The following is a 144,179-nucleotide window of genomic DNA, read 5'->3' as shown; positions in this document are numbered from 1 at the left end:
CTTCTGGCGCCATGTTGTCCGTTGGAGAATTTTCCGGGAAATGTGTGTAAACGGGAAGTTCTAGGCTTTCCTCACAAGACATTGTCTATACATTCTCTGACTTTTGAATATAGCCCACCGTAATAGATCTCGAGGACAGAATTTTCCTTAGCCTAGAGGCCTCAGATGTAACCTCCATGGAGTTGCAGAATTCCACCCAGGATTTTTTATGAGCCTTTCTCAGCTCGCCCTTATATTTTCTTAGCTCAGACTTATAAGATGTCCCAATTGTGTGGTGCTCTTGTCGCTTTCGCCCTGTTGAAGAATTTCAACAGTCCTTCCTTAGACAAAACAGCTCTGGGGTCCACAATGGCGTTCGCTATTTGCCCCTTGGCTTGGCCTTAGGACATGCTGACACAAGCGAGTCATTAAGGATCTTCGTGATCCCCTGGAGTATTGTGTCGTTGTCCACCTCAGTTTCCACTTCCTTTTCTGGTATACAAGGAATAGACGTGCAGGATTTATGCCAAAATGTATCCCAAGCCGCCTTTTTCTATTTAGCCCTAAGCACTAACTCCGGACACTGTGAGAAAGACCATATAGCGGCGCACATGGGAAGAGGATGATCGAGCACTTGAAGATCATGTCATCACTAACCACAGGCTTTATCTTGATCTTGTAAACGAATCTCAAGGAGGTCCTAATTGTCAAAATGCCTCTTGGCATCTTTTATTCAACGTTTTAAATTTCTCTTCCAAACTGAATGGTGTGTCTAGCTCTGCTCTTGAAAAAGCTGGACAAAACCTAAATATCCTGTCACTTGATGTTAGAGGTCCTTAAACTCAGCTGTCCAGTGTTAATAACCTCTCATTTTCGCAAGGTTATTTTTTTTTATTCAACCAGTTAGCCTTGTTTCTAACCACTTTTCGTGAGGTACCTCATTCGATTTTCGATCTAACTTAAACCGCTTGTGGTTCCCCATACCCACGGCCTGCTGAGGCCTGGCTTTCTTCGCTAAGACATCGACTCTTCATTGGTTCTCCTTTCAAGGAGAGAGCCTGACTCCCATATGTTACTTACTCTGCCATGTGTCGCAAACAGTTCAGAAAGGTTTTCGATTTGAATCCCCTTGAATATATGACTCTAATTGAAGTGGTGTGGAAAACGATGATCAATCTCGGCGTTTCTTCCATCGACAAATTGCAACAAAAAATTTTAGGAAACACAAATTTTAATAAAATTTTTTCTTATAAAAACTAATTCTGACAAACTTTTAAATGAGTCAAATGTCAAAAAATGTCAAAGAAACACAAATTTCGATGAGGTTTTCTATGAAAATTAAATTTTCTGTTCTTCCTACTTAACTTCGATGACGTTTGAAAAGTTTTCTCATGAACAATTTGCTGAAAATCAAGATTTTGTGTAAGTTTAGTTTTTTTTTTCTTTAAAAAATAAATTTTTATCCTAAGTACCCAATAGATAAAATATTTGAAGCAACAGCAGGTTTAATGCAATGTTCGTTGCCAACATTTGCATTTACCCAGTTTGTCAGACTTGTCGCTATTTATTCTTCTCATACGCAGTTCCACTACCAACAACATTCTTATCCTTCATCTAAAAGGTTTCACTGAAACACAACGATTCGAATCAACTTAGCCATATTATCTTTGCATCCTCTCATACAGAACAACAAAGGACAAAGGATATCTATCATATGTCCTCATGATGTAATCATATCGACCTTTTCAAGGCTAACAAGCTTGTGGTCTAAATGGTGTAAAGTGTCTGCTGCAGAAATTTAATTGAATTGTTTGTAAACAGGGACTGACAAAGAATGAGGAAGAGAAAAAGGAGAAGGACGCCAAAAAGAACATCATCATTATCCTTCACATTTGAAATTTGTAGCCTACGCTTCTTCAAGGACTACGTCAACTACATGATTGGACATCACAAAACCTCCTACTTTGCCATCGAATGATGTGGCATTTCTATGCAGCAAAAGCAAGAGTGATTTTTTCTAAGGCTTTGTTGCAGGGCAGGTTCAATAAGCAGTTCAAGGATAATGACCAAATCGATCATTTGACGATGAAGGCAAGCTAAATTAGTGGAAAATCAAATTTCGATGAAATTTTCTACGTAAAACAAATGTCAATGATTTTTTCGATTAGACAATTTTAAGTCTATTGTGATACCACAGTAGCGAAAAATCTAACTTTGATGACATTTTCTATGAAAGTCAAATTTCAATGATTTTTTTAAGGTAAGATTATGTAAGAGTTCAGTCCTTTACAGACTCACTTAGACAATTCTAAGTCCATTGTGATACCACAGTAGCGACAGAGCAAGGCTTCTGGCGGGAATCGAACTCACGACCCCTGCACTGGTAGCAAGCACGCTACCAACTCGACTAGCGGGAAATAAGTAAAAATTTTGACAAATTATTTATGAAAATAAAATTATGATGAATTTCTAAGTGAAAATCAAATTTTGACAATATTTTCTACGAAAATCAAATTTTGTATGTTTGCGCTCTTTTATTTTGATCATTAAAGACTTTTGGTGATTTTTCTCTCGAGATCATGCTCTTAGCTCTAGATCATACTTTCTATACAAAGAATAGCATAGCAAAGAACTTATAAAAGATGAGCAAGTGTGCGTTATTATTCAAAACACTTTGACTGGCTAGTGGATCATGATTTCGTATACACCATGTATCCCCATAAACACCTTTGTCAAATTGATGAGAGTGCCATACATACCCAAAGACTATTGAGTAAGGTGCAGAGTACGCTTTTGTTACGAAACAGGGCTCAATAAGTCCTCTAACTCTCCTTAGCTCGAAACTCTCGAAAAATCATGAAAAGACTTAAAAGGTCAACATAAAACAGCGCAAACAGACAAACCAAACGAACGGCCAGCTGCTGTGCCGTAGGTCGATGCGGTCTAAGCACAAAAAAGCACTTGCAATGACATTCAAAGAATGTTCAAGTTCACAACAAATTGGTTTGGCAACAGCATAGCATAGAACTTATAAAAGTTGAGCAAGTGTGTGTTATTATTCACAACACTTTGAATGGCTAGTGGATCATGATTTCTGATACGCAATGTATCCCCATCAACATCTTAGTTACCCCAAAAATACCAACCAAAATCAAACAAGACAATATGTATATCAAATGAATGGTATTGAAGAGTAGAATACGAATATGGAATAAAAAATTGGGTCCAACTGCCCAGAAAGTCGCCCTAACTAAATGCCGCCTTAGAATGCCTAAAAACAGACAAATTGGTCGACCATATCAATATGGGGCTTAAATGAAAAGCATTCGGGAGTAGATAACGAATCTGGCATACAAACTAAGATCGAAGTGTAGGGGTCACTCCACCACCTAAAAACTAACTAAATGGGCATATGACCCATCATGACTATATGAGACTCGGTTTGTTTGTTTGTTCCGTAGAATAAAACAAGTAAAAGCGTGCTAAGTTCGGCCGGGCCGAATCTTATATACCCTCCACCATGGATCGCATTTGTCGAGTTCTTTTCCCGGCATCTCTTCTTAGGCTAAAAAGGATATAAGAAAAGAGTTGCTCTGCTATTAAAACGATATCAAGATATGGTCCGGTTCGGACCACAATTAAATTATATGTTGGAGACCTGTGTAAAATTTCAGCCAATTCGTATAAGAATTGCGCCCATTGGGGCTCACGAAGTAAAATAGAGAGAACGATTTATATGGGATCTGTATCGGGCTATAGACCGATTCAGACCATAATAAACACGTTTGTTGATGGTCATGAGAGGAACCGTCGTACAAAATTTCAGGCATATCGGATAATAATTGCGACCTCTAGGGGTCAAGAAATCAAGATCCCAGATCGGTTTATATGGCAGCTATATCAGGTTATGAACCGATTTGAACCTTATTTGACACAGTTGTTGAAAGTAAAAATAAAATACGTCATGCAAAATTTCAGCCAAATCGGATAGGAATTGCTCCCTCTAGAAGCTCAAGAAGTCAAATCCGCAGATCTGTTTATATGACAGCTATATCAGGTTATGGACCGATTTCAACCATACTTTGCACAGTTGTTGGATATCATAACAAAATACTTCGTGCAAAAATTCATTCAAATCGGATAAGAGTTGTGCCCTCTAGAGGCTCAAGAAGCCAAGACCCAAGATCGGTTTATATGGCAGCTATATCAGGTTATGAACCGATTTGAACCATACTTGGCACAGTTGTTGGATATCATAACAAAACACGTCGTGTGAAATTCCATTCCAATCGGATGAGAATTGCGCTGTCTAAAGGCTCAAGAAGTCAAGACCCAAGATCGGTTTATATGACAGCTATATCAGGTTATGGACCGATTTGAACCATACTTGGCACAGTTGTTGGATATTATAACGAAATACTTCGTGCAAAAATTCATTCAAATATGATAAGAATTGTGCCCTCTAGAGGCTCAAGAAGTAAAGACCCAAGATCGGTTTATATGGCAGCTATATCAGGTTATGAACCGATTTGAACCATACTTGGCACAGTTATTGGGTATCATAACAAAACACGTCGTGCGAAATTCCATTCCAATCGGATCAGAATTACGCACTCTAGAGGCTCAAGAAGTCAAGACCCAAGATCGGTTTATATGGCAGCTATATCAGGTTATAGACCGATTTGAACCATACTTGTCACAGTTGTTGGATATCATAACAAAACACGTCGTGCAAAATTTCATTTCAATCGGATAAGAATTGCGCACTCTAGAGGCTCAAAAAGTCAAGACTCAAGATCGGTTTGTATGGCAGCTATATCAAAACATGGACCGATATGGCCCATTTACAATACCAACCGACCTACACCAATAAGAAGTATTTGTGCAAAATTTCAAGCGGCTAGCTTTACTCCTTCGGAAGTTAGCGTGCTTTCGACAGACAGACGGACGGACGGACATGGCTAGATCGACATAAAATGTCTTGACGATCAAGAATATATATACTTTATGGGGTCTCAGACGAATATTTCGAGTAGTTACAAACAGAATGACGAAATTAGTATACCCCCCATCTTATGGTGGAGGGTATAAAAAAGGAATATAATTTTATACCCTCCACCATAGGATGGGGGTATACTAATTTCGTCATTCTGTTTGTAACACCTCTAAATATGCGTCTAAGACCCCATAAAGTATATATATTCTTGATCGTCGTGCCATTTTAAGTCGAACTAGCCATGTCCGTCCGTCTGTCTGTCTGCCGAAAGCACGCTAACTTTTGAAGGAGTTGAGCTTGAAATTTTGCACAAATACTTCTTATTGGTGTAGGTCGGTTGGGTTTGTAAATGGGCCAAATCGGTCCATGTTTTGATATAGCTGTCATATAAACCGATCTTGGGTCTTGATTTCTTGAGCCTCTAGAGGGCGCAATTCTCGTCCGATTTGACTGAAATTTTGCATATAGTGTTTTGATATCACTTCTAAAAAATATGCTAAGTATGGTTCAAATCGGTCCCTAACCTGGTATATCTGCCATATAAACCGATCTTGGGTCTTGACTTCTTGAGCTTTTAGAAGGCGGAATTCCTTTCCGATTTAACTGAAATTTTGCGCATAGTGTTTTGATATCACTTCCAACAACTGTGCGAAGTATGATCCAAATCGGTCCATACCCTGATATATCTGCCATATAAATCGATCTGGGATCTAGAGTTCTTGAGCCTCTAGAGAGCGCAATTCTCATCCGATTTGGCACAGATTGTGAACAACGGCTTCTTCCATGGCCTTCAACATACGGGTGCAATATGGTCTGAATCGATATATAGCTTGACACAGCTCCCATATAAACCGATCTCCCGATTTTGCTTCTTGAGCCCCGAATCAGACTTTAACGGGATATAGCTCCTCCTCCTCCCCCGTCCATATTCATTATTCTTTGCTTGACTAAAAAAGAAATACTGCGCAAAGAACGCGACAGATGCGATCCATGGTGGAGAGTATATAAGATTCGGCCCGGCCGAACTTAGCACGCTCTTGTTAGATATCGGATGGTGGCTGATACTCCCCCTTACACCAAAAATGCCACCCAAAACCAAAAAAGGACTAATGGACACAATCATATTAAATTTTTGGTCCAAGTACCCAGCGGGCCGCCCCAACCCAAAAACTCCTCTAAACAGAAATATTCGAAGTTCCTGTCAATATGGGGCTCAAATGAAAAGTATCCGGCAGTAGATTACAAATATGCCATAAAAAATTAGGTCCAAGTAATGGGAGGTCCCCTCACCCACAAATACCGCCAAATGGGCATATGGGCCGACCATGGCTATATACGATTCGAATGAAAGATATTTGGGAGTAGATTAAAAATATGACATTAACATTTGGGTTCAAGTCAAGGTGGCTCTTTTCCTCCTAAAAATACGTCCAATAGATTAATTGACCCATTATGGCAATATGGGACTCAAATGAAAGGTATTTGAAAGTAGAAAACGAATTTGGTATCCAATTTAGGGGGTACGACCTAAATCACCCCTTAAACTGAACTTTACTTCCGACTTTAGCAATATGGAGCTCAAATCAACGGTATTTGGGAGTAAACGACGAATTTGATATGTATTTTCAGGGCAAAGTGCCGGTGGCCTCTCCGGACTCTTATGAAATGTTTATGAAAGTAGAGCACGAATGTTATATATACTTTCATGGTCAAGTGACCACCCCCGACATACCCCCTAAACCCGAAATATTTACCAATACAGTAATATGGGGCTCAAAAGAAAGGCATTTGGGAGTAGAGTAAAAATTTGCCCAGAAACCGAGCAGGGGCAAACTTTTCATACATCAATGAGGGCTTTCTTTATAGCCAAGTCCGTAAGGTGGGCCGCAGTGCGACACCTCTCTGGGGAGAAGTTTTTACATGACCATGCATGGTATGGTACCTCGCAAATGTCGCCAACATTAAGAGGGGATAACCACCGCCTTAAATTTTGACCGAAATTCCGCCAGGATTCGAACGCAGGCGTTCAGCGTCATAGACGGACATAGGCTACAGTAGCACCACGATATCCACACTCATGGCGAAGTGTCCCCACCCTAAATAGATATTAGAGAGTAAAAAAAGGCGGAGCGGAGCGGGCCCTGTCCAGCTAGTTCTTTGATAAATTTGAATGTTGACGAAATTTTCTGCCACAATTTAATTTTGATGAAATTTTCAGGCAAATTTCAATTTTGACCAAATTTTTCTGGCAAAATTCAATTTTGACTAAATTTTCTGCTAAAATTAAATTTTCATTTAAAATGCTATGTAAATTATTTTTATAACCTACACCACTACTGTGGTACAGGGTACTATAACTTAGTGCATTCGTTTGTATAACACAGAAGGAAGAGAGATGGACCCATTGATAAATATACCGATTGACTCAGAATCACTTTCTGATTCGATTTAGCTATGTCCGTCTGCCTGTCCATCTGTCAATGTTAATTTGTTTACAAACTACAGATCGCAGTTTTCATCCGATCGTCTTTAAATTTGGTACAGGCATGTTTTTCGGCCCAGTCACGAAGCTTATTGAAATTGGAAACAATCGGTTCAGATTTGGATATAGCTCCCATATATATGTTCGTCCCATATAATATTGCAATAAAATGGTCAATTTTAAACCGATTCTCTCAAAAGTTTGCAGGAAGGATTTTCTCTTGATTCTCGAGATTACTGGTGAATTTCATAGAAATCGGCTTAGATTTAGATTTAGCTCTCATATATATATATCGCCCGATTTAACTTCTAGAAGAACAGCAAGCTTATTTATTGACCCATCTTGCCAAAATTTCGCACAATGCTTTCCTCGACGACTTCCACATCATCTGAGAAGTTTGGTCGCAATCGGTTCAGATTTGGATGTAGCTCTGATATATATGTTCGTCCGATTTTAAGAAATATTGCAATAAAATGCTCATCTCTTAACCGATTCTCTCGAAATATGGCAGGAGGGATTGTCTCTTGACTCTCGATATTACTGGTGAATTTCATAGAAATCGGTTCAGATTTCGATATAGCTGCCATATATGTATATCGCCCGATTTTCACTTTAAGAGCCACTGCAAGCGCATTTATTGATCAAACTCTCCAAAACTTTGCACAAGGCCTTCCTCAACGACTACTACAATATCGGAGAAGTTTGCTCGAAATCGGTTCAGATTTGGATATAGCTCCCATATATATGTTCGTCCGATTTTGAGAAATATTGCAATAAAGTGCTCAATTGTTAACCGATTCTCTCGTAGTTTGGCAGGAGGGATTGTCTCTTGACTCTAGACATTACCGGTGAATTTCATGGAAATCGGTTCAGATTTCGATATAGCTGCCACATATGTATTGGGTTGCCCAAAAAGTAATTGCGGATTTTTTAAAAGAAAGTAAATGCATTTTTAATAAAACTAGGAATGAACTTTAATCAAATATACTTTTTTTACACTTTTATTCTAAAGCAAGCTAAAAGTTACAGCTGATAACTGACAGAAGAAAGAATGCAATTACAGAGTCACAAGCTGTGAAAAAATTTGTCAACGCCGACTATATGAAAAATCCGCAATTACTTTTTGGGCAACCTATATCGCCGGATATTCACTTCTGGAGCCGCTGCAAGCGCATTTATCGACCAGTCTTCCCAAAATTTTCCACAACGCTTTCCTCGACAATTACCACAATATCTGAGAAGTTTGCTCAAAATCGGTTCAGATTTGGATATAGCTCCCATATATATGTTCGTCCGATTTTGAGAAATATTGCAATAAAGTGCTCATCTCTTAACCGATTCTCTCGAAATTTGGCAGGAAGGATTTTCTCTTGACTCTAGACATTACTGGTGTATGTCATAGAAATCGGTTCATGTTTAGATATAGCTGTCATATATATATTGGGTTGCCCAAAAAGTAATTGCGGATTTTTCATATAGTCGGCGTAGACAAATTTTTTCACAGCTTGTGACTCTGTAATTGCATTCTTTCTTCTGTCAGTTATCAGATGTTACTTTTAGCTTGCTTAAGAAAAAAGTGTAAAAAAAGTATATTTGATTAAAGTTCATTCTAAGTTTTATTTAAAATGCATTTACTTTCTTTTAAAAAATCCGCAATTACTTTTTGGGCAGCCCAATACATCGCCCGATTTTCACTACAAAAGCCACTGCAAGCAAATTTTGTGACCAATCTTGCCAAAAATTTGCACAACGCTTTCCTCGACGACTACCACAATATCTCAGAGGTTTACGCGAAATCGTTTCAGAATTAGATATAGCTCCCTTGTATATGTTCATCAGATTTTTCGTTATTGCAATAATGTTGTCATTTGTCAACCGTAGTTATCACAGTTTGAACATATTTGCTCGAAATTTGATACGGATTGTTTAATGATCCATCTGAAACATTCTCCGAGGTCCATCAAAATTCGTTCAAAATTGGATAAAGCTCTCAGATTGTTCTTATAGGATATGTGTAGGGTATTATACAGTCGGCACCGCCTGTCTTTTGCCCTTCCCTACTGGATTATCATTTTTTACAGAATTTTTGATAGGTCAAAAAATTCTCAAAAAAAAAACAAAAATTTAATAAAAGTCCATGCTCTTGCCACTTAAGACATTCTTTACATAGTTGCAAAGTTAAAAAAAAAAAGTTTAACTCTTAAAAATGTTTCTCATTTCCATTTCATTGTGGGCCATAAAAAACCTGATAGTCAATACATAGTCTCTTCCTATATGGCAAATTGAGATACCTGATTACACCTTGCCTCTTGATAAACCAAACCAAACCAAACATAACACAAGACACTTTGCAACATCATATGCCACAATTTAAGTTCGCATGTTCACATAGCGCCGCCATCTTAACCAAACAAACGTTTGTAGCGTATCTAAATTAAAAACAAAGAGTCTAAAAGTGACAATATTAAAAATATACAACCGCAGCTAAATTTAGATATTGTATGTAGCATGTGAATTTATGACATCCATACAACACCATGCCGTGTCTGTCGGCTTGCTTGTTTGTTTGTTTGTGCCACAACTAAATATAGTTGGGGCAATAATTATGCCGTAAGGCATGTCACACCAGTGAACCAACATCGCCGGTTGGTTAGCCCTATACCACCCCATGGCGGATGGCAGTACCCAGAGTGCGGTTGGTGTTATGTGGTGTTAATTTGCTTTTGCAACCTTACCACAAAACGCTGAAACTGAAAACTGCTAAAACAGTAGAGCAACAGCATGCCATCATGCCACATAGAATTTAACTAGGAACACTAGGTTGCAAAGAAGACTTTGGCAAAAGGGATGTCAAGGGCATAATAAATTTCACCTTTAATTTAAGTTAGCTGTTGTACGAAATGTTAAGGAATGACCACAGAAATGGTTGCAAGAGAAATTAAATTTTCATAGGAAACTAAGAAGAAATTACATTTTAATGACCCATAACAGCCACATGGAAATATGGAAGTATGGTGCGGATGTCGAGGATTCTGACACAACTGACTGTGCCAGATTTCAGGAAAATCGAGTTATAAATGCGTTTTTTTTTTGGCTCAAGACCAAACGTGTATAAAGATGTGCCCTCTCGCAAACCGACCCACCGAACCGATCAGTGACCGTGCTCCCGAAACACACCCTTCACCTTTTAGCTTTAAGACTCCATCCAGCCCCCGGTGAGCTGAATCCTAGCACCCAGAGGTAACTTGTCGATGCAGGGAGAGAGAAGAAACGCCTTTTCCGCAAGAAGAACAAGGAAAGGGAAAGTCGTAAGTGTGAACGAATCGAGATGTTCTAGGCCAGAATGAAGTCCAAAAATTCTATCAAAGAATTAAACATCAAACTGATGGCTTTGGTACAGGAACATCCTCTTGCAGAGATAAAGAAGAAAATCTGGCAACAGCTACAGATAAAGTACTGAGAATATGAAAAGAACACTTTTCCCAGCAGCTGGTATCCCATGATGGTGGCGAAAAGGATATCGCAGAACAAATCCCTGATGCTAGTATACAGTGTCTACGACCTAGTTGGAATGAGATCCTAGTAGCAGCGACCTGAATGAAAAACAAGGCAGCAGGAGCCGATGGGTTGCCTGCGAAACTATTGGGTTGCCCAAAAAGTAATTGCGGATTTTTCATATAGTCGGCGTTGACAAATTTTTTCACAGCTTGTGACTCTGTAATTGCATTCTTTCTTCTGTAAGTTAACAGCTGGTACTTTTAGTTTGCTTTAGAAAAAAAGTGTAAAAAAGTATATTTGATTAAAGTTCATTCTAAGTTTTATTAAAAATGCATTTACTTTCTTTTAAAAAATCCGCAATTACTTTTTGGGCAACCCAATATTTAAGACCGAAGGCGACACGCTGATAATGCGTTTGCATCAGCTCATCTGCGCAATCTGGCTAGAAGAACACATACCCGATGATTGGAACCTATCAGCATACTGTGTCTCGTACACAAAAAGGAGACAAGACGGAATGTGCCAAGTACGGAGGAATAAGTCTCTTCCCCATCGCACAGAAGATACTCTCAAGCGTACTGTATGAAAGATTAAAACTGGGCTCTATCTGTGCGGCTTTAGAACTGGTAACACCCACATAGACCAGATACTCACACTGGGTCAAATCCTGGAAAAGACCCGAAAAAGACAGGTCAACTCTTAAAAGCTCTTCGTTGACTACAAAGCAGCTTTCGACAGCCCTCTAAGTTCAAAGGTATTTCAAGCCATGCCTGAGTTTGCTATCCCTGCTTAATTAGCACTACAAGACACTGAAACTACCCAAGCTTTTGTATGGCTCCGAAGCATTCGTGCTTGGGAAAACAGAGGAGGCAGTACTTGGAGTGTTTGAGTCAACCTTTCGTAAAATATATGGACCAGTCTGCGTTAAAAAAGAATACAGGCGTCCTATGAACGCATCAAAACACAACGGTTGCATTGGCCAGCTTATGTTGTCAAAATGAATGAAGAAGTTCAAGCGAAAAAGTCTTTTAAAGGCGATCGTGCAAGCCGGGAAGATTAAAAACCCGATGGAAAGATCAAGGGGACACAAGGTCCGTGAGATAATTGGCGGCTTTAGATCTGGTAACTACCACATAGACCAGATACTCACACTGCACCAAATCCTGGAAAAGACCCAAAAAAGACAGGTCAACTCTTAACGAAGAGATTCGTTGACTACAAAGCAGCTTTCGACAGCCCTCTAAGTTCAAAGGTATTTCAAGCCATTACTGAGTTTGGTATCCCTGCATAATTAGTGCGGCAAGACACTAATACTACCCAAGCTTTTGTATGGCTCCGAAGCATTCATACTTGCGAAAACAAATGAGGCAGTACTTGGAGTATTTGATTCAACCATTCATACAATATTTGAACCAGTCTGCTTTAAAGAAGAATGCAGGCGTCCAATGAAAGCATCGAAATACTACGGTTGCATTGGCTAGCTTATGTTGCCAAAACGAATGAAGAAGTTCAAGCGAAAAAGTCTTTTAAAGGCGTTCATGCAAGCCACTAAAAAAAGCCACCAAGACTAAAAAACCCATGGAAAGATCAAGGGGACTTAAGGTCCGTGAGATAATTGGCGGCTTTAGACCTGGTAACTACCACATAGACCAAATACTCACACTGAGCCAAATCCTGGAAAAGGCCCGAAAAAGACAGGTCACCTCTCAAAGAAAAGAATCGTTGACTACAAAGCAGCTTTCAGCAGCCCTCTTAGTTGAAAGGTATTTCAAGCCGTGCCTAAGTTTGGTATCCCTGCATAATTAGTACGACAAGACACTGATACTACCCAAGCTTTTGTATGGCTCCGAAGCATTCGTGCTTGCGAAAACAGAAGAGGCAGTACTTGGAGTGTTTGAGTCAACCATTGGTAAAATTTATGGACCAGTCTGCGTTAAAGAAGAATACAGGCGTCCAATGAACGCATCAAAATACTACGGCTGCTTTGGCTAGCTTATGTTGCCAAAATGAATGAAGAAGTTCAAGCGAAAAAGTCTTTTAAAGGCGATTATGCAAGCTAGGAAGACTAAAAAACCGATGGAAAGGTCAAGGGAAGAAAAACATCTGGAAACTTGATGTCAGATATTTTGGAGGGTGGTGGGCTATTCTAAGTTCGTAAGTTAAAGTAAAGTAAGAAAAGTTCCTTGATATATGATTTTCATAGAAAATTTGGTTGAAATTTGATTGCCATGAAAATTTTCGTTGCATGCATTCGTTGCCCAGTGTAGCGATACCGCCGCCTTTTATTCCAGCTAGTAAGGCAACATGTTGTCATTATTTCAAAATGTGGTTTGTTGTACTCTCATCCAATGAACATGTTTGTCTGCCACTAATCATAGAGACAAACAACCCAAATAAAGATGGGGTGGCAAAAGTGATGGCGGCCTATGAGCTAGGGAGCTAGGTAAGACTTCATTTTAGGGCTATGGTATAGACAACAAACGGGGGCTAAGGGGGGCGGGAGCTATGAGCTTAAAAAACAACAAACATTAAAACACGACACATTACTAATGTAAGAAGGTCGGTTCCGTTGAGTGTCAGACACCTCATAACATATACAGAGAATTTCTAACGTATCTTCTTCCCTGCCTTCCATCTCATAAAAAAAAACATGGGACAAAAAAAATGTGCCACAATATTGGCAATAAAAACGTAAATCGTGAATTTTGCCACTAAACAAACAATGAGAAAATCAACAAAGCCATAGCCTGGTATCTTTCCATACATCTATCTATCCATTTAGTGGAGAGCTCCTCCTTGCACTGAATGGTGTGGATGTGAATGCGTCATTGGTTATGGAGGCCTTCGATGGCAATCGATGTTGGAGGAGATATCACCTCCACCGGTGTAATAGGAGAAAAACCGATGACTAGGGAAGTTAGGCACTATTGCGAGTATTGTCGTAGACAAACAATCGATTAAATATTGTGGGGTGGCAGAAAATATCCAATGAAACATCGAGCACTGTCGCTGTTGGATAGTAGGCAATTTCTCCAATCGCTCTTGGAAATGATGACATGGTGACATGACAATGCATGTAGTCATTATTGACACACACACACACACACACACACATACACCGGCCATTAAATTTTACCAATAAGTAATTGAACTCCACCTTAAAATTGAATCTACAGGTAAATGCTTTACTCATTGAACAAACAATGGGGAGAGGTCTTCAATATTTGGCGAATGGTAGAATAAAAGAGCCCTACAATTCGTAGGCATGAGAAGAGTGGAAAGGGCAATGTTCTGTGGTTTCGAAGATAGCCACAGGGTCTTTGGCAATATTTCCAGGTTTATACTGGCGGATAAGAAGCTATTAGAGAGAGTTAAACCATAACTGCCAAATTTTTTTCCAGAATATTTCTCACCAAGATGGAACCAAAGAATTCGGCTTATCCGATTGGGCTGTAATTGTATATGACATTATCGTGAATGTCTTCTATGCTTGGCCAATCTAAATAGTCTTGTCCAAGTCTTCTTCTGAGTAGGTCAAAGACTACTTAGACTACTACTCGAAAGACTACTCAGAAGAAGACTTGGGCTAAGCATATAAGACACTGACGACAATGTCAACAGGATTACGACTGCACTAGTGGAGTCTTTCGAAGATAGTTGTTCTCTTTGAGAAAGAAAATCAGCCCAAGAACACCCTGAATGACCATGGAGATTCGCAACATTGGGGAAGAAGCCCGCAGACTTTATAACAGAGCTCGTGGTAAAAAAGCGGAAGTTTACTGGGATATGTACTACACCAGGCTCAAGGAATACAATAATATTACCAGAGAGGCAAAACGTGGAAACTTTTCTGCGAACAGGTCGATAGCGTCAACGACGCCGCCAAGATGAAAAAATTTTTCTCAAAAACCCTGTCCAAATTGAAAAGTTAGTAGACGACATGGGAGTGAGAGGAGAGACAACCGAGGGCATGTTGATAAAAATGCATTTTCCACAGGATACGACGGAACTAACGGACACTCTGAAATCTTGGAATAATGAGGTTGATCGAAGGCTTATCATAACGGAATTTATGGTGAAGGAAGCCTTGAGGAGCTTCACCCGGACCTGATGGAATATTTCCGGCGTTACTACAGAAGGAGGCGGACTATCTGGTGCCCCATCTGGCCTGTATTTCCACAACGTGCCTAAGACTTGCATACACTCCGAAAGCCTGGCAGGAGGCAAGGGCAATATTTTACCCAAGCCCGGTAAGGCAAGTTATGCGACACCAAAGGCCTACAGGCCTATACGCCTTACGCCCTTTCTACTCAAAATAATGGAACGTATGGTGGATACCATGATAAAGAGTAGGACATCCAGCGAACTGCTCAAATATAAGCAGCAAGGTGTATAAAATAGAAAAATCCTTCGTACTCATTAACGGTTTGCGTTGACATCGAGGGGGCGTTTAAAAACGTGCGTACTGACCAATCTTCAGACCAAAACCGAGTGGACCCGGTCCTTAGAGACTGGATAAACCATATGCTAATAAACATGTGGATAAATTGCGGGTCCAATGACATAATTATATAAAGGAGAAAGTGGCACAGAGCATGCCACAGAGGGGCATTTATCGCCACTACTTTGGGTGGCCACCATAAATAACCTATTACGAATGCTGACTGAGGAGGGATTTGAACTTGTCTGTTATGCAGACGCTGTTATAATACTACTTGGTGATAAGGATCCGAACCAGCTAAGCAGAAAGGCCGAAAAGGTCCTGCATATGGCATATGACTGGGCTAGACCCAGCAGTCCAAAAGACTGAAATATGCTTTTTCACGAGGAAGACGAAGGTGGGCCGATTTGATGCACTACGTCTCCTCAACAAACGGTCAAATACTTGGCAGTGATCTGAGATATGAAACTTAAATGTTATAAGTGTTATATTAAGGAGCTTATGCAGAAGGGTCGCAGATGTTGGGGGCTATATAGACGGGACTAGGCTCGAAATGGGGCCTGAATCCGAGGATCGTCCACCGGCTCTACAGTGGCGCTACGGTGGCCTAAAGTTAAGGAGGCCACCGTAGCGCAGTGGTTAGCATGTCTGCCTATGACGCTGAACACCTGGGTTCGAATCCTGGCGAGACCATCAGAAAAAATGTTCAGCGGTGGTTTTCACCTCCTAATGCTGCCAACATTTGAGAGGTACTATGCCATGTAAAACTTTTCTCCAAAGAGGTGTCGCACTGCGGCACACCGTTCGGTCTCGGCTATAAAAAGGAGGTCCCTTATTATCGAGCTTAAACTTGAATTGGACTGCACTCATTGATATGTGAGAAGTTTGCTCCTGTTCCTTAGTGGAATGTTCATGGGCAAAATTTGCAAAATTTTTCATTTTCTTATCAAGTTATAGATCGATATGGACCGTACATGTCAGGTTGTTATTGCCCTTATGGCCATTTTATTGTCCGTAAAGATGGTCACACTCGACGTCCTCGCGTTAGCACCACACCACCTCACGTATTCCGTAATCACCCGGATCTCCGCCTACAGGACCGTATTATGGTCAGGCAGTCTAAAACAGATCTCAAGCCTTGGATTCTCAATGAAGACTTCCATGACCTTCCAGATGGCAATTCTTGGGTTCGGTCAATCCAAGCCTGTGCCGCTGGCACTTCGCACTCGACTTCAAGGTTCATCTCAGGTATCCGAACGGAAACCTCCTCCCTTTCTTCCAGGTCTCCTCGATTATACCGCTATGGTATGAGCTGCTCCCATCCTAAATCCATTCTTCCATCCCCTTAAGTCTCATAGCCGCAGTGGCTGCATGTCAATGAATCGGAAATCTAGAATAGTCTCCAGTGCCCCAGTGGACGTTGTCCTCATCGCTCCTTTTATAAAGGGTGATTTTTTTAGTTTAAGATTTTCAAAAAAAAACACACACACATAAAATTCAGAAAATTTCACGAAATCTATATTCGAATCGATAGTATGGTCCACATAATTTAATGTTTGGCGATTATTTCATGTAAACGTTGACCTTGACTTCCCATAAATTGGGAAGGAAACATATTTTCCCATAGTTTTCTTCCTTCCTATAGGATTGGCACAGTTTGCTAGGGAACAAACTTTGGATACACTGCAATGCTTACGACATGTGTGTGTGCTGACTTCAGTTTCAAAAAGCACATCTGGCAACCCATCTGCTCCTGCTGCCAAAATCTCAGCTAAGTGTTGATACTAAACATTACCTGGCATACGAAATTCTTGGTTACTGTAGTAATACTCACTGTAAAAGAGGCTTCTGGTAGTAAACTACGAAATGATTTTTAGCCAAATTCAACTTGAACACATTTTTCATAAAATCCATGTTGGTGTTCAGCCAAGTTTCCACCTGGCCAAACTTAAAACGTTTTAACTTGTTGCTATGCCAATCCTTAACCCCTACCATTTAGCCAACTATAACACATTCAAAGGCAATTTTTCATGCCATTGGTGCGAAAAAAAAAAACTTCCACTTCAATAACACTAACGTTCCATTGGTGTCTTTCAAAATGACCCTTGTTCTCAGTGAAACTGGAAAAAAGATTTTGCAAACCCAGAAAACTAACCAAAACAGGGGCAGAGGCCTATATATAGATTCTGAGCTACTAGGGCAGGACATTCAAGCAGAAAGGTGGTTAAGATTAACCTAGAAAGCAAACCGTGACAAACAGCCATAGCTGCAAAAGAAAACCTTGACCTAAATCATTGTTGGAGCACTGCATTATTCCTGCAGTAAGTAATGAGAGCAAATTCAGGGCAAACCAAAACCAAAGCCAATAACAGAGACACGAGTACAACAAAAGAGGAGAAGAGAGCAAACTATTGCACATTCTCGGTTGTCCTTTCAGATGTGTGTGTGTGTGTGTGTGTGTTTGTGTGGGGAGGGAAGGCCATAGGGAGGACAACAATGCATATGGGATGCAAGCAGCAGCAGCAGCAGCCGAACAAATGCCACTTGATGCCAGTAACGCAAGGACAAACACGTCATCACTGGCTCTGTAGCCAGCTGCACGAGCCGTTTGTTGGCTGTTCACATTTCTGATATCCTATTTGAAATTGGCTCCATTGCAAAATGGCTGACATGAGATGAGATGGAAAGAAATACAAACTCAAAATTCCAGCCACACAAACAAAAGATGACAAGCTACTTGAGAGTTTTCTTTTACAATTCCACTCCAATTCATAGCAAAAAAAAAAAAAGGTCAAGTGACAGGAGACAAAAAGAAGAATAAAGCTCCTCCTTAAAAAGGAGGCAAAAACAAAGGTCATAGGTCTGCCACTGAAAAAAGGGGATATCTAAGCAATTGATCAAAACAAAGAAAAGGTTGGCACTTTAAACATTTTTAAACTCTTTGATTTTTTCTTTCTTACGCTCATATAACAGGCGAACAAAAGAAGGACCTTGTATCCTTTTTGGAAACCAAACAAAACAACACCTAAGATAAGGGAAGAAAATTCTCAAAGAAAGTTTTTAAGGACATGTTATTTTGTTGTTTTACAACCTTAGGGGGCTGTTTGCTTTTCTTCTGCTTTTATTAGAGCTGTACCATCATAACATGTTGGCCTTTGTAGTGTCCTTTCTTCTTGTTATTTTTCCACTAATGTCACTTGCTTGCTTGCATTTGCTGTAATCCTATTTCTCAAATACCAAAATTGGGGTTGAAACCAAACAACAAAGAACGAAAGCCCTGAACTGAGCCATAATCATTGAAATTTTGTTAAACCCCCAAAAAAAGCTCGCTGGTGAATCCCTAAGGGTTCAGTGAGACAAGTTTTTGCATTAGTTTTGCTCTGGCCTTGTAATAAGTTTAGCTGCTGTTTAGGGGTAAATTGAGAGCGTTATAGTTTTTGAGCAACAAGAAATTAGAACAAATCATAGTTGTCATTGGTCTGAAATTTGAAAAATCAACAAAAACTACACAGCTGTAATCGCAACAAGTTTTCTATGAAAATGTGTGAAATTTGTTGTAGCAAAAAAAGGTGAGACAATGGGAAGAGCCACACGTGAAGCATGAAAATGCTTAATCTAAGGGAGAAAAGCTACGCAGGTTAAGTCGTGGAATTTAAAGTTAGCTTAAATTTAAATTTGAGGAGATCGTGTGATAAATGGGTTAGCAAAGGCCATAAAAGTGGAAATCGGGAGAAGCATATATAACTTAAACATTTCTATTAAATATGATAGCAATACCGGGAGGGAATACTTTGTGCCAATTTTTGTGTGAATCGATTAACAAATAACCAAGAAAATGCTTGTGCCAAATTTGAAGACGATCAGATGAAAATTGCGACCTGTACTTTATACAAAAATTAACATGGACAGACAGACAGACTGACAGACAGACAGACAGACAGACAGACAGACTGACTGACTGACTGACAGACAGACTGACTGACTGACTGACTGACTGACTGACTGACTGACTGACTGACTGACTGACTGACTGACTGACTGACTGACTGACTGACTGACTGACTGACTGACTGACTGACTGACTGACTGACTGACTGACTGACTGACTGACTGACTGACTGACTGACTGACTGACTGACTGACTGACTGACTGACTGACTGACTGACTGACTGACTGACTGACTGACTGACTGACTGACTGACTGACTGACTGACTGACTGACTGACTGACTGACTGACTGACTGACTGACTGACTGACTGACTGACTGACTGACTGACTGACTGACTGACTGACTGACTGACTGACTGACTGACTGACTGACTGACTGACTGACTGACTGACTGACTGACTGACTGACTGACTGACTGACTGACTGACTGACTGACTGACTGACTGACTGACTGACTGACTGACTAAATGAGTGACTGACTGACTAACTGAGTGACTGACTGACTGACTGACTAACTGACTGACTAACTGACTGACTGACTGACTAACTGAGTGGCCACCATAAGGGCACCATTACCATCTTAAAAAGAACAAGTAAGAGCGTGCTAAGTTCGGCCGGACCGAATCTTATATACCCTCCACCATAGGTCGCATTTGTCGAGTTCTATGCGCAGTATCTCACTGTAGGTAAACAAAGAATATCGAATAAGAACTGCTATGCTATTGGAGCTATATCAAGTTATAGTCCGATTCGGACCATAAATGAATGCTGAACATTGTAGAACTCATTTTGTAATATTTCAGTTCATTCGGATAAGAATTGAGCCTTCTAGGGGCTCAAGAAACAAAGTCGGGAGATCGGGTTATATGGTAGCTGTATCAAGCTATTGATCGATTCCGACCATATTAGACACGTATGTTGATAGAAAAGCCGTTGTACAAAATTTCTTCCAAATCGGATGCGAATCGGGCCCTCTAGAGGTTTAAGAAGTCGAGATAATAGATCGGTTTATATTGCAGCTATATTAGGTTATGTGCCAATTTGTGCCATACTAAGCACAGTTATTGAAAGTCATAACAAGACACCTCATACGAAATGTCAGCCAAATCGGATGAGAATTGAGCGCCTTATTGGCTCAAGAAGTCAAGATCCAAGATATAAATCGATCTTGGATCTTGACTTCTTGACAGCTATACCAAATTATAAACCGATTTGAATCATACTAAACACAGTTGTTGGAAGTGATACCAAAACACTACGTGCAAAATCTCAATCAAATCGGACGAGAATTGCGCCCTCTAGAGGCTCAAGAAGTCAAGACCCAAGATCGGTTTATATGGCAGCTACATCAAAACATGGACCGATTTGGCCTACACAAATAAAAAGTATTTGTGCAAAATTTCAAGCGGCTAGCGTTACTCCTTCGAAAGTTAGCGTGATTTCGACAGACGGACGGACGGACAGACGGACTTAAAATGACGATCAAGAATATATATACTTTATGGGGTTTCAGACGCATATTTCCAGGTGTTACAAACAGAATGACAAAATTAGTTTATCCCCATCCTATGGTGCAGGGTATAAAAATTATCACTAAGAAGGGAAAATAGCCATCCTGTTTTTGTTGTGGCCATATTTGTATGTGGAGGAGGCGATTCTCGTCTATCTCTTATAGGTGAGAAAACTGTTTCCGGTCCTTACGACAAATCGCCGCGGAAACACGATGGCCATTGGTTATGTAAAGGCACCAATATCTCACCTTGTCATATTGAGCATCATAGGCGCTCAGTATTTAAGCAATAGCCGTTGCCACCCGGCCTCTCACTGAGACTCTTCACTCGATACCGCTTATTGTCAGCGACTGGAGTTGCAGCTACTACGTATGGAGTACTTCACTATTCGCATCTTGAGGACGCGTCCGGTAGCTCCCAGCTAAATTTCTCGTGATAACGAAGAACACCACACAGATTGGAGCTCAAAGTTCCAGCCTGTCTGATGCTCATAGTTATCCCGTGCGGGGCCACCCTCTTATATCATAGTAATCAGCTAACACATCAAGGATGAATCTGTAGTGCTTTCGATTAAATACCCAAAACTACCAAACAGTAGAAGCGAATCTGATAAACGAGCAGATTCTACAACAATTTCGGAGACATGGAATGGGATCACCTATGCAAGTCATGAGCTATGAGTACAAAGAGGACATCCTTATGCAAGAAGTACGAGTATAGACACCTCAACAAAGCGCGCATTGAGATAATTCCCATTCAAGCTCAAATTGGTGAAGAAAGGGGAATCTCCCAGCGCAAAAAGCCGAAGGTCTTGATCAAGGGTGAAGGTCTTGAACACATATAACAAAGCACTGGTCTTTAAGTAATGGAAGGTCTTCCACAGAGAGAAGAAGAACGAGGGAACTCTCCTTTTCGTAGGTCTGGATTAAGTCTCCATGACCACTTCGGCCAAGAACAAAGGCAAGGTATTTTTCAAAAGCGGTAAGACCAGAATCAGTGAAAATCTGAAGAATGTAACAGACGTTTTTCCACAGACTTGTGGTTCCAAGAACAACGACAAGGTATCTTTCAAAAGCGGTAAAACCAAAATCGGTGAAGAACCAAAGAACGTAACAATCGTTTTTCCCACAGACTTTTGTACCGAAAACAGGAAGAACCTATCTACAAACAAGTAAAAGCGTGCTAAGATCAGCCGGGCCGAATCGAATCGCCTTTGTCGAGATCTTTTCCCGGTATCTTTTCTAATGCAAACAAAGAATAAAAGAAAAGAACGGCTATTAGTGCTATATCAAGTTATGATCCGATTTGGACCACAGTGGAATTGAATGTTGGAGACCAGAAGTAGAAGTCATTATGTAAAATTCGAATAAGATAAGAAGTAAAATAGGGAGATCGGTTTATATGGGAGCTGTATTAGGCTATAGACCGATTCAGACCATATTTGACAAGTTGACATTTAGCCAAACCGAATAATAATTGCGCCCTCTAGAGGCTTAAGAAATCAAAATCCCAGATCAGTTTATATGGCAGCTATATCAGGTTAAGTACCGATTTGATCCATATTTGGTACAATTATTGGAAGTCATAAAAAAACACGTCATGCAAAATTTCAGGCAAATCGGATAAGAATTACGCCCTCTGGTTGGTCAAGAAGTCAAGATTTAAGATCGGTTTATATGGCAGATATATGAAAACATGGACTGATATGTCCCATTTACAACCCCAACCGACCTACACTAATATAAAGTATTTGTGGAAAATTTCAAGGGGCTAGCTCTACTCCTTCAAAGGTCAGTGTGCTTTCGACAGACAGACGGACGGACGGACATTTCTATATCGATTTAAAATATCAAGACGATCAAGAATATATATACTTCATGGGGTCTTAGACGCATATTTCGAGGAGTTACAAACATAATGACGAAATTAGTATACCCCCATTCTATGGTGTAGGGTATAAAAATCGTATAGTGCTGCTTCTAAGAAAGCTCGATATAACTCGAACGAAGATAAAGGGTGATTTTTTTGAGGTTAGGATTTTCATGCATTAGTATTTGACAGATCACGTGGGATTTCAGACATGGTGTCAAAGAGAAAGATGCTCAGTATGCTTTGACATTTCATCATGAATAGACTTACTAACGAGCAACGCTTGCAAATCATTGAATTTTATTACCAAAATCAGTGTTCGGTTCGAAATGTGTTCATTCACCGTTCAGCGATGAGGCTCATTTCTGGTTGAATGGCTACGTAAATAAGCAAAATTGCCGCATTTGGAGTGAAGAGCAACCAGAAGCCGTTCAAGAACTGCCCATGCATCCCGAAAAATGCACTGTTTGGTGTGGTTTGTACGCTGGTGGAATCATTGGACCGTATTTTTTCAAAGATGCTGTTGGACGCAACGTTACGGTGAATGGCGATCGCTATCGTTCGATGCTAACAAACTTTTTGTTGCCAAAAATGGAAGAACTGAACTTGGTTGACATGTGGTTTCAACAAGATGGCGCTACATGCCACACAGCTCGCGATTCTATGGCCATTTTGAGGGAAAACTTCGGAGAACAATTCATCTCAAGAAATGGACCGGTAAGTTGGCCACCAAGGTCATGCGATTTGACGCCTTTAGACTATTTTTTGTGGGGCTACGTCAAGTCTAAAGTCTACAGAAATAAGCCAGCAACTATTCCAGCTTTGGAAGACAACATTTCCGAAGAAATTCGGGCTATTCCGGCCGAAATGCTCGAAAAAGTTGCCCAAAATTGGACTTTCCGAATGGACCACCTAAGACGCAGCCGCGGTCAACATTTAAATGAAATTATCTTCAAAAAGTAAATGTCATGGACCAATCTAACGTTTCAAATAAAGAACCGATGAGATTTTGCAAATTTTATGCGTTTTTTTTTAAAAAAAAAGTTATCAAGCTCTTAACAAATCACTCTTTAATACCCATACTGACGCCAAAAGCTTTGATATAATTGGGCCGTCCTAGTCCCTACCAAATGTCCCAACCAATCAAACTGGTGGATAAACCGACTCCATTGTTCCGAATGCCATGAGGTCATGCGTGGAGCGAGTTCGGCGGAAGCCATACTGTCGAACGCTAGGAAAATCATTGGACTCTAGGTATCCAGTGAGATTTAACAAGCTCTCCATAACCTTGGAAGGCTATGAGCATACTGTTATTGGTTTGTTGTTGGCAGGGAAGTTTGACTCAGCCTTTTTCGAGTGGGATTAACCTGTGCAACTTTTCAGAGATATTTGCCTCATCCTTTTTTGGGATGGGGTAAACGTTCGCAAGTTTCCTGCGTGTTGATAAGATTACCACACGATAAGCGAGGTTGGAAAGATTGAGTAATGAATGAGCGAGCGGTAGGAGTATACCCCATGTCCCTTTCCTTTTCCCTACTCCATCTTGGGAACATCATTAAATACCAGAGTTCAAATGGTGTTTTACGCAGGCACCTGCCGTGTTGATTCAGCCCGGTCGGGCAGACTCTTGGGAATCCCCCACCATGGAGTCTGCTAAAATATGGGAGCTATATTTGATTATAGACCGACATAGACTGTATTTGGCATATCAGAACACTATATGCAAAATTTCAACCAAATCGGATAAAAATCGGGGGTTGTAAGGGCTCAAGAAGTCAAATCGGAAGATCGGTTGATATGGAAGCCATAGCATGTTCTTGACCGATTTGGAACGTACGGTTGGCACGGTTGTTGGATCATCACAGAACAAATCGAACAAAAAATGCGGCTTCCAGGGGCTCAAGAAGTCAAATCCGGATATCGGTTTATATGGTAGCTATATTCAAATCCGAACCGATATGGCCCATTTGCAATCCCCAACGATTTACATCAACATTAAGTAAAAATTAAAAATTTTCCCATGAACATTCCACTAAGGAACAGGGGCAAGCTTCTCACATATCAATGAGTGCAGTCCGATTCAAGTTTAACCTCAATGATAAGGGGCCTTTATTTTATTGCCGAGTCTGAACGGCGTGCGACAGTGCGACACCTCTTTGCAGAGAAGTGTTACATGGCATAGTACCCCACAAATGTTACCAGCATTAGGAGGGGAAAACCACCGTTGGAAATTTTTTCTGATGGTCTCGCCAGGATTCGAAACCAGGAGTTCAGCATCATAGGCGGACATGCTAACCTCTGCGCTACGGTGGCCTCCACATCAATATTAAGTATCTGTGCAAAATTTCAAGCGGCTAGCTCTACGCATTTCGACCATTACCGTGATTTCGACAGACGGACGGACGGACATGGCTATATCGAATCAGGACGTCGTGACGATACTTTGTGGGGTCTTAGATGAATATTTCGAGGTATTACAAACGGAGTGACCACCCCATCCTATGGTGGTGGGTATAACAATTTCGCAGCTGTTATGAAATTTTTGAACTCATAACGACAATTCTTTAGCGTTATAGGAAGTTAAATATTTCTCAAATTTAGTTCATTTTAACTAGAGTTAAGGCTCAAAATTTCATGAGTGCAGAAAAAAACATCAGTACCCTTATTTTTGGAGTTAAATAGTGAAAAATGCAATAAAAATGAAACGTTTTGACCAGTTACATTAAATTACAATGCAATCCTATAACATGTGATTAGTAAAGCTTTAAATTAATCAAGTTTATATCCTTGAGAAATGGCCACTTCATTGTCGAATGCATTTAAAATACAACAGTTATAAGAAAAATGCAGCATTATGAAGAAAATTTCTTTCTTTCGTGGTTATTGCATGGCACAGCATACAAATCACATCACATCACATCAGTTGCGTTAGAGACTTTTCACAACTGTTGTGTAGATAAAGCGTTATGAAAATATCTATGCATTTCCCATTAAAATTATGTAGCGTGGAAATTGTTTTATTCATACTTTTGCATTTCTGCACTCACTCGTATGATGTAAAGAAAAAACTAGCCTTGAAAAACCTGATGGCAATATTGGTCGAAATGAATGAATGGCGTACTAATGCTAGCGATGACAAACCAAACGCTGGCGGCTGGTCACTGGAGTCTGTCCTTCTCCACAGCAAAACGGCTAAAATCAATTGCGCAATAATGGCAATAAAAATAAACCTCCATGTGGTAGTCGTAAATAAGACGACAGTTTGAAAAAAGAAGTCCAAAACCAAAACTAATCTGTTTGACCAAGCATTTTGAACCATACCATCCATTGAATCACCATTAGAGCAACTGTAAAACAGCTATTAATTGGTAAATACAACAAAAACTAGTCTGATCAAGCTTAAGTCAGACTGAAAAAACCAAGCCTAATTAAGAAAGACGTATGTGGCGGCCACACATAGCCTCTCTCTTCTAGTCTTCTATAGGCCTGTACCGTACCAACTTGCCAAGACACAGTGCGTATTCAGTTGCCATGTAGGTAAACTTTTGGTGGGCTGATGTAACATTTGCTGTCACAAATATTTCTTTGTATACCTCAACTCAGCAGCTGCATGTATTTTCCTCATTGATCCAGGTAGAAGAAAAACCAGCGCTCCTTGCAAGATTTATTATTTTTTCCTTTTTGCTGTGAAACTTTCCAACGAAGAGGTTCATCCAAATGGAAGTACATCTTGTGAGAAAACCAAGGAAGAAAACAAGTTGTGATTTACCCGTCAACAAGGATTCGTCAATCAATTGTGCCACAAAGAATTTGAAGAGGAGGCTGAATGAGCTTTTAAACCGTAAATATTTAACAGTTAGTTTTTTTGATGGCGGCGGCCACTTAATAGCTTTTTTATACCCACCACTAGGATGGGGGTATACTAATCTAGTCATTCTGTTTGTAACACCTCGAAATATTGATCTGCGACCCTTATCGGTTCGTTCGTTTGTGTGTTCCTTATAAACTCAAAAACGGCCGAACCGATTTTCACGAAATTTCCACTGATGGTGCATAATGATCCTGTGGTGAAAATAGGTGACTACCTTTTGTGATATCTGAAGGGGGGGCGGGCCCTCCCCCTTACCCTAATTTTCAGAAACGCCAGATCTCGGTGATGGGTGATGCGATTTAAGCGAAAATTTTGTGCTGTCTTATAGTAGCCTAAAAATAAAAAGTTGGTATCCAAATTTTGGATGGGGTACCCAGGGGGGCCGCCCACCCCTAAAACCTACAAAATATATATTAAGACCAATCACGACAATATGGGTCTCAAATGAGAGGTATTTAGGATAAGAAAACGTGTCGGATATCCAATTGTCGGACCAAGGAACCAGGGGACCACCCCAACCCCCAAAATACCCCTAAATCGGACATATTTACCGACCATGGCAATATGGGACTTAAATGAAAGGTATTTGCGAATAGAATGCGAATCTGATATCCAAATGTTGGACCAATTTTCTGGGGGTTCTCCTCTTCCCCAAAACATCCCCAAACAAGACCTATTTATTGACCATGGCAATATGGGGCTCAAATAAAAGTTACTTGAGTGTAGAATACGAATCTGATATCCAAATGTGAGGCCAAGCGTTTGGGGGAACGCCCCTCCCAAAAACACCCCCAAAGAGGACCAATTTTACGACCATAGCAACATGGGGATCAAATGAAAGTTCTTTGGGAGTAAAGCACGGACTTAATATCAATATACCACGAATCTGATATCAACATTCGGGTCCAACTGCCTAGGGCACGTCCCAACCTCATAACAACCCCCAAATAGGACGTATTTGCTCACCATGACAATTTGGGTTTTAAAGGGAGTGGATCTCGATATGTCATACCGTACATATTTGCTGACTTTTGCAATTCGGGGTTTAAATGAAAGATATTTGAGATTAGAAAACGAATCTCATATCCAATTTTGAGGCCAATGGCAATATGGGGTTTAAACAAATGGTATTTGAGAGAAGAGCAGAATGATGATAAATTTTTAGGGCTATGTGGGGTGGTCCCCCCTCTCCCAAGAAACACTCCTAAATCGGGCATATTTACCGACCACGTCAATGTGGGGCTGAAATGAATGGTATTTGGGAGAAGAGTACGAAATTGATACCCACTATCGGGACGAATTTTCTAAAGGTCTACTCCTTCTCCAAAACACAAAATTTTGTTAAGATCGGACTAAAATTGTGGGTTCTACAGCCTTAAAAGACCACATTGGATGAAAGATATATATGGGAGCTATATCTAAATCTGAACCGATTTTAACGAAATTTCCCACACATATGGGGACGTTGAATAAAACACCCCATGCCGAGTTTTGTAAAGATCGGAAGAAAACTGTGGCTTCTACAACCTTAAAAGACCACATCGGATGAAAGATATATATGGGAGCTATATCTAAATTGAACCGATTTTGTTCGAAATCAAAAGCGTTCGTCCTTGGGTCAAAAAAGAGACATGTGCAAAATTTCATGACAATCGGACAATAAATGTGACCTGTAATGTGATCACAAGCATATATGGACAGACAGACGGAAATAGCTAAATCGAATTAGGAAGTGATTCTAAGCCGATCGGTATACTTATCAATGGGTCTAGCTCTTCTCCTTCTAAGCGTTGCAAACAAATGCACAAAGTTATAGAATCCCGGTACCGCAGTGGTGGTGTAGGGTACAAAAATGCGGAGCGGAGCGCGCCCAGTTCTGCTAGTAAGATATATATATTCTGGATCGTCATGACATTCTAAGTCTATCTAGCCATGTCCGTCCGTCCGTCTGTCGAAATCACAACAGCGGTCGAACGCATAAAGCTAGTCGCTTAAAACTTTGCGCAGATACTTCCTATTGATGTAGGTCGTTGAGGATTGCAAATAGGCAATATCGGTTCAGATTTGGATATAGCCCCCATATATACCGATCCCCCGAATTTTACTTCTTGAGCCCCTAGCAGACTCAACAGTTATCGGATTTGGCTGAAATTTGGAACAAAGCCTTGAGCTATGACTTTCAACATCCATGCCAAGTACGGTCCTAGTCGTTCTATAAACTGATATAGCCCCCATATAAACCGATCTCCCGATTTGACTTGTTGAGCCCCTAGAGGCCTCAAATTTCTTCCGACTTGGCTGAAAGTGGGAACAACGACTAGTGTTGTGACTTCCAACATCCATGCCAAGTACGATACTAGTCTGATATAAACTGATAAAGCTCCCATATAAACTGATTCCCGGATTTTACTTCTTGAGCCCCTAGAAGCCTGAATTTTCATCCGTTTTGGCTGAAATTTGAAACAAAGGCTAGTGATCTGACTTTCAACATCCGTGGCAAGCACGGTCTAGTCGTTCTATAAACTGATATAGCCCCCATATAATACGATCCCCGGTTTTGATTTATTGAGCCCCTAGAGGCCTCAAATTTCATCCGACTTGGCTGAAAGTTGGAACAACGACTAGTGTTGTGACTTCCAACATCCATGCCAAGTAAGATCCTGATAAAGCCCCCATATAAACCCATCCATGGTTTTGACTTGTTGATCCCCTAGTAGCCTAAATGTTCACCTGATTTGGTTGAAATGTTAGCCTAAAACCTATCTTATGACTTAAAACAAGAGCCACATTTATTCGGAATCGGTTAGTATTGTGATATAGGGCCCCCTAAGTACCGATATCCCGATATGACTTTTTGAGACCATTCAAGCCTCAATCAATTCCCGATTTGATTTCTACATAATAATTAAAAAAAAACAAGTAAAAAAGCGTTAAGTTCGGCCGGGCCGGACTTTGGATACCCACCACCTCGGGTATATATGTAAACCACCTTTCGCCAAAATCCTGTGAGAAATGCATAACTTATGCCCCTTAGCAGCTATATCGAAATATATTCCGTTTTGGGCCAAATACTAATAGGTATAACAAAACATTGATCTTTTTAGCATCTATATCTAAAAATTAGCCGATCTGAACCATATAGACACGGATGTCGAATTTCGGTGACATAGGACAACAAATGCGCCTTTTTTGGGCCCAAAACCTAAAATCGAGAGATCGGTCTATATGGCAGCTATATCCAAATCTGGACCGCTCTGAGCCACATTAAAGAAGGATGTCGAAGGACCTAACACAACTCACTGTCCCAAATTTCGGCGACATCGGATAATAAATGCGCCTTTTATGGGCCCAAAACCTTAAATCGACAGATCGGTCTATATGGCAGCTATATACAAATCTCAACCGATCTGAGCCAAATTGACGAAGAATGTCGAAGGACCTAACACAACTCACCGTCCCAAATTTCAGCAAAACCGGATAATAAATGCGCCTTTTATGGGCGCAAAACCTTAAATCGACAGATCGGTCTATATGGCAGCTATATCCAAATCTTTACTGATCTGAGCCATAATGCGGAAGTATGTCGAGTGGCTTAACATAACTCACTGCCCCAAATTTCGGCGACATCGGATAATAAATGCGCCTTTTATGGGCCCAAAACCTTAAATCGAGAGGTCGGTCTTTACGGCAGCTATTGGGTTGCCCAAAAAGAAATTGCGGATTTTTCATATAGTCGGCGTTGACAAATTTTTTCACAGCTTGTGACTCTGTAATTGCATTCTTTCTTCTGTCAGTTATCAGCTGTTACTTTTAGCTTGCTTTAGAAAAAAAGTATATTTGATTAAAGTTCATTCTAAGCTTTATTAAACATGCATTTACTTTCTTTTAAAAAATCCGCAATTACTTTTTGGGCAACCCAATATATGCAAATCTGAACCGATTTGGGCCAAGTTGCAGAAAAATGTTGCAGAGCATAACACAACTCACTGTCCCAAATTTCGGCGATATCGGACAATAAATGCGCCATTTATGGGCCCAAAACCTTAAATCGAGAGATCGGTCTATATGGCAGCTATATCCAAATCTGGACCGATTTGGGCCAAGTTGCAGAAAAAGGTTGAAGGACCTAACACAACTCACCGTCTCAAATTTCAGCAAAATCGGATAATAAATGCGTCTTTTATGGGCCCAAGGCCTTCAATCAAGAGATCGGTCTATATGGCAGCTGTATGCAAATCTGGACCGATCTCAGCCAAATTAAAGAAGGATGTCGAAGGGCCTAAAACAACTCACTAACCAAATCTGGACCGATCTCAGCCAAATTAAAGAAGGATGTCGAAGGACCTAACACAACTCACTGTCCCAAATTTCGGCGACATCGGATAATAAATGCGCCTTTTATGGGCGCAAAACCTTAAATCGAGAGGTTGGTCTATATGGCAGCTATATGCAAATCTTAACCGATCTGGGCCAAATTGACGAAGGATGTCGAAAGGCCCAACACAACTCATTGTCCCAAATTCCGGCGAAATCGGAAAATGAAGGCGCCTTTTATGGGCCCAAGACCTTAAATCGAGAGATCGATCTATATGGCAGCTATATCCAAATCTGTATACATCTGGGTCAACTTGACGAAGGATGCCGAAGGGCCTAACACAACTCACTGTCCCAAATTTCGGCAAAATCGGATAATAAATGTGGCTTTTATGGTCCTAAGGCCCTTAATCGGGGGATCGGTCTCTATGGGGGGCTATATCAAGATATAGTCCGCTATAACCCATCTTCGAACTTAACCTGCTTATGTACAAAAAAGAATCTGTGCAAAGTTTCAGCTGAATATCTCTATAATTAAAGACTGTAGCGTGATTTTAACAGACAGACAGACGAACATGGCTAGATCGTCTTAGATGTTTACGCTGATCAAGAATATATATACTTTATAGGGTCGGAAATGGATATTTCAATGTGTTGCAAACGGAATGACAAAGTGAATATACCCCCATCCTTCGGTGGTGGGTATTACAAACTCAGTTAAAAAGGGTACATTTTTAGCGGAATTCATGGTGGTGGGTAACCAAGATTCGGTCCGGCCGAACTTAGTTTTTACTACAATAGTTTTTTATGTTCTCGCCAAGTTTTGAACCCAATGGTTTACCGTGATGGGTTGACATGCTAATCTCTGCTCCAAAAGCTATTATAGCTATATTTGATCCTACTTTGTGGCTTAGTTAGGAAATAGAATGAGTAAGCAACTTATTTTAAACTCACCATTTAAATTCGACAACAAGCTCAATAAATTACCTGAAATTAAAAAAAAATTTACATTAATCTTTTTAGAACCTAAGTCTAAATTTAAAGTGTAAAGTGGTTCACATGTATTGTTACTCCAAAATATTTTAAACTTTAAATAATCCATTTATATGTGTGTACTTAAACTCTTTAAGTGGCAATTGAGAAAGTTGTTGAAAACGTGTAAGAGAACATTAAAAAGGTTGTGTAATTATTTTGCAAAACATGTAGATCCGCTATTTGTCACATGTCATTTGATAATGACATGTGACAAGTCTCAAGCAGAACAAAAACTACCATTGCGAATGCTGATTGCTGCGATGTAGATATTGTAAACAATGTCACACACTTTTCAAAAAGAAGTGACAAAATATGGGCTAAGAACGGAAATGTGTAAATTAAAGTTGATTTTAAGTTAAATAAATTATGAGACTCTTAACAGTCAAGAGGTTACAGGTCAATAACTCATTAATATGGTATAGCTTATGTAGATGATGTATTGATGATATAGTCTTCAATAATAAATATATATGTATTGCCCATGGATACAACCACCTATCGAAGCATGACTGCAGTTTTGCTATATCAGCCTATCAGAGTACAAGATTAGGTTAAGTTCAGTAAAAGTGGCAGTCTATTTTCTAAAGACACTCACTAATTCTATTTAGGTACATTGTGATACCACATTACAAACTTGACTCCAAATATTGAATGTGTTTAGGTCGTAGCTAAATTTTCTTATTTGCTTTCGAGCTTTTCATTGAGAAGCAGGGGACACTTCTCTCATATCAATGCGTGTTGTATTCCTTAAGTTCAGTGCTGAAAGTTCTGAATCCTGACTATGGTCCGGTTTCTACAGATAAATATCCACCATTGTAAGGCTTCTTCGGCGGCACTAAAGATCCTCCTGATGGCAGGGGGATTCGACGTGGTTCTTATCCAGGAACCATGGGTGTTTGGCGGAATGGTTCGTGGACTAAGAATTCCGGGATTTAAACCTCTCGAGGGTACGGGGAATGGGAGACATAGAGCCTGTATTCTTGCAAAGAGTAGTCTAAATGTTTTTCTTCTTCCGTCGCTAAGCAGTGAAGATTTAGTAGTAGCCAGCCTTGAAATAAACAAGTCTCATTACTGGCTGGCTTCCCCATATATGGCTCACGATTCAGAGATGCCGCCTTAAAACTTAAAGTCGCTGGTTGAAGCCGCTTCTGTAGGAAGGAAAAGCCTCATTATAGGAAGTGATGCTAATGACCATCACCATATATGGGAAAGTTTGGGTGTCAACGAAAGGGGTGAGCTGCTTATTGAATATATTACAAGTTGCAATCTGGCGATTTGTAATAAAGGGGATAAAGCGACCTTTATTACCAATAACAGACAGGAGGTACTGGATATTATCTTTGTATCGGAAGATATAAATGGAAGAAAATGTGACTGCGAAGTGTTGGATGACCACGGCGTCTCTGATCATCGTTATATTAATTTCAAACTTGGAGAACAAAAATGAAGTAGTGGTCCCTCGGCTAAACGAAAGAAAGGCGGATTGGGATAAATTTCGGCACAAATTCTCCCCCCTATCCCTTCTGGACTCCAAAAGGAAGTGGAAACTACGGAGGATATAGGCACTATGGTCAAGCGGATCACGAAGGTCCTGAATGACTCGATTGTGTCAGCATGCCCTAGTGCCAAACCAAGGGGCAAACAGCGACCGCCATGGTGGACTCCAGAGCTGGTTGGTTTAAGGAAAAACTGCAGAAAACTCTTCAACAGAGAAAAAGCCACAAGAGCACCACACGATTGGGACATCTATAAGACTGAGCTAAGAAAATATAAGGGCGTATTCTGCAGATCCGTGGAGGATACATCTCTAGCCTCTAGGCTAACGAAGATTCTGTCCTCGAGACCTATTATGGTGGGCTATATTCAGAAGTCTGAGAATGTATGGACAATGTCTGGTAAGGAAATACTAGAACTACTCGTTGATACACATTTCCCGGGAAATTCTCCAATGGACAACGTGGCGCCAGAAAAGTTTGTCAAAGGTATGCCTTCTTCGGGGGTTATTGGGAAAATTGTGTCTGAGCCGAAAATCCTTTGGGCGATAAGAAGTTTCGACTGCTTTAAGTCGCCAGGCCCTGATGATGTATCACCGGATGAATTACAAGCTGTGTCTGATAGACACAGACAACCAGGCAGCGAGCCAGCCATTAAATCCTTGGAGAGCGTATTTCTGAGCACAAAAATCGCACTCGACTGTTGCAGATCTCTCAACGAGATGGCTGAACAGTTCAAAATTCACCTGTTCTGGGTGCCGGGCCACAGAGATATCCTAGGGAATAGTAAAGCGGATGAGCTTGCGAGACTAGGAACTACCCTACACATTCCAGGGATGCGGGTTTGCCTCTAGCAACATGTAAGCTAAGTTTTCAGGTCCAGGCCCAAAGGACAACGAATGATAGATGGTCACAAAGAGCGGGCTGTGAGCATTCCAAAACTATGTGGCCTAATCTAGACTTGAAGAGGTCTTCCGCATTGCTGTCACTGGCTAGAACAGACGTCTCACTCATTGTGTTTATCATGACAGGGCACTATCTCAACGGAAAACATGCTGACAGACTGAAGGTTGCCAGCAACGACTTTTGCAGAAGCTGTAGGAACATCGGGGAAGAAGAGACTATAGAACACCTTCTGTGTGTGTGTGCCCGCACTAGCAGTTAGAAGGAGTTCCACTTTAGGTTCTCATTTCTTTGAGAACCTGTCTGATTTAGAGGATGTGAACATTCGCAAGTTACTGGTCTTTTTAAAGCGATCTGAATGGTTCAACGGTAGGAACTAGAAGATATCTTCCTTCTTCTGTCCCTATGGTATCACAATGGATGAAAATGTCTAAATTAGTCTGATGGCTACCACTTCCACTTAAACCCAACTTAACCTTAGGGACCTACATGTTATAGAATTCCAATAGAGTGCCGAAAAGCGACATACCTATTTTTGAAGAAGTTCTACATGATTGAATATCTCACAAATGACACAGGATATAGCACGTCCGAATTTTATATGTTCTCGCCAGGAATTAAACCCAGGTGTCCAGCGTCAAAAGTTGGCAAGCTTAACGATCATTGGTACCAAGGCATTCATACCAAAACATACATACGAACTTTCATTCTTTCACTGCAGTTTTACTAGATTCTAGGCACCCTGGTAACTATGGCGGCATCTTTGAATTGCAATTCTTGAAGAACAACCACAATAACTGTTGATGACTCGCAATAGTTTGTTATACACTGTTTGCATATAGTATCAGTCTCAACAAAACAAAATGCATTTTCAAGATATTTTTTTTTTTTTTCACTTCCAATTAACATACCCTATTAATTGGCATTTTGTCACATCATCCTCTTTGCAATTGGCATTGGCATTAGAAATCAACACACAGATAAGATAATATTCACCTTTTCTAAATGTTCAATTATTATCTTCAATTAAATTTAAAAAATGTGAATTCTACGTCAGCAACATTGGTATCACGTTTCCTTGGACTTTCAACTTTAAATTAAATTATTTTTATTTTTCCCCTGATTGCGGATCTTTATCGCTACGATTTCATTTGAATGTACGCTTAAGGCCACTTTTTACCGCAAACACTGCTAAACAACTAAACATTATATTTTGGAATTTTTTAAAAATCTGCAAAAATCTACGCACATTTTAATGCGAAGGAATTATTTGATATCTCACCACAGGCAGTCCATGTGAATGTGTTGAGGGGCAACGAACAGATATCTGTGGGAGAATACGTTAATAACATAATTCAAAATAATAAAGAAAAAAAACGACATACATAAGGTTAGGCAGCGCCAAACCTTACTTTACTCATTACCTTGGAAATTCCATAAATTCGATGTTAATGCGAAATTAGGGTAATGGTTTATATCATGTCTACAATAAATGGTTGTTGCATGTGAAACATAATCTGTGTGTGGGTACCGGAGGTGCTTATAGAACCTCCTCCCACGAATTTCATCAAAATTGATTGAAATATAAGGTCTTCAAGAACTGTATATTGTGGAAACCTTATACATTGTAACAACCCACAAGTATGAAGAACTACGTTTTAAGTGCCCAAGAAGTAAAACTGGAAGGTCGGTCTTTATGTGATATAACGGTGTTCAAATGAAATGTGTTCAAATGTGTTCAAATTTTGACAAATTTTGTTCAGCGATGAGGCTCATTTCTGGTTGAATGGCTACGTAAATAAGCAAAATTGCCGCATTTGGAGTGAAGAGCAACCAGAAGCCGTTCAAGAACTGCCCATGCATCCCGAAAAATGCACTGTTTGGTGTGGTTTGTACGCTGGTGGAATCATTGGACCGTATTTTTTCAAAGATGCTGTTGGACGCAACGTTACGGTGAATGAACACATTTCGAACCGAACACTGATTTTGGTAATAAAATTCAATGATTTGCAAGCGTTGCTCGTTAGTAAGTCTATTCATGATGAAATGTCAAAGCATACTGAGCATCTTTTTCTTTGACACCATGTCTGAAATCCCACGTGATCTGTCAAATACTAATGCATGAAAATCCTAACCTCAAAAAAATCACCCTTTATGTTGAATAAGGGTGAATATAATCTAACATTACCTGATTCGGACAATATTATCTAGCGTACTAACAGGCATCCCTTAGACATGAGCCACTACTCACCTTTGATCCTTCCGTTTGGCACTATTCATCTTACATCTCAAAAAGTATAAGCACCCACAATATTTTCCGTAGTAGAAACAGTATTAGAGTCTGCAAATGCCACATTTTGTCTCATGAAGACCTTTTCCTCACCGTTTACTGCCGTCATCTCCATGATCCATCGTTCTATGTCATATAAAGAAAACAGTATGCGACGAGATGTCGACAGCAAACAACCACCATCGTTGGAAGATTAATGTCGCACTTTCAATACAAGTGTTACATTCATATGACCCAAAATATATTTATTTAACTGCTATGTAATCGTGCCAAAAAGACATCTTAAGAAATTGCCGAAGACGTCAACTAACTCTAAAATCATTCCTTATTGTCACTAGGGATATTGAGGTGTTTAAAAATATCTACACAAATTTGAATGGGATGTTTTAACATCGAAACACCATGTATTTTAACTCCATAATGAAATATTGGGTTGCCCAAAAAGTAATTGCGGATTTTTTAAAAGAAAGTAAATGCATTTTTAATAAAACTTGAACTTTAATCAAATATACTTTTTTTACACTTTTTTTTCTGAAGCAAGCTAAAAGTAACAGCTGATAACAGACAGAAGAAAGAATGCAATTACAGAGTCACAAAATTTGTCAACGCCGACTATATGAAAAATCTGCAATTACTTTTTGGGCAACCCAATAGTTCTGCAGTCTGTACTCCAGTATGTAGCAAATATTTCTGTGTACACTACCTACTTATTTGCGAACTATCTAAGCTATTCGATTCGTCTGTCCGCTTTCATCCCACGATCATGCCAAGCACTTTTACCAAAGGCTTTGGAATGGGTGATTCTGTTATCCGAAGCTTAGAAGATCATGGAGAATCCAGTGTTTATCTACTCAGTCCTCCGCGTTCGTGTTAAGAAGCAAAACCCAGGGTTCGAATCTTGATGAGATAAAAAAAAATTTTAGGCCGTGGTTATTCTCTCACAAATGCTGTCGACACGTGTGAGGTATTCAGCCAAGTAAAACTACTCACTACGTGGTGTCACTCTGCGATACGCCGTATAGAAGAGTACCCCTTGATGTGGAAGAAGTATAATAAAAAATGTTAGGCAGTGGTTATTCTCTCACAAATGCTGTCGACACGTGTGAGGTATTCAGCCAAGTAATACTACTCACAAGGTGGCGTCACTCTGCGATACGCCGTATCGAAGAGTACCCCTTGATGTGGAAAAAGTATCTTCGCTGTTCCTTAGTGGAGATTTCCATAATTTTTAAGAAGTCATCTCAAAATACCATATGCAAAATTAACAAAAACTAACAAATTTCCAATTAAAAGTTCTTCCACAAAAGAAAATTTATCTTTGAAAAGTTCTACCGGGCCGAACTTTGTATACCCACCACCTTGGCTATGTATAAACAACATTTCGTTAAAACCAGATGAAAATGCTGAGCCTACACAAGCTACATCTAATATGGTTCAATCTGTACCAAACTCGCCACAATTCACCTTTGAAATTTTCAGCAAAATCGGCAAGGAAATGAGTCTCATATGGGCTCAAGACCGTAAATCCATATAGCAACCATATCCAATCATGATCCGGTCATATTAAATTAAACTGAGCAAAAGCGGGTAATAAATACGCTATAGGCAAAGCTTTTAACCATGGAACATCAGGCAGTATAGGGACAGTAGACTCAATAAAGCCTAACTTTCTCAAGATTCGGAAGACTAAGATATGCAAAGATTCTAATATTAAAACATCAGGCAGTACAGTGACGGAAAACTCAATGCGGCCTAAAGAACAGGGAGCAGACGATTTTTGCTCTTGTCACATTCAGAAGTATACTGAGAAGGCTTACAGATGTTGGACATTTCTAAGCTTACAGCACGGCTCGAAATGGGGCCTGAATCCGGGGATAGTCCACTGGCTCTACAAGAGCATGATTAGACAAATACTTACTTACGCCTCAGTAGTTTGGTGGACTGCTGTGGAGAAAACCCAAGCGTTCAGCGTCACAGACGTACATACTAACCTCATGGTAACCACTAGGGTACTGGAGACTATTCTAGATATCCGACCCATTGACATCAGATTAAGTGTGAGGCAGCCACTGCGGTTATGAGACTTAAGGCGATGGGAGAATGGATTGAGGATGGAAGCAGTTCATACCATTGCGATATAATCGAAGCGACGATAGGAAACCTGGATGGAAGGGAAGAGGTTTCCGATCGGATACCTGAGACAACACTTAAGATCCAGTGCGAGGCATGACTGCCAGAGGCATAGCCTTGGACTGACGGAACCCTAGTATTGCCATCTGGAAGATCATGTTACACAGATGGATCAAAGCTAGAGGACAGAGTGGTCCTGGGGGGTCTACATTGAGAACCCAAGTACTGAGATCTGTTTTAGACTACCTGACCATAATACGGTTCTAAAGTCCGGGCGATCATGGAATGCATGAGGAGGTGTGTTACTAGCGCGAGGACGTCGAGTATGAACATCTTTATAGACAGTCAAATGGTCATAAGGGCAATAACAACCAGGACGGTAAGGTCAGGAACAATCTTGGAATGTAAGAAGGAGATCAACGCCTTCTCTGAAGATGGCCCAATACGAAATCGTTTGGGTGCCGGGCCATAATGGAGTAAGGGGGAATGAAAGGGCGGACGATTTGGCGGTGAAGGTCAGGGGACTGCCTACAATCTGACTACAATCTTGAACTGACGGTACATTCTTGGACTGACGGAACGCAAGAATTGGCCAGAGGTCAGAGGACTGCCATCACAATCTTGGACTGACGGAACGCAAGAATTGGTATCTGGAAGATCATGTTACAGATGGATCAAAACTATAGGACAGAGTGGTCCTGGGGGTGTACGTTGAGAACCCATGGACTGAGATCTGGTTTGGACTGCCTGACCATAATACGGTCCTAAAGTCCGGGCGATCACGGAATGCGTGAGGTGGTGTGGTACTAACGCGAGGACATCGAGTTTGAACCAGGGATGGAAAAGCCAGAACTTTAGTACTTTTTTTAGTACCATTTCCACCCGAAGAGTACGATAGTACCCCCGCGACCGATTTAGTACCTATTGATGCACCAAGAAGTTTTTTAAGCATTCGGATATTCTGGAGCTTTTATTTTTTTTTACTGACAAGTAGTTCTTAATTTAAAAAAACGTATGACGCTAAAATAGGGATATTTGCTTGTTAGTCGATCGAATCATGTACGCCCGACTGTTGATTTGCTGTTTGCGATTTTAATGGGGCCATAGCAGTTCGTATTTAGATAAAAAAAATCTTTATCCACGAGTCACCTCATATGACTTATTGAGCCTCTAGAAGGCTTTGGGAGAGGGGAGTGCCCCTCACTCTTGACACCCAATTTCTATATGAGAATCGCGTTATAATCCTGAATTTCTTTGATTTAGGTCCCATATTGTACTTAGTGGTGTACATGTCTGTTTGTAGTTTTGGGTGGGGGGGTCAAGTACCTAGGGGAACCCCTAGGTACTTGACTCAAACTTTGAATATCCCATTTCCGTTTTTGGATTACTATCAATGTACAATTAAAAATTCGAATAAATCTGTTCACCTATAGCTGATGCATATTTCGCAAAAGATGAGGACCTTTTGTCTTTGGTTAGAGTTGTATATAAAGGGTTGTTGTACAGTGTAATCACCAATGGGTAAGGCATGACCAGAGAGAAATTTTTTATTTCTGCACTCAAAAATTTTTGAAACTAGTATGCAAAATAAAAGGTACTCTTTCGGTCCAAAAAGTACATTTTAAGTACTATTTAAAGTTTTGCACTTCCATCCCTGGTGTGAACAACTTTAAATCTTCATTTTCTTACCAGTACCTTTGATCATACCCCATTATCCACATTCCCATTTCATGAGGTTTCTCTGTTTCATTGTTTAACCAACATTGTTTTTGTATTTTATCTTGGAATCTTTCCCCAACAACAGCATTTCTCAAATGATGCACGATATAACATCAAAAATGTTTATAAAAATGTAAACATTGCTGGTAATATTTTGACTGGTACTCGTACTGCCGGCTTGAATGTTTATGTATAAATTCTTTGGAGCAAATTCATAGGAACACCAAATGTTTCCAGTTTTGAATTCGGCTGAATTTCATGAGCCAAACAATTTATTTAGATTTGAAATAAAAACACAACAGAGCCCCTTGCTAATACAATACCTATACAGTTTCAGGGAAGAAGTAAAAAACCTAACAAATGTTTTGAGTTATGGAAGGAAGGAGTTGTGGATGATGAACGAGGGGTAGTTCAGTGCATAAATGATGCTATGTTTGGCTAATTTTTATGGCTGATTTTTCTCAGAAAACAATACATAAAATTGTTGGGAATGTGATTTGATATAACATAAGGAGGGAGTCTGTTTATAAGGACTACGATGGTAGGGGTTACTGGGTTTAGGTTAGGTTTTGGGGTTTCATGTGGATTGCAAGGAAAATTTGATGGCGACCGTTTTAGTGAATTCATTAACGTCGAATGGGTAGAAAAATACCCAAAAATAAAACTGTTTTAAGAAACTTTTAGCTCGAGTTATTATTGGCATAACAGAGATTGATGTAGTTTCTAAATTCTTCTTTCAATGTATTCTTAATTTTTTAATTGTTCTTAAAACCAAAACAAAAAAATTAAAAAAAAAAATATTTTTAAAAAAATTTATTTTTAAAAACTTGATTATTAAGAATATTGTTTTGAAAAAACTAATTTCTAAAAAATTAATTTTTAAAAAATAATTAAAAAAAAAAGACTTTTAAAAATTTATTTTTAAAAAATGAATTTTCTATAATTTTGTTTTTAAAAAAATAATTTTTTAAAATTATTTTATAAAAATTTATATTTAAAAATTTATTTTTAAAATTTTATATTTTAAAATTTATTTTTAAAAAATTATTTTTTTTAAATTTGTATTAAAAAAATTTATTTTTAAAATTTATTTTTAAAACATATATTTCCTAAAATTTATTTTTTTAAAAATTAATGTTTTAAAATTTATTTTTAAAAAAATAATTTTTTTAAATTTATTTTTTAAAATTAATATTTTAAAATTTATTTTTAAAAAACTAATTTTTTTAAATTTATATAAAAAAAAATTCTAAAAGTCAAGACAGCTATATCAGGTTATGAATCGATTTGAACAATACTCAGCACAGTTGTTGGATATCATAACCAAATACTTCGTACAAATCGGATAAGAATTGCGCCCTCTAGAGACTCAAGACGTCAAGACCCCAGATCGGCTTATATAGCAGCTATATCAGGTTATGGACCGATTTGAACCATACTTGGCCCAGTTGTTGGGTATCATAGTAAAATACGTCGTGAAAAATTTCATCCTAATCGGATAAGAATTGCGCCCTGTAGAGGCTCAAGAAGTCAAGACCCAAGATCGGTTTATATGACAGCTATATCAAAACATGGACGGATATGGCCCATTTACAATCCCAACCAACCTACACTAATAAGAAGTATTTGTACAAAATTTCGGCTAGCTTTACTTCTTCGAAAGTTAGCGTGCTTTGAACAGACAAACGGTCCACGTTTTGATATATAAACCGCCATATAAACCGGTGTTGACTTCTTGAGCCGCTAGAGAGCAGAATTCTTATCCGATTTGGCTGAAATTTTGCATGAGGTGTTTTATTATGACTTCCAAGAACTGTGCTGAGCATGGTTGAAAACGGTCCATAACCTGATATAGCTGCCATATAAACCGATCTGGGATCTTGACTTCTTGAGCCACTAGAGGGCCGCAATTATTATCCGATTTAGCTGAAATTTTGCATGAGGTGTTTTGTTATGACTTCCAAGAACTGTGCTGAGCATGGTTGAAAACGGTCCATAACCTGACATAGCTGCCATATAAACCGATCTGGGGTCTTGACTTCTTTAGCCACTAGATGGCGCAATTATTATCCGATTAAGCTGACATTTTTTACAACGGCTTCTTTCGTGACCCTTAACATACGTGTCGAATATGACATGGATCAGTTTGTAGCTTAATACAGCTCCCCTATAAACCGATCCCCCTATTCTATTTCTTAAGTCCCTAAAGTGCGCAATTCTTACTAGATTTGGCTGAAACTTTACCCAATGGCTTCTGCTATGGTCTCCAACATTCAGTTCAATAATGGTCCGAAATGAACCATTAGTTGATATTGTTTCAATTACATAGCAATTCTTTTCTTTTATACTTTGTGTGCCTATAAGAGATACCGTGGCAAGAGCTCGACAAATGCGATTTATGGTGGAGGGTATATGAGATTCGGCCCAACCGAACACACTTTTACTTATGTTTTTTCCTATTTTAAATAATTTTTTTATCCAGAACAGTCCTTAATATTTTTTTTTCCCTTCTAATCTGATAGTCATAAAATTCCCTCACATGCATTCATCCAACTGTTGTGTTTGAATTTTGTGATTTTCATTTTTATTGAGTAAACAAATTGTAAATAATAACAAAACTATCTGCACAATATGTTTCTATGATAAGTTTACAAAAATCCTCCCATATCTAAAAAAAGAAAGAAAACAAGTAAAAGCGGGCGAAGTTCGGTCGGACCGAATCTCAAATACCCTCCACCTTGGATCGCATTTAGAAAGTTCTTTGTCCGATATCTCATTATAGGTAAAACAGGTTTTCTACCCAGCATCGCATTATAGGCAAACAGAGGATAATGATAAGAATGGCGTTCCATATGGGCTCCAGAAGCAAAATCAGGATATGGGTTTATATGAAAGCTATATCAGCTTATGAACCGATTTAGACCATACTTAGAACAATGGTTGGAAGTTATAACAAAACATCTCATACATAATTTTAGCCAAATCGGATACGAATTGCGCCATCTAGAGGCTAAAGAAGTCAAGATCCAAGATCGACTTATATGACAGGTATATCAGATTAGGGACCTATTTGGACCAAACTTACTGTTGACTGTTGGAAGTCATAACAAAACACCATGTACAAAATTTCAGCCAAATTGGATGAAAATTGTGGCTTAAAATGAGAAGATCTGTCGTACAAAATTTCAGGCACATCGGATAATAATTGCGACCTCTAGAGGCTTAAGAAGTCAAGATCCAAGATCGATTTATATGACGGGTATATCAGATTAGGGACCGATTTGGACCATACTTGGCACAGTTATTAGAAGTCATAACAGAACACCACATGCAAAGAAGAAGGCTTAAGAAGTCAAATCGGTAGATCGGTTTATATGAGAGCTATATCAGGCTATAGACAAATTCGGACCGAGCTTACCACAGTTGCTGGAAGTCATAACAGAACAATAAGTGCAAAATTTCAGCCAAATGGGACAAAAATTGCGGCTCCCAGGGGCTTAAGAAGTCAAATCGGGAGATCGGTTTATATGGAAGCTATATCCAAATCTGAACTGATAATGCCCATTTCCAATCCCCAACGACCTAGATCAATATAAAGTATCTGTGCAAAATTTCAAGCGGCTAGCTCTACGCCTTCGGCCCTATCGTGATTTCGACAGACGGACGGACGGACGGACAAGGCTAGTTCGACTCTGAATGTCGATCAATATTTCGAGGTGTTACAAACGGAATGACTAGATTAGTATACCCCCATTCTATGGTGTAGGGTATAAAAATAGGATTTTTTTTGTTTCCACTATGAGGGTCTTGGTCGTGGCCATTTAATGACGTCCCTCAAACAGCGTCTCATTTCATTCATCTGAGCCAGTGTAGTCATAAAGTGCCGTCCTTCCAAGTTCGTTGTTTGTATAATGACGATGATAAGGTTGGAGATTAAAGGGCTAGGCCTGTCAGTCACTCACTCACTCATTTACTTTTCCGTCACTCAGTCTATCAACAACTAAGGGACCATTTTGATGAGTTTCATTTCATTTGTTTCGTTTTGAATATGCCCGAGAATAACAAAATTATGGCCTTTTGTGGGTAATAGCATATTTTAAGGTTACTTATTATGCCTCCAATCTGTCAGATAGTGTGTTTAAATATTTATATATAAGTTGAAAATGATTAAAATTTAGTTTATATACAAAGGCTGGTTTATCTCTTCTGTCTCTGCTCATGACCTTGAAAAAAGTTTATAAAACTATGAAATGATATTTATGTTGTTAAGGAGATGGGGGAGTAAGGAACCTTCTGGGCGATAAGTTGCCATTGGAAACACCATTAAAAAGTGACAATGAAAACCAAAAGCTTAACCATTATTACAACCAACTCTTAGCAACTACTTGCCCCCACCTACACGTAAGCGGGTAATTTGAGTAGTAATTATCTTTTTTTTGGGGGGGATTTTGTTTATGGGCACCCAAAATTACTTCATTTTTATATCTGTGTTCATATATTTATTTAAAATTTTGAGGTGAAGCTTCATTATCATTACTTTAATTAATTTTATTTTTTTTTTTTTTTGTTTATTGTGGCACTTTGAAATTTGTAAGATTATGAGCGATCTTGGTGTGAGTAATGATGTGGTTGAGATTGTTGCGAGTTAGATCGCTGGCCTATATTGAGTAATAATCTTTACGATTTCATGGCATGTTGACTTGATATCAACATGGGGTTATATTGGGTTGCCCAAAAAGTAATTGCGGATTTTTCATATAGTCGACGTTGACAAATTTTTTCAACGGCTTGTGACTCTGTAATTGCATTCTTTCTTCTGTCACTTATCAGCTGTTACTTTTAGCATGCTTTAGAAAAAAAGTGTACAAAAAGTATATTTGATTAAAGTTCATTCTAAGTTTTATTAAAAATGCATTTACTTTTTTTTTTAAAAATCCGCAATTACTTTTTGGGCAACCCTATAATACTTAAGCAGTCCTATCATAAATATCAAAATCCCATACATATTGTAGTTGAGAATCTTCAAATAACACGCCCTACATAAATAACATAAAGGCCAAACGGCCACCTCATATCGTAAGATTGATGTGTTTAAGGTGCTCAAAAAAACATTTAAAACAAGTAAGAGCGTGCTAAGTTCGGCCGGGCCGAATTTTATATACCCTCCACCATGGATCGGATTTGTCGAGTTCTATGAGCGGTATCTCTTTTTAGAACTGTTGTGCTATTGGAACTATATCAAGTTATAGGCCGATTCGGATCATAAATAATGCAGAACATTGTAGAAGTCATTGTGTAATATTTCAGTTCATTTGGAAAAGAATTGCTCCTTGTAGGGGCTCAAGAAGCAAAATCCGAAGATCGGTTTATATGGGAGCAGTATCAAGCTATTGATCGATTAAGACTATATTAGACACGTATGTTGAAGGTCATAAGAGAAGACGTTGTACAAAATTTCAGCCAAATCGGATGAGAATTGCGCCCTCTAGAGGTTCAAGAAGTCAAGATCCCAGATTGGTTTATATGGCAGCTATATCAGGTTCTATACCGATTTACGCCATACTTAGCACAGTTATTGAAAGTCATAACAAAACACCTCATGCAAAATTTGGGCCAAATCGGATAAGAATTGCGCGCTCCAGAGGCTCAAGAAGTCAAGACCCAAGATCGGTTTATATGACAACTACACCAGATTATGAACCGATTTGAGTCATACTTAACACAGTTGTTGGAAGTGATAACAAAACACTACGTGCAAAATTTCAGTCAAATCGGATGAGAATTGCGCCCTCTAGAGGATGAAGAAGTCAAGACCCAAGATCGGTTTATATGGCAGCTATATTAAAACATGGACCGACTTGAACCATACTAAGTGCTATTGTTGGAAGTGATACCAAAACACTACGTTCAAAATTTCAGTCAAATCGGATGAGAATTGCGCCCTCTAGAGGCTCAAGAAGTCAAGACCCAAGATCGGTTTATATGGCAGCCATATCAAAACATGGACCGATTTAAAACCATACTTAGCACAGTTATTGAAAGTCACAACAAAACACCTCATGCAAAATCTCAGTCAAATCGAATGAGAATTGCGCGTTCTGTTGGCTCAAGAAGTCAAGATCTAAGATCGGTTTATATGGCAGCTATATCAAAACATGGACCGATTTGAACCATACTTAACGCTGTTGTTGAAAGTGATACCAAAACCATACGTGCAAAATTTCACTCAAATCGGACGAGAATTGCGCCCCCTAGAGGCTCAAGAAGTCAAGACCCAAGATCGGTTTATATGGCAGCTATATCAAAACATGGACCGATTTGAACCATACTAAGCGCTGTTGTTGGAAGTGACACCAAAACACTACGTGCAAAATTTCAGTCAAATCGTATGAGAATTGCGCCCTCAAGAGGCTCAAGAAGTCAAGACCCAAGATCGGTCTATATAGCAGCTATATCAAAACATGGACCGATTTGTGCCATACTTAGTACAGTTATTGGAAGTCACAACAAAACACCTTATGCAAAATTTCAGCCAAATCGGATGAGAGTTGCGCGTTCTGTTGGGTCAAGAAGTCAAGATTCAAGATCGGTTTATATGGCAGCTATATCAAAACATGGACCGATTTGAACCATACTAAGCGCTGTTGTTGGAAGTGATACCAAAATCATACTTGCAAAATTTCAATCAAATCGGACGAGAATTGCGCCCTCTAGAGGCTCAAGAAGTTAAGACCCAAAACCCAGCTATATCAAAACTGGACCGATTTCGTCCATTTACAATCTCAACCGACCTACACTAATAAAAACTATTTGTACAAAATTTCAAGCTGCTAGCTTTACTCCTTCGAGAGATAGCGTGCTTTCGACAGACAGACGGATGGACGAACGGACATGGCTAGATCGACTTGAAATGACATGACGATCAAGAATATATATATTTTATGGGGTCTCAGACGCATATTTCAAGGTTTTACAAACAGAATGACGAAATTAGTATACCACCATCCTATGGTGCAGGGTATAAAAATAAGTAAAATGGGTGAATGAGTAAGAATTGCGCCCATTACAAGATCAAGAAGTCAAAACCCAAGATCGGTTTATATGGCAGCTATATCTGGTTATCAACCGATTTTGACCATGCTCCACACAGATGTTGGAAGTCAAAGCTAAATATCTCAGTAAAATTTCATTAAAGTCGGATAACAATTGCGCCCTCTGGAGGCTCAAGAAGTCAAGATCCGAGATAAAGTTGTATGGCAACTATGTCCGGTAAGAAACCAATATCGAGCATTCGAACAGTTATTGGAAGTCAAAGCAAGACACCTTATGCTAAATTTCAGCGAATTCTGAAAAGAATTGCGCCCTCTAGAGGCCAAAGAAGTCAAATCAAGAGATTGGTTTATATGACAGCTATATCAGTTTATAAGCGTATTTGAACCATTGGTTCAGTTATTGAAAGTCAAAACAAAACACTTCATGCAAAATTTCAGTCAAATCGGATAATAAGAGCGCCCTCTAAAGGCGCTAAATGTCAGGGTCCGAGATCGGTTTATATGCCCACTATATCAAAAAATGGACCGATATGATCGATTTACAATCGCTCCACGGGTGAGCTGATGTCATTCCTGTCTGAACGTTGACAACTGTGCCACTTATGGTCCAAGTCGGTCCATAACTTGATATAGCCTCTAGAGGGCGCAATTACTATCCGATTTGGCTGAAATTCTAAACGTGGTATAATTGCATGACTTCTTACAGCCATGACAAGGAAGGTTCATGCCAGTTGAAAACTTGACCGACATGAACCTTAGAAAAAGTTATTCAAAGGCACTTCCGATCCATGTTAGAAGGTTAATAGGACTTGCTCCGGCCGAACTTTTCGCGCTTTTGGTTGTTTTTGGTTTTTTGTACATCCCTACATAATAGTAGGTCAACTAAGATTATCGTTAGCGAACTTCCAGATATAAGATAGAATCATAAGGCAGTTAGATATCTGCAAGCGAAATACCGCAACGCCACACACCTCTTCACTAACTCAACATTGATTCCTACACAAAAAGCCAAGCAATGGCCATTTTATGAAAACACCATAGATTCCTCACTCGAATGAATTCAACCAATTAGCTACGTGCACTTTCTGCAACAATTCAATTTTATTTTGCACCCAAACCTCGCAATTCCAAATTTGTGTCATTGCACAATAATAATTGTCCTCATTGGCTCCATAAAATGTATATGGAATGATAATTGGTTTTAAATCGTTTAATTCTTAATTCGGACAAGGAGGATTGTTTAGAGTCGCTCTTCCTAAGCGAGAAAAAAAGATTCATAAATTTTTTCGCTCTACAAATGTCTTTCAGTAAGGAAAGCAAGACTCGATGGTCATGTTGCGCCATCCAAAGGCACTACTGTTGGCGTAAACAAGACAATCTAATTTTCCTGATTTCTATAAAACAGAAAAAGACCAGTCTTTCAGTCTTTGTTTACAAACAAATGTTGTTGACTGTGGAAAAACACAAGATGTCTCTGAAACTCCCGAGACATCTGCAGCTGTAACCTGTTGTCGTTGCAAGTTTTTGTAAATGGAAGTCACGGCATTAGAGCAATGGAATAATAAATAAAAGAGAATACAATAAACAAGTAAAAAGGCATTAAGTTCGGCCGGGCCGAACTTTGGATACCTAGCACCTAGTACCATGTAAACCCCTTTTGAGTCACAATCCGGTGAATATTGGATAACTTATGCACCCAAATTCGGCACACACACTGAGTGGTCTAATAAATATAAGTCACTGTTCAATTTTGTAGGCAAAAAATTTTGGTCTCATTAGCAGCCATAGTACAGTCCAAATCGCTCTATAACCTGATATAGATCCGATCTCCCGATTTGACTTCTTGAGCCTTTACAAGCCCCAATTTTTGCCCGATTTGGCAGAAATTTTGCGTGCGGTGTTCTGTTACAACTTCCAATAACGGTGCCAAATCAGACTATAACCTGATATAGGTCTCGTGAACACCGGTCTCTCCATCATCCTTGTTTGGTTTCTAGAAGCTTTAATTTTTGCTGGATTGACAGAAGTTTGGTATGTTGAACAAAATTATGCCCTTCAACTAGATTTATTTTGTATACATTTTAAGCAGAACCCATGGTGGTGGGTTCCCAAGATTCGGATCGGCCGAACTTATTACGATTTTAATTGTTTTTGTATTGGTTTGTATTTTAAAGCTACCATATGGGATACCACATTTTTTAAAGTTTCGCAGGTACTCATGTGTCTATCCCCATTTGAGGCTGAAAAGTGTACTCTACGACCAAAAAGACCTTTTATTGATGTCCTATTTTATACTGATTGACCTTCATGCATTATTTTTAATATCTTTTGTTCAGGTAGGATGGGGGGAGGGGATTGCAGTCCTTTCATTTGAGTACAATATATTCTCGGTCGTCGGACATGATAGTTTGATGTTGTTTATCTACAATAAATGTATCTTATAGATCTACATGTCCTGCTGAACGGCAGGACGACAAGACGTGACCCAGATACTTGAATCCTTATATGAACATTGGATTCAAACTCCACTGTTAAAGACCTTTCTTTTAATCCACATATTATCCCGATCGAACGTCACGTCCTATAGAAGGGTATTTAGTGGAAGGGCCGGTCCAAGACTCATTCCCAAATGTGTATACCAGATTCGTAGTCGACACTCAAAGACCTTTCATATGATACCCATTTTGTGACGTTGAACATTCATGGCAGTTTTGCGGGATTTTGGGGTTGGGGAGGCCCCCCAAACCCCTTGAACCAAATTCTTATAATAGATTTGTACTCAACTTCCAAACACCTTTCCTTCCCATACTGCCCCAATCGGTAAATATGTCCTGTTGAGGTGTATTGGAGGTGGGAGCGCACTAAACACCGAGGAACAAATTTCTATATCAACTTTTTACTCCACTTTGAAATAGGTTTCATTTGATATCCATATTGTCCCAATCGGTAAATATGTCCTGCTGGGGGGTATAGGGGGTGGGGAGGTCCCTCAGACACAAAGGAATAAATTTTTATGCCAGATTTATACTCTACTTTTAAATACCTTTCATTTGACACCCATATTGTCCAAAGCGGTAAGTGCTCTGATTGGGGGTCGGGACCTCCCGTCACTTTGGGTGACATTTTTATCCCAAGTTCGTACTCTACTAGAATAACTTTCATTTGATAACCATATTGTTTCAATGGGTAAACATCTTTTGTGTGGTTTTTGGGGATGGTACTTCCCTCCGCTTATTTGACCGCAAAATTTTATTCCAATTTCATGTTTTTGCAAAATTTCGTCTAAAACGGTGCACCCATCTTCGAGATCTAGCGTTTTGAAAATGGTGGTAGGGGGAGCGTCCGCCCCCTTTCGAATATTATTTCACATGATTTCGTGTTTTTCCAAAATTTCGTTTAAAACGGTGCACCCATCTTCGAGATCTGGCGTTTTGAAAATGGTGGTAAGGGGGAGCGTCCGCCCCCTTTCGAATATTATTTCACATGATTTTCGCTTATATGTTTTTGTATATGGAGTTTGACGAGGCCACAGTAGCGCAGAGGTTAGCATGTCGGCATATGACGCTGAATGCCTGGGTTCGAATTTTGGCGAGACTATCAGAAAAAAATTTTCAACGGTGGTTTTCCCCTCCTAATGCTGGCAACATTTGTGAGGTACTATGCCATGTAAAACTTCTCTTCAAAGAGGTGTCGCACTGCGGCACGCCGTTCATACTCGGCTATAAAAAAGAGGCCCCTTATCATTGAGCTTAAAACTTGAATCGGACTGCTCTCATTGATATGTGAGAAGTTTGCCCCTGTTCCTTAGGGGAATGTTCATGGGCAAAATTTGCAATTGCATGCGGAGTTTGACAGTTGTTCACGTGAAAAGCCGAATTGAATATTCTATCCAGAGAACATATGATTTTACATCCCAATACTCTATTCAGTTGCTTCAGGTTGCTTACAATCTTTAAAACTTCATGCTTGCGCTTGTTCAGAAAGATGAAAACATTGTTTAAAATATCGAGCTACCTTCTCTTTAAGATTTTCGATATCAATAAGTAATCGGTTTGCTTGCAATTAATTATCGATACTTCATTACTACAATATCCTAATATACTTATACTACGCTATGTCTTTCTCTCTTCATATCTTGCTCTTGCTCTCCCCCTAAAAAGTTGATATGTTTTTTGTAAACCAGAGAAGAGAATTCCATCAATACGAGAGTGCAAGAGAAACCCCCAAATAAAAGTGAACCGACAATAAACACACACTTAACGACCGACTTCTTTTGCAAGTGAGTGTCTGCTCAATGCATGCATGCAACCAACAACAACTCTACTGGCTGCGTCGTCATTCATTCGTTCCTTTTCCTTTACCAAACGAATGAATATATCCATGGGGGAATAGGAAATCAGCGAACAATAGAAGGCAATTCAATGGCATATAGCCAAGGCATTAAGCTACATACAAGCCCCAACATGAGTGAGTAAAATGATTATTTATTCAGGGATGGCGGAGTGTAAAACGACACTGACACCCGACATCAAAGTAAACAACGATAGCAGCAACAACAATAACAACAACAATAAATATCAGAAGCAGCGACAGCAACAACATGATTGAAAGATAAAAATTGGAGAACTAACTGTTTATGGAGCTGTGTAGCCATAGACAATAACAACAAGCAACAACATTGAACACAAACATTACCGACACCTCCGATTGCCACCTCACTCGACCATCCAACCGAACGACATGTGTGGAATATGAAACGTTGATAGGCAACAAATGTAAACAGGCAATCCATTGGAGTTTGGGGGAAACCAACACACGTACATGCTCAATGCACAGACAGAAGTCAAGACGAGAGACGGAGTACTTGTATTTATGAACTAAGGCAACATACTATTCCCCCAAATATAAAACTCACCTAAAGTACTCGCACACTCAATGAAATGTGGGTAGAGGCAATTGTAAGTAAACACGGGCATTCAACTTCACAATACGTTGGGCGCCAGTTTAAGAACGTGACATTCTTGACATATTTTTCAATTGTATTATCACTTATTATTGAAATGTTAATTAAACAATGATTTTGTCGGAAAATGACTGTAGTTTGATATCAAAAAAAAAAAAAATTTATCTCAATATTGCGTTTTTTATATTACCTCAACACCACTTGAAATAACTTGAAAGTTTAAACTTAGAACGGAGAAAAAATACATTTTAAATGGAGATCTGAAAGGCTAAAACAGTGGTAGTAGTGCCACTGAAACCAAGAATGCGGCAAAGAGAGTAACCAAGCAGTCAGTAGTAAAGCGCCAAGAAAAGGAGATGTAACGTCGATTCCACACCAAGAAGAGAGAAATGGAAGGATGTGAGTTTGGAGCTATCGAAATGTTCTGAAGTCAAAATCAAGTTCACAAATTCTACAAAAAATTTATGCATCAAATCAATTGCTTTAGGAAACCGGCGGAAGGAACAAGACTCCAGGAGCCGATGATTAGCCAGACCGGAGAAAATAAGGTCAATATGCAAATTTGCCCATAAAGATTCCAATTAAAAACATTAAAAACAGGTCCCTAAAGTTGGTCACCTCGGCATTTCAAAAATATGTTCTGGCTGACAAATATTCATTTGAGTTATATCTACCCGTTTTCAAATGGCAGACTCCCCACCTCCTTCCTCCAGACATTTGATATGTTGAGTGACGTAAAATGGCAACCCGTCATTTCTTTGGAATAAGACCACCTCACCATCGACCGACCACCCGACTTCATAATCTCTAAGAACCAGATGTATATCAATCAGAAGAAGGTCACTTGGGTCTGGTTCAGAGAATTCATCAATCGCCGTTTTATTGATCTCAGATATTCTAGTTGCTGAAAAAAAGTGCCGAAACCCATTTATTGCAGCAGCCGTTCATTTTATATCAGTCGATCGAATATCACAAGTGCGGCCCAATTTCCTGGAGTAGGCAGTGGTACTCGCGGACGAGCGTGATGGGATTCGTTGGATGGACCCTACTAACCCCAGCATTAGAGAGCTGAATCTGGAAATAAACAGGGTAGTCCACGAACATAAGCGGAATATGTGCAATTGAAACAATGAACCGGTTTCGGCAAGTTGTGGTCTACTATTAAGTCACTCCCAAACCCCCGTAGAGGGGATGACAGGACCTCAATCTTTTTGGTGATATAACTGAAAATGATCCAAAGAGGTGCGCCAGTTTGTTTAACCGTCAATTTATTGAGCTTCCCAAGAGTGACAAGGCTAGGAGGAGAGCCATTCGTCGTATCCGTGTCCTCTGAGCCGATGGAAATCCATCACAATTTATCGTGGAGAGGCTTACGAATCTCCTCCGTGACGGCATGTTGGTCGGCCCCGATGGAATCTCTACACTGATGCTGAAACATCTGGAGCTACCTGGAGTTGAGTACCTTACAAATGTCCTCAATCTGTCTTTGAACACTCTTAAAGTACCCGATGTCTGGAAGATGGGCAAAGTGATCGCGCTACTGAAGCCTGGAAGAGACCCGAGTAGAGAGGAGTCGTACAGACCGATCTCCCTTCTCTCACCTGTAGCCAAGACGCTTGAGGGACTACTCCTCCCAAGGCTCGTTGGAGAATTTTCATTCGCCGAGCATCAGCATGGATTTCGAAGCACAACAACTGCTTTCCACGCCATCACCGCACACATTTAGCGTGATTTCTAACAACCCATGACAGTCCTCGTGGCACAGGACCTATCGAAAGCATTCGACATTGTAAGCCATCACAAACTAAACGCTGGGCTACGAATTATCTGTGTGTTCACCAGTCATCTGTGGAATTTGGGAATAAATTTAGGTGCCACATCTACTGTAAGTTAAAACTCGATTTTTTATGGTTTTTTTATAGAATTTTTAATTTGTTGATGTAGTCACGAAATATGGCCCATTTCCCCCTAGGACGCATAGTTTAGGAGATACAGCCACTTAAATTTTTTTAAAGTAAAAATTCAATTTTTGATGTATTTTCGAAGAAATTTTGAATCTTGGACGGACTCAGAAAAAATAGGTCATTTCCCTCTGGACGCATAGCTTAAGAGATACAGCCATTAATTTTTTTTTTTTTTTCATCAGAAGACAAAGATCCTGTCCGTGCGAAGACATAGCTACATGCCGTCAATGATCTGTATGTCCATAGTGGCATGGGGCGGATTAAAATATGCACCCTCTTTTCAACCTTACCTAACTTTACATGATGTCCAAGGAAAACCTTCTGGGCTGTTATCATAGGGACCATCCTAAACATTATCTTGAAGATAGGTTTCCACAGCCCTACAGCAAGGGGTTCAGCACTACAAGAGAGAACCTCTAGATCAAGCGGCATATCAAACGACACGATAGCAGATACGGTGAATAACTACCGGGTGATTGTGGTCCTTGGAGAACGACCGCCTCGCACTGCAGCTGAAAAATTTGACTCCCCCTTATCAACCAGAGTGGTTCTGGCTCATTTACGATCCGGCAAATGCAGCCTCCTCAACTCCTACAGAGAAAGGACTGATACCAGCCAATGTGCAGGATGTGTGTCCCGATTGTGACCTGGGATCACACAACACATGTCACTTGTTAAAATGCCCAGCCAGACCCAGATCCCTTTGCACGCACCTCACCTTGGTCACAGAGTTCTTATATCTGGTTATTCAACAGAATCAAGCAGACGAAACATACAGCTACAAAAGTAACAAAAACATCCTAAACCCTACACCACAGTGGATTCACCGTCATATGCAAATTTGCCTATGACCATTCAATTAAGAAACAGGTGCAAATTTCTCTCATATCAATGAGTGCTATCGGATTCAAGTTAAAACTCTATGGTAAGGGACCTCGTTTTTCTTGCCGAGTCCGAACGGTGTGCCGAGGTGCGACACCTCATTGGGGAGAAGTTTTCACAAATCTCGCTAGAAGGGGAACATCATCGCAGACAAGACATAATGTTCATGATGTTGTCTAAAGACAAAACTTCCATTAAATTTTCTCTTAAGTCAAAATTTCAAAAATTTCCATGAAATTTTACCTAAAGCCAAAATTTCTATGAAATTTTACCTAAAGCCAAAATTTTTATGAAATTTTATCTAAAGCCAAAATTTTTATGAAATTTCGCCTAAAGCCAAAATTTCTATGAAATTTCGCCTAAAGAAAAAATTTCTATGAAATTTCGCCTAAAGCCAAAATTTCTATGAAATTTTAACTAAAGGCAAAATTTCTATGAAATTTTAAATAAAGCCAAAATTTCTATGAAATTTTACCTAAAGCCAAAATTTCTATGAAATTTTACCTAAAGCCAAAATTTCTATGAAATTTTACCTAAAGCCAAAATTTTTATGAAATTTTGCCTAAAGCCAAAATTTTTATGAAATTTTATCTAAAGCCAAAATTTTTATGAAATTTCGCCTAAAGAAAAAATTTTTATGAAATTTCGCCTAAAGACAAATTTTCTATGAAATTTCACCTAAAGCCAAAATTTCTATGAAATTTCGCCTAAAGACAAAATTTCTATAAAATTTCGCCTAAAGATAAAATTTCTATGAAATTTGGCCTAAAGGCAAAATTTCTATGAATTTTTGCATAAATACAAAATTTCTATGTATTTAAGCCAAACATTTTAAATGTCAAATGTTTAAGCGTTTGTTTTTTTGCTTATTTTATGTCTACTTGGTCTTATTCAAATTTCCCCCACTGTAACAATGAATAAACTTTCACACAGTCATTCAAAACGCAACAGCGGGCGTATGTATGCAAATTATTACTTTTTATTTCCTTGGCCTTTATTGTTTTGAGAAAGTTAACTCTCATGATATGTATGCTCAGCTGTTTCTGTTGTTATACGTTGTACGAAAATTTTCCGCCGCCGTGTAACCGGGGGAATGATAAATTAAATTTTGCCATATTTTCCCCCTAACAACGGCTTGTGTTTGTGCTGTTTTCTGTTTTGTCATAAATTCAAATGTGGAATATGTTTGAAATGAAAATCAAATGGAATTGAGTGCTAAGCGTGCAGAGATGTGTGAGATGAGGGTAGGCAACATCATCATCTCCCCTCCATCACATGGAAATGAAATAATAATTTAATTTTGCGCATTTTGTACATTTGCTTTAAATAAATCGGATTATGTAAATTCCACGTATTCTGCGTTGCCTTTGTTGCTGGCCGTGATGAAGGCAAGCCTTCAATTAAAACGAATCTCGCACTCAAAAAAAAAAAATCACATTTAGAAATATTTGTAATTATGATTTCCCCAGAGCGCCAATGTATACCGTGAATGACGCAATAGAAACTATTTTCATTGAATCTAGAAGGTGGGGGGTGGTGATGCTTTGAATGTTGGAAAAAAAAGGAAAATTATTTGGTTTCACAAGTCAATGTGTTAACCTCTGCGGTATGTAATGTGACATCATCGCTCTGGGTGGGCTTTACGGGGCAGTTATTTTGCTTTTAGAATGATCTTATTATGTAATGTGATTGAATCGAGGAAGGGGAAATACAACCCTGGACAACGATGACATTACTCATCAGCTGTGCTCGTTTGTGGTTGTTGCTGTTTTTATTAGCCATAATGGTTGTAATTCAATGTTAATGTCACAATGATGGTCAAGTTCATTCATTGTTTTGCTTAAAATAGAAATTAAAAAATGTTCTGGGTCTAATAAGGCAGGGATAATAAAGAATTATTTAATGTAGCTTAAATGAAGGACCTTCATTCCTAAAATTTGTAAATTTTTAAGAAATTTCCCCAAAGTCAAAATTTTTAGAAAATTCCCCTTAGACAAAACTTAAGGAATTCTTCCCTAAAGAGAAAACCTTTGAGAAATTTTCCCAAAGTCAAACATTTCCAGAAAATTTTCCCAGGATACAAAATTTCTAGAAAAAATCCCTAAAGACAAAAATTCTAGGAAACTTTTCCAAAAGACAAAATTTGCATATGTGAAATTTTTTTATGCAAGTACATTTTGCTTTTAGGGAAAATTTTTAGAAGTTTGGTCTTTTTTTAAGACAATGTTAAACAAAAAAACCCAAAGACAAAAATTTCCAGAAAATTTTCTCAAGAGACAAAACAAAGGAAATTTTCCCTAAAGACATAATGGCCCTATACACAAAATCTATGAATTTTTCCCCAAAGACAAAATTACTAGGAATTTTCCCTGATGACAATATTTCAAGATAATTTTCCCAAAAGACAAAATTTTCCCTTAAGTCAAAATGCTTCTATCCAAAACATTTTCCTATACTCAAAATTTTTAGGAAATTTTTCCTAAAGACAAAATTTCTAGGAAATATTTCCTAATGACAAAATTTCTAGGAAATTTTTCCTAAAGACAAAATTTCTAGGAAATTTTCCATAAAGACAAAATTTCTAGTAAATTTTTCCTAAAGACAAAATTTCTAGGAAATTTTTCGTGAAGACAAAATTTCTAGGAAATTTTCCCTAAAGACAAAATTTCTTGGAAATTTTTCCTGAAGACAAAATTTCTAGGAAATTTTTCCTGAAGACAAAATTTGGCATGGAAGCACACTTAAGTACACACACTACTCACATACTACTGGGGTCGCACACTGCTGGGGTCACACACTGCTGGGGTCACATACTGTTGGGGTCACGCCCAACTGCGATGATAGGAGGCAGGAGGTCACTTAACTGATGTACACAAAGATTCACTAGAGTTCGTAATTTTAATGAAATTTTCTCTAACTTCAAAATTTCAATGAAATGTTCTCTAAAGACAAAATTTCTATAAAATTTTCTCTAAAGACAAAATTTCCAAGAAATTTTGCCTAAAGAAACAATTTCTATGAAATTTTTCCTAAAGACAAAATTTCTATGAAAATTTTCATAAAGATAAAATTTCTATGAAAATATATATCAGATCCGTTTTCTACTCTAAAATACCTCATATTGCAATGGTCACCAATACTTCCTATTTGGATGGTGTTATGGGGGTGGGGTGGCCCCATAGACACTTTTCCCGAACACTGATATCAGATTCGTACTTTACTTCTAAAAACCTGTCATTTGAGCCCCATATTGCTATGGTCGTGAATTTGTCTTCTGTGGGAGATATCCTCGGGGATGGGTGGCTCCTTTAACACTTGGTCCCACATCTGGATATCAGATTCGTATTCTACACTCAAAGACCTTTTAATTAAGCCCCATTTTGCCATGGTCAGTAAATAAGTCCTGTTTGGTAAGTGTTTTAGGGAAGGGGTGGACACCCAGAAACTTTGTCCCAAATTTGGATATCAGATTCGTATTTTACTCGCAAATACCTTTCATTTGACTCCCATATTGCCATGGTTGGTAAATATGTCCGTTTTAGGGATGTTTTGGGGGTTGGGGTGGTCCCCCAAACACTTGGTCCGACAATTGGATATCAGATACGTTTTATAATCTTAAATACCTTTCATACGGTTCCCATATTGTCGTGATTGGTGTATATATATTTGGTAGGTTTCGGGGTAAGGCGATCCATCCCCCCCCCCTGGGTACCCCATCCGAAATTGTTATACCAAAATTATTGTTTCTAGGTTACTATAAGAGAGCACACAAAATTTCGCTTAAATCGCTCCACCCATCTCCGACATCTGGCGTTTCTGAAACTTAGGGTAAGGGGGAGGGTCCGCCCCCAAGAATGTAGTACCCTATTTTCACCACGGGATTATTATGCACCATCAGTAAAAATTTCAACAAAATCGGTTCAGCCGTTATAAGATTTCCTTACACACAAAATTCCTAAGAAGTTTCACTAAAGACAAAACTTTGAGAAAATTTCCCTGAAGAAAATTTTCTCAAGAGACAAATTTTCAAGGAAATTGTCTCTTACGACAACAGGTGCCTATACAAAAATTCTCATATACACAAAATTTCTAGGAAAATTTTCTGCCGACAAAATGTCCCCCTACAACAAATTTTCCTATTACCAAAATTTCTAGGAAATTTTACCATAAGACAAAACTTCTAGTAAAAATTTTCCTATAAATTTTATTTTTTCCTATAAATTTATCCCAAAAAATAAAACTTCTGGGAAATTTTTCCCAAAGACAAAAAAAAAATTGATGTTGCTGTATCTGCCGAAACATAATTTAGCCAGAAATCCTCTGGATTGCCTGAGCAGGTCTATTTCTTCAGGTGCGATGGATGGCGGTCGTTCTACAAGTATCACATTTACCCGTTAGTAATTTACCGTTGTCAAGACCCGCTTGATATGACGCTTAATCTAGAGGTTCTCTCTTGTAGTGCTGAAGGCCATGCTCTAGATCATGAAGATCCACCTTAAGGCTTGGATGGTGCCTACGATAACAACCCAGAAGTTTTTGCTTGGACAGCATATTAGGTAAGGTTAGGTTGAAAAGAGGTTGCGGATAATAATCCAATACCGTGGGGGAAGCCTCACCGAAATGTGTCTCTCCCATGGCGAAAAGAGGACAAACACTGAGGCAGAAACTATTGGAAATGAAGTATTCCATCGGGTCAATCCGGAACGACCATGGGATTATTAAAATTTTGTCTTAAGGTGAGGTGAAATTTAATGGATATTTTCGTTTCTTTAGAAGAAGATTCATAGAAATGTTGTTTTAAGGAAATTTTTTATGGAATTTTTTAGGGAAAATTTCATAGAAATTTTGTTGTAAAGAAAATTTTATTCAAAATTTGACAATTAAGGAAATTTTCATGGAAATTTTGACGTTTAAGGAAAATTTCATGAAAATTTTGTTGTTTAAGGAAAATTTCATGGAAATTTTGTTGTTTAAGGAAAATTTCATGGAAATTTTTACGTTTAAGGAAAATTTCATGAAAATTTTGACGTTTAAGGAAAATTTCATGAAAATTTTGACGTTTAAGGAAAATTTCATGGAAATTTTGTCGTTTAAGGAAAATTTCATGGAAATTTTGTCGTTTAAGGAAGATTTCATGGAAATTTTGACGTTTAAGGAAAATTTTATGGAAAATTTGTCGTTTAAGGAAAATTTCATGGAAATTTTAACGTTTAAGGAAAATCTCATGGAAATTTTGGATTAGGGAAAATTTAATGAAAATTTTTTCTTTAGAGAAAATTTAATGAATTTTTGTCAATAGGAAAATTTCAAAGAAAATTTACCTTTAAAAGAAAATTAATAACCGGTTTTTCGTTTTGAACATCCCTCTCTATGCTCCAGACAATAAAGCACTTTGAGTCGCCATCTCACCACCCTCCCCAATAGCCACGCTGCAATTCTTGGACTCCCCCATAGTAATAATCCACAACAGGGTGCAATATGAATATCAAAACAATATTCGCATGGTGTTGTTGTACTTTGGACAAGGGATGAAATGGATGACGCCATCTGTTATTTACTATGTAACCATGACCTTATGAAAGTATGGTGGAATGAACATCCGGCTTAATATAAACAATTAAGTTGCATTAATTAATTATTTATAAGCAATAGTGGCCACTAAGCGATAGCAAAATGAACAAAAAAAACCAATAAAAAAAAATCATCTGAACCATCTGGATATCATAGGAAAACAGTATACCATATAAGTGCGAGTATTTATAATATAAATATGGATTGTTTCGATATATGGCTAATGTTTTACTTAAGCTAACACATTGCGATTTTATCGTAGAATTGTATTTTTTTTTTTGTATGGAAGCTAATATGGTGACCATTGGGTGGAGTATATTGTGCAGCAAAATATTGTTATGGGGCCAGCTTGATATTTGTATGCGGCTATAGAAAATGTAATAGACTTATTAGTTGAACAATGAAAACAAAGCTGATCAGAGTTCAGAATACAAAGAGCACGCAGGAACACATACGTCACCCATATTGGTGTGAGAGGAAAAATCGCCTTGCAGTTTCTAAATGAGATGTGCCTATGACCATTTGAATTTTGCCCAGATTCAATAGTTTAGTTACATAACTCCTAGAGCTCTAATGCCATTTTCTAACCCTGTTATGGTGGTAAAGGAAACCAGTAAGGAAGGGCAAAAGTCGGGCGGTGCCGACTATATAGTACCCTACACCTACCCTATAAATACAATGTGGGAGCTATATCTATAATTCTGAACCAACTTTGATAGAGCTCGGCGATCAAATATGGTCAAACAGTAATAACTACGGTTGACAAATGACAACATTTTTGCAAATGACCCACAATCTGATGAACATATATAAGGGATCTATATCTAATTCTGAACCGATTTCAAGCAAACTTCTCAGATAATGCGTTCGTCGTCGAGAAAAGCGTGGTGCACAATTTTGGGAAGATTGGACAAATAATGCGCTTGCAGCGGCTCTTGGGGTGAAAATCTGGCGATATACATATATGACAGCTATAACTAAATCTAAGCCGATTTCTATGAAATTCGTCAGTAATATGGAGAGTCATAAGAAAATCCTTTCTGCTGAATTTCAAGAGAATCGGTTAAAAATTACCATTTTATTGCTGTATTACTGCAAATCGGACGAACATATATATATGGGAGCTATAAACAAATCTGAACCGATTTCTATGAAATTCACCACTAACAACGAGAATCACAAGAAAATCCTTCCTGCCTAATTTCGAGAGAATTGGTTAACAAATGAGCATTTTATTGCTGTATTACTGCAAATCGGACGAACATATATATGGGAGATATAAACAAATCTAAACCGATTTCTATGAAATTCACCACTAATAACGAGAGTCATAAGAAAATCCCTTCTGCTGAATTTCAAGAGAATCGGTTAACAAATGTCCATTTTATTGCATTATTACTGCAAATCGGACGAACATATATATGGCAGCTATAAACAAATCTGAACCGGTTTCCATGAAATTCACCAGTAATGTCGAGAGTCAAGAGAAAATCCTTCCTAACAAATTTCAAGAGAATCGGTTAACAAATAACCATTTTATTGCTGTATTACTGCAAATCGGACGAACATATATATGGGAGCTATATCCAAATCTGAACCGATATCTATGATATTAACCGCTAATGTCGGGAGCCACGAGAAAATCATTGCCGCCAAATTTGGAGAGAATCGGTTAAGAAATGACCATTTTATTGCTGTATTACTGCAAATCGGCCGAACATATATACGAGAGCTATATCCAAATCTAAACCGATTTTTTCCAATTTAAATTGGCTTCGTCTTTAGGCCGAAAAACATACCCATACCAAATTTGAAGACGATCGGATGAAAACTGCGACCTGTACTTTGTACACAAATTAACATGGACAGACAGATGGACAGACAGACAGACGGACGGACAGACAGAGAGACGGACATAGCTAAATCGAATCAGAAAGTGATTCTGACTCGATCGGTATACTTATCAATGGGTCTATCTCTCTTCCTTCTGGGTGTTACAAACTAATTCACAAAGTTGTAATACCCTGTACCACAGTAGTGGTGTAGGATATAAAAACTCAGCAACTTGTCCATTGGCTAAGATCATATACCACAGAGATCAACACATTGACCTTACAGACATACTGAATATCCCTACAGCATTTTAAGTTTCAGATAATGCTTACCTTCACAATACGTGGATGCCAGTGCTAATGGCAATGGTTTGTGCTATCCAAGAATGACTTTGCAGATGAAAATAAATGATTTTTTGCATTACCTGGAAATAAAAAAGGATAAATAAAACATTAAATACTTTTTTTAATATTGTTGTCATTTATGACATTAATATGGGTTATTTATTATTCCAACTAAAACGCAGGGGATAAGAAACCATCATTGCTTTAAATTTCTTGGCATTAGCCTTCTGAATAATCCCTATCGTACATGAGACCACAGTAGTATCAAAAGTTAAAGCATATCCTCCTATGGTGATAAACGCCTTGGATCTCCCAGGTTTGTTAAAAATGTTAGTTGAAAGCCTCACACCAAGTTAGGGAGCACGAAAGAGATATCCAAGTAAATATTTCAGTTAACTGAGCCTTAAGAATCGTAAGAACAAACCGAAAAACTAATTTAAGTTTCACAAATTATACCATTTTTTATTTTACACAAACATAAGTGTCCCTAATTATATGTCCATGCAAAAATTGGACGGAATATTTCCTCCTCGAATATTTCGAGGAGTTACAAACGGTATAACAAAATTAGTATACCCCCATCCTATAGTGGAGGGTATAAAAATTACTTATGGTAGTTGTTGTTTCGCACACTTAAATACCTACTCTAGGTTGGATACTTCTTTATCGGCTTAATATTACCAAACATGTATGTGCTTTAGAAAGTCATGTTGTGTTTTCTTGTACCTGGCAGTCATTTGTCTGTTGCTTTAATGATTTTTGCCATTTTTCATGCCAGCATTTTTGTACACAGAACCATAGGAAGGGGGGTATACAAATCTAGTTATTCCGTTTGTAACACCTCGAAATATTGTACTAAGACCCTATGGAGGATATACACTTATTCTAGGTCATCTTGATAGTCTGAGTCGATCGAGCGGTTTTCGTCCGTCCGTCTGTCGAATTCTTGATAGAAGTCGAACCCGTACAGTTAGTCGTTCGATATTTTGCGCAGATATTTCTTATTGATGTAGGGCGTTGCAAATTGCAAATGGGCAATCTCGGTTCAGATTTGCATATAGCCCCCATATAAACCCATCCCCTGTTTTAACTTCTTGAGCCCCTAGAAGCCTCAATTTTCATCCAATTTGGCACAAGGACTTCTGTAATAACCTCCAACATCGGTGCCAAGTATAATCCGAATCGGTATAACAAATGATATAACTCCCATATAATCCAATACCGGGTTTTTATTTCTTGAGCCTCTAAAAGTCTCAATTTCCATGCAATTGGTTGGAATTTGGCACAATGACTTCTGTAACGAGTTCCAGCAATTGTGTAAAGTGTGATCAGAATCGGCCTAAAAACTAATATAGCCCCCATATAAACCAAACCCCGGTTTTGACTTTTTGAGCCTATGGAAAATTTCACTTGATTTGGTTGAAATTCGGCACATGGACTTATGTTATGACTTCCAAAATCTGTGCCAAATATGACCCGAATCGGGCCATAAACTGATATAGACCCCATACAAACTGATGCCGGTTTTGACCACTTTAGCCTCTAGAAACCTCAAATTTCACCTGATTAGGCTGAAATTTTGAACAAAGACTTCTGTCTCGATTTCAAACATGCGTGCCAAGTATGATCCGAATCTATTGGGTTGCCCAAAAAGTGATTGCGGATTTTTCATATAGTCGGCGTTGACAAATTTTTTCACAGCTTGTGACTCTGTAATTGCATTCATTCTTCTGTCAGTTATCAGCTGTTACTTTTAGCTCGCTTTAGAAAAAATGTGTAAAAAAAATCATATTTGATTAAAGTTCATTCTAAGTTTTATTAAAAATGCATTTACTTTCTTTAAAAAAATCCGCAATTACTTTTTGGGCAACCCAATATATATAAACTGCTAAAGCCTCCATATAAACCGATTCCCGAATTTGGCTTCTTGAGCTTTTAGAAGCCTCAGGTTTCATACGCTTTGCCTGCAATTTGGCACAGGAACTTCTGTTCTGACTTCCAACATCATTGCGGAGTATGATCCGAACTGGTGCAACCCTTCTATAAATCGAATCTGGATTTGGCCACTGGATACCCTAGGAACCTTAAATTACACCTGATTTGGCTGAAATTTATGACAGATTTATGATCCGAATCGGTATATAAACCCCATATACCCCCGATTCCCGAATTTGGCTTCGTGAACCACTAAAATCCTCATGTGTCAGCATGTCCATTTATGACGCTGAACGCCCGGGTTCGAATATCGGCGAGACAATCAGAAAACATTTTAAGTGGTGGTTTTTCCCTCCTAATGCCGGCGACGTTTGTGAGATACTATGCCATGTAAAAACTTCTCTCCAAAGAGGTGCCGCACTGCGGTACCTCGTTCGGCATTGAATCGGACTGCACTCATTGATAAGTTAGGTTAGGTTGCAAAGAGGATGCAGATATTAATCTGCCCCATGCCACTATGGACTTACACCTAAGGCAGTAATCGGCTAGTTGTGCGCTCTAAAACTTAAAAGTAACCTCCATACCACTACCCCAGGTTGGCTCATGTCTGGCACGTGTCCCCACCTAAGTACTGGTGTGCAATGACATAGGAAATGCTCCAACGTCTCATCATCTTCCCCACATGCCATATCTTGCCGCATCAATTTTGCATAAGTGAGCTCTTAATCCTATGTGCCCCGCTATGATACCAAAAGCTATACTAACCTCCTCTTACTATCTTTCAGTAATAGTGTCGTCCTTTCACGATCCGCATCACCCCTTAGGATTTTCGCCGTTCTACCGACTGTTTCTCTGCTCTCTGACCGCTTGTCGCCCACAACCTTAAATCGGACTGCGTCGATCCGAAAGACTTCGGGTTAACCAAATTTACCGACGGCAGTTCTTTGACATTCACCGCCAGATCATACGCCCTTTCATTCCCCCTTACTCCGTTATGGCCCGCCACCCAAACGATGCGGATTGTTCCATCCTCAGAGAATGCGTTAATCTCCTTCTTACACTCCTAGACTGTTCGTGACCTTACCGTCCTGGTTGTTATTGCCCCTATGGCCACTTTACTGTGCGTGAAAATGTTCGCAGTCGACGTCCTCGCTTTAGTAACACACCACCTCACGCATTCCGTGATCGCCCGGATCTTTGCCTGCAGGGCCGTATTATGCTCAGGCAGTCTAGCATAGATCTCAGTTTACCTACTCAATGTAGACCCTCAGGCCCACTGTTTCTCCTAACTTTGTTCCATCCGTGTAACATGATCTTCCAGGCGGCAATACTAGGGTTCCGTCAGTCTAAGACTGTGCCGCTGGCATCAAATCCTCGCAGTCGACCTCAAGTGTCGTCTCAGCTATCCGATCGGAAACCTCTCCTCTTCCTTCCAGTTTTCCTATTGTCGCCTCGATTATATCGCGATGGTATGAGCTGCTCCGATCCTCAATCTGTTCTCCCATCGCCTTAAGTCTCATAGCCGCAGTGGCTGCCTTACATTTAATCTGTATGTCAATGGATCGGATATCTAGAATAGTTTCCAGTGGCGTGGCGTGTTCCGCATAGCTCCGCCTATGCCTAGCCAACATGTTCCCTGAACCTGTTGTATGGTCCTAACGTTGCACTTCTTCTCCATAGCAGTGCACCAAACTACTGAGGAGAAGGTTCGGATCCTTATCTCTTAAAAGTATTTTAACATCTGCATACAGACGGGTTCAAATCCCTCCTCAGTCAGCATCCGTAACAGGTTTTTTATGGTGGTCACCCAAAAGGAGTGGCGTTAAAATGCCACCCTGTAATAGGCCTTGCGCCACTTTTTCCCTTATGTTAATGTCATAGGACACGCAATTAACCAGCTGTTCCAGCAGCACCCGGTACTGGTTTAAGGATTGGACCCATGTGTCGGTCCGCACATTATTAAACGCTCCCTCGATGTCAATGCAAACCGCCAATGTGTACGTATTGGCACCGAAGGATTCTTCTATTTTGTGCACAACCTCGTGCAGGGCAGTCTCCACCGACCTTTCCTTGACAAAGGCAGGCTAATTGTATTTAAGCAGTTCGCTGGATGTCTTACTCTTTATCAAGGCATCCACATTGCGTTCCATGGTTTAAAGTAGAAAGGACGTAAGGCTTACAGGCCTATAGGCCTAGGCATTTGGTATCGCATAACTTGTCTTGCCGGGTTTGGGTATAAACATCACCTTTACCTTCTGCCAGGCTTTCGGAGTATATGCCTAGTCCTAGGCACGCTGTGAAAATAGTTGCCAGATAGTCGCCCTTCTTTTGTAGTAACGCCGGAAATATTTCATCAGGTCCGGGTGACTTTAATGGTTTGAAGCTCCTAAAGGATTCCTTCACCATAAATTCCGTTATGATAAACCTTCGATCAACCTCATTATTCCAAGATTCTGATATCTTCGTAAGTTCCGTCGTATCCTGTGAAAAATGCGTTTTCATCAAAAGCCTCAACATGCCCTCCGTTGTCTCTGCTCTCACTCCCATGTCGTCTACTAACGTTTCAGTTTGAACATGGGTTTGGCGGCGTCACTAACGCTTTCGACCAGGTAGCAGAAAAGCTTCCAGGAGGCACATTTAGCCGCTCTTGTAATCTTATTGTATTCCTTGAGCCATGTGTAATACACATCCCAATACACATCCGATTTGTTACGACGTGCTCTGTTAAGAAGTCTGCGGTCCTCTTTCTCAATAAATTATCTACTTCTGAGTTGTTTTCCAAATTTTCGCCAACTGGTTTCCAACTTATTCCGGAAGCTTATCGGATTCGGCGCTGACTGTGCTATTTTAAACCTAATGTAGCAATAGTCTGAGAAGGAATGCTCCTTGGAGTCCTCCAATCCTGAACCTCATCGATTAGATTTTCCGAACATATTGTCACATCTTATACCTCCTCCCTAATCAAAGTTAGCGGTGTTACCAATATTAAGTGTTGTTAGGTTGTTCGCATTCAAAAACTCTGCCAGGGCTTGGCCCGCTTATTAGTGTTGGTACTACCCCACGATATGTGGTGAGAGTTCGCATCGCACCCTATTAGTACCTCATTTCCTGTCTGTTTTGCTTTCCTCACCAACCGTTGCAGCTCCGACGTAGGTGGCCGTGTCGGAAAGTCGAAAGGCAGATAAAGTGAGGTATGCTCCGTCTCCCTGTCTCATCACTGTTGCATCCGACGTTGACAACTCTGGGGAAAATACTTAACTTAAATTTTTATGACAAATAACGCAGGTCCTCGGCCGAGTCCCTGTGTAAGCATAGAATAATGTTACAAACGGAATGATTAAATGTTGTATGGGACAATGTGTCTATATCAATGACGAGCACACAATTGCTAATATGTGCAAGCCCATGGACTTGCTCGGAATTATTTACACAGTTATCTGCAATAGGTTGAGTATTTTTGCCCATCACTGATCTATACGCTCAAATACTCACACTTTCTCTCTAGCCGGAGAGACAAAAGAGAATATTTTGCTCCGGTAAACGAAAACTCGTTTGCGGCTATCGAAGCACTTTTGCCATTAAAGAGTTTTGGTTTTTATAACAAAACAAGGACCTTTTATCGTAGACGAAGCTGCTTAAAAGTGTACAATAAACAATGTTGGTTACGTTCAATAATGCTATAGTTATGGCTAAATTTTTGACATGTTGAGGTAAAACATTACAAAGTTAGAATAGAAGAAAAGCTAAATAAGAACATCTTATTGTTTGTCGTAAAAATGTCCCAAACGTTTTTTTTTCTATGTGCAGAATGTGTGTCCCCATTGAGACCTGGAGCCGCACACAACATGTTATCTGTTTAACTAACCAGCCAAACCCGCTCGTTTCAGACCCTGATCCCTTTGAAAGCACCTAAACTTATTTGCAGAGATTCTGGATCTGGATGTTCAACATAACCAAGCAGACAAAATATAGAATACCAATCAATTATGTCATTAAAGATTTGTTGGCATATTAAGTCCACCAAGAGCCATTGATTTTGATAAGATCCTCACATTTCAGTAGTTCCAGATGAAAGTTTTTAATGATATTGTCATCGGTTTCATAACTTATTGTATCTATGTCAATAATAAGTGAAAGAAGATGAAATTAAATGATTTTTTCTATATGTCTTATAAAAATCTCAACATTTTAAAGAAGCCTGGTCTTCGGCAATAATTTATTTTTAAAAATTTTAAATCAATAACATCATATACAATATTTGACTCATAATTTTGTTTATCATCATAAAACGTTTGCAGAGAAATCTTGATTGTAATCATCAATTAATATCATCATCCACAATATAAATTTTCAAACAATGATAATTCAATTATTTTTCACACAAGTTCTGGTATAATTGGCATTCTGCTGTTTATTGCTAGACCCACGTTTCTTATAGTTCACATGGGCTATAGTTGTCACCTTAATTATGAGTTGGTTCATGTGCGCAACAGCAAATACGGCTGAAAAATTACCTGTGGGCAGGAATAATGGAAATAGCTCTTCATCGTAGAAAAAATAATTTACATAACGAATTTTATCCTTAAAGTAAGTAAATTGGTTAAAACTCTTAGCTATTCTTCTTAAATGGTAATGCATGCAAACCTTCTTATATGGACATTTTGTAATATCTGGAATATATTTCTTCACAGCCTGTATTGCACCAGCAAATAAAGGATTTGGTTTACTTCCTGATTTATCCATTATCTGACAGCCATTAATGGTTGTATTGAATAAAAGGGCACGCACTCCATTATTTCTGCGTAAATTTGACCACAGTATAAAGTCCAAATCGGGCAAATCTTGCGCAAACCAAAATGAGCCATTGATTTTGTTATGATCCTCACATTTCAATAATTCCAGATGAAAGTTTTTAATGAGATTCTCATCGATTTCATAACTGATGGTATCTATGTCAATAATAAATGAACGCTAAGAAGAAATTAATGGCAATTTCCCCAAATGCCTTATAATAAGGTTTGGGAAATTTCTTGTTTTTGTATATTTGATACTCACATAGCTCATTGAAAAGTCCATCATAAGGACAAACATTAAAAGTGTCTTCAAACTACAACGTTTTGTTGGCATTTCACCAAGGCGATGTGCAAGATACTCTTCTAATGAAAATTTAAAATCAAAGTGCACCCGTTTACTACTAATAATGTTATGCTAGTTCTAATATTTATGAAAAACTAATATATTTTAATGATCAATACTTATTTTAGTTCCGCAGTAATTTTGGGGCATAAAATTAGCCTTAATACGCGAGTCACTTTTATAAATTTTGTTTTTTAATTACTATCACAAAATATAGAATTTCTTCAATATTAAATTCAAAAATAATAATAAATTCATGAAATAATTGATTAGAGATTATCATGTGTATGTATAGAGTTAAATGTAGCAGAACACTATCTTCTTTTAGGAAACATAATTTTGTTCAACCCAAAAACCAAATCATAACAGATTGCAAGAGAATCAGTAAGGAGAGTTGAGATAAAATTTCTTCAAAACACGTCCAAACTTTTCTAAACATTTACCGCTATTTCTCCCTTGCATATTAATTCTCCTACTCTGGAGAAAGGGTGAGTATTGGGCGTAAATATTCACAGTGGTGTGCAAAAATATTCACACAATTCTCACTACTGTATAGGTACAAACGAAAATATTCCCAAGCAAGCCCATGGGCTAGTAAGTAATTGCAGTTTTGTGCGCGTTACTGGTATAGACACATTCTCATACACTAAAATGTTTCTCTCTTTTTGGCTGAGCAAAGAGTAGTCGGTATGTTGAGCAGCTCGGTGGAGTTTGGACGGCAAGAAAATGGAAATTTTTAAAGTTTCGACTTAAGTACAGAAATCCTGGTATATCCAATGACAAAAATCATTCGAGCAACAGAGAAATGACTATCAGGTTAGGGAAAACACAATAAGAATTTCCAAAGCACTTACATTGTTTGGTAATATATACGCGATAAAGAAATATCTATCCCAAAGTAGGTATTCAAATGTGCGAAAACAACAACTAGCATAAGTAATTTTTTTACCCACCACCATAAGATAGAGGTATACTAATCTAGTCATTTCGTCTGTAACACCCCGAATTATTGAACTGCGACTGGGTTGCCCGAAAAGTAATTGCGGATTTTTTAAAAGAAAGTAAATGCATTTTTAATAAATCTTAGAATGAACTTTAATCAAATATACTTTTTTTACACTTTTTTTCTAAAGCAAGCTAAAAGTAACAGCTGATAACTGACAGAAGAAAGAATGCAATTACAGAGTCACAAGCTGTGAAAAAATTTGTCAACGCCGACTATATGAAAAATCCGCAATTACTTTTTGGGCAACCCAATACATATATTCTGGATCGTTTCGACAGTCTGAGTCCCGTCTGTCGAAATCACGATAGCGGTCGAACGCGTAAAGCTTGTAATATTGCACAGATACTTCTTATTGACATCGATTCAGATTTAAATATAGCACCCATATAAAACTATCCAACGATTTGACTTCTTGAGCTCCTTATAGCCTGAACTTTCATCCGATTTCGCTGAAATGAGGGACAAAGACTTCCAACATCTATGCCATGTATGATCCGAATCGGTCTATAAACAGATATAGCCCCCATATAAGCCGATCCCCGGATTTAACTTCTTGAGCCACAATGTTCGTCCAATTTAACTGAAATGTGGAACATGGCATTAAGTTATGGCTTCCAATATCCATGGCAAGTATGATCCGAATCGGTGTTCAAACAGATATAGCCCCCATATAAACCGATCCCCGAATTTGACTTCTTGAGTACTTTAAAGCCTCAATTTTCATCCGATTTGGCTAAAATTTGCAACATAGACTGTAGTTATGACTTACAACTAAGTATGCCAAGTATAATCCATATCAGTCTATAAACATATATAGCCCCATATATACCGATCTCCGGATTAGACTTCTTGAGTATTTAGAAGCCTCAATTTTAGTCCAATTTGGCTGAAATTTCGAACAAAGACTTGATTTATGACTTTCAAAATTCATGCCAAGTAAGATCCGAATCGGCCTATAATCAGATATAGCCCCCATAGAAACCGATCCTCAGATTTAACTTCTTCAGCCCTTAGAAGCCTACATTTTTATTTCCTGTAAACACTGAACATTCTAACCTTTTTTCTTAAATAGCGAGCTTTTTTCTTAAATACACTTAACCTGAACATAGACGCAACCAATTTCGAGTTTCTGACCACACCGACTTCTTACCCTTGACCCCTACGTAGTATACGCCCTCGCTTATCGTCTCGCCAGCGTAGCCGCCATCCGCCCCAATCGGACGAAGTGCTATACCAGGTTACATCTGTCAGCCATCAGTTCCTATAGGACACCCGACCATCCAGCCGCCCCAACCATACAAAGTTCTGTACCACGTCACGTCTGTCAGCCATATGTCCTTGAGGAACCGCCGATTAAGACTCTTTTATCGCCGCCCGACCAGACGAAGTGTCATTCTACGTTACGTATACCAGAGATTGCCTCCTTTAAAATCGTCGTGAATGATGTTTCCTCGCCACCCAGCAGGACGAAATGCCGTAGCAGGTCACGTCTGCGCTCTCGCGCCTATTAATCAATAAATTGCGCTTTCAGTGGCTCTAGAAGTAAAAATCGGGCGAAATACCTATATGGCAGCTAAGCATTCGCGCAGCAACTTCCTTACCCATTGCATTGCTTACAATCTATTCTCAACCTCAATAAACAGATTGTTATACCTCATACAACATAACGTCTTTCTCTATTCTGGTCGGTGTAAATATTCATTTCTGTGACGTACCCTGCCAAGCCGCGAATTATACCCTAACATACCAGGGGAAACCTGTAATTACATGTCATTATTTTAAGTTTGTCCTAAAAGGTAAATCCTGAACGATCTAATCACGTAACTCTTCACACAATTTTTATGCGGGGCAATTCTTTTTAAGCACCTACTTAAATGATGAGTAAGACTTCATCTACATGATCTGAATGATGATCTCGACAGAGCTTATAAGTGGACTAGCGCAAATGGTCATTTATTGAATAGAAAACAAGTAAGAGCGTGCTAAGTTCGGCCGGGTCAAATCTTATATACCCTCCACCATGGATCGCATTAGTGGAGTTCTATGCGCGGTATCTCTTTTTAGGCTAACAAAGAATATGGAATAAAAACAGTTATGCTATTGGAGTTATATCAAGTTATAGCCGATTCGGCCGATAATTGAATGCTCAACATTGTAGAAGTCATTGTGTAATATTTCGGTGCATCGGATAAGAATTTCGCCATACAGGGGCTCAAGAAGCAAAATCGGGAGACCGGTTTATAGGGAGCTGTTTTAGACTATAAACCGATTCATGCCATTTTCGACACGTATGTTAAAGGTTGTACAAAATTTCAGATAAATCAGATGAGAATTGCGCCCTCTAGAGTCTCAAGAAGTCAAGATCCCAGATGGGCTTATATGGCAGCTATATCAGGTTATGTACCGATTTGCGCCATACTTAGCACAGTTATTGGAAGTCACAACAAAACACCTCGTGGAAAATTTCAGCCAAATCGGATGAGAACTGCGCCCTCTAGCGGTCCACGAACTCAAGATCCAAGATCGGTTTATATAACTGTTATGCCAGGTAATGAACCGATTTGAACCATACCTGGCACAGTTATTGGAAGTCATAACAAAACACCTTATGCAAAATTTCAGCCAAATCGGATGAGAACTGCGCCCTCTAGAGGCTCAAGAAGTCAAGATACCAGATCGGTTTATATGGCAGCTATATCAGGTTATGTACTGATTTGCGCCATACATAGCTCAGTTATTGGAAGTCATAACAAAACATCTCATGCAAAATTTCAGCCAAATCGGATGAGAACTGCGCCCTCTAGAGGCTCTAGAAGTCAAGATCCCAGATCGGTTTATATGGCAGCTGTATCAGGTAATGAACCGATTTGCGCCATACATAGCACAGTTATTGGAAGTCATAACAAAACACCTCATGCAAAATTTCAGCCAAATTGGATGAGAACCGATTTGAATCATACTTAACACAGTTGTTGGAAGCGATACCAAAACACTACGTGCAATATCATAGTCAAATCGAACGAGAATTGCGCCCTCTAGAGGCTCAAGAAGTCAAGACCCAGGATCGGTTTATATGACAGCTATATCAAAATATGGACCGATTTGGCCCATTTACAATCCCAATCGACCAACACTAATAAAAAGTATTTGTGGAAAATTTCAAGTGGCTAACTTTACTCCTTCGACAGTTAGCGTGCTTTCGACAGACAGACGGACGAACATGACTAGATCGACTTGAAATGACATGACGATCAAGAACATATATACTTTATGGGGTCTCAGACACATATTTCAAGGTGTTACAAAGAGAATGACGAAATTAGTATACCCCCATCCTATGGTGCAGGCTATAAAAACAATCTAAGTACTTAAACACATACTCTAAAATAAAAGAATTCAAAAAACACAAATAAATTATGGATTTGTTTTTATTGTTTTAAATATTAAAAATATATTTCAAAATCATTAGGGTAACTAGGAACTTGCATACTCAAGTATAATTATATGCCATAAAATAACCTTACTTTATAATATTACTAAACATGAAGTGTACATTAAAATAATTTTTCACAAACATTTAGTAGAACAGTATCAGTAAAGGGATCAACTTTGAATTCAACATTTTTTGTATAGAGAAATGTTGACAAAACGCAGCATTTTAATGGCACTGGTAATGCTTTTCTTTTTAATGAAATTTACCCTGAGCTATGTGAGTACTAAAAATACTAAAACATATTTAAAAGACAAAGTGGCAACAAGTCCATATAATCTTAGCGTTCATATATTATGGACATAGATTCAATTAACTATGAAATCGATGACAATATCGTAAAGAACTTTCATCTGGAACTAGTCAGCTGTGAAAATCATAACAAAATTAATGGCTCCTTTTATTTTGAGCAAGATTTAGCCGTACTGGACTATGTATTATGGGCAAATGTACGACGGAATAATGGCGAGCTGCCACTTATATTCAATACAACCATAAATGCCTGCCAGATAATGGGAAATTCAGTACGCAAATTCAATCCCATACTCTTAGCTTCGGTGCAGACTGTGAAGAAGTATGCACCAGATCTCATTACAAAATGTCCATTCAAAAAGGTTTGCACATCCATTGCCAAAAAGAAAAACCACAAAAGTTGTTGATAATTTTTAATGCTTTAAGGATAAAATTCGACTTGTAAGGGAATTTTACTATGATGAAGAACTGTTTCCCTTATTTCTACCAGATGGTAATTTTTCAGCTGGATTTGCCATTGCCTACATGAAAAAGTTTATAATGAAAGTGACAACTATAGCTCATGTGGAATACAAGCAACGCGGGAATCTCAATAAGAAACAAAATTTTAATACTAACAAAACTTGTGAGAAAAAGTAATAGATTTAGTACTGAAATCCAATTGATATTGTGAATGGAGATGTGATATTGTGAATGAAGATGTTATATTGTGAATGCAGATGTTATATTGTGAATGTAGATGTGATATTGTGAATAAAGATGTTTGTTGTAATTATCACTAACTTTTATGTAATTAATTATACTGTAATTGATGAAGAACTTAAATATGATTCGAATAGTTTATGTAAGGTTATTGGTTAAAACTATAAAAATAAAAAATTCAATAACTGTAAATGCAAATTGGCCAATGAACATTCTATTAAGGAACAGGGGCAAATTTCTTACATATCAATGAGTTTAAGCTCAATGACAAGGGGCCTCCTTTTTATAACCGAGTCTGAACGACGTGACGCAGAGCGACCCTACAGCAAAAAAACATGCAGACATGTCTGGATTATTTCTAACGGTTTATGAGTTATTGGACATACATTTTTCAGAGAATTTTAGTCGTCGATATTTTTAAAATTGTGGTCTATTTAAGAACCGATTGAAACATTTTTACATCTTTGGAAACAATTTGTTCAGATTGCACCTTCCTACTTCCCCTTCCTTATTCAGTTCATAACCTAAATTTTCCGAAAGAAATCAAAATTTTGCATTGGTTTTTCAAACAACTCTATCATCATTATTTCCCTCCGTCAACAGACATTAAAACATGAGGTCAATATCGACCTCAAGAAAGATAAAAATGGGAAATTCACTCCCCCACTAAACATTTGGTCCTTGCCGAACCGAATAGTGGGTTTCTAATAAAATCGTCTTATTGAAAACATTCAAAATGTTGAATTACATGTCAACAATGCAGTAATAACCCACTGACCTTTAAATTAATTCTTAAAATCAAAGTAACCATAATCAAAGTAAACATTCAATTAATTCTCCGCGATATACATATTCAATTTTTTTTGTTTTTTTTTTTTCATTTTATTTATTACAACTGAGTCATACTCATTTAGTAATTTTAAGTTAATAATTTCCACGACTTAACTGCTACTTAATAGCTAAAATTTTATGATTGTTGGGGCGCAATTCAGAAATTACACTCTTATTATCATTATGTGTATTTTAGGAGACTAAATCCATAGGAGTTGTCTTTTGAGGCCTTCTAGCAGATGTATAATTTTTCGAATATGTTGTTTAGATCAGATGACACCGCAATCCTATGTATCCTCAGTTTATTGGCTTTTCTCTGTGCGCCGGAGAAGATCTCATTCACTATTGTTTTCACTTTTAAATTTCTGTGAAGATCGGCATTTCTAATATACCATAGTGCCTTGACAATCTTGCGGAGGATTTCATTTTTAGTTTTTGGTATTTTTTTGCTACATCGATTTTGAAGAACAGCCCGAAAGCTGAATTCCATACACCCTTCTTCTTTCTTCTTCAGTATCTGCGGTACATAGGATTGCGGTGTGTCCTCAGTTTATTGGCTTGTCTCTGTGCGGCGGAGAAGATCTCTTTCACTATTGTCTTCCCCATTAAATTTCTGTGAAGATCGCCATTTCTAATATACCACGGTGCATTGACAATCGTGCGCAGGGTTTTATTTTGCGTTTTTTGTATTTTTTTGCTACATCGGTCTTTGAAGAATAGCCCGAAAGCTGAATTCCATACACCCTTCTTTTTTCTTCTTCAGTATCTGCGGTACATAGCATTGCAGTGCATCTGCGAATATGGGTGTGGGTGGGGACTGGTATATAAAAGATATAAAACTAAACCATGGATCCTTCCTTGTGGCACGCCTGCATTTATAGGTTTGAGTTTGGAGTACTCATTATGTAGTTTAACTCGAAAGTGGCGGTTGCTAAGATAAGACTTCAGTATTTCATAAAATTCTTTTGGGAGATCCTTATACAATTTAAACAGCAATCCAGTGTGCCATACTTTATCGAAAGCTTGTCCTATATCAAGGCAAGCAGCAGAGCAAATTTGTTTAATTTCTATGGCTTTTTCTGCAATATCGATTACCCGATGTAGTTGCTGTACAGTAGAGTGCTGGTTTCTGACACCAAATGTTCAGGTGTTCAGGGATTAAGTTTCTTTGAGTTATGATAGTCTGAAGTCTTTTTAACAGAAGTTTTTCAAAGATTTTCGATTTTATGGGTAATAAGAATATAGGTCTGTATGAGGTTTGTCAATTACAATTGTTTCGGCTACTTTTCAAGATAATGGGACGTACTGTAGGCGAAAACAGGCGTTTATTATGTATAACAAGTATGTTAGTGCTTTTAATGGCAGTTTTTTCATTACAATCACCGTAGTTAAATCATATCCTGGGGTTTTCTTTGAGCTTAAGTAGTTTTTAATAATGTGTACAAGTTCTATCAACTTAACATGTTTGATTTTTTTGGTTATCCCATCTTACTATTTTGCAAAGGTTCTCATTGGAATCTTCCAATGCCTGCAACGGTTGGAAAATATTTTGAAACTATTCCGCGAACAATTCAGATTTTTCAAGAGTTTTATTTGTCCACTTGTCATGGCAGTTTTTAATTGGAGGTATTCGATGCTTGCATATTCATCATGACAATTTCATCAAAATATAGAGTAGTGTGCTACAAGTGACATTTTACAAAAACAATATTTTTCACAAAAATTAACAATTTCAAATCTTTAAATAACAGTAAATCCTAACGGAGGAATGCTTCAAGGTTTCGCCTTGCACATGTAAATCTACATCAAGTGATGTTCTTCTCTTCTTTTTTAGACCTCATACCTAGACCTCTTCATAGACATAAGCGCACTGAAATTCGCAAAACGCAATAACATCACCAAAAACTAAACCAAGAAGATCAAGCAAGTAGAAGTATACAGCGGAGTAAGTCCACACATACATTTTTCATTAACATTATGGAACATTAACCAGTAGGGTTTTTAACTTTTATCGGGAACTTCTGAAAATCATAAAGTAAAGACTTTTGACATCTTTCGACCTCTTTTGGGTCTTTTTGAACACTAGCAGGCCAATCACTGCGTTTTGTCTTCGGACTTTTAATATTTTCAAGATTTTCTGCCTACAATAAGAATTTAAATATGGATTCTCTGAATAAATTTACAAATGCCTATCATAACCTTATTGGATTTGAGGAATGCCATGCCAGCAGCAGTCGTACTGAAGACAACATACAACATACACATGGCAGCTCTTCGAGTTCATGTGGACCATATTTGGGTACAAGATAATCATTTTTTCAGGATTGTAAAGATTGCAGTCATATGAAGCCAATAAGCCTGAAGATTTGAAGAAGTTACGCTTATCCTTTCGTAAAGCATTCAACGCTTATAGGAACATAGTTAGCTCAAGCAATAGTAAGATTGACGCCAGTGATAGAATACAAGCCCCAGTTGAACAAGAATATAGACTACCGGCACCCTTTTATACAGACACTACTGAATGCAACCATAGAATTACCGCTATGTTGCGCATACGTCTTTAATGGCAGCTATGAAACCTGGCCAACATTTCGCGACTGATTTTCCGTAATATTTCTCAACAATACCGCTCTTAGTAGAGAAGAAAAACTGTATTATTTAAACCAGAAGACAGGAGGAGAGGCTAGGGAATTAATTTCGCTCATACCATTAACCAACAATGGTTTTGACATCGCGTGGAAGTGTCTCTTTAATCATTTTGAGAAGAATCCCATGCAAATTCGGACCTCTTGTAACACACCTTCATAATCATCAGACTCTAGTTCTTCACCCAGGTTACTTCAACGAACAGTAACTGAGTGTATACAAAAAAACCATCATAACTTTTTTTTCTCGAGTGGGTATTCATTTTTTCATTTTAAAGAAGACTTAATGTAATGTAATGCGGACTGCAAACGGGTCATGCGTGCGTTTATACACTTGGTTAGGTTAGGTTTAAGTGGCAGTCCGCCATCGAAGAACCAACCAGATCGCTTTAAAAAGCCCAATAACTTGTGAGTGTAAAAATTGCAAATTTTGCCCATGAACATTCCACCAATGAAAAGGGACAAAATTCTCACATATCAATGAGGGCAGTCCGATTCAAGTTTAAGTTCAATGATAAGGGGCCTCCTTTTTATAGCCGGGTCCGAACGGCGTACCGCAGTGCGACACCTCTTTGGAGAGAAGTTTTTACATGGCATAGTACCTCACAAATGTTGCCAGCATTAGAAGGGGAAAACCAACGCTGAAATTTTTTCTTTTCTGATGGTCTCGCCAGGATTCGAACCCAGGCGTTCAACGTCATAGGCGGACATGCTAACCTCTGCGCTACAGTGGCCTCCTTGTGAATGTTCACATCCGCTTAATCAGACACGTTCTCAAAGAAATGATAATCTAAAGTGGAACTCCTTCTGGCTGCTATCACCCGATTTGACTTCACAAGCCCCTATAAACCTTAATTTTCACATTATTTAGTTGACATTTTGCACAAAGACTTCTGCTATCACTTTTAGCACCGGTGCCAATTATGATCGGAATTTTGAAGTAGCATCCATATTAATCTTCTGTTCTGACTTCCGACATCTGTGCTAAGTATGATCCGAATCGGTTTAGATACTGATATAGGCCTCCTTAATTACTGTCTGATATGACTTCTTGAGACCATAGAAGCCGCAATCAATTTCCGATTTGATCGATTATATAAAACTCAAAGTGTGTTTGTCAATCTGTTTTTTTTTTTCAAATAGGCTCGAAAACGGCTGAAATTTTCACATATGTTGTAGGATAGCCCGGAAAAAACAATAGGTTATAAAATTTTTTGATATCGGAAAAGCACAAAACCAAAATCACCACCCAAAATTAAAAGTAGACCGATCGGGAAAATATGGGACTCAAATGAAAAGTAGTAGAGGAATAATTTTAGAGTTTAGAAATTAAAAGTAGACCGATGGGGAAACTATGGGACTCAAATGAAAAGTAGTAGAGGAATAAAATTACAGTAGAGTACTAACATGATATTAAAAATTTGGACCAGATACTTAGGGGGCCTCCCTGACCCCAAAAGCCCTCTCAAATAGGCATTTTGGATGATAATGAGAATATGGGACTCAAACGAGAGATATTAGGGAATAGATTAAGAATATGGTCTGAAAGGAGCAACAGTTGATATCGGAAGGGGGGCGGGCCCTCCTCCTTATCCCAGAAGAAAAACGTAAAAATTAAAGTGGACCGATGGGGACAATATGGAACCCAAATGAAGTGTATTCGAGAGTAGAGTACGAATTTGATATTAAAAATCTGGTCGCAGTATCTAGAGAGGACCGCACCGACCCGAAAACCCACTGAAATTAGCATTTTTGAAGATCATGACAATATGGGACTCCAAAACCTCTCAAGGATTTTCTTGAAATTTTCATAGATTATGTAGAATGGTTTGGGAAGAATAATAGGCTTTATAGTGTGTTGATAAAGGAAGGCGGACCCTCCCCTTACTTATTGGATCCAAGTACTTAGGGGGCAGCTCAAGGCCCAAAACCACCCCAAAAGTACGCCCAAAATCAAAAGTAGCCGATCGGAACAGTATGGGACTCAAATGAAAGGTTTTCGAGAGTAGAGTACGAATATGGTTTAAAAAATTGGAATGAAGTACCCAGGGTTTTTTTTTTTTGCAACCCGGGGTTTTTTGTGCCTATAATGGTAATATGTGGCTCAAATGCAAGGCATTTGGAAGTTGAAAACGAATTTGACATCCACATTCGGGCCGTAATTTCAATTTCGCACCCCCAAACAGATCTTATTAAGAGATCATGGAAATGTAGGGCTTAACTAAAAGTATTATTGAGTGAAAGAAGGCGCAGCGGAGCGGGTCCGATCCAACTATTGAGTTAATAAAGGTAAATATTTTACGGGATGATGGTGGATACTCAAAATTCGACTCGTGGGATCTTAGCACATTTTTTTACTATATTGGGTATTAACCGCACTCATTGGGAACATGTTGAAATTGTTCCTGTCATGAAATCAAATATGGAATACTGTCCCAATGCAATTTTACCAATTATAATTAGTCTTTGAGAAACTTAACTTCGAACCGAACACTGATTTTGGTAATAAAATTCAATGATTTGCAAGCGTTGCTCGTTAGTAAGTCTATTCATGATGAAATGTCAAAGCATACTGAGGATCTTTCTCTTTGACACCATGTCTGAAATCCCACGTGATCTGTCAAATACTAATGCATGAAAATCCTAACCTCAAAAAAATCACCCTTTACAAACAAATGCCAGATTACCTTCTATGCAAATGGTTGCTGTCGAACGTGCAGTGAGGATTTCGAGCTCATCCCAGAGCTTAATTAGAAGTATGCTAGTCTTTAAGGAGGGACATGGATGAATACAAAGTCTGTTTCCTCACCACCTCTCGACCACCTGAGCTTCTGATGCTGTCGATAGTTGCCCCCATTTTTTAAAACTTCGTCGTTTTTCTTTAACAACAGTTGCATTCACTTATTACTAGAAGTCTCGGAGTCAAGAAAATGGTATTGATGTAATATCTTACTTGACCACTACAAAGCTTTTGATACTGTCGACCACTGCAATCGGGTATGAAATATTGTCGTTTATTTAATTTTTTAATATTTCTACGCATCTTGTTATTGAGTTATTTGCCGAACCCAACACAATTCGTTTATTCTGGAAGAACAATATCCATATCCTTTAAAGTATGTAAGGGATTCCTTTATATTCCGGGGATGTAATGGGCCCCACTATTTGGTATGTATACATATTACCTGCCCAATCCAAAAATCCGCAGCAATGTGTATTAAGTTGGGTCCCCTTAAATAGACTATTAATATTTAAGGACAAACTAATGCACATCACATGTAGCCATTTTCTTTAGATTGGGTATTTATAAGACATTCATCTAGGTATATGCCTAAAACGGCACTCTCAACTGATCTTTATCTTAAAAGGAATAATAAATTTCAATCTTTACGTCCACATTAGTGTATCGACTCCTATATTTGCATTTTTAAGTCGTTGTAATAAACATCACTAATCCCCTTGGTATACATTGTTACATTTCAATGTTTATGATTTGTTGTCCTATCCTTAAACTATTTTACAGAACTTTACAACTCGGAACTGGATTGAGATTGTTTTAATCCATGTATCTAACATGTATGGTAACAGATCTCAATCTGTTCGAGAAAATTATGTATTTTTTCGAAATCCTTTCTAGCTTTGAAGTCTAAACTTTTTTTTTTAATATTGATAGTTGATACTTCATACATGATGGCAGTAATTATACGGCTTGTGGTAAATTCAAATCCCATATTAACCATTGACCATTAGTTCTAATTGCATTTTAAAATTTACATAACATTTAATGTATTTGTTTCACTTTTTTTTAAATAAAACATTCAATATTATGCTAACATAATAGATAAAATAATAAAGATAACAAGTGGCTTATCCGCTCATCTATAATTATATACCAGGCAATTACTTTGGAAATGGACTTTAGCCATGAAGGGATCTATCAAAAATATTTTCTCATGAAATGTTTAGAAATACACAACTTGTACAGCAATATCAGTAAACCAGTGCACTTTGAGTTTTACTTTTCGGAATAAGGGTATTAAACGGACCACTTGGTGAAATGTCAAAAAAATGTCGTATTTTAAAGACACTCATATGGAGTATCTTTTTGATGGACTTTGCTTTGAGCTATGTAAGTACCTTAAATATTTTACTATACCCATACCAAAGAAATTAAGAGATATCTTACCACTTTAGCGTTCATTCATTTTTGACATAGACAAACTTAAGTATGATATTGATGACAATATTGTAAAAGACTTGCATTTGGAACTATTGAGCTTTGGCAATCGTAGAAAAATTAATGGTTCCTTCTTTTTTGCGGAAGATTTAAATGAACTCAACTATATAATATGGGCAAAGGCACACATCAAAGAAACGCCTAGTCTTCTGTTCAATACAACCATAAATGCCTGTCAGGCTACACAAAATGCAGGTGAAAAATTTAATCCTATATGTGGAGGTGTCTTGCATTCTATGAAGAAGTATATTCCGGATCTATTTACAAAATGTCCATTTAAAAAGGTTTGCAAAGCACTTACAACGAATAACAGCTCATATTTTAATCAACTTCATTTGTTTTAAGCAACTTATTCGCTTTGTAAAGAATTTCTATTACGATGAAGAATTATTTCCTCAATTCCTTCCCAATGGTGAATATACAATTGTATTGAGTATTGTCTACGAGAACAAGAATATATTGAAAGTATCTACGTTAGCTTATGTGGAACATAAGAAAATCGGGGCTAGTAAAAATTCAGAAAATGCGAATACTGAAAACTAGAAATATTGGTATTGCTGTGAGGAAATTTTTACTGTGGATGATGAAATATATGGCTACTGTCTGTATATGCTGTAATAAATGTCGATGATAATGTATGTGTAGTTATTGGCTTAAATTTTCAAAATATAAACACTATTCAACAAATAGTTTTGTTGTAAACAATAGTTATGTTGTATTATTAATTTGCTCTGCTAGTTAATAAATCTCACTTAGCGTAATAGGTAGTGATAGCTTACTAGCCTACCCAAGCACGCTCCGCTGTGAGTTCTATTTTGTACTAAAATAGAACTCAGCAATTAAAAAGAAGGCGTATATTGTCTAGACCAATTCGTAATTCAAACATTTTTCGGTTCAATTAAAGTAATGATTACGACAATTAAATTTTAAAATGAAGAATGAAGAATTTGCAATCACATCTTCTATTGATTCGATTTAAATACAAGTAAAAGCGTGCTAAGTTCTGCCGGGCCGAATCTTATAGCCTCAGAAACGGCTGAACCGATTTTCTTGAAATTTTCACAGATGGTGCATAATGATCCTGTGGTGAAAATAGGGTACTACATTTTTGATATCTGAAGGGGGGCGGACCATCCCCCTTACCCTAATTCTCAGAAACGCCCGATCTCGGAGATGGATGATGCGATTTAAGCGAAATTTTGTGTGCTCTCATATAGTACCCTAAAAATAAAAATTTGGTATCCAAATTGCGGATGGGGTACCTAGGGGGGCCGCCCCATCCTAAAACCTACCAAACATAAATTTAGATCAATCACGACAATATGGGACTCAAATGAAAGGTATTTACGATAAGAAAACGTATCTGACATCCAATTGTAGAACCACGTGTTAGGGGGACCACCCCAAGCCCCAAAACCTCTCTAAATCGGACATTTTTGACGACCATGGCAATATGGGACTCAAATGAAAGGTATTTGCGAGTAGAATACGAATGTGATGTCCAAATGTGGGACTACGTTTCTGGGGGTCCACCCCTTACCCAAAACACCCCCCAAACAGGACTTATTTACTGACCATGGGAATATGGGGCTTAAATAAAAGGTGTCTGAGTGTAGAATTCGATCCTGATATCCCAATATGGGACCAAGTGTTTTGGGGGTCGCCTCTCCCCAAAAACATTGGCCAAAGGGGAGAAATTTACGACCATTGCAATGGAAGGTCTTTGGGAGTAAAGCACGAATCTAATATCAATATTCAGGAAAGGTGTCTATGGGGCCACCCCATCCCCACAACACCACCCAAATAGGAAGTATTTGCTGACTATTGCAATATGAGGCTCAAATAAGAGGGTTTTTAGAGTAGAAGACGAATCCGATATATATTTTTAAGGCCAACTCACTGAGTGGACATTGCAGACTATGGAAACATGGAGCCCAAATTAAAGGTATTTTGGAGTAGGCCACATATCTGATATCAACATTAGGAGCCAACTGTCTAGCGAACGTCCCACCACCATAACAACCCCAAATAGGCCGTATTTGCTCACCAAAACAATTTGGGTCTTAAAGAGAGTGGAACTAAATATTTATAGTTTTTAGGGCCAATACCCCAAACCAGACATATTTGCTGACTTTGCAAAAAGAAATTTAAATGAGATTAGAGAACGAATTTGATATCCAATTCTGAGGCCAATGGCAATATGGGGTTAAAATAAATGATCTTTAGATATATGAGAATAGAGCACGTTGCTGATATATTTTCAGGGCTTAGTGTTTGGGGAACCACCCCAATCCCCAAAACACCCCTAAATCGGGCATAAATGAAAGCCCCATTGTGGGGCTTAAATGAAAGGAGTTGGGGGTAGAGCAAGAATTGATTCCCACTTTCGGAACCAATTTTCGGGGGGTCTACCATTTTCCTAAAATACCCCACAAACACCAATTTTTTAGTGACCATCGCAATATGGAGCTCAAATAAAGGTATTTGGGAGTAGAATTCGAATTTCAATTCCAAATGTAGGTTCACGTATTAAGGGCATCGCCCTTTCCCCCAAATAGCCCCAAAGGGTAAACATTTTTCGACCATGCCGGTATGTGGCTCTTATGAATGTGTGTGAAGATAAATTCCGAATTTAACTAGCAGAGACACAAACCGCTTTGTTAACAGAGTGCGAGAGAGAGTAACAGAAGTATTAACAGAGATCCACTGAGGGGTTAGCAGAGCTCTGTAAATACTTAACAGAACCAAAAAAACAAGAGAAATTAATTAAATTTCTTACTTTTTATCAATTTTTGCAAATATTTGTAAAAAAAAAGTAAAACCATAACAAAATTTGGAGTAAAATATCAATGCTTTGAATCAAAAACACCAAATTAAAAATATCTATTACCGTAGTACTGAGAAAAATGAAAAATTTATAAAAAAAATATTCTGGGCAGGATTATGACCAATGGTCCTGGAGGACATCTAAGAATTCTACAAGGTACTACCATACATCGTTGGAAAGGTCACGATAGGAGCTTTCCAAAACATGTCCTTATTCGAAAATCGAGCAGTTGGTTTTTTCAAATTCCTGTCTTTTTTTAAGAATTTCTCGAAAAAAAATCTGGACAGGATTATGGCCAACGCTCCTGAAGGACATCTAAGAATTCTACAAGGTACTACCATACATCGTTGGAAAGGTGACGATGTGTGCTTTCCAAAACATGTCTTTATTCGAAAATCGAGCAGTTGGTTTTTTCAAATTCCTGTCTTTTTTAAAAAAATTTTCAAAAAAATTCTGGAAAGGATTATGGCCAACGCTCCTGGAGGACATCTAAGAATTCTACAAGGTACTACCATACATCGTTGGAAAGGTGACGATGTGTGCTTTCCAAAACATGTCTTTATTCGAAAATCGAGCAGTTGGTTTTTTCAAATTCCTGTCTTTTTTAAAAAAATTCTGGAAAAAAATCGGGACAGGATAATGTCCAATGCTCCTGGAGGACATCTAAGAATTCTACAAGGTACTACCATACATCGTTGGAAAGGTGACGATGTGTGCTTTCCAAAACATGTCTTTATTCAAAAATCGAGCAGTTGGTTTTTTCAAATTCCTGTCTTTTTTAAAAAAATTCTCAAAAAAAAATCTGGACAGGATAATGGCCAATGCTCCTGGAGGATATCTAAGAATTCTACAAGGTACTACCATACATCGTTGGAAAGGTGACGATGTGTGCTTTTCAAAACATGCCCTTATTCGAAAATCGAGCAGTTGGTTTTTTCAAATTCCTGTCTTTTTTAAAAAAATTCTCAAAAAAATTCTTGAAAGGATTATGGCCAACGCTCCTGGAGGACATCTAAGAATTCTACAAGGTACTACCATACATCGTTGGAAAGGTGACGATGTGTGCTTTCCAAAACATGTCTTTATTCGAAAATCGAGCAGTTGGTTTTTTCAAATTCCTGTCTTTTTTAAAAAAATTTTCAAAAAAATTCTGGAAAGGATTATGGCCAACGCTCCTGGAGGATATCTAAGAATTCTACAAGGTACTACCATACATCGTTGGAAAGGTGACGATGTGTGCTTTTCAAAACATGCCCTTATTCGAAAATCGAGCAGTTGGTTTTTTCAAATTCCTGTCTTTTTTAAAAAAATTTTCAAAAAAATTCTGGAAAGGATTATGGCCAACGCTCCTGGAGGACATCTAAGAATTCTACAAGGTACTACCATACATCGTTGGAAAGGTGACGATGTGTGCTTTCCAAAACATGTCCTTATTCGAAAATCGAGCAGTTGGTTTTTTCAAATTCCTGTCTTTTTTAAAAAAATTCTGGAAAAAAAATCGGGACAGGATAATGTCCAATGCTCCTGGAGGACATCTAAGAATTCTACAAGGTACTACCATACATCGTTGGAAAGGTGACGATGTATGCTTTTCAAAACATGCCCTTATTCGAAAATCGAGCAGTTGGTTTTTTCAAATTCCTGTCTTTTTTAAAAAAATTCTCAAAAAAATTCTTGAAAGGATTATGGCCAACGCTCCTGGAGGACATCTAAGAATTCTACAAGGTACTACCATACATCGTTGGAAAGGTGACGATGTGTGCTTTTCAAAACATGCCCTTATTCGAAAATCGAGCAGTTGGTTTTTTCAAATTCCTGTCTTTTTTAAAAAAATTTTCAAAAAAATTCTGGAAAGGATTATGGCCAACGCTCCTGGAGGACATCTAAGAATTCTACAAGGTACTACCATACATCGTTGGAAAGGTGACGATGTGTGCTTTCCAAAACATGTCCTTATTCGAAAATCGAGCAGTTGGTTTTTTCAAATTCCTGTCTTTTTTAAAAAAATTTTCAAAAAAATTCTGGAAAGGATTATGGCCAACGCTCCTGGAGGACATCTAAGAATTCTACAAGGTACTACCATACATCGTTGGAAAGGTGACGATGTGTGCTTTCCAAAACATGCCCTTATTCGAAAATCGAGCAGTTGGTTTTTTCAAATTCCTGTCTTTTTTAAAAAAATTCTCAAAAAAAAATCTGGACAGGATAATGGCCAATGCTCCTGGAGGACATCTAAGAATTCTACAAGGTACTACCATACATCGTTGGAAAGGTGACGATGTGTGCTTTTCAAAACATGCCCTTATTCGAAAATCGAGCAGTTGGTTTTTTCAAATTCCTGTCTTTTTTAAAAAAATTCTCAAAAAAAAATCTGGACAGGATAATGGCCAATGCTCCTGGAGGACATCTAAGAATTCTACAAGGTACTACCATACATCGTTGGAAAGGTGACGATGTGTGCTTTCCAAAACATGCCCTTATTCGAAAATCGAGCAGTTGGTTTTTTCAAATTCCTGTCTTTTTTAAAAAAATTCTCAAAAAAAATCTGGACAGGATAATGGCCAATGCTCCTGGAGGACATCTAAGAATTCTACAAGGTACTACCATACATCGTTGGAAAGGTGACGATGTGTGCTTTTCAAAACATGCCCTTATTCGAAAATCGAGCAGTTGGTTTTTTCAAATTCCTGTCTTTTTTAAAAAAATTCTCAAAAAAATTCTTGAAAGGATTATGGCCAACGCTCCTGGAGGACATCTAAGAATTCTACAAGGTACTACCATACATCGTTGGAAAGGTGACGATGTGTGCTTTTCAAAACATGCCCTTATTCGAAAATCGAGCAGTTGGTTTTTTCAAATTCCTGTCTTTTTTAAAAAAATTCTCAAAAAAAAATCTGGACAGGATAATGGCCAATGCTCCTGGAGGATATCTAAGAATTCTACAAGGTACTACCATACATCGTTGGAAAGGTGACGATGTATGCTTTTCAAAACATGCCCTTATTCGAAAATCGAGCAGGTGGTTTTTTCAAATTCCTGTCTTTTTTAAAAAAATTCTCAAAAAAATTCTTGAAAGGATTATGGCCAACGCTCCTGGAGGACATCTAAGAATTCTACAAGGTACTACCATACATCGTTGGAAAGGTGACGATGTGTGCTTTCCAAAACATGTCTTTATTCGAAAATCGAGCAGTTGGTTTTTTCAAATTCCTGTCTTTTTTAAAAAAATTTTCAAAAAAATTCTGGAAAGGATTATGGCCAACGCTCCTGGAGGACATCTAAGAATTCTACAAGGTACTACCATACATCGTTGGAAAGGTGACGATGTGTGCTTTCCAAAACATGCCCTTATTCGAAAATCGAGCAGTTGGTTTTTTCAAATTCCTGTCTTTTTTAAAAAAATTCTCAAAAAAATTCTTGAAAGGATTATGGCCAACGCTCCTGGAGGACATCTAAGAATTCTACAAGGTACTACCATACATCGTTGGAAAGGTGACGATGTGTGCTTTTCAAAACATGTCTTTATTCGAAAATCGAGCAGTTGGTTTTTTCAAATTCCTGTCTTTTTTAAAAAAATTCTGGAAAAAAATCGGGACAGGATAATGTCCAATGCTCCTGGAGGACATCTAAGAATTCTACAAGGTACTACCATACATCGTTGGAAAGGTGACGATGTGTGCTTTCCAAAACATGTCTTTATTCGAAAATCGAGCAGTTGGTTTTTTCAAATTCCTGTCTTTTTTAAAAAAATTCTGGAAAAAAATCGGGACAGGATAATGTCCAATGCTCCTGGAGGACATCTAAGAATTCTACAAGGTACTACCATACATCGTTGGAAAGGTGACGATGTGTGCTTTCCAAAACATGTCTTTATTCAAAAATCGAGCAGTTGGTTTTTTCAAATTCCTGTCTTTTTTAAAAAAATTTTCAAAAAAATTCTGGAAAGGATTATGGCCAACGCTCCTGGAGGACATCTAAGAATTCTACAAGGTACTACCATACATCGTTGGAAAGGTGACGATGTGTGCTTTCCAAAACATGCCCTTATTCGAAAATCGAGCAGTTGGTTTTTTCAAATTCCTGTCTTTTTTAAAAAAATTGTCTAGAAAAATTATCTGGACAGGATAATGTCCAATGCTCCTGGAGAACATCTAAGAATTCTACAAGGTACTACCATACATCGTTGGAAAGGTGACGATGTGTGCTTTCCAAAACATGTCTTTATTCGAAAATCGAGCAGTTGGTTTTTTCAAATTCCTGTCTTTTTTAAAAAAATTCTCAAAAAAAAATCTGGACAGGATAATGGCCAATGCTCCTGGAGGACATCTAAGAATTCTACAAGGTACTACCATACATCGTTGGAAAGGTGACGATGTGTGCTTTCCAAAACATGCCCTTATTCGAAAATCGAGCAGTTGGTTTTTTCAAATTCCTGTCTTTTTTAAAAAAATTCTCAAAAAAAAATCTGGACAGGATAATGGCCAATGCTCCTGGAGGACATCTAAGAATTCTACAAGGTACTACCATACATCGTTGGAAAGGTGACGATGTGTGCTTTCCAAAACATGCCCTTATTCGAAAATCGAGCAGTTGGTTTTTTCAAATTCCTGTCTTTTTTAAAAAAATTCTCAAAAAAAAATCTGGACAGGATAATCCATAATCCTTTCAAGAATTTTTTTGAGAATTTTTTTAAAAAAGACAGGAATTTGAAAAAACCAACTGCTCGATTTTCGAATAAGGGCATGTTTTGAAAAGCACACATCGTCACCTTTCCAACGATGTATGGTAGTACCTTGTAGAATTCTTAGATGTCCTCCAGGAGCATTGGCCATTATCCTGTCCAGATTTTTTTTGAGAATTTTTTTAAAAAAGACAGGAATTTGAAAAAACCAACTGCTCGATTTTCGAATAAGGACATGTTTTGGAAAGCACACATCGTCACCTTTCCAACGATGTATGGTAGTACCTTGTAGAATTCTTAGATGTCCTCCAGGAGCGTTGGCCATAATCCTTTCCAGAATTTTTTTGAAAATTTTTTTAAAAAAGTCAGGAATTTGAAAAAACCAACTGCTCGATTTTCGAATAAGGGCATGTTTTGAAAAGCACACATCGTCACCTTTCCAACGATGTATGGTAGTACCTTGTAGAATTCTTAGATGTCCTCCAGGAGCGTTGGCCATAATCCTTTCAAGAATTTTTTTGAGAATTTTTTTAAAAAAGACAGGAATTTGAAAAAACCAACTGCTCGATTTTCGAATAAGGGCATGTTTTGAAAAGCATACATCGTCACCTTTCCAACGATGTATGGTAGTACCTTGTAGAATTCTTAGATGTCCTCCAGGAGCATTGGACATTATCCTGTCCCGATTTTTTTTCCAGAATTTTTTTAAAAAAGACAGGAATTTGAAAAAACCAACTGCTCGATTTTCGAATAAGGACATGTTTTGGAAAGCACACATCGTCACCTTTCCAACGATGTATGGTAGTACCTTGTAGAATTCTTAGATGTCCTCCAGGAGCGTTGGCCATAATCCTTTCCAGAATTTTTTTGAAAATTTTTTTAAAAAAGACAGGAATTTGAAAAAACCAACTGCTCGATTTTCGAATAAGGGCATGTTTTGAAAAGCACACATCGTCACCTTTCCAACGATGTATGGTAGTACCTTGTAGAATTCTTAGATATCCTCCAGGAGCATTGGCCATTATCCTGTCCAGATTTTTTTTTGAGAATTTTTTTAAAAAAGACAGGAATTTGAAAAAACCAACTGCTCGATTTTCGAATAAGGGCATGTTTTGAAAAGCATACATCGTCACCTTTCCAACGATGTATGGTAGTACCTTGTAGAATTCTTAGATATCCTCCAGGAGCATTGGCCATTATCCTGTCCAGATTTTTTTTTGAGAATTTTTTTAAAAAAGACAGGAATTTGAAAAAACCAACTGCTCGATTTTCGAATAAGGGCATGTTTTGAAAAGCACACATCGTCACCTTTCCAACGATGTATGGTAGTACCTTGTAGAATTCTTAGATGTCCTCCAGGAGCGTTGGCCATAATCCTTTCAAGAATTTTTTTGAGAATTTTTTTTAAAAAAGACAGGAATTTGAAAAAACCAACTGCTCGATTTTCGAATAAAGACATGTTTTGGAAAGCACACATCGTCACCTTTCCAACGATGTATGGTAGTACCTTGTAGAATTCTTAGATATCCTCCAGGAGCATTGGCCATTATCCTGTCCAGATTTTTTTTTGAGAATTTTTTTAAAAAAGACAGGAATTTGAAAAAACCAACTGCTCGATTTTCGAATAAGGGCATGTTTTGAAAAGCACACATCGTCACCTTTCCAACGATGTATGGTAGTACCTTGTAGAATTCTTAGATGTCCTCCAGGAGCGTTGGCCATAATCCTTTCAAGAATTTTTTTGAGAATTTTTTTAAAAAAGACAGGAATTTGAAAAAACCAACTGCTCGATTTTCGAATAAGGGCATGTTTTGAAAAGCACACATCGTCACCTTTCCAACGATGTATGGTAGTACCTTGTAGAATTCTTAGATGTCCTCCAGGAGCATTGGCCATTATCCTGTCCAGATTTTTTTTTGAGAATTTTTTTAAAAAAGACAGGAATTTGAAAAAACCAACTGATCGATTTTCGAATAAAGACATGTTTTGGAAAGCACACATCGTCACCTTTCCAACGATGTATGGTAGTACCTTGTAGAATTCTAGATGTCCTCCAGGAGCATTGGACATTATCCTGTCCCGATTTTTTTCCAGAATTTTTTTAAAAAAGACAGGAATTTGAAAAAACCAACTGCTCGATTTTCGAATAAAGACATGTTTTGGAAAGCACACATCGTCACCTTTCCAACGATGTATGGTAGTACCTTGTAAATTCTTAGATGTCCTCCAGGAGCGTTGGCCATAATCCTTTCCAGAATTTTTCTAGACAATTTTTTTAAAAAAGACAGGAATTTGAAAAAACCAACTGCTCGATTTTCGAATAAGGGCATGTTTTGGAAAGCACACATCGTCACCTTTCCAACGATGTATGGTAGTACCTTGTAGAATTCTTAGATGTCCTTCAGGAGCGTTGGCCATAATCCTGTCCAGATTTTTTTTCGAGAAATTCTTAAAAAAAGACAGGAATTTGAAAAAACCAACTGCTCGATTTTCGAATAAGGACATGTTTTGGAAAGCTCCTATCGTGACCTTTCCAACGATGTATGGTAGTACCTTGTAGAATTCTTAGATGTCCTCCAGGACCATTGGTCATAATCCTGCCCAGAATATTTTTTTTATAAATTTTTCATTTTTCTCAGTACTACGGTAATAGATATTTTTAATTTGGTGTTTTTGATTCAAAGCATTGATATTTTACTCCAAATTTTGTTATGGTTTTACTTTTTTTTTACAAATATTTGCAAAAATTGATAAAAAGTAATAAATTTAATTAATTTCTCTTGTTTTTTGGTTCTGTTAAGTATTTACAGAGCTCTGCTAACCCCTCAGTGGATCTCTGTTAATACTTCTGTTACTCTCTCTCGCACTCTGTTAACAAAGCGGTTTGTGTCTCTGCTAGTTAAATTCGGAATTTATCTTCACACACATCTCTTATGACAGGTATTTGAGATTAGAAAACGAATTTGATAACCAATTTTGGGGCCATGTGTTTGGGGTTCGCCTCATCGTGTAAACTCCCCTCAAAACCTATGGCAATATGAGGTTTAAATAGATGGTTTTTGAAAGAAGAGCACGATGCTGATATTTTTGCCAAGTGCCTGAGGGACGACCTCACCCCCGAAGACAGCCCTAAATCAAATATCATGAGAATATCGGGCTGAAATAAGAAGAATAGAGTACACCTTACATCCAAACTTAAATTCGTAGACCAATAAAGATCATATGGGATTCAGATAAAGGCACTTATATTGTTAAACTGTTAGTCAAGCGATATATTATTTTCGTAGGATGGTATTTCACTAAAAGATCTTTAATTATGGAAAATAAATATTCCAAGGAAACTTTTGTTCCATATAAAGTAATAGAAGCCGCAGCGGAGTGGTTTCCTTACTGGTTTCAATATAAATTAGTAACATATATACATGTGGAATTTGGCCAAGTCGCTTATTCGAAAACGCAACACCTGCCGAAAATGGGTTTATAAAAAACACTTATTTACCTGGTTTTCAGATGAATGCTTTCCGCTCAATTGAACATCTATATATAACCTGGCAAATCACAAAAATTAAATTGATTGTTTTCATTATTTTTAAAAATATATTAAAAATACATTCGGTTCAATAGAATTTCCAATGAATTAGTGGTAATTAAGGGCTTGCTTGTATAATTATATGCCAAATATATATACTTCCAAAATAATATCAGACATTAATTGTATATTAAAATAACCTTCCAACAAAATTTTGAATAGATATAACAAATTCAGTGAACAGTTAATCTTTAAGTTCAAAATTTCCGCAATAAAGAAATGTCTACTAAACGAACTATTTTGATGACACTTGTAATGCTTGTCTATTTGATGAATACTACCCTGGGCTATGTGAGTACCAACAATAGTTCAAATAACTTCTTTATATAGACAAAGAGGAAGGAAGAGAGGGAGAGTTCAATTTCATCTTAGCGATCATTTCTTATTGATATAGAAGCACTTAAGCATGAAGTCGACGACAATATCACCAAAAACTTTCATCTGGAACTTTTTAAGAGTGGGGATCATAACAAAGTTAATGGCTCATTTTGGTTTGCGCAAGATTTACCCGAACTGGATTTTATATTTTGGGCAAATTTACGCAGGAATAATGGCCAGCGGCCACTTATATTCAATGCCAGCATAAATGCTTGCCAAATTATGGAATATTCAAGCCGCAAACTTAATCCCATATTTAAAGCTTCGGTGCAGGTTCTCAAAAAGTATGTTCCAGATCTCATTACGACATGTCCATTTAAAAAGGTTTGCATATGCATTTTCAAAGAAATATCAACATTTTGTGATTTCATTGTATCTCTAATGCTTGAAGGAAAAAATTCGCTATGTTAACCAATTTTACTATGATGAAGAACTGTTTCCGATGTTCATTCCCGATGGAAATTTTTCAGCTGACTTCAGCATTGCATACAAGAAAAAGTTTATACTGAAGGTGACAACTATAGCTCATGTGGTGTATAAAGAACGCGGCCAGCGTAATAAGCAATAAAATGAAAATATTATCGAAAACTTGTGAGCATATAAAGAATAGAATATGAGAAATAGAACAGATGAATGAGAAATAAATGTTGTGAATAATATTATATGTTGTAACTATTCTTATTATGTAAATATTTTATATGAGGTTATTGGATTAAATGTTCTAAATAAATAATTCAAAAAGAAGTGAAGTTGGAAACAATCAATGAACATGTCTTTCATTTGGACCCTTAACTAAGATCGCACATGGCGAAATAAGTGGTTATTACTTAGTGATCTATTCAACTATCCATACAAACCCTTCCTAACCAAATGCACATAATTCGCTATAAAGTGATTCAGGGTGAAAACAACGGTAAAAATCAGAAGATCAAAAGATATCATCGAATATTCCAAAGTTTCGATTTTGTTGGAAGTCTAACAACATTTAATACATCTTCAGATAAAGGTTAGAATTTCTGCTTCAATTTGAGGCCTTATTTACTATCAGCACCTGCAACCTTGGCTTGGCAGCATACAACAATGCAATGTAAACTTGCCCCTGAACATTCCATAAAGGAACAGGGACAAACTTCTCACAAATCAAAAAATGATGTACGACTCAAGTTTAAGCTCAATGATAAGGGGCCTCATTTTTACAGTCGAGGTCAAAAGACGTCCCGAAGTGTAACACCTGAGAAGAAGAAGTGAAGAAGTCTTTACATGGCTGCCATACCAAATGGTACAGTACCTCACAAATGTTTCCACAAATAAGAGGGGATAACCATTGCTGAAAATATTTAATGACGTTCTCGCCAGCATTTGAACCCAGGTGTTTAGAGTCATTCGCGAACATGCCTACCTTTGGTCCCCTAGCATTGAACAACAACTCAGTTTTTACGGCTTATGGGGGTTTGAAACTTCATCATCAGTAAGATGGTGCACTTTACAAGTTTGGGACGGTACCAATATACCTGGTAACTCAAAATGGAATTCCGATTCTTCAAAAAGTTTCGGCTCATTATTCGAGTTCATGGACATCGAAGAAATAACTTCTTTAGTTAAAACCCATATGGAGTAGGGAGCATCCCTAACTTTTCCATTACATCAATAACTTCTTCATTGAAGTTTCCAGCTCGGCAGTAAAATTCCTCAAACAATCCAGAACATACCTCTAAGAGCATTTGCTACTTTTTAAACTTTGCTCATCATTAAAATTTTTTCTTACAATTTATCAAATGACTGCTTTAAAGGGTTTTTATCCTTTCGACCTCGCATCAGCTCTATCGTCATTTGCTTCAAAGCTTCAGTTAATCCTTTCAATAAAGGTTGAATAGATGACGCTGATTGTCTCATTGGTATACCCTTCACCATAGGATGGGGGTATCTAGGATAGTTTTATCCTGTGTCCGCAGCCGCCACATGACCAATGCAACGACCACTATCGTGAGGTTAAGGGAGCTCCTCACGATAGTGGTCGTTGCAATTAGTCCTACCACAATGTCCAGGAGCATAAGATGTAGCATTGAATTCGTTGAATTAGATGGTGTCGTCCTCAGTGAGGTTGTGATGCACTGAGCAGTAGGAGGACTTCAAGTATTGAGCAGTAGATGGTCGTTTGAGGCGCCGTCCACCAGACCACAACACCATATATCATTTTAGTTCTGACAACTGCAGTATATATTCAATGCATGACACGCGGTCTAAATCCCCAACTTGTTGGACTTTCAGTTCATTTTCTGTTCAGCAAAACACCCAGATATTTTGCGGTTTCTGTAAATCGACCATTCTCTCCTCCCAAGGAGACAGGTGTCACTGTAGCTAACTTGCATCTCCTGCTGAAAAAACTACTACTGTCTTGCAGGGATTTACGCCTAGACCATTTTCAGTAGCCCACTTCGCTGTTGCGCGTAGAGCTTCCTTAATTATATCTCTTGGAGTGCTGAGAAACTTTCTCCTAACCGCAATACATCATCAGCATAAACGACCATTTTTACCTTTCTTCTTCTAGAGAAAATAATATATTGTTAACGACTATATTCCAAAGTAGAGGAGATAGTACACCTCCTTGAGATGTTCCCCAGCTGACCCATCTTTTTAGATCCACAGATCCCAAGCCTGATGTAATGCATCTTTCAGTAAGTAAGTTATTAATGAACTTTCTTTCTTCATGATTGACGTCGGTTTTACATTATTGAAAGCACCTTCAAATTTGTCTTCCAAAAATAATGACCTATTACGAGTTACAGGAAAATTCTTGCGGAGCGAAATGACAAAATATCCGCTCCACTCAACGGTTCAAACAAGAATCACAAAGAATAATGGATAATAATTGTTATGCTATTGGAGCTATATGAAGTTATAGTCCGATTCGGACCATAAATGAATTGAATGTTGATGACCGAGGGGGTCTTAGACGAATATTTCAAAGTGTTCGTATGGTGGATGTTTTAAAAAGAATCGAAAATGGAAAGAAATGCCCGTAATAAAATTTTTAACGAAAGTGATGTACGATAGATTGTCCGAAAGATAAAAGCCAAGCCAAGATTATCAGCTCCAAAACTAAATGCTGAGATTCTTGAGAGTCTAGAGCACACATGTAGTACGGAAACCGTTCGAGCATGAACATAATGGCAGAGTAGAGCGAAAAAAGCCATAGCATATAATATTCGACACGGCCGAACTTAGCACGCTCTTACTTGTTTTCTCTCAAGCAACTTTCGCTGGAGTTGGTCTATACATCCATCTATAAAAGTGCCAAAACATTTCGAACGAATCGCATTACCAATCTCCGAGATCTGGTGTTGTTGAAAATTAGGTTAATGAGAAGTGTTTTTTAGGGAAGGGATGGCATCTCGACTCGATATGGATATCGAATTCGTGCTCCACTCTGAAATCCCTATAATTTGAGTCCCATATTGCCATGGTCGGTAAATATGAACCATTTGGAGAGTGTTTTGGGGCTGGGGCGGCCATCGTCACTTTGCCTGAAAATAGATATCAAATTCGTTCTTTACTCCCAAATACTGTTGATTTGAGCTTCATATTGCCATAGTCGGAAATGAGATTCAGTTTAAGGAGTACTCCCAAATACTTGGCTCCGAAATTGGATATCAAATTCGTTTTCTACTCTCAAATACCTTTCATTTGAGTTTCATATTGTCATCTCTCAACCTATTTAACTTATTTTTGGAAGAGAAAAACCCCACCTAAACTTGAAGGCAAATTTTAATGTCATATTCGTAATCTACTCCCAAATATCTTTCATATGTGTTCCATATAGACATGATCGGTTAATTGCTCATTTGGGGGTACTTGGGGGTGGGGTGACCTTTCATTACTTGGAACCAAATTTTTATGCCATATTTTTAATCTACCGTCGAATACTTTACATTTGCGGCCCATATTGACATGAACATCGAATATATCTGTTTAGAGGAGTTTTTGGGTTGGGGAGGCGTGCTAAGTACTTGGAGGCAAATTTTAACACGATAATCGTGTTCAAGTCTCCTGTACCTTTCATTTGATACGGATATTGTGCTTATCGGTCCACTTTTGGTTTTGGATGGCGTTGTTGGAGTAAGGGGGAGGGACCACCCCTATCCGATATATAAAAATTATATATCCTATGTTTCCACACACACTTACACAATCTGTGAAAAATTTAAGAAAATCAACTCAGCCGTTTTTGATTCTGCTGAACAAAAAAAACCGAGTCCCATTTAGTAATGATGGCTCATATGCCCATTTAAGACGTCTTTGGGGGATAGGGTGACCCCCTATACTTCGTTCTGATTTTGTATTCGGAATCTACTCCCGAATACCTTTCATTTAAGGCCCATATTGTCATAAACGTTCAATATGTCTGTTGGGGGGAATTTTGAATTGGCGCGGCCCGATGGGTACTGAGACCCAAATTTTAATACCATATTCGTATTCTTTTTTCTAATATCTTTCATTTAATTGGTGGATTTCTTTATCTAAAAGTTAATATACTACAATATAAAGCATTTCAATGTATGTCAAATACGATATTTTTAAGATTAATCACAAGTTCAATAACTTCTGTGCTTAAGACCTAATTTTTGAAACCAACCATATAATCATAAATATTAGAAACATTTCCTTGTCATTTATGACAAAATCGCACAATTTTCTTTTTCAATGTTGAGACTTAACCAAGAACTTCTCATTTAAGTATTGTTGATTATTTGTTTCTTTCAATACATATAACGATTTAATCTTCTAAACATGCGGCTGAAATAAGCTGGAAATCACTGTATATTGTGCGACTTTCATGTGTTCAGGATCCACCCAATGACTCTCATCTTGGTTCCTCAAGAAAAACTGCAGAGGCAATTCCTTAAAATGGAAATGACACTTAAAAAAACGCCTTAGCTATTTTCTGAAGATTCTTTTATCTGAGTATTTCAATATTATAATCTATGTGTTAGCCTATAGTGGTGGACGTAATCCAACAACAATAATTATATAGCTTGCTCTGTGGCTTGCCATTTGGGTCAGAAGATCCCGCGCCATTGAGCTTAAACCTCAATTGGACATCATTCATTGATATGTTATAGGTTTTCATTCATTCTTCAGAGTAGACATTCTTGCTTTCAGTTCTCCAATGTTTCTTGAGTGTCTTCACCATTTGGTATTAAACCATTGTAAGTAGCAATAATTATTCTGCTTACTACGCATATGGGTTCTGAAGAATTTAACTTCTGCATATACTCGTATACATTAAATATAATTTTTTAATTTATTGATTCAATAACTAAGACAAACAAGGCCTTATATAGTTACAAAATTGATATCATTAGTTCATATTACTCCATTAAAATGCTATTTTAAAATTTAGCTAAAATTTAATGGATTTGTTTTTTCTAATATTATATAAAAACATTTAAAACTTTATGTATAGAAATACAGAAGAAATAATGATAACAAGTGACTTGCATATTCATGGATAATTAAATGTCAGTCAATTGTTTTGGAGCTATACATCAGTCATTAATGGTACATTCGAATAATCTGTCAGATGTGTTTTAAAAAGTAGAACTAGCATACCCAATTCAATAAAAGTCTGCACTTTGATTTTCTATTACTCGCAATAAGAGTATTGATCAGATCATGTTAACAACATGGTACATTTTAAAGGCTATTGTAATGCATGCCTTTTTGATGGATATCGCCACGAGTTATGTGAGTATCAAAAATATTTTACTAAAAAGAAATTGCAAAAGAGTTTCATTCTATATTCCAGCGATCATTCGTAATTGACATAGACCATATAAGCTACGAAATCGATGACGAAATTGTGAAAAACTTTCATATGGAACTATTGAGCTGTGGATACCACAATAAAATTAATGGATCATTCATCTTTGCTGAGGATTTGCACGAGCTCGACTACGTGGTGTGGGCAAAGACACACCGTAAGGACACACGTACCTTGATATTTAATACAACCATAAATGCCTGTCAAATTATGGAAAATCCAGGACGCAAAATGAATCCCATAACTTTAGGTGCAGTGAATGTTATCAAGAGATATATGCCAGATCTTTTCACAAAATGCCCATTTAAAAAGGTATGCATTTACCCCTTTGGAAAGAAAATTCAATAGTTTTCTTTTATTTTTCTTTTATTCTTTTATTCAATTTACTTGCTTTAAGGATAAAATTCGCTATGTCGATAATCTTTACTTCGATGAGGAACTATTTCCTGTATTACTTCCCAATGGAAATTTTTCAGCTGTATTCAATATTGTCCACAAGAACAAGAATGTAGTGAAACTGTTAATGTTAGCTCATGTGTTAAATAAGGATGATATTGATCATAGTAAAAAACGAAGTCGAAATACTTGTGTGCATATATTTTAGAATTTGAGTGTTGCAACTATAAATGATTTTGATGTGTGTTTGGTAATTGTTATTTTAAGTGGGTTTGTGAGCTAAAATAAATAATTCAACAAATAAATATGCGGGAAATCTATTTTATACCATGGGAAAAATCACATTCTATAGACAAGCGAACCCTTATATTCAATACAACCTTAAATGTCCTTCAGGATATGGAAAAATCGGAGGAAAGAGCTTATCTCATATTAGTAACCACGTTAAAGGCTGTAAGGTTCCCGATTTGACTTCTTAAGTTTTATAAGTGGCGGGAAAGAATTGAAATTATTTTCAAATTCTTTACCATTCCTTTTCCCTCAGTGTACATCCGATACACTGACCGGCAAAACTGCACTTTATGGGGCGCACCTCTGATTTCGCTGAAATTGGGTGTGTTGATACCAGGAACACGAACCCGAAGTCCGTTTTTGTGGCAAAGGCCCTTGCGATGGGTTTTTGGACCCCCATCCGGCGAGGTCCATTAAAATGTGGGTCAGAATAAGATATAGCTAACGCTGTGTACTTATAGGGTACATGTAGGGTTTTAAACAGTCGACACCGCCCGACTCTTGCCTTCCCTTACTGGTTGGTCTTGTTTCTTATACATTCGTATTCTATAAAAAGTCACATCCATAAAAAGTCGCGGTTTATGGGCTGGTGGCATCATTGGACCGTACTTCTTCAAAGATATGGCTTGTTTAATAACCAATCTGAAAACATCCGGCGAGGTCCATTAAAATGTGGGTCAAAATGGGATATAGCTCACGCTTTGTATTTATAGGGTAGGTGTAGGGTATTATACAGTCGGCACCGCCCGACTATCGCCCGACTATTGTTTTTGTTCATTCATAATTTACTTGACAATACCTTTCATTTGATACCCATATAGCTTAAGCTGGATCACTTCTCTAAATGCACTTACAGTGGCTCTAGAAGTGAAAATCGGGCGATATACATACATGGCAGCTATATCTAAATCTGAACCGATGAAATTCACCTGTAACGTCGAGAGTTGTATAAAAATCTTTTCTGCCAAATTTCGAGACAATCGGTTAACAAATGACCACATTATGCAATATTAGTCCAAATCGGACGAACATGTATATGGGAGCTACATCCAAATTTTTTTTATACCCTTCACCAAAGGATGGGGATATACTAATTTCGTCATTCTGTTTTCAACCGCTCGAAATATTCGTCATGACACTTTAAGTTGATCTAGCGAAGACCGTCCGTCCGTCCGTCTGTCTGTCGAAGGCAATCTAACTTACGAAGGAAGAAAGCTAGCCGCTTGAAATTTTGCACAAACACTTCTTATTAGAGTATGTCGGTTGGGATTGTAAATGGACCATATCGGTCCATGTTTTGAAATAGCTGCCATATAAACTAATCTTGGATCTTGACTTCTTGAGCTTCTGGAGGGCTCAATTCTTATCCGATTTGACTGAAATATAGCATAAAGTGTTTTGTTATGATTTCCAATAACTGTGCAGAGTATGGATGAATTTGGTCCATAATCTGATATAGCTTTCATATAAACCGATCTGGGGTCTTGACTTCTTGAGCCCTTAGAGGGCGCAATTCTTATCCGATTTGGCTGAAATTTTGAACTACGTATTTCAAACTGACAACAACTGTGGTAAGTTTGATTTAAATCGGTCCATAACCTGATATAGCTGTCATATAAACCGATCGTGACTTTTTAAGCCACTAGAGGACGCAGTTCTTATCCGATTTGGCTGAAATTTTGCATGAGGTGTTCTGATATGACTTCCAATAGCTGTTCCAAATATGGTTCAAATCGGTTTATGACCTGCTAGAGTTACCACATAAACCGATCAGGGATCTTGACTTCTTGAGCCTCTATAGGGCGCATATCGGTATATGACCTGATATAGCTACCACATAAACCGATCTGGGATATTGACTTCTTGAGCCTCTAGAGGGCGCAAATCGGTCTATGACCTGATATAGCTACCACATAAACCGATCTGGGATTTTGACTTCTTGAGCCTCTAGAGGGCGCAATTAATATACGATTTGGCTGAAATTTTGTACAACGGCTTCTCCCATAAGCTTCAACATACATGTGAAATATGGTCTGAGTCGGTTTATAGCCTGATACAGCTCCCATATAAACCGATCTCCCTATTTTGCTTCTTGAGCCCCTAGAGGGCGCAATTCTTATTCGATTTGGATGAAATTTTACACAATGACTTCTACTATGGTCCCCAAAAATTCAAATCAATTATAATCCGAATCGGTCCATAACTTAAAATAGCTCCGATAGCATAGCAATTCTTTTCTTTTATCCTTTGTTCGCCTAAAAAGAGGTACGGGGAGAAGAACTCGACAAATGCGATCCATGGTGAAGGGTATATAATATTCGGCCCGGCCGAACTTAGCACACTTTTACTTGCCACTTTTAATTTCCAATATCAATAGGCTTCGTCTCTAGGCCGAAAAACACCCCTATACCAAATTTGAAGACGATCATACGAAAATTGCGACTTGTACTTTGTTCACAAATTAACATGGACAGACAGACGGACATAGCTAAATCGAATCAGAAAGTGATTCTGAGTCGATCGGTATGCTTATCAATGGGTCTATCTCTCTTCCTTCTGGGTGTTACAAACAAATGCACAAATGTTGTGGTACAGGGTATAAAAATTGCAGGGGACCTACGGGGTCTTGAGAATTTTGCACCTTGTTAACATAGGCAATATGGGTATCAAATGAAAGGTGCGAAAGCGTAGATAACGATAGAAATTGAAAAAAAAATAAGTTAAGCTCTAACAGAAAGAATTTTTTTTCTAAAATATAGCGTGATTTATTGAATTTTTTTTCTTTTAGAGCTGTTTTTTTTCATTTATATCGTTTTCTACTCCGTACCTTTCATTTGATACCCATATTGCCTATGTTACCTGGGTAAAAAATTCTCAAGACCTCTTAGGACCTTCCCGGGTCCAATTTTCACACATGTTTTTATATATTTGTAATCTATTTGACAATGCTTTTCATTTCATACCCATATTGCTTCGGAAGGACCACTTGCCCCCGAAGGGAGGTTTTACCCACTAGGGTGGCCCAGGGGCCTTTTCCTTAAAAACAGACTTCAGATTCGTGTTCGTGAGGTCAAAATATCAGGCAAAGGCCCTTGGGCTCCCTATGGGCCAAAAACCCATCCCGGCTGAAAATGATCCAACTTAAGCAATATGGGTACCAAATGAAAGCCGTTGTCGAGTAGATTACGTATGTACAAAAACATGCCTAAAAATTGGACCCAGAAAGGACCTACAGGGTCATGAGAATTTTGCATCTTCTTAACATAGGCAATATGGGTATCAAATGAAAGGTACGAAGGTGTAGATTACGATAGGTATGGAAAAAAATAAATACACCTCTAAAAGAAAAAAATTTCAAAAATATCGGGTGATTTTTTTACTTTTTTTCTTTTGAGTTGTATTTATTTTTTCCATATCTATCGGAAACTACTCCTTTGTACCTTTCATTTGATACCCATATTGCCGATGTTACCTTGGTAAAAAATTCTCAAGATATCTTAAGTCCTTCCCGGGTCCAATTTTCACACAGGTCTTAATATATTTGTAATCTACTCGACAATGCTTTTTATTTGATACACATATTGCTCAGGTAGGACCACTTCCCTCTAAGGGGAGGTTTTGACCCCCAGGGAAGCTCAGAGGCTTTTGCCCTAAAAACAGACTTCAGATTGGTGTTCGTGGGGTCAAAATTAGGGAGGGGGGGCAAAAAAAAGGGGGAGCGCCCCAGTTTAACCAACTTCCCTGTCAACAAACAGCTGGCAACAATGTAAATAATAGTTAAGGGTAGGTTATAGCAGTGGCCTCTATTATACCCACCATCATAGGGTGGGGGTATACTTATCTGGTCTTTCCGTTTGCAACACCTAGAAGTATTGATCTAAAAATTATGAAGTATATATATTCTTGTTCAATCGAAATTCTGAGTCGATCTAACCATGTTCGTCAGTCCGTCCGTCCGTCTGTCGAAATCACCATAGCTCGAACGCGTAGAGCTAGCCAGTTCAAATTTCGCACAGCTACTTAATAGGTAGGTCGTTGGGGGTTGGCAAATGGGCCATACCGCTTCACATTTGTATATAGCACCCATATTAACCGATCTCCCGATTTGACTTCTTGAGCAGTTATAAGCCACAATTTTTATCCGATTGGGCTGAAATTTTGCACATAGTGTTCTGTTATGACTTCCAACAATTGTGCCAAGTACGGTTCAAATCGGTCCATAACCTAATATAGCTCCCATTTGGCCGGGAAGCTGAAATTTTTGTCCGGTTTAGCTAAAATTTTGCCCGCAGTGTTGTGTTATGACTTCCAACAATTGCGCCAATTACGGTCCAAATTGGTCTATAACCTGGTAAAGCTCCCTTTTAAACTGGTCTCTCGATTATCCTTGTTTGGTTCCTAGAAGCTTTAATTTTGCTGGTTTGACAGAAGTTTAGTATGTAGAATAAATTTATGCCCTTCAACTAAATTTATTTTGTAGAAATTTTTGGTGGAATTCATGGTGGTGGGTTCCCACCAAACATCATAGCTCACATCGTTTGTTGCCGTCATAACTTACAAAGTCACCACCATATTTGTGCGGAAAGGGGGATGAAAATAATGGCGGCAAAATTTTTATACCCTCCACCATAAGATGGGGGGTATACTAATTTCGTCATTCTGTTTGTAACTACTCGAAATATTCGTCTGAGACCCCATAAAGTATATATATTCTTCATCGTCGTGACATTTTATGTCGATCTAGCCATGTCCGTCCGTCTGTCCGTCCGTCCGTCCGTCTGTCTGTCGAAAGCACGCTAACTTCCGAAGGAGTAAAGCTAGCCGCTTGAAATTTTGCACAAATACTTCTTATTAGTGTAGGTCGCTTGGTATTGTAAATGGGCCATATCGGTCCATGTTTTGATATAGCTGCCATATAAACCGATCTTGGGTCTTGACTTCTTGAGCCTCTAGAGTGCGCAATTCATGTCCGATTGGAATGAAATTTTGCACGATGTGTTTTGCTATGATATCCAACAACTGTGCCAAGTATGGCTTAAATCGGTCCATAACCTGATTTAGCTGCCATATAAACCGATCTTGGGTCTTGACTTCTTGAGCCTCTAGCGTGCGCAATTCTTATCCGATCAGAATGAAATTTTGCACGACGTGTTTTGTTATCATATCCAACAACTGTGCCAAGTATGGTTCAAATAGGTTCATAACCTGATATAGCTGCCATATAAGCCGATCTTGGGTTTTGACTTCTTGAGCCTATAGAGTGCGCAATTCTTATCCGATTGGAATGAAATTTTGCACGACGTATTTTGTTATTATATCCAACAACTGTGCCAAGTATGATTCAAATCGGTCCATAACCTGATATAGCTGCCATATAAACCGATCTTGGGTCTTGACTTCTTGAGCCTCTAGAGTGCGCAATTCTTATCCGATTGGAATGGAATTTCGCACGACGTGTTTTGTTATGATAACCAACAACTGTGCCAAGTATGGTTTAAATCGGTTCATAACCTGATATAGCTGCCATATAAACCGATCTTGGGTCTTGACTTCTTGAGCCTCTAGAGGGCACAATTCTTATCCGATTTGAATGAATTTTTGCACGAAGTATTTCGTTATGATATCCAACAACTGTGCCAAGTATGGTTGAAATCGGTCCATAACCTGATATAGCTGTCATATAAACAGATCTGGGGATTTGACTTCTTGTGCTTCTAGAGGGCGCAATTCCTATCCGATTTGGCTGAAATTTTGCATGACGTATTTTATTTTCACTTTCAACAACTGTGTCAAATAAGGTTCAAATCGGTTCATAACCTGATATAGCTGCCATATAAACCGATCTGGGATCTTGACTTCTTGACCCCTAGAGATATGCCTGAAATTTTGTACGATAGATCCTCTCGTGACCATCAACAAACGTGTTTATTATGGTCCGAACCGGACCATATCTTGATATCATATATCAATAGCAGAGCAACTCTTTTCTTATATCCTTTTTTGCCTAAGAAGAGATGCCAGGAAAAGAAGTCGACAAATGCGACTCATGGTGGAGGGTATATAAGATTCGGCCCGGCCGAACTTAGCACGCTTTTACTTGTTTCCTTTTATTGTTGGGGTTAAGTTGCAAAGTTGTCAAACACAAGCTAACCAAAATGGTCATTTGTTTTCAGAGTTTTTTTTTTTGAGGAGCCAAGCCAATTGCCAATAAAATATAAACTTTAGAAAACTTTTATCGAATTATAAGCGCGGTTGTTAAAACTATGAATTTTGAGTACAACACGCATAACACAAGCACGCCGTCACAGTCATCGGTCATTAAATATATTTTAAAAACAAAAATGACCATTTATGGCTATTGTAATCACCCAAAAAACAACCTCGCCATAGAAAAGCCGGCTGGCTGCCTCTATGGGAGTTTAGCTATACCAACCCCCCTTGGTCAGAGTTGTGCTGCACTTCATATTTTTTTGTTTTGTTTATGAATTGCTCTGCTTTGTTTTATTTTTATGGGATTTTCCAAAAAACAAACTGGTGTATCAGACTCTCAAACTAGTTCACATCTAAACAAGGAATTGGCGAAATGACGACAACGCATAACGCATGCAATGGACTAGAGAGTTGAATGGAGAAATGAAGCGGCTACTGCAAGTATCGTTTCTGCGTTTAACAAGCCATCCTATAACTTTTATCACTAGACTAGCAGTAAAAAAAAATAAATCCTCTATCGAGGCATGTAAAAAACGTTTGCCAAGAGTTTTAATGACATTACAGCTAAAACCACTGCCGGCACACCGCCTGAGCATTGGGTAATCGAGCACGGAAGCCAATGGAACCCCATTGCCTGATTGTATAGTTGGTATCATTGGAATGGTTATACTGCCATACAATGTTGCATAAACATGGTTGCACCACATTCAAGATATTCACCATGGCTATGAGATCATAAGTTTTTTCGTTTAACGATTTTTGTAGTTGGCAATGTGCATGGATCATAAAATGGAATTAGCAGCTGGATGAAAGAAATGAGTACAAAATTGATTTTTACTCAAATACAGTTGAATGGAATTTTTTAACTGCAATGGCAATTGTCATAAGGAAAGCCATAAACGAAACCCATGGAACCTTAGTTACAAAATAGTTATGGAAAAATTTTGTGCAAGGATCTCAACGCAACACCTAAATGAATATGAGGATTATAAGAAAACACACCTTATATCTTTATAAATATAAGCGTGTAAAGTTCGGCCGGGCCGAATCTTGGGTAACCACCACCTTGGATTCCAACAAAAATGTACCCTTATTAACTGAGTTTGTATTTGTATTATTTTTTACTCAAGAAGTCATATCGGATTAACGCTACTTAGGTACCGATCCCTATATCACCATCCTGACGGATTCGGATAAAACTTCACATGGATACTGTAAGTCGCAAGATTTTGGGCAAAATTTCAGCCAAATCAGGTGAAAATTGAAGCTTCTAAGTGCTCAAGAAGTCAAATCTGGGGTTCGGTATATATAGGGGCTATATCTGTTTAAAGACCGATTTGAATAATAATTGGTATGGATGTTGAAAGTTATAGCACAAGTCTTTGTTCCAAATTTCAGCCAAATCGGATGAAAATTGGAGTATCTAGGGGCTCAAGAAGTCATATTCGGGGATCGGTTTATGTGGGGGCTATATCTGCTTATGGACCGAATCGGATCATATGTGGTAAGGATGTTGAAAGTTATAACTCAAGTCCATCTTTCAAATTTCAGCCAAATCGGATGAAAATTGAGGCTTCTAGGGACTCAAGAAGTCATATTCGGGGATCGGTTTATATGGGGGCTATATCTGTTTATAGACCGATTCGGATCATACGTGGTAAGGATGCTGAAAGTTATAACTCAAGTCCTCCTTCCAAATTTCAGCCAAATCGGATGAAAATTGAGGCTTCTAGGGACTCAAGAAGTCATATTTCGGGATCGGGGTTTATATGGGGGCTATATCTGTTTATAGACCGAATTGGATCATACTTGGCTTGAATGTTGAAAATTATAACTCAAGTCCTTCTTCCAAATTTCAGCCAAATCGGATGAAAATTGAGGCTTCTAGGGGTTCAAGAAATCAAATCTGGGGATCGGTTTATATGGGGGCTATATCTGCTTATAGACCGATTCGGATCATACGTGGTAAGGATGCTGAAAGTTATAACTCAAGTCCTCCTTCGAAATTTCAGCCAAATCGGATGAAAATTGAGGCTTCTAGGGGTTCAAGAAGTCAAATCCGGGGATCGGGGTTTATATGGGGGCTATATCTGTTTATAGACCGATTCGGATCATATTTGGCTTGGATGTTGAAAGTTATAACTCAAGCCCTCCTTCGAAATTTCAGCCAAATTGGATGAAAATTAAGGCTTCTAGGGGTTCAAGAAGTCAAATCCAGGGATCGGTTTATATGGGGGCTCTATCTGTTTGTAGACCGATTCGGATCATACTAAGCACGGATGTTGAAAGTTATAACACAAGACTTTGTTCCAAATTTCAGCCAAATCGGATGAAAATTGAGGCTTCTAGGGGTTCAAGAAGTAAAATCCGGGGATCGGGGTTTATATGGGGCTATATCTGTTTAAAGACCGATTCGGATCATACGTGGTAAGGATGTTGAAAGTTATAACTCAAGTCCTCCTTCGAAATTTCAGCCAAATTGGATGAAAATTAAGGATTCTAGGGGTTCAAGAAGTCAAATCCGAGGATCTGTTTATATGGGGGCTCTATCTGTTTATTGACCGATCCGGATCATACGTGGTAAGGATGTTGAAAGTTATAACAAAAGACTTTGTTCCAAGTTTCCGACAAATCGAATGAAAATTGAGTCTTCTAGGGGCTTAAGAAGTCAAATCCGGGGATCGGTTTATATGGGGGCTATATCTGTTTATAGACCGATCCGGATCATACTTGGCTTGGATGTTGAAAGTTATAACTCAAGTCCTCCTTCGAAATTTCAGCCAAATTGGATGAATGAAGGCTTTTAGGGGTTCTAGAAGTCAAATCCGAGGATCGGTTTATATGGGGGCTATATCTGCTTATAGACCGATTCGGATCATACTAAGCATGGATGTAGAAATTAATAACTCAAGTCATTATTCCACATTTCAGACATATCGGATAAAAAGTGAGACTTCTACGGGCTAAAGAAGTCAAATCTATCTGAAGTCAAACCGATATGGCCCATTTGCAGTTCCCAATGACCCACGTCAGTAAGAAGTATGTGTGTAAAATTTCAAACGGCTAGTTTAACGCGTTCGACCGCTATCATGATTTCGACAGACAGACGGACGGGCATGGCTAGATGGACTTAGAATGTTGAGACGATCCAGAATATGTATACTTTATGGGATCGCAGATAAATGTTTCAAGGTGCTACAAACGGAATGACTACACTTGAATACCCCATCCTAAGGTGGGGTTTCCTAAGGTGCAGTACACAGTGCAAAGAATGCAACAAACGGCAATGAAACACACATATCTATGGAGGAGATGGAGAAACCAAACCCTTTCCTACTTGATTACCGTCCCACAGTCTCCAAATGGGAACGTTCGCAGGTTGAGGACCCCAAGCCAGCTAGGTGGAGACACACAAAAGCCACAACGATAACGACATTAAATATTGAAAGGCCCCGTCAATGCAGAAAATCTCATGATTGGCATTGTGGACGACAAAGAAGGTGAATTGTCACCTTTGGCCTTGGCGGAATGGGGAAGAGATGAAACCAAATTTTCTCACTTGTTATGGAACATGTAGATGCCAAATAGAGTTCTGAATGAAGATTAAAAGAGTTTTCTGAATTGTATCACCGCATATGTAATACCGTGTACTAAAACTGTCCTCTTCTAAAGCAAAGTGTACTAAAAATATACTTTACCAAAAGAAATGGTAATAGAGCTACCGTTTACCAAAGGAAGGGATACTAGAACTACCCTTTCTCAAAGGAAAGCGTACTATAACTACCCTTACCCAAAGGAAACAGTCCTAGAACCACCAATTTCCAAAGGAAAGGATACAAGTAAGGAAAGGTTAATAAAACTTCCATTAAGGCAAGGATACCAAAACTACACTTTTCTTAACGCAAGGGTAGAACAACTACCCTTACACTATGGAAAAGGTATTAAAATTTCATTTCGCAAAGGAAAGGATACTAAAGCTACCATTTCCCAAAGAACAGGGTACCAAAACTACCCTTACCCCAAGGAAAGGGTACAAAAATTACCATTTCCCAAAGGAAAGGGTACTAAAACTAACCCTTCGCAAAGGAAATGGTATTAAAGTTACCCTTTCCCAATGAAAAGGGTGCGAAAAATACACCGTTCCAAAGGCGAGAATGCTAAAGTAAAAGTGTATTAAAACTACCATTTCCCAAAGGATATGGTACTTAAACTACTCCGTTCCAAAGGCGAGGATGCTAAATGGAAGAGGAAAGTGTACTAAAACTACTTTTCTTTGGGAAAGGATACCAAAACTACCCTTTTCCTTAGGTAAGAATACTAAAACTTACCTTTCCCTAAGGAAAGGGTACTATAACTACCCTTACCCAAAGGAAACTGTTCTAGAACCACCCATTCCCAAACGAAAGGGTACCAGTAAGGAAAGGTTAATAAAACTTCTCTTTCCTTAAGGCAAGGATACCAAAACTACACTTTTCTAAACGCAAGGGTAATGCAAAAACCCTTTCCCTAAGGCAAGGGCACTTCAACTACACTTTCGCTATGGAAAAGGTATTAAAACTCCATTCCCCAAAGAAAAGGATACTAAAACTACCATTTCCCAAAGGAAAAGGTACTAAAACTAACCTTTCCCAAAGGAAATGGTACTAAAGTTACCCTTTCCCAAAGAAAAGGGTGCTAAAGGAAAAGGGTACTAAAATTATCATTTCGCAAATGATGTGGTGCATAAACTACCCCGTTCCAAAGTCAAGGATGCTAAAGCTACCCTTACCCTTGGGAAAGGGTTCTCAAACTACCCCGTTCCAAAGGCGAAGATGCTAAAGGGAAGAGAAAAGTGTACTAAAACTACTTTTCTTTGGAAAAGAATACTAAAACCTTTCCTTTGGGAAAGGGTACTAAAACTACCCTTTCCCTTAAGAAAGGGTACTAAAACTACCCGTTCACTTAGGAACGGATACTAAAATTACCCGTTCCCTTAGGGAAGGGTACTAAAATTACCCGTTCCCTTAGGGTAGGTTAATAAAACTACCCGTTCACTTAGGGAAGGGTACTAGAATTGCCCTTTTCCTTAGAAAGGGGTACTAAAACCGCTCGTTCGCTTAGGGAAGGGTACTAGAACTACCCTTTTCCTTAAGAAAGGGTACTAGAACTACCCTTTTCCTTTATCAAAGGGTACTAAAACTACCCGTTCCCTTAGGAAAGGTTACTAAAACTATCCGTTCCATTAGGAAGGGGTACTAAAACTACCCTTCCCCTTAGGAAAGGGTACTAGAACTACTCTTTCCTTTGAGAAAGGGTACTAAAACTAACCGTTCACTTAGGAACGGGTACTAAAACTACCCGTTCCCTTAGGGAAGGGTACTAAAACTACCCTTTTCCTTAAGAAAGGGTACTAAAACTACCCGTTCACTTAGGGAAGGATACTAAAACTACCCGTTCCCTTAGGGAAGGGTACTAAAACTACCGGTTTCCTTAGGGAAGAGTACTAAAACTACCGATTCACCTAGGGATGGGTATTAAAACTACCCGTTCCCTTAGGGAAGAGCACTAAAACTACCCTTTCACTTAGGGAAGGGTACTAGAACTACCCTTTTCCATACGAAAGGGTACTAAAACTACCCGTTCCATTAGGAAAGGGTACTAAAAGTACTCGTTTCCTTAGGAAAGGGTACTGAAACTTCCCGTTCCCTTAAGAAAGGGTACTCGAACTACTATTTCCTTTGAGAAAGGGTACTAAAACTACCCTTTCCTTTAAGAAAGGGTACTAAAACTACCTGTTCACTTAGGAACGGGTACTTTAACTACCCGTTCCCTTACGGAAGGGTACTACAACTACCCGTTCCCTTAGGGAAGGGTATTAAAACTACCCGTTGACTTAGCGAAGGGTACTAGAACTAACCTTTCCCTTAGAAAAAGGTACTAAAACTACCCGTTCCCTTAGGAAAGGGTACTAAAACTACCCGTTCCCTTAAGAAAGGGTACTTAAAACACCATTTCCTTTAGGAAAGAGTACTAGAACTACCCTTTCCTTTGGGAATGGGTACTAAAACTACAATTTTCTTTGGGAAAGGGTACAAAACCACTTTTTTTGCAAGGGATGATAAAACTACCCTCTTCTTTGGGAAAGTCCACTAAAGCTACCTTTTCCTTCTGGCAAAGGCACTTAAACTACCCTTTTCTTTAGCAACGGTACTAAAACTACCCTTTCCATTGGCTAAGGGTACAAAAACTACCCTTTTCTTTGTTAAAGGGTACAAAAACTACCATTTCCTTTGACAAAGGGTACTAAAACTTCCCTTTCCCTTGACAAAAGGTACTAAAACTACCCTTTCCCAAGGGTAGGGGTACTAAAATACGCTTTCCTTAATAAAATGGTACTCAAACTATGCTTTCCTTTAGGAAAGGGTATTAAAATTTCCCTGAGGAAAGGGTACTAAAGCTAACTTTTCCCTAAGGAGAGGGTACTAAAGCTACTCTTTTCTTAACGAAAGGTAACTAAAACTGTCCTTACCCTAACGAAAAGGTACTAAAACCACCCTTAACCTCAGGAAAGGTGCTAAAACTACACCCTCACAAAGGAAAGTGTACTAAAAATTATTTCCCATACAAAACGGTACTCTAGAAAAGGGTACATAAACTACACTTTTCCTAAGAAAAGTGTAATTTAAGTTTCCTTTCCCCAACAAAAGGCACTCAAAGTACCCTTTCCCAAAGGAAAGGGTACTAAAACTACACTTTCCCAAAGGAAAGAGCACTAAAACTACCCGTTCCCAAAGGAGAGGGTACTAAAACTACCCGTTCCCAAAGGAAAGTGTACTAAAAACTTCCTTTTCCCTGAGGAAAGGTTACTAAAACGACATATTTTCCAAAGTAAAGGGAGCTAAAACTGTCCTTTTCTTAAAGGAAAGTGTACTAAAGCTACCTTTGCCTAATGGAAAGGGTACTAAAACTATCCTTTGCCAAAGGAAAGTATATTGAAGCTACTCTTTCCTAAAGTAAGTTTTACTAAACTACCCTCTTTCAAAGGAAAGGGTACTAAAACTCCATTTCCCAAAGAAAAGGGTACTAAAACTACCCTTTCCTAAGGGAAGGGTTACTAAACTACCCTTTGCCAATGGAAATGGTTCTAAAACTACCCTAAAAAGCTACAAAATTTGTGGATCGAACTTGACCATGACAAACATTTTGCTAATCTGTTATCTCAAGTTTGTAATTCGCAAAATATGGGAGTCATTTTCAAATTTTGTTAACAATCGCAGTCGGACTACACCACAAGTAAATTCTGTTTTTCGAATAGATAGGTTCACATGTTCCCAAAATGTATTTAACTTTTACAGATGGACAAAATAACATCACTAGATCAAGTTTAATTAACAAGTATATGAAGTAATGAAGTTAAATTTAGAAAGTCTCACACCTTCCTTTCTCTTAACATGGAGTGAGGTTAAAAAAAATCGTTAAAGCTTTACTTTACCATAAGCAAAAGGTACCACCTAAAGCATTCTCCGGAAAGTGGCTATACCAAAAATTTTTGGGCTAATATTGCGCTACACTTTCTATAATTAATATCGCTGAATGGTATCAAGCTGGAACTTTTAAACGCATGCGTTGATTGATTATCATATTCTAGATCTAAAATGAAGGCTACACAAAACACACCGACACAAAAGACCAAACCATTAATCATGGCATACGAGGTTGTGCTATACTGCCAAAGCTACCTAAAGCAACCTCATCTAACGCTCAATGACCCCCAATTAAAATTTCTGCCAATATTCACTCTCACTTGTCAAAAAAAAAAAACCTAAAAGAAAAGAAAAAAACAAAACAATTTTGAAGTCATTTGTCCAAGTTTCACTCGCTTATTTATGAGATGAAATTTGAATATTAGCGTTGTGTTATGCTGTGCTTTCTTCAAAGCCATTTCCATGGCCATTATTATTTTGGCTCTACGTACGTATTGTCACTGCTCTATGGCCGTTGGCACTTTTAAATGTGCCATACAATGTGGACTTACTTACGGCTTTGGCGCCGGTTGCATTTCTATTCATTTCTCTTCAAAAAAAGACACAAAATGTCTGTTACTTTTAACTTAACCACCACAGTTATTACTTTTTGGGGGCTGTTATTTGCATTATTTCTTGTACTTTTGTTTACCTCATTTTTTTGTAAAATTTTTTGCTAAAGTAATGTTTGTGGTTTGTTTTTTTTTTTTTTTTTGCTTCATTGCAAAAAATATGTGTGAACTCATTTAATTGTTTTCCAACAAAACAGTGCTTTTTTCTGGGCCTTAGCTTTCCGTTGCAGTTGAGGTTTTCCTCTGAGATAGGCCCGATTGTTGTTTGTTTTCATCGTTTACCTCATTTTCTTTACATATTTCTTATTTACTTTTCACCATGCTTGTCTATGTGAACGAGTGCAACTCTACATCTGCCTTAACCGCTCCCTCTTTACAGGCCGCAGAGAGTTTTGGTCAGGCCCCATTGCGGCGTAGTTTAAGGGTGGTGTAGAAAATAATGTGTAAATTATAACAGTTTTGTTAAGTAGCATTACTGCAATTACTACGTGGGGAGAAGAGGGGAATTTTTAAGCCTCAACGAGGGCCTTGAAATTGAATTTTAGTAGGATTTTGTTTCATTGAGTTTTTCCCAATTAATTATTGTATAGGAAATATATTGAAAAAAGTCTTAAGGGGGCTTTACACTTAGAAACCCTTCATGTAAGCTTATTAAAATCAATGTTAGCGCACCGAGTTTCACTTAATTTCAAAAAATATCGAACAAGGTATAGATGAATTTTGAAAAAAAAATCTTAAGGGGGCTTTACACTTTGTGACATACCAATAAGGTATTTCTAAAATTAAACTACCGCAAACTTAAACTGTTATTACAATATTTTTGAAAATTGAAAAATGTCTTAAGGGGGCTTTACACTTGGAAACCCTCCATGTAAGCTTATCAAAAATAATGTTAGCGCACAGAGTTTCAATGATTTTGAAAAATATCGAAGAAGGTATAGGTGAATTTTGAAAAAAATTATAAGGGGGCTTTACACTTTGTGACAAATCAAAAAGGTATTTCTAAAATTAAATAACCGCAAACTTACACTGTTATTACATTATTTTTGGTAGCGATTTTCCTAGCTAATGGCTTTTTACAGAACAATTTCCTAGGGGGGGTTTACACTTATTGATTACACATTTATAAAATCTAAAAAGAAATGTAAATAATATCGCCCAAGAGTCATGATATATAACAGAAATTATAGATATAGTAAGGATGCATTTTGAAAACATTAAGGGGGCTTTACACTCGTACATACTAGCCAATAAAGGGACTCTAAACTTACGTTACCGTAATTTGAACAGTAATTACATTATTTTTCATAGAGTTTTCTCTAGGTAATGCCTTTTCAGAGAACATTTTGAACATTTTCTTAAGGAGGGTTTACACTTAAAAACGTTGCTCAAAAATTATTTTATCGCCAAAACTTCACTGATTTTGAAAAGATTAATATCAAATATGGTATATATAATTTGTGGAGAAAAGTCTCTAGGGGGCTTTACACTTAATAAAGAACTAATGATGTAATTCCAAGATTATTTAACCGCAAAGAAACTTATTTTACTTTTTTTTGTAGCTATTGAATGTTAAGACAAAATTTTTAAAATTTCTCTAACAGAGGTTTACACTTAATATTTAAATACATGAATGCTTATCAAAAATAATGTAACCGCTGATAAACAGCGTAAAGTTTGATACAAAATTACAAAACTAGTAGGGATAAATTTTTAAAAAGAAAAAATTAGGGGGTCTTTGCACCCAACGAGAAACCAAATAAATATGTAACTCTTGACTTATGATGCCAAAACTTTAAGCGTTATTAAATAATTTTTTGGAGGTCTTTGAAGCATTAATGCTATTAAAAAATAACGATATCACAGCAAAAGACATTGTTTTCAAAAAAAAAAAGAAAACAAAAAATTCAAAATCGATGTGGATAAATCTTGTTGGAAAAAAATCTTAAGGGGGTTTTACACTTATTGAAGAACCAATGATATAACTCTAAAATTATGCTTTGGCAAATATAGCTGTCATTAGATTTTTTTTCTCTGAGATTTCCCAAACTAATGGCTTCTTAGACAAACATTTTAAATTTGTTGAAGTCCCCTTTACACTTAATGACCAAACATTGATGCAGTTCAAATATAATGTTATCACAGAAAATTTCACTGTATTTTATAAAACATTAAAAACAAGTGTGGATAATAATTGGAGAAAATCCTAATCCAAAAACCGTTTGGAAAAATTTAAAAAAATGAAGGGTGCATCATCTGTTTGCACTTAATGGCAAACAGATGATGAAATCCTAAAATTATGTTACCGCAAATTAAACATTTATTGTATTCTTTTTCGAAGAGGTTTCTCTAGCTAATGGCTTCTAAGAGAAAAATTGAAATTTTTCCTTATGGGGGGTTAACACTTATTGACTACACATAATTGTTAGTCAAAAGTAATGTTATCACAGCAATACAGTAACTTATTTTATGAAAGAGTATAGATAAATCTTGATAATTGTTGGAGACAAATCTAAAGAGGACTTTACACTTGATGGAAAACAAATGATGTAACTCTAGAAGAATGTTACCGTAAATTACACGGGTATTGTATTATTTTTTGCAGAAGTTTCTCTGGCTAATGGCTTCTAGGAGAATATTGACCAATTTTGCTAAAGGGGGGTTCACACTTATTGACTCATGACAGTCAAAAATAGTGGTATCACAGCAAACGTTACTACCATGGGTTGAAATATTAAAAAAAAAATTATAAAAAAGTATTGGTAAATCTTGATAAGTGTCGGAAAAAATCTTAAGGGGGCTTTACACTTAATTACGAACCGGTGATGTAACTCTAAAATAGTTTTATAGCAAATTAGACTGTTATTAAAATATTTTCCGTAGTGGTTTCTCTAGCTTACGGCTTTTTAGAAAACATTTTGAAAATTTTCCTAAGGGGGGTTGACACCCAATGACTAAACATTGATGCTAGTCAAAAATAATGTTGGCGCTTCGACTTCTAATACGAGGTCTGTAGCAACCCCTTTGTACTCATACTCTGTCAGAGAAAAACTCATGTCCCAAAGGCCTTTTTACAGTCGTGCCACTTCCCCTTGCCCTGGCCATTTTCACCGTTCAAATTCATGCGTTTGCTCCACATCTCTATTGTTCACAGCATTATAGCTGTCTATATGCAATGGATATGAAGAAATGTTTTTTGTTTTGTTAGGCTCGTGCCATTGTGAGAAAATGTGAAACAAGCGCCCGGAGTGTGCGAACATTACCCCAAAAGATAAAGCTACACAAAATTGCAAGCAATGCTTTGCAATAAGACGTATTATTGTTTTGCGTAATAATTTTCTTATATCGGCCTTGTGTGGTTACGCTGCAATAACACTCAACTCAACGAAACTATTGTGGTGTAATTACAAGTGTTCTGCTGCGTCGAGCACACTTTCGATTGATGCGAAATGAGGAAAATAAGGAAAATGAGAAAAAGGAAAACAAATGATACAGTTAAACTTTGTTGATGTGTTAATAAGCAGCAATGCTTCGATTGTTGTTGTTAGGGGAAATGGTGCAGAATTTGAAGGTTCCAATCTGATGGTACTTTTTGCTATGAGGGAATTGAAATTTTCTGGGAATAAAAAATTTATTTGACCAGTGATTTCTCCAGACCTGCTTTAGACCTCTAGTGGCCTATCGATCATACATGATCTGGTCAAGATCTTTATCTTACACCTAAGACTCGCAAATATACCCCAGGAGTAGTAGCAATAGTAGTCACCGCTGCTGTGGGTGACTACTATTGTATAAACAGTCTGTTAAGGACCCTTGCCGAAGACGTATTTGAATCCGTATTCTGAGGGGGAGGTTCTTAATGTTTGTTTGCAAGCAGATCGGGAGAGTCTTGCGATTTTCGTATAACTGGGAACAGATCGAGTAGGGTCAACGGCAACCCTTAATATGATGTATAAGGGAAGAGGAAGTGCAGCGTTTAGACATTACAACAGGTCCAACGTACATGTTGTCTAGCCATAAGTGGAGCTGTGAGAACCACACGGGCTAGGGTGTTTGAAACGATTTTGAGCATCAGGGCCATAGACATACTCGTAGAGTATGAGGCAGCACTCGTGCCTAAAAGACTAAACACGAAAGGATTGGATTGATGGTCGGTTTAACAATTGAGGTAAAAATAGGGAAAATGAAGGGAACGTCCAACAAATCGGACAGGATACCTGAGAGGACTATTAAGGTAGAATGTGAAGTACGAATACAAGGGATGTAGACATCGACAGGACGAATGCTAAAACCAATGCTACCTGATAAGTGTTGTTGCGAAAATATCTCAAACCGGGATGAACGAGATGAAGATTGGCCAATGAGAAGGAATGGCACTGCCTCAGACTGAATATAAGAACTGACAACTAAGATCGATTAAAAAACACATGTAGCTAGGAAGTAGAAATAGATTGGGAAGGGTACCCTAGCACGAATGCCACTTTCTGGGCAGAGAAAATGTGTATTCTATTCATTTATCTGTCTGATTATACCAAAGGCGCATGTGACACGTTAAAAAGACGAGGCTGTAGAAGGACAACGAAAATCTTTTGGAGGAATACAAGACGAGGCGGATACAGAAGGAAAGTGGAAAGATGATCAGTACGATCTTAGGTGTCTTCACGGTCACATAGGCTTACAGACCTCTACACAAGATAGGTTCAGGGAAGAGTACCCTAGCACGAATGTCACTTTCTGGGCAGAGAAAATGGGTATTCTATTCTTTTATTTGCCTGATTATACCAAAGGCGCACGTGACACCTTGAAAAGAGGAGGCTGTATTGAGAAGAACAACGAAAATCTTTTGGGGGAATACAGGACGAGACGGATACAGAAGGAAAGTGGAAAGATGATCAGTACGATCTTAGGTGTCTTCACGGTCACATACGATTACAGGCCTCTACACAAGAAAGGTTCAGCTAGCAAGACTGTATGCAAGACATGTGGGGAGGACTACAAGATATTGTAGCACTTTCTGTGACAGAAAAATTTAATCAACGCACAAGAAATATAAGAAGAAATTCTCAAAGGCTAGATATCTAAGGAACTCCAGCCAAACAAGAGGACTGAGAAATGTTCTGCCAATACCCTGTGTTTTCTCCGTGCAATTGAGAGGCAGTGACACAAAATCTGCTTGACTGTCTCCAGCTCTTCTCGGTCGTAGCACATTCTGCAGAAGTCCTATCGTCTATCAGCACCTTTGAAACACTGCAAACCACAGCACCAGCCTACGACTGATTCGTAGACTAAACTCATGATTCCGTAGCATGAACTGTTTTTAGAAAATGAGATGGGCTTCTTGAAACCATGGAAAGGGCTATGCTGGATCCCGGGCCGTCAAAGTGTGCCATCAGAACGAAGTGGCTAACGAGCTAACGAGCTAGCCAGTCAGCTCGTTAGCCACTTCGTTCTGATGGCACACTTTGACGGCCCGGGATCCAGCAGAGCCCTTTCCATGGTTTCAAGAAGCCCATCTCATTTTCTAAAAACTATCGACCTCACATGGTCTGATGCCAGAGCTTGCAGTCTGATTTGGCTGCTTAGTATTGATGTAGCTCGTCGGGGATTGCATATGGGCCGTATCGGTTCAGATTTAGATACAGCTTCCATATAAACCGATTTAATTTCTTGAGCCCCTGGAAGCCGCAATCTTTGTTCGATTTGGCTGAAATTTTCCATATGGTGCTCTTGTATGACTTTCATGAACTGTGCTAAGTACGGTCCAAATCGGTCAAAAAACCTGACATAGCTCCCATATAAACCGATCTCCCGATTTGACTCCTTGAACCCTTACAAGCCGCAATTTGGCTGAAATTTTGCATTTTGTGTTCCGTTTTGACTTGCAACTACTTTGCCAAATACGGTCCAAATCACTCTATATCACTCTATAACCTGATAATAAATAGTTCCCATGTAAACTGGTCTCTCGATCATCCTTGTTCGGTTCCTAGAAACTTTAACTTTTGCTGGTTTGACAGAAGTTTGGTATGTAGAATTATGGCCTTCAACTAAATTTATTTTGTATAAATTTTTACCAGATTCCATGGTGGTGGGTTCCCAAGATTCGGCCCGACCGAACTTGGCACTGTCTAACATTTCATTGATAACATCTTACAGCAACTGTTCCATTTTGGGTACGAACTATAGGAAAGGCTAGTGGGGGATTTATAGGACATAATATGATCTGTAGGCCACCGTAGCGCAGAGGTTAGCATGTCGGCCTATGACGCTGAACGCCTGGGTTCAACTCTTGACGAGAACATCAGAAAACATTTCAGCGGTGGTTATACCCTCCTAATGCTAGGGACATTTGTGAGATATTGTACCAGTTTGTATGAGAGCCATGTAAAAACCTCCCAACAAATAGGTGTCGCTCTGCGGCGCACCGCTCATACTCGGCTGAAAAAAAGAGGTCTGTTATCATCGAACTTAAACTTGAACTTAAGCTTGCCCCTGTTCCTTATGAACATTTCATTCAAGGTTAAATTTGCATTTTCAGATTGGGAGATGTAATTAAGGTACTCTTTTTGTTCTATTCAGGAAATCCGGTTGAAAATGTAACTTCTCACCAATCCGCACTCTACCCATGATTCAGGTCCATGATACAGCCACCACATTGCTGCCAATAGCGTACCCACCATAGTCAGGCTGGAACCACAACCCGTGTGACACTGTGACAACAGTCAATAAGGCTACTTCACGGATTACCGTAAAGGCATTGAAGAAGCCATGAAGCCAAAAACGGGCCAAATAGAGCTAAGCCACCGTCGCGCAGCAATATAAGAATTGCGCCTTGTAGTGGCACAAGAAGCAAAATCGGGAGATCGGTTTATACTGGAACTGTTTCAAGCTATTGATCGATTCCGACAATATTGGACATATATGTTGAAGGTCATGGTAAAAGCCATGGTACAAAATTTCTGCCGCATCGTATGAGAATTGCGACCTCTAAAGGCTCAAGAAGTCAAAATCCCAGATCGGTTTATATGGCAGCTATATCTGGTTATAGACCGATTTGCGCCATACTTTGCACATTTATTGGAAGTCATAACAAAACACCTCATGCAACATTGCAGCCAAATCGGATGAGAATTGCGTTCTCCAGCGGCTCAAGAAGTCAAGATCCATGATCGGTTTATATGGCACCTATACGAGGTTATAGACCGATTCGGACCATACTTCGCATAAAGGTTTTGGTTGATACCAAAACACCGCGTGCAATATTACAGCCAAATCGGATAAGAATTGCGCCTTCTAAAAGCTCAAAAAGTCAAGACCCAAGAACGGTTTATATGGCAGCTATATCAGGTTATGAACCGATTTGAATATTGCTTAGCACAGTTGTTGGAAGTGATATTAAAACCCTGCGTGCAAAGTCAAAGCGGACGAGAACTGCGCCCTCTAGAAGCTCAAGAAGTCAAAACACAAGATCGGTTTATATGGCAGCTATATCAAAACATGAACCGATTTTGCCCATTTACAATCCCAACCGACCTACACTAATAAGTAGTAATTTTGCAAAATTTCAAGCGGCTAGCTAGTTTACACTGCTCTTTAAATCTGGATTTAATGGCTCGATCATCTGTTTTTCCTTTAAAAAATCAGCTGACGAGAGCCTTAAATCCGGATTTAATGAGCAGTGTAAACGGGGTTTTAAATTAAATCACTATGAAAAAAGTTCCTGTCTACGTCTATGTATCAATTAATACCAGGAAGAAGTCCTTGATTGCAAATCTCTTTCAAATTACAAGAGCTACCATTGAATAAATCAAACTTTTCTACTCCTTGGCATAGCAAAATTGACATCATCTTCCGTTATTACACATTAATGGCACAAACACACACACACACATGCATGATTTCAATCTTAACTTTTACATTCATTATTCGATACCTCTTGAAAGTCTGCCCCCCAAAAAAACACTCAAAACAATTGCCATCGATAACAGTTGATTAGGTGGGAAAAGGGGAGCTTATGGGGCATTTTCTTATACAAGGGAAAAGATTTGTTTTTGTTTTGTTTCTCTTTTATGGTGAGGCTTTAGGAGAGATTAGTAAACATTGAAACACTCGCTCTCTCTCTCTTGTACTCTCACTGTTAGTTATTTACTGTACGATGGTGGGCTCCAACATCAGCTGGATGAATACATGGAATTGAGTGCTGGTGTATGTATGTGTGTGTGTGTGTAGGTAAGTGTGCTGTGCTTTTTATTGAGTTTCATTTGTGGAGGGAAAAAGTCCACAAACAAAGGCAAACCATTCAAAATGAAACAAAAACACAATAAGTGAGCGTTAAACTAAGAGAAATATGGAATACAACTAAAAATTCTGAATGCCGGGTAAAATAAGTTTCAAATTTTGACAAATAAAACCGCACAAAATCTTTTTACGACTTTTGGGATGGATGGATGATGGTTGTTGGGATTTACGACAGTGGTGATGTACGTATGAACGGGACATTGGGTCGGTCACCACACATGATTGAGTGGGAATGAATGAAAAATTATATGACGCGATTCTATTGTGTTTGGCACGCCGATATGGCACAGCCAGCCAGCCACAATGTGGAAGGAATGACGACTACTGATATGAAACGAGAGTTTTAAGAGAGGCGCAGGCCAGTTCCGTTCGTTTATCATGCTCAGCAAGTGTTTGTGGCTGCTTAGACAGCAGCAGAATCTTTGGGTCTACTTTGCAATGATGACGCAGAAACGAGCGAACGAGAACAACAGACTAACAGCAGCCAAATCCCAAATTCAGCCAAGCACACAAACAACCAGCTCTGTTGAAACAACAGAAATTGAAATCTGACTTCTTAACCCTAACGTCTCGATTTCCAACTCTGCCACAAAACAATTTTCTAGGGAAGCTGAAAGGCAACGCAATAAAATGAGAATCCGTAGGGATTATTTTTATTATTTCTTCTATGTTTGTTATGTTCTTTCAGACTGCTTCTAAGCTCCTCGACGAAAAGGGATGAAAACAGACTGAGGGAATGCACATTCTAAGGGGATTTCAATAGGGTGCGCATAAAGATTCCTTTGGTACAAAAAACGAAAAAACCTGTTTCGGTTCTGTGAAACACAAAACTGCAGAGAATTATTATTTGGTATTTATACCCCTTGAGAAAGAGAAGGGGAACTCAAAAGAAATGAAGTTGACAAACCAGTTGAAAAAGGAGCATTGTAGCAGCGAGTGTGAGAGAAGAAAGAAGGAAACTGACTGCTTTCGGTTTATTAAAACTGGATTTTTTGCATCCTATGTGTGAGTAGGAGACGTCGATAAGGATAACCCATGATGATGATGATGATGACGTTTATTTAAGGGTTGCTTAGTTTGTAGTGGAGGTGATGGTGATGGCAAAGGGTATTTTGAATGCAAAAATCTTTATAGCAACAAACATAATGTCTAGACGTCGTCACATCAACAAATCCATTGAATGCTTAAACTCTCCAAAGATGTGTTAACCTCCCATATGAATGTACGCACCATAAATACTCATACCTAGGTTTGGCAAAAGCGATTGTAAACAAGGACTACCTAAAAGCCAGTGTTGCCGCAAGAAAAAAATACTGAAGCCCGCAATTTTTTCGGAAACCATTACAAGAGAAGTGGCCGATCTGTCGATCCACAGGTGCAAAAGTAGGCATTTTCTTATAAGGACATGATTTTGAAAGTGGGGGAAGCGAATCCTATAAAATAATAAAATAAGGATGCACTTGTTTTTCAGAAATATCTACAAAGCATTGCTACGTTCAGTACAAAGATGGTCGCAGAGACACTGATGATGCATTTGACGATCAAATGTAAAAAATTGGATCAAATATTTTGAAGTTTGACAAATTATCGGTAAAATTTTAAATTTTTGTTGGAGTCAGTATTCGAAGTCAGTTTTTAAGAAAAAATTTGGGGATTTACAAGCATTTTAAGTTAGAAAATCTCTACCACCGATAAGTTGGAGGTTTAAGCCGTATGATGCAGTAGTTAGGCCTACAACGTTATACCGTGTTCCGATATGGTGAACGAGGCTTAAAAAATCTACAAACAGTTCAAAGTCCAGTTGCACTAAAGTCGACGACATTCAATGCACAAAATTTAATCCTAAATTTAATACCTCTGGATATTGTAACTACAGCCGAAACCGTATTAATAAAAAAAACGGTGTAGTAAAAAAAAACCGTTTAAAAGAAACTTTAAGAAAGAATCATACATTTTTGGTGATATACAATTTGAAATCGCTTAAGTGAAATATCGTTTAACTGCTAATACCGCTTAACTGAGAAATGACCTATTACGGATGCTGACTGAGGAGAGATTTGAACCCGTCTGATACGCAAACGATGTTGTAATACTTCTAAGGGGTAAGGATTCGAACAAGCTATGCAGAAGGGCCGAAAGGGTCTTGCATATGGCATGTGACTGGGCTAGAACCAGAGGTCTCAATGTTAACCCAGAGAAGACTGAAATATGCCTGTTCACGAGGAAGATGAAGGTGGGTCAATTTAACGCACCACGTTTCCTCAATAAGACGATTTCGATATCTTACAAGGCCAAATTCTTAGGTGTGAACTTGGACAGGAAACTGAGAAGGCTCACAGATGTTGGGCACTATATAGACGGGCCGTTGCCTCGAAATGGGGCCTGAATCCGAGGATAGTCAACTGGGTCTACAGAAGCGTGATTAGACCAATACTTACTTACGCCTCAGTAGTTTGGTGGACTGCTATGGAAAAAAGGTGTAACATAAGGACCATACAACAGGTTGAGAGAACATGTTGTCTTGGCATAGGCGGAGCGATAAGGACAACGCCCACTAGGGCACTGGAGACTATACTAGATATCCGACCCATTGACATACAGATAAAGAGTGAGGCAGCCACTGCAGCTTAGAGACTGCGATGAGGATGGGAGCAGCTCATACCATCGAGGTAACGATAGGAAACCTGGAAGGAAGGGAAGATGAACCTTGAAGTCGAGTGCGAGGCACTCCTGCCATCGGCACAGTTTTGGATTGACGTAACCCTAATATTGCCATCTGGAAGATTGGATGGATCCAAGCTAGAGGACAGAATGGGCCTGGGGGTATACAATGAGAACCCACGGACTGAGATCTGTTTTAGACTGCCTGAGAATTTCTTCACTGACCACTTAGCACCTAAAATTTTTACCTTGGGCGTCGGCTCAATTTTTCTCGATATGTGCCTCCCGATCAACCTACTTTAAGGCGAACGCATTAGACGCAAGATCTTCTAAATCAACTAGTAACCGAGATTGCTAGTCGCGTGCCCTCCAACCCAACCTAAAAGGAAACAATAGAACATCTACTGTACCCTTGTTCTGCACTGGTAAGAAGAAATAGTTTCAAGTTAGGTATTCATGTCTTGAGAACTTGACTGAAGTGGCGGATGTTAACAAGTTATTAGGGTTTTAAGCAGATCTGACTGGTTCAATGGTAGGAAATACAGGATATATTCCTTCTCCTGTTCATGGATTATCACAATGGACTAAAATGTCTGAGTGCTAAGTGCCTCTGAAACATAACCTTGTCCAAGGAGTTACAAGCATTTTAAGTTTGAAACAAAAAATTGAAGTTTTTAAGGATTTTTACACTATTAAAACTTGTTTTAATGGATAAATCATCTGTTTTCACTGTGCTAAATCAGCTGATGTCAGCTGATAAATCCGGATTTATATTCCGGATATATTCTATGTCTATATGGCAACTCTACCAATTCATATACCATGTACCTGCCACCACAATGTTTGGCGAAAGGAAGGAAGAAGTTTGGCAAAAAGAAGTTAAACTCAACTAAAACGAAGGAGCATTCATGGCAAAACAAACGTGTAAAGCCAAACATAAACATCTTCGAAATGAGAAAAAAACAATAAAGAAACAATTTTCCCAAAACAAAATAAAAAAAAAAAAACATTTCAGCAGACACACGTACAGACAGACGGATGATGGTACACATTTCCATGGCGTCCATTTGTTTTGATACAGGTTTTCTTAGCAAATCTTCTTTATGTCTTAGCTCTCTCCTTCCACATTTTCTATTGTTTTTCTTTGGATTTGTTTTGCGCTGGATGTCGATGTGTGATAAGAAATCAACAATAGCAACGACATTGGGATGTTTACAAAGATGAATGTGGATGGAGGAATGGTGAGTTAAAATTGTTTTCCTTGAATAATTACTTCCGACTTGTGTTTAATGATCTTTCATCACTAATGGAGTTTGAAAGTGATATTGAAGTTAATCAAAAACATGATGTGATTAAACGATTTAGGTAACTTTTATCGTCTTTGGTTAATCTATGGTGGTGGGGTAGGACTTTACGGATGATAGGAGAACAAGGATGGCAGTACATTGACATAAGAAACAAAATGTTGAAGGAATAGTACCTAGACTACTTTATTGATGATGACATCTGCTAAGGCCATTGAAATATCAGCTTGAATACGAATAAGAATAGCAGTAGCAACAGTTTCTAATGACCTATGCAGTGGTATCACTAAGCAACCTTTGTATGTTATTATTATCTTCTAAACTGAAAGCAAATTTTGTTCTTTATATGTGCAATGTCTATGACTCACTGTGGGTCTAATGTGTATGGTATATTTCTACAGAATTGAAGAAACTCTTAGGAATATTTCTCATCTATATACAATACTAGCCGAACCGGGCCCGCTCCGCTGCGCCTTCTTTAACCCACTAATATCTGCTTAGGCTGGGGAAACTTCGTACTGAATGCGGATATCGAATTTGTGCCATTGTAGCCTATGACGCCGGACAAAGCCGTGGTTTTGCCCTCTTAATGGTGGCGACATTTTTGAGGTACAATGCCTTGCAGGGTCATTTAAAAAATTTTCCCCAAAGAGGTTTCGCTCTGCAGGACGCCGTTCGGACTCGGCTGTTAAAAAAGGTCCCTTATCATTGAGTTTAAACTTGAATTGTAAAGCACTTATTGATGTGTAAGAATTTACCCCTTCTTGGTTCCTGGTGGTGATGTTCTTCCTTAGGGTAATGTTCGTTCTCGCCTCCACCCGATATCTAAAAATTATATAGCCTATGTTTCCTTCCAGACAAAAGTGCAAAATCTATGAAAATTTTAAGAAAATCGGTTCAGCCAAATATCATATAGTCATAGTGGGTCTAATGGCGCCTATACTTCGATCTGATTTTGTATGCCAGATTCAAAAACTACTCCCAAATACCTTTCATTTGAGCCCCATATTGAAATGAACGTCCAATATGTCTGTTTGGGGGAGTTTTCGGGTTGGGGCGGTCGGATGGGAACATTTATTGACATATTCGTATTCTACTCTCCAATACCTTCCATTTGATACCTATATTGTCCCGATCGGTCCACTTTTGATTTTGGCTTGGGTTTTTGGCATAAGGGGGAGGGCCCGTCTCCCCTCCGATACCGACAAATGTTTCCTTCCAGACCAACCTACACAATATGCCATAATTTAAAGAAAATCGGTTCAGCCGGTTTTTCAGTCTACACGAAACAAACAAACCAAGTCCCATATATCCATGATTGGCTAAGGTGCCCATTTTGGGCGTTTTTGGGGGGTGGGGTGACCCCCTATACTTCGACATGAATTTGTATGTCAGGTTCGTTATCAACTCCCGCATACTTTTCATTTGATACTCATATTGACCACTTTTGATTTTGGGTGTTATTTTTAGGGTGACGGGGGAGGGTCCGCCCCCCTATTGTTATCAATAAATTATAAACACTATTCCTACTTCCTGACCATATTCGTAATCTACTCCCGAATACCTTTCATTTGAGTCCCATATTGTCATGATCTTCAAATAAACCTATTTTAAGGGTATTTTTGGGATGGGGCGGCCCCCCAGGTACTGGGACCCAACTTTTATTATGAAATTCGTACTCTACTCTCGAATACCTTTCATTTGAGTCCCATATTGTCCCGATCGGTCCACTGTTATTTCTTTTACTTTTACTTATTACTTTTGGTGTAAGGGAAACGGTCCGCCCCTCTCCCGATTTCAAAAAATCATATAGCCTATGTTTATTTCCAGACCAACTCACACAATGTGTGAAAATTTTAGCGTAATCGGTTCAGCCGTTTTCGAGTCGATGCGGAAAAAACAATCAAACCGACAAACAAACAAACACAAAATGAATTTTATATATAAGATGCAGGTCCTTAAGGATTTACAAACTAAGGCACCTCTATACAGTACTGTACAAAATGGAAGAAAGTTTGTATACACAACTGAAAAATCTCTAAGGAACACTTCTACTCTGACCATCGTAATACTACGATAGAAAAAGTTCCAAAATATTTTCAAAGTTTAATAATTTTATACAGTACTTTATTAAATTATCCATTTTATACAGTACCTTATACTTTTAACCGTTTTTTCAAAACTAATGCTTTTCCAGCCTTATTGATGACTAAGAATTTTGTTTCCACAAAAAAATATGTTGACTAATGCTGTTCGAAGCTGTTTAATAATAAAAAAAATCTGGTAAAAACAAGTCGTAAACTAAGGCACCTCTATACAGTACTGTACAAAATGGAAAAAAGTTTGTATACACAACTGAAAAATCTCTAAGGACACTTCTACTCCGACCATCGTAATACTACGATAGAAAAAGTTCCAAAATATTTTCAAAGTTTAATAATTTTATACAGTACTTTATTAAATTATCGATTTTATACAGTACCTTTTACTTTTTTCAAAATTCATGTTTTTTCAGCCTTATTGATGACTAAGAATTTTGTTTCCACAAAAAAAAAATATGTTGACTAATACTGTTCGAAGCTGTTTAATTATAAAAAAAAATCAGGTAAAACCAAGTCGTAAACGCCTTATGAAAACAATAACAAACTTGCATAATAATCATTATTTTATTTAATAATAACAAAATTTATACATGACCACATTTTCGTTCTCTTCTGTTTTGCTGTTATGAGAAATGTGTTCTTAGTGAGTGTTTGCTGATTAATATTCAAATTTTGTAACGAAGCTTTTTGTTATCCAGTGCGCTAGAAGCAAAAATAAACATCTGCCATAACAAGAAAAAATCGTGATTTTTTTAAGGTTTGACAAAAAAAATAGACACAAAACAATGATAGCACATTCCAGAGTTTAAGATTGGGATTGGGTTGGCACCACACGTGATTAACTCCCAAGTTATTTGCGTCATTTGTGGGTTTTTTAATTGCTTGGCTTGAAATTAAGATGAACTTTTGTGTGAGACATTCTTGAAAGCGCTACCTAAGTTATCTCTTCACGCTTATGAATATCAGTAAATGATACTTATACAATATCAGTGGAGCTTAAGAGTTTTGTTAGATAAAACAATGAAGGGAGCTACTGGATTTCATTAAATTAGGTTAATAAATACATCCCTGGATTAACAGATAACCAAAGCTTAAGAACTTTAATGAACAAAACAAACAACATAAAAAATGCATACAGAGCGAATCAAACAAACAACAAAATATTCTCCAACGTCAAAACTCCAATCGACAAACAACAACAAAGCAATGTTGTTTACGAAATATTAGGTTGCCCAAAAAGTAATTGCGGATTTTTCATATAGTCGGCGTTGACAAATTTTTTCACAGCTTGTGACTCTGTAATTGCATTCTTTCTTCTGTCAGTTATCAGCTGTGACTTTTAAATTGCTTTAGAAAAAAAGTGTTAAAAATGTATATTTGATTAAAGTTCATTCTAAGTTTTATTAAAAATGCATTTACTTTCTTTTAAAAAATCCGCAATTACTTTTTGGGCAACGCAATAGAATGTAAGGGAACTGACGAACACAGCTGTGATTTAGTATATGTAGGAACAACAAAGCGAGCGATGCAGACAAGAATGGAAGAACACAGAGCTGACATTGAAAAAGGAGCACAGAAAACAGCTTTGGCGCAACATATTTTCAAAAGTGGACATAGGGCAGACTTAGAAAATGTCAAAATATTAGATAAAGAAAACAAAGAGAGAAAGAGATACACTTTAGAATGCTTAAGAATACAACAAAAATAGATAGGACGATGAACTTGAAAGAGGACACAAACAATATTATTGGGTTGCCCAAAAAGTAATTGCGGATTTTTTAAAAGAAAGTAAATGCATTTTTAATAAAACTTAGAATGAACTTTAATCAAATATACATTTTTAACACTTTTTTTCTAAAGCAAGCTAAAAGTCACAGCTGATAACTGACAGAAGAAAAAATGCAATTACAGAGTCACAAGCTGTGAAAAAATTTGTCAACGCCGACTATATGAAAAATACGCAATAACTTTTTGCAATTACTACTTGGGTATAAGTAACCGTATTGCAATATAAAGATCTGTGATATTAAAATTTAAGTTATCTCTATTGTAATTAATGTCGTGTTGTTAATGAATGTGCCTTTGACAAAAAAATTTAATATATTTTCATTTATTGTAAGTTTATTATATTCTCATGAAGATTTCAAATTAATGTAATGTCAATCAGTTAAATAGATGTATTCCCTTAAGAAGTCAAAAAAAATTGAAGAAACTTTGGGACAAATGAAATAAAAAGGAATTTTTATTTACGGAACTTAGCCCTAAAGAGCTTAAGATAAAATTTAATATCGTTCCATGTTTTGATATAGTTGCCATATAAACCGTAGTTGTCGTATAAACCGATATTGGATCTAGACTTCTTGGGCCTCTAACTTCGCAAATTTTATCCGAAAAATTGAAGAAAATTGGGACAAATGAAATAAAATGGAATTTTTATTTACAGAACTTAGCTCTAAAGAGCTAAGATAAAATTTAATATCGGTCCATGTTTTGATATAGTTGCCATATAAACCGTAGTTGTCGTATAAACCAATCTTGGATATGGAATTCTTGAGCCTCTAACGGCGCAAATCTTATCCGAATTTGCTGAAATTTTGTATGAGGTGTTCTGTTTTGAATATGGTCAAAATCCGTTCATAACCTAATACAGCTGCCATATAAACTGATCTGGGATTTTGACAACTTGAGCCTCTAGACGGCGCAATTCTTAACCGATTTGGTTAAAATTTTGTATGAGGTGGTTTTTTATGACTTTCAACAACTGTGCTAAGTTTAGTCCAAATCGGTACAACACCTGATATAGCTGCCAAATAGACCGGTCTCGGATTTTGACTTCTTGAGCCCATATAGGAAGCAATTCTCATCATTATCCTTTGTTTGCCTATAATGAGATGCCAGGCAAAGAGTTGGTAAATGCGATTCAAGGTAGAGGGTATATAAGATTAGGGCCGGCCGAACTTGGCACGCTTTTACTTGTTTTATTTTGTTCATCAACATTTCTTGATTACTTATCAAATCTCTTATATATCTCCAAATTTCGAAAAAAAAAATCACAATTAAGGATTTATAAGCATTTTAAGTTTGTCATAAAATCACTATTTCCAAAGGATCAACAACAAAAATTTCAAATTACTTATGTCATTATAACAAGTTCATTCATACTAGTGGGAACGAAATAGATGCGTAATTTTGGACTATTATCAATTACTATTGACAACTTATCATTTGATAAGGCAATTGAAGAATCAAAACTCCATGTTAAATGACAGGTTAAATAAAAAAACGAAATAAATTAAATGATCTACACAAAATCAATTCTTATCTTTTCTTTTACGTTTACTCGGTCACTCGATCAGAAATCAACTCAACTGATTACTAAATTATCAGTGAACGAGTTTTAATAAGCGCTTAAAAAATTCTTGAAATTCTTTAAAGGGCAAAGAATGTGCAAAACGTGTATCGATAAGATGTAAATCGGCTTAAGACAAAAGGTTGATAAACTCGGTCACAACTACGAAATTTGCAGACTTTGTTGTTTTTTTTTTCTACAAACATCAATGAAGAATGTATTTATTGCAGAATTGCTCTTATACACTGTACAACAGCCCATGTGGGAGGCGGTAAATTCTAAGTAAAGGGTATGGTGTTAGGTAGGTAGAACAAAATCTACTAAATTATCAGCGAAAGAGTTTAAATAAGCGCTAAATAAATTCTTGAAAATCAATAAGGTGCAAAACAAGAATAAAATTTATGGAAACGTGCAAAACTGCTTAAGACAAAAGGTTGATAAACTCTATCACAATAACGAAATTCGAGCAAGATGTGGGAGAATTTGCAGACTGTGTTGTTTTTACTACAAACATCAAAGAAGAAAATATTTTTATTGAAGAATTACTCTTATAAGAACTATTGGGTTGCCCAAAAAGTAATTGCGGATTTTTCATATAGTCGGCGTTGACAAATTTTTTCACAGCTTGTGACTCTGTAATTGCATTTTTTCTTCTGTCAGTTATTAGCTGTTACTTTTAGCTTGCTTTAGAAAAAAAGTGTAAAAAAAGTATATTTGATTAAAGTTCATTCTAAGTTTTATTAAAAATGCATTTACTTTCTTTTAAAAAATCCGCAATTACTTTTTGGGCAACCCAATAGTAAGTAATTTATTAATAAACTTTCTTACGGTAGAGTTGATGCCTAGAAACTCCATCTCCTTCAAGATTGACGTTGGTTTTAAATTATTGAAAGAACCTTCAATGTCAAGAAATGCTACCGTTGTATATTCCTGGACAGCGAGAGAACCCTCTATGTAGCCGACTGGGTCGTGAATCCCCTCAGACACCCAGGAATCATTTTTTTTTTTGTCAGATTTGTACTCTGCTTTTTAGCACCTTTCATTTGATACCCCTATTCCCCAAAGCGGTAAAATACTGTTGTTGGTGATGTTTTTGGGTGTGGGGGACTCTCCCCACCCACACACACAATTTGGGCAAACTTCTCACATATCAATGAGTGCAGTCCGATTCAAGTTTAAGCTCAATGATAAGGGGCCTCCTTCTTATAGCCGAGTCCGAACGGCGTGCCGCAGTGCGACACATCTTTGGAGTGAAGTTTTATATGGCATGGTACCTCACAAATGTTGCAGCATTAGGAGGGGAAAACCATAGTTGACATTTTTTTTTTCTGATGATATCGAACCCAGGCGTTCAGCGTCATAGTTAGTACTTTACTCCTAAATACCTTTCATTTGATACCCATATTGCCCCAATTGGCAAACATGTCCGTTCCGTTGGGTTATGGAATGGGGCGTCCCTCCTGGTTGTTTGACCCCAAAATTTTATATATGATACCAATATTATCCCAATTGGCAAACATGTCCGTTCCGGTGGGTTATGGAATGGGGCGTCCCTCCTGCTTATTTTAACCCCAAAATTTTATACCAATTTCCTGTTTTGGGGTACCATAAGGTGGCATGCAAAATTTCGATTAAATCGGTGCATTTACGAAATCTGGCGTTTTTGAAAATAGGGGTAAGGGGGAGAGTCCGCCCATACTCAGTACCCTCCATTTTTATCAGTTGTTATTGTAGCAGTCTGTTGTACACTAAGGCGGCATCCCTTGCCGATGAAGGACTTCATCGGCTCAATCCTGTACGTACAACCGGCTGCCATGGGATTGTTTTTGTATCAGTACAACTGCATAGCGCAGTTTCATCAACGATCTGTTGGGTCAGACATCGAATCTGATCTACTTATTTGCGAATGACAGTAATCTCTGTCATTCGTACTCATTCGACCATAGGGCGAGTCTTCGATAGATTGAAGACAAGAGGCGGGTTATGGACAATACACTCTGCCAGGATTTGCTGTCCATTTCTGAGTGGGATCGAATGAGTCGAGTAGATTTTAATCCACGGAAGACTCAGTGCTGCTTGTTGTCACACAAACGATTCACTGACCCATTACAAACATTTTTGTCCATCGATGGTGTAGATGTTGAGCAATCAGAAGCTCTTGATGTTCTGGGCATGAAAATACAAAGTGATGTCCTTTGGGCTAAACATGTATTTTGAAGTGTCGAAAGAAGCTTTCAAGTGTTTAGGCTTCCTTAAACGGTGTAAGAATTACTTCACTCCGTCTGATCTTGTTAACATCTACACCACTTTCATAAGACCGAAAATGGAGTACAACTCACTGCTTCAAAATCATCTCTGGAGCTACTGGACCATGTACAGAGGAGAGCGATGACGTTGATTGAGGACAGTGGAATATCCAACTCTATTGGCTCCCTTTATAATCGTCGCAATGTGGGTTGTTTGGTGCTGTTCTATCGGTACTTCCATGGTGTGTGTTCATCTGATATTTGTCTTCTTATTCCTGATGTACGGATGTATGTCAGGGATACTAGTCATTCCAGGGACTCACACCCGTTTGTAATTGATTGGCCAGCGGACCGCACAATGGATTATAGAGAGAATTCTTATTTCGCCCTAACCGGGCATGCTGCTACCATTGCATTGCTCACTTATTAGTGAGTAGGTGGAAGCATGTAATCTGTTGGTGACAAAGCAGCCTGACGAGGCCCTTAGCAAATGCCGAAATCGCGATCATTGCAGCCCGCCCATTGATAAATTTAACACACCACAAATGTCGAGACTCTTTAAAGTGTTTTTGTTGTTTTGTTTTGAAATAGAAGCAAGAATTAAGAACCCATTGATCTTAGTTGGCGCTGTTCTATCGGTACTTTCATGGTGTGTGTTCGTCTGATATTTGTCTTCTTATTCCTGATGTACGGATGTATGTCAGGGATAGTAGACATTCCAGGGACTCACACCCGTTTGTAATTGATTGGCCAGCGGACCGCACAATGGATTATAGAAAGAATTCTTATTTTGCCCTAACCGGGAATGCTTCTACCCTTGCACTGCTCACTTATAAGTGAGTAGGCATGTACTCTTTTGGTGACAGCAGCCTGACGAGGCCCTTGGCAAAGTCCGAAATCGCGATCATTGCAGGCCGTCCCTTGATACATTTAATACACCACAAACGTTGAGACTCCTTAAAGTGGTTTTGTTGTTTTGTTTTGAAATAGAAGCAAGAATTAAGAACCCAGGGGTCTTAGATGGTTAAATCAAAAAAAGAAAAATTTAGGCCAATTTTTTTTTAATGTTCACTGTACAGCGAAATTATTTTGCCCTAACCGAGCATGCTTCTACCATTGCTTTGCTCATTTATTAGTGAGTAGGTGGAAGCATGTAATATTTTGGTGGCATAGCAGCCTGACGAGGCCCTTGGCAAATGCCGAAATCGCGATCATTGCAGCCCGTCCCTTGATACATTTAACACATCACAAATGTTGAGACTCTTTAAAGTGCTTTTGTTGTTTTGTTTTGAAATAGAAGCAAGAATTAAGAACCCAGGGGTCTTAGATTGTTAAATCAAAAAAAAAAATTTAAGCCAATTTTATTTTAATGTTCACTGTACTTCGAATTTTTTTTCACTAAAGTTTTTTTGGAAAATAAAACATATTTAACGAAATTGTTAAGGAAATCCCTTTTTCATTTTTTAAATCTTTTCCTTTCTACCGCTTCAACCAGGTATGTTTTTGCCTAAAAATTAATGCTTCCTTTTAACATTCCTTTAAATTTTCGTCCTTTCGAAGAACACTTGTTATAGACCTCCCTGTGAAACCTTTCGGAAATGACAGATTATCTGACACATTTGTTACCAATGACATCAACAGCCTGAGAGGAATTTCCCATCAACCAACTCGTTGTGGCTGTGGCAGCAAAGTGTGGAATTTTGTTGGCCCAGAGCAAGGTACGACAAAAAAAATATCAAACATTCATGGCACTACAATGGGGATATGCTACGCAATTTATCTCTTTGCAAATACACCAAGGAGAATAATTGCGCCTTATCTTTTTGTGGTTGGGTGGCTGTGGATGTGACACAGTGTATGGCACTTTTGACCGTTTTTATTTTTGGCAACAATGATTTATCCCCCCGAGGAGATATATGCAAATGCAATCAATTTTCCATACAAAAAAAAACACCAAATAAATACCTTTTGACAAATAAAACAGCTGATGCGTGTGAGTGAGGCTGAGTGCTGAGTGTGTGTGTGTGTAACAATATCCAAATTATCTCGAATTGTAGTTGTTGTTATATGGTGGAAGACGACTAATGACTATTGTTATTGTTGTTTACAAAACAATTGCCCAATGTGCGCAGCGCAGCAGCCAAGCAAAAAAACTAAAGATGCCGAATTTTGTATTCTGATGATGATGATGATAATGATGACGGCGTTAGCTTTGCGTCTGACTAAGGATTTTAAACCGCAGCATAAACAACAAAAGGATATCAAAACTCTTTATTTTTTTTAAATACGACAACTTTTCACAACAAAAAACATTTACTTTAATGAAACGGTATTTTATCTTCTTCTTTTTTTTGTATTATAAACAAAATTCTTTTCTTGAATGATTTTTTTTATTGCCTTTTCCCTTCAATTTGTTTTCACTTTAAATTAATTTATTGTATTCACTTTTTCTGGCGTTGTTTGTATACATTGCCTTTAACGCGTCTTCCGCACTCTAATTGAAGTAAGAAGAAGAACAAGAAACAAAAAACGATAACGTTTCCATAAACGCCGTCTCGTAAAACACGCCAAACGTCGATACGTCCACTTTGCTGTCTGTGTATTTACTGAACTTGCTCAAATTCAAAACAACAAACATTCAACATTCAATTCATCCATCGTTGTCGCCGCTGTCGTTGTCGTTTTCGTTAGTTTATTTTTTTTCCACATTTTCTTGTTTTGTCCCTCCAAAAAAACACATTCGTTTCGTTTCTGCTTTTGTTTTTGCTGTGTATTTCCAGAGTGTTAGTGTGTTGTTGTATCTTTGCTTTCTCACTGCTGCGCTGTGTTATACTCCGAGCGAGCTGTCAATTGGGGATTTTGTACGGGCAAGTCGTAGGCATTGTTGACACAGTCTTCAGATTGTCTGTCATTGCAGCAAATTGTTGTCATATGAGCACGCAACTCTCTTCTCCGTGCTCTCACTCTCTCTGAGTTAAGTGTTTCACTTTTAAAATTTATGGCAATTGACTTCATACGAAGCCGTTATGCGTTGCTCTTATTGCATGGGCTTTGTGTCTTCTCTTCGCTCTCAAAGACTCTCCCAACCAGAGTCTAACATTTTGCAATGTTTGAATTTGTAATTGAGAGAGCTAAGCACCAGCATTGTGTTTTTCTATTCCAAAAAATCTCAAGATGCTGGTATAGTGGAACAGTGGAATGATAGCTAAGAAACGGAGTTATTTTTATACCCTAGACCACTGCTGTGAAGAAGGAAGAGAGATAGACCCATTAATAAAAATAAGTCCGTCCGTCCGTCTGCTCATGTTAATTTGTGTACAAAGTACAGGCCGCAGCTTCTTTGGCCTAGAGATGAAGCCTAAAGTGCAAAGATACACTTTATAGGGCGCACCTCCGATTTTGCCGAAATTTGGTATATAGATGTGGGTTGACCCCACGAACACGAAACTGAAATTCGTTTTAGGAGCAAAAACCCGAAAAACCCCCTAGAGGTCAAAAATCAATAACGAATAGATCACAAATGCGCTAGAAAAATCTGAAAGCTGGCCCCGGGACAGACCTAGCCAATATGGGTATCAAATGACAACGATTGACGAGTAGATAACTATGTGGTAGAGTAGATCATAAATGAAAAAAAAAAAATTAAACAATTCTTTTAATTTATGGGACAAGCATAGAAAAGCTTCGAAGGTAAACATTAACATGTAAAAGCGTGTTAAGTTCGGCCAATCTGAATCTTATATACCCTTCACCATGGATCTCATTTGTCGAATTCTTTGCCCCGTATCTCTTTTTAGGCAAACAAAGGATAATGGATAAGAATTGCTAAGCTATTGGAACTATATAAAGTTATAGTGCGATTCGATAAATGCACCCTCTAAAGGATCAAGAAGGCAAGATCCCAGATCGCTTTATATGGCAGCTATGTCAAAACTTAGAACGATATGGCTCATTTACAATTCCAACCGATCTGTACTAATAAAAAGTATTTGCGAATTAATCTCAAGCACCTAGCATGTGTTTTCTGCTAAGTAATGTGCCATATCTATTTACATCTGTATGTCGTATAATCTTTTCCAGCAGGATATTAAAGAGATCACACGATAACCTGTCTCCTTATCAGAAACCTTCTTTGGTATTGAATGGTTCGCAGAGATTTTTTCCTGTCCTTACTGAAGAGCGCACAACAAGCCGAATACTGGCCTAGGTGTATGTCCATAGTAGTATGGAGCCGATTAGTACCTACACCCTCTTTTCAACTTTCCCAACCTACTGGGGTATGTTTTTCAGCAAGTGTCATCCTGCAGAGCCTTATTCATTTTGCGGGGATACCAAACTCAGCGTGGCTTTGTCAAAAGCGTCTTTGTAGTCAAAAAGTTAAGAGTGAGCTGTCGTTCTCGGTGCTTTTCCAGAATTTGGCACAGTGTGAATATCTGGTCTATGGTGGACCTACCAGCTCTAAAGCCGCATTGATAGGGCCCAATTATCTCAGTGACTTTTGAATTCATTATTTTACACAATATAGTATCTTGTACACGATGGGGAGGAGATTTATTCCCCTGTAAGTGGCACATTCCGTCTTGCCTCCTTTCTTGCGTACGAGACATTGTAAGCTGAGATTCCAATCATGGGGAATGCGTTCTTCTAGTCGAATCGCTCTGACAAGCTGGTGCATACGCCTTATCACCGTGTCGCCTCCGGTCTTAAATAGTTCGGCGGGCTAACCCATCGACACCGGATGCCTTTGTAATCTTCTGTCGGGTCACTGCTACTTGGAACTCATTCTGTCTTGCTGGTACACATTCTATACCATTATGAGAGATTGTTTCTGTGGTATACTGTTTGCCGCCATTGTGGGACACTAGTAGCTGGGACATCTGTATCAGTTACCAGATTTCCTTACTTGTCTCCACAGTTGACATGTTTGCCTCTGTTTAGCATTTCGACACTCTTGGTCATACAATGGGTTCAATGGTGGAAGCTCCTGGTATCCAAGTACGGATATCGCGGCATTTTTCATGATTGCCACTGTGTCGTTATATCATGGGTTCAATGGGAGAAGCTCCTGGTATCCAAGTACGGATATCGCGGCATTTTTTATGATGTCCTCTGCATCGTTATATCATCGGGACAAGGATTGCTTTCATTAAACAGTTGGGGTCTCTCAAGGGGAGTATGCTGTTGGCATCTGTGGGGTTTGTAGCTCTTCAAAGTCCAGCTTCCGAGCAATGTTAGATCGTATTTTTATCGCACGCTCCTGTGGGTGCGAACCTTTGCTGCAAGAAGCTAATGATCTGAATCTATGTACGCTCCTCGGATCGGCCGCACATCTAACACGCTGGATATATGCCTTCCATCAATTACAACTCGATCCGGGCACAATCATGTGGCTTTGTGAATATTTTTTATGTTGAAATCCGTTGCTGCTAACTACCATGTAAGCCACCGTATCGCAGAGGTTTGTTTAACCGCCTATGTTGCTAAATGCCTGAGTTCAAACCCTGGCGAGAATGTTACAAACAAATTTCCGCGTTGGCCAGCCGAAACCTCGTGAAAAGAATTTTTCGGATCTTTTCCAAAGAAAGACAACGTTCCCTGAATATTCCATATAGACACAGAGAGGATACTTCTCTAATATCTATGACACTACTTAGTAGATAAGTCAACTCGGTTTATTAACTAAGATAAATACCTCACAAATGTGGCATGATTTCAACCCAGGCGATCAGCCTCAATGGTGGACATGCTTAACTCTAAGCTATGGTGGATGATAAACCTAAAAAAAGCTTTGACGCTTTTTGAAGAATATCCGTTTGACTCTTAATTGGACCTTTGACTCTTCAAAATATCTCGACGGTTACCCTGGTCCTTAGTCTATATATGAGCACAGAGAATAGAAGGATTATCCGCATGACTATGGACCTGAAGTCCAATGTCGCCGGTAGCGTCCTCAAATAATCCTTCTATTCTCTGTACTCATAGATGAATTTTCCACACATCTCCCTTCTGCATAGGCTTGCTGTCTGCACTTGATTTTTACCATGCTTTTTAGTGTATGCTTCTTGGTTTGAAAAAAGTTAGGAAATAAGGCTTATTAGTCTGAAATGATCAAACCTGGATGAGTATCTATTGCACCATATCATTTTTTAAATCCTTTCTTTTTTACGATACTTCAAACCACTGTTCAATAGCGGGTATCCAATATAGGGTATCAACATTTCGCGAGAATGTGTGAGACAGTTACCACCATGTAAACATCAATAGACTCCAAGAGAAGAAGAGACCGCTACGTTGAGTTCAAGAAAAAGATACATAGTGAAACGATAAAAGTCCATGACAAATGACAACAAACCACCTAATCAAAACAGATTTGGGGGAAAAAGAAGAACAAAACAAAATTGCAACAACGCATGCACCTCACTTAAGAAGAGCGTATGAAAATAACCCAGCGAACACAAAAAGTCAAAACAAACTACAGATGAGATTGAGAGAATATATGAGAGTCGGAGATGGTGAGTGAGAAAACTCAATAGATTTTGGAGAGGAACATAAAAGACCATCCATAATTTTTAAAGAGGAGCGAGCGCGTAAGCAAAGTAAAAGGCTAGAAAAAGTAAGAGAGACAGCGATTAAAAGTTGAGTTAGTGAATGCCATTACTTGCCAAACAGGCACACTCACACTCATGCTCATACACACCAGCGCATTGCCACGGTATATTATTCATGTATTTGTTGTTTGCTGTATTTCTTTTATTCCGTTCGCCCAAGTGTTTTTGGCTAAACCAAATCGTTGGGTACTTACTGTTGGCCACTTGCTGAGCGTTTATGAGCACCTGGTGCTATTCCGGTCTAGATGATGCTCTTCCTGCTCTAGTTTAAGCGTTTTCAATTTACTGTGTGTATGCGCTCGCTCACTCACTCACATGTATGGGAAGTAAGTAAATAAACAAACCTTAGGGCGGCGTTTGGAATGGGATAGGATGGGATGAACGGCACACACACTCACACACATACACATACCTCTCTCATCCTGAAAATGAAATGAATTATTTATTTAAATGCTTGGGACAAGCGTCGTTGTTTCGCTGGTGGCAGAACAGAGCAGCGGTAAGTAAGTAAGTAAAGTAACTGCACTCAAGTGCACCGCTTGTTGGCTAGACATTGAGTGGGTATTGGTACCTACCATGATGAATGCAATGGGGTATGAATGTCTCCATGCAATATTTCTCAAGTCTTACTTAGATTTGCTTCCCTATAAAGAAATTTCCATTTCATTTAGGATAATTATTCATTCGTGTTGCACGTTTTCAATAGACCCCTACCATGTAGAAACTAGGCATTAGGCAAACAACCAACCTACCTAGCAAACAACAGCCTCTTTACCGACCACCACTATCCACCCATCATAATCTAATAAATGTTCATCAACAAATCACCATCATCATAAAATGCATCATCACATACTGTGTTCATGGTCATAAACATGCAACCAACATGGACTGTCCGTCCGAAATACCAACCTTCATCATCACCATCATGGTCGTGGATATGAAAACACGTAATAAATGAAATTTTATTGCGCTTTATTTCCTAGACATCAATCAATCAGTCATTCAAAGTCAGCAAGCACACAGTTTGTTGCATAGCATATGACTAGCTTTCATCCCTTCTCCAGCTGGGTTGTTATTTGAGCATCCATAAAGAGATGATAGCATCATAATTTTGTCACCTGCATAATTTTCCTATTGATTGCATCTTTAATCAGCCATTAAAGTTGGTTGACTGGTTGGTTTTACCCACGCAGCTTTTCAACCTGCTACCTGACTACCTACCTTTGCATTAAGCTGTTAAGCGTTTAGCTTAAGTCAACCTGTTCCAATTTAATGATTTTCTGCATCGTCATGCTGTCGCGATGGTGGCGGTCACTGACCTGTTGTTGTTGTTGTCGTTTTTAAAGTACATACTCTGGTAAATTATATATGGGACTTATGCTTTGTTTTTGTTGCCATTTTTTCTACATTTTTATAAGCTTGAATTTGTACGTTAATTTTTTTGCTTGGGAAATAACCCTAATGTTGTGAGAAAGTGTGATGTGATGCAGGTGATGAGAAATGTCAATGGGCAATGGTTGGCCAAGATTTCAGTCGAGGTCTGACATGGCTGGGTCCCAGAGAATATCCATGCGGGAAGGGATTCATAGCTTAGGCAACACATTCGTTAGCCACCATGCCTATCTAGGGGAATGCTCGGCGGAAAAAGCCCTGCATAAGGTTGTAAGGACCATCGAGAACTCTATGGAACATAAACAATACACCCTTACTCCCTATCTGCGCATAAAATGTGATCTCAACAACGTTAAAACTTCGGCGAAAGTTCATGTTTGGAGTAAGCGAAGCGGTTAGCGCGTCCGCCCATGACGCTGAACGCCTAGGAGTCGAACCTAGACGTTCAGCGTCATGGGCGTACGCGCGAGGCAAAGTTTTCAGTGGTGGTTATCCCTTCCTTACGCTGCGATATTTATGAGGTACTTTGCCACATAAAAAGAGTTGTCGCTCTGCGGCACGCCGTCCGAACCCTATAAAAGGGAGACCCCTTACCATTGAGCTTAGACTTGAATCGGACAGCAC

The sequence above is a fragment of the Stomoxys calcitrans genome, chromosome 3, assembly GCF_963082655.1.
Source record: "Stomoxys calcitrans chromosome 3, idStoCalc2.1, whole genome shotgun sequence".
NCBI lineage: Eukaryota > Metazoa > Arthropoda > Insecta > Diptera > Muscidae > Stomoxys > Stomoxys calcitrans.
This window is presented reverse-complemented; position numbering follows the sequence as displayed.